The sequence below is a fragment of the Prinia subflava genome, chromosome 20 (genome assembly GCF_021018805.1).
Source record: "Prinia subflava isolate CZ2003 ecotype Zambia chromosome 20, Cam_Psub_1.2, whole genome shotgun sequence".
Taxonomy (NCBI): Eukaryota; Metazoa; Chordata; class Aves; order Passeriformes; family Cisticolidae; genus Prinia; species Prinia subflava.
In genome coordinates this window covers 5,149,151-5,267,115 of record NC_086266.1, presented here as the reverse complement: position 1 = coordinate 5,267,115, position 117,965 = coordinate 5,149,151, and the positions used below count along the sequence as shown (strand labels likewise).

General features: G+C 53.8%; 3 protein-coding genes across 4 annotated transcripts; all 3 read left to right on the top strand.

Annotated features, from left to right (window-relative positions):
• Positions 1-29,232: 29,232 nt before the first annotated feature.
• FRMPD3 (FERM and PDZ domain containing 3) lies at positions 29,233-88,076 on the top strand. Of its 2 annotated transcripts, XM_063416743.1 has the most exons (15): positions 29,233-29,373; positions 57,597-57,759; positions 57,984-58,086; positions 58,448-58,493; positions 59,741-59,845; positions 60,819-60,926; positions 61,583-61,714; positions 62,221-62,340; positions 62,459-62,595; positions 63,329-63,452; positions 64,071-64,160; positions 65,456-65,635; positions 75,695-75,839; positions 80,479-81,300; positions 82,089-88,076. In XM_063416743.1, exons 2-15 carry the CDS (start codon positions 57,609-57,611, stop codon positions 84,950-84,952), a joined length of 5,127 nt encoding a protein of 1,708 aa, XP_063272813.1. In that variant the 5' UTR covers positions 29,233-29,373; positions 57,597-57,608; the 3' UTR covers positions 84,953-88,076. The 2 variants fall into 2 exon arrangements, with proteins under 2 accessions (XP_063272813.1, XP_063272815.1); XM_063416745.1 differs by lacking the exon at positions 57,984-58,086.
• A 6,836-nt stretch (positions 88,077-94,912) lies between these two features.
• Positions 94,913-106,860, top strand: PRPS1 (phosphoribosyl pyrophosphate synthetase 1). The gene is made up of 7 exons (XM_063416517.1): positions 94,913-95,203; positions 97,383-97,566; positions 97,916-98,014; positions 99,672-99,796; positions 101,472-101,645; positions 102,349-102,508; positions 104,790-106,860. Exons 1-7 carry the CDS (start codon positions 95,082-95,084, stop codon positions 104,880-104,882), a joined length of 957 nt encoding a protein of 318 aa, XP_063272587.1. The 5' UTR covers positions 94,913-95,081; the 3' UTR covers positions 104,883-106,860.
• A 4,259-nt stretch (positions 106,861-111,119) lies between these two features.
• On the top strand, positions 111,120-112,625 carry LOC134560483 (thymosin beta-15A homolog). Its single transcript, XM_063416518.1, has 3 exons — positions 111,120-111,279; positions 111,599-111,703; positions 112,126-112,625. Exons 2-3 carry the CDS (start codon positions 111,604-111,606, stop codon positions 112,161-112,163), a joined length of 138 nt encoding a protein of 45 aa, XP_063272588.1. The 5' UTR covers positions 111,120-111,279; positions 111,599-111,603; the 3' UTR covers positions 112,164-112,625.
• Positions 112,626-117,965: the final 5,340 nt, after the last annotated feature.

The window sequence follows — 117,965 nt, the reverse complement described above, 5'->3', positions numbered from 1 at the left end:
CTTAAGGGGGAAGGTGTAATGTGATTTCTTGAATCTTCTGGCCACTCACTCTGTGCATCCACCTCCAGGCTCCTGGAGGTCATCCATGGGGAGAGCTGGCAGGTTGGTGACACTGGATGGGAAAAGGGTGATATCCTGGCAGGGGGAGGCTGAAATCACAGAGTGAGGATAGAGAAACACGGGGAACAAACTCATAAGCAACCAGGCTTTGTGTGTTGCACTCAGGATGAGTTCTACTGCCCTTTTCACCAAAGAAGGGACACTGCTCTGGGGTGGGCACTTTACTGGGCTGGTCAGATCCACTGAAAGCACCATCATCACCTGGAGAGGCTCTCACCTTCTCACTTTCTTCCTGTCAAGGACATAGAGGCTGCCCTGGGCAAATCTTTGAGGTTTTGGAGTTTGGAATTTTTCTGTTTATCCTCCCAAGAGGAAACTGGTCAAAACAACTTACAGGTTGTCAAAATTCCCAGAAATCTGGAGGCTACTACCAGCTACAAGAGCTGGATTTTTTGCACAAGCTTGAGGGCAGCTTTGCTTTGCTGAAGCAGCACTGGCAGGAATCCTCCAGGAGGAGAACCCCCTTTGCCTCTGAACATCCACGCTGTTGCCGAAGTGCCACTCCAACACCTGCAAGCATCTTAATTAATCAAAATTATGAGCCCAGTTAAACAACCCAGCCATTAAGCCCCAGCCATTAAGCATCATCAAGCTTTATTTGGTTCCCGTTAGAAGCAGCTTGATTAAATGTATTGCAGTTAAGTAGAGGGTACTGTAGATGTGGAGCTGAGAGAGAGGCTTGTTTACAGTAGTATCCCGATAAACTGCAGGCTCTCATCTCACCTTGTTCACACATTCTGTCCTCCAGTTGTGGTTGCAGAGCCACCATCCCCATCTTGACTTGTTCCTGCCTTTTCTCAGAACTCTTATTCTTTGAATTTCACTTCTCTTCATATTCTCCTTTGTCTACTTACTGCCCTGGGGCCAACATACTTGCCTCATTCTATAGCTTTAGAAAGAGAAAACCCAGGTGATTTGCTCCATATAAATACTTGAGAGAGTGCAAGAACTTAAATTTAGATTTTTCCCATAAACCTGCAGGCTCTCATTCTCATCTTCCTCCAGGTCTGCTGTTGATATCATCCTATACCCCTTCTATTTATCTTAAAACACTACTTCATTTTTCTGCTGTTCGGTTGAAAGTTTGTATCCAAACTTTGTGTACTCCTTGCACTGTGTGAAACGCTGCTTTATCAGTATATCCTTCCCTCCAGACAAAGTTTATCTGAAATGACTAAGCTGTACCTACGTGTACAGACAGATCTGTCTCCCTCGTGCTGGAGCAGCTCCTTTTCAACCTGCTGGTGTTGGTGCAGACTTTCACCCTCTGCTGTGCAGCACCTTGGCTTCCTCCTTGTTCCCTGGGATCCCCTTCAGGAACTGCTGCCACAGACAGACAGCTGTCTGTGCCTGTGCTCCTGGCTCCAGGGAAGGTGCCTGGAACATGCTGGGGGCTGGCTTATTTTTGTTCCTATGATCTTCACAAACAGGAGATGATTTGTCTCTTGGTGTCTCTCTTTGTCTCTCTCTTCATTCTGTTTTCTCCTTCGGGCAGAATTCACTTTCAGATTGTGATGAATTCATCAGAGGATGGTGAGCAGCATCCCTGTTTCTCCCTTTCCCTCACGATTGTTTGTTCTGTGCTCTTTTCAGGATACTCTAATCTCTCCTTTCCTGAGTGCTTTATCTCCCCTGATTGTTCTCACATTAGGACATTTCTCACCAGAGCCTCCTGGCAGGTTGCAGTTGCCATATCTGACCCTTGCTGGATGTGCCTGGCGTGGCTGAAGTGTGTGATTCATCTCCCCTCACTCCATCAGTGCTGGCTGAAGAGCTTTGTCCTTCCTTGATGCGTGTCCTGTCCCCGTGGGTGGGGAGGGGACACAAGCATGAGCACCACAGGCAGGACCTGGAGCCTGTTAAGGCACTTAGAGTACAGGACCATGGCACAGAAGCAGCAGATGCTGCAGGCTGTGTGAGCAGTGTTGACAGAATTGAGAGGCCTCTTGAGGTCTGGCTTCAAATACATTTGTACCACACATCCATGGTGGAGCCTGGTTATGAAAAAATGAAACAATTCAGAAAAATTCAGAATCATTCAGAATTTCAGCCTTCCCCAAGGCCTGAAAAGTTTCTCTCTGCTTCCTGATGTGTGTCCCTACATCCCAGATGAATACTTAAAGAAGTTTTTGAAATCCACTCCAGGGCAACAGTGACAGAGGCAACACAGGAATGCCTTTGGTTTTGGAGTACTTCTCTCAATCCATAGGAATCTTTGATCATTTGGGGCTTTCTCATCTCAAGGCCTTCCTTTCATCTTTTTTCTCTGCCTTCACACACTCTTCTCTGAAGAGAAGATCATAGGAAGTTGCCAGAACGATAGCAGATACTGTCCACCTCCAGTCCTTAGAGACCATCTCTCTTTAATTGGGTGTCTCTCTGTGGATCCCAGCAGCCTGGAAACTTCTGATGCTGATCAATATTTTTTTTTTTAACCATGCCATTTTAACTTGATGGTATCACAACCCAGCAAACACTGCCAAGAGTGCTGTGTTGTATTTACTGAAACAATACTCTGATTCTATTTGGCAACCTGTCTCCTGCAGCTGCTGAACAAAGAGGAAAAGAGCCACACACCTCTTCTGAAAAATTTGTCATGTTGGAAAGCTGTGTAAAGAGGAACAGGATAGGAATGGAGATGAACACAGCTGGTTTTGTTAACTCAGTGATGTGGGCAAGGCAGACACTTGCCAAAGAGTGGCAGATTAAGAACTGTCCAAATGTAAGCACCAATTCTTGAGTTTAATGTCGTGGTGAGTTCTGGGTGGGTTCCACCCCTCTCAGAGGCTCAGGTAATGAGACTTTGCCACCCCTGGGGCTTTCTGTGACTGGGAACCCTGGTGATGGATCTCCTGACCCACATTCCTGCAGTTATAGCCCCAAAGCTGCTCTGGGGTCACTGTGGCAAGAGAGGAATGAGGGAGTGACGTCACCTGGAATAGTGAGCTGTACCTTTTCTCACCTGAGCTGATCCCAAGGGAGCCAGGGGACTCCACCCAGGATGAGTTAAATGGTGAGGAGCAGCACTGTGAGAAACCAGCTGAGCAGGGGCTGTGTTTAGGGCAAACTGACTGGTGGGTATGGAGGGAGATGCTGAAAGTGAGGCAGTGATGTGAACTGGGCGAAAGCACGAGTGGGAGAAGAAAGACATCATCAAAGTTTCTTTAAAACCACTGAGTTGAAAGGGAAGTTCAGAGCAGACAGGCACCCTGAGCTGAGGGCTGACGAGATACCTTTGTTAGAATGTCACCAGCACTGAAAATCCTGTGCCAAAAGAAGCTGTGGGAAGGGCTCTGTGCCTGGAATAGCTATGAGGTTTCCAAGAGTGCTTGGGTCATGGAGATTTATTGGGCTGGGAACCTTGTCTTACTCTGGGGTCAGCCTAAGGTGGCCCATTGCAATTACTTTTATCAACAGCAGATGGAAGGGGAATTGGTGTTGGGAGTTCATGAACCCTCTCAAATGCTCCCAGCAGCCTGAATCTCTGTGTTGTCCTTGCAGCACCTATTTCTGGGCAAGCAGAGTGAGTGTGTGCAGGGCCTGGGTGACAGATTGCTGTGCCCTGACCTGGAACAGGGGATGTCACATCTAGTTTTAGGCCTACATGCATATGCATGCTTGCCTCCATCCTTTTCCCTATTTAGAGCAGCCCATGTTTATAAAAAAAAAAAACCAAAAACCAACACCCACAAAAATAAACAAAAATAAGTGCCATGAGTTCTTGCTCTAAGATCAGTAGATAAATAGATAAATAAGGGCATCAGAATTGTTCTTATTCTGGAGCTAGGTGCTACCTTCAGACCAGGGCAGGGCATCCCTCGGGTGAAAAGTTTCACAAAGATTCTGCAAGGTTGTCTAGAACCAGAGCTTGGATAAGAGAGCTGAAGGTGATTAACTGCTTGCTGTGATACAGATGCTGAATGAAGAGAATGGCTGAAGTAATAGAAAACCCCATTTCTGTGCTCTTGCATCAAGAGTTCCCAAGTTTATGCTCAGTGAGCTTATTTAAATTGGACCACTGCCTCTGTTTGGAACTAATATTTTTGTTTTCTTGAAAAAAATGTGTTTTCCAATGTTGTTGCCCCTCCCCAAACCACAGCCAAGCAGCATCTCAGCCTGCTTTCTTAAATCAAGAGAATTGTTTATGTCCTTGGGAGCTGGCACAATAACATCTGAAGGAAGCCATGAGACACAACAGGAATTCATTCCTAAGTTAATGAAAGCTGTGCAGTGCAGCATAAGGATGATCAGGGCAGGTCTTGGGCAGCATTTGTCAAGCTAAATTCCTTCCTGTTGAAATTGTTCTCCTTGGAAGAATCATGGACCAGTTTAAACACTTCCTCTATACAAGTTTGTTATATAGTATTTCTTGGTACAAAGACCTGTAAGAACAGGGTACAGGACAGAAAGAGGAGAAAGTTGATATGGATCAAAAAAGAAAGAGAAAATTGCCTAAATGCCCTACCAAAGGGGGGAAAAAAGTACCAGCTGGGTAGCGTGGCACATTTTCCATGGAATTTGTCACCTGACAGCAGAATGTTTTGATACTCACTGGGGGGACTGAACTGGAGATGGGGCTGATGCCAAACACCTGATAAAACCAAAGCACACAGAGCCTGAACCCATCTGAAGAAAACACTGAAAGAGCTGGGAATGAGTTTGTGTGCAAGGTCTTAAGCAGAAGATGAGTTGCTATAGTGAGCAAGGTCAGCTCCTCCACTGGTTTGGGATTGCTCCCGTGGTGGGAAAATGAGGTCCTACAGCAAATATGGACCTGAATGCTAAAGCTCTGCCTCAGTGCTCAGAGCAGGTGGACAGAGCAGGCCAGGGGTGGAATATCAGAGCCTCTCCTGGGCTATGAGTCAGAGCAGACTCGTCACCATCATGCGCTGTCCCGTCACAAGGACGTGCCTGTCCCCTCTCGGATTGCATTGCCCTGTGCCTCCAAGAAAAGGAGCCACAGCTCAGTTCTGTGCCTTGCTCTGCACAGCTCTGCAGCAGGAAGCTGTGCCCAAAAGAACAGAGCTGCTTCTCTTTCCTCTTGCTGCAAATCCAAGGGACGGTGTGGGAATGGAGGTGCCCATGGCCAGGTGCCCTCCTGAGGCACTGGAAGAGAAGCTGGGGGTGTTATCAGCCCTCTCCCACATGGAGAGAGCTTTTCCTGCCTGTGAAAAGTTAAACAGAGTCAGCTTTGCATGTGTGAAAGCCTCTCTGCAATGAGAGCAAGGAGCTGAGTTACCAAAGGCTGTTTTCTCTGGGTCTGTCGTGCAGTGCACACAGGAGGATCTAACGTGGCCCTCAGCGATCAGAGCTCTGCTGCAGAGCAGGATGTGCCTGTCATCCACACGGGCTGAGCTGCCTGGATCAGCACACCCCTCTCCCCAACAGTGGCAGCATCAGGAGGTTTCTTTTCCATCGAGATGCTTGTTGACATGCAGGCTGTAAACCCATCATTCCAGCTAACGCTGACACAGGCAGAGAGGTCTCACAGTAATTAACCACCAAGCTCAGATGTTGCTGGGAGTGGGAGGGGAGCTGCAAACAGCATCAGCTGCCTCTTTCTTAAAAAAAATAAAATCTGCCAAACAAGTTTGAATTGCTTAGAAAGCTCTGGAGTTGGAAATAAAAAATAAAAAAATTTAAAAAATTAAAAAACAACCTGCAATTGCTCTGGGGAAGGGAGAGAGAGGCATATTTGTGGTACTCTCACAGAGCTGCCAAGAGCCCAGCTCAGAGCAGGTAGAGGAGATAGACATCATGCTTGCAGTGACTTCTCACATTGGAAGGGGTTAACCAAGCTGTTAACTTTTCCATTCCCAGCACCTCAGGCTACAAGATAAAGTTGAGCTCCCAGGAAAGACCCCATCTCTAAATATTGGCAAGCTGTGAGCTACAGCTGGTGTTGGGCTAGAGGCAAATCCTTGAAAGCCCAAACGCCAGTGCTCCCAAAGGAGCCTGAGCCCCAAAGGGAAGATCCACACGCAGCACCTCACATTTACCTGTCCTCACAGGTAAATGGAGGCAGAGGCTTTTCCATTTGCTGCAACACTGCCTCTGCTTTTGAGGGAAAGAAGAGTTAGGGGATAGCAGAGCAGGCACTTTGGGCACTCCTCAGAGCTGGGCTGCAGTGCAAGGGTGCTCCTTTCCCTCCTGCCCTATGGAATCTCAGGATGCAGCCACCCCCAGCACAAGCCAGGCAGCCCCAAATCGCTGGGTTATTTTCCTGTCTCTGCTTTATCTTGCTGAGATCTGTCTGCAGACCCTGGCCTGGTGCTCTGCAGGCTGGCTCAGGTTGCCAAGGGAAGCAGACATCCCTCCCCAGGTCTCAGCTCTCCCCTGGCTGCTGTCTGGACTCGATTAAGATAAGGGGCTCTGTGGGCTGCCCTCTTGCTGATGCAATGCCAAGCGGGCTGGGAGCTTTCAATAAAAAGTAATTAATGGTAAAGCAGACTCCTGCAATCCTGCAGTCCCTTCTATTTCTGTTACTTGGGCTTTTAAAGGCAACGGGATCTCAGTGGTTTGACTTCTTTCTCTGGCCAAAAAAAGGAAGCACACTTAATGTGGTGACCTCACATCCATCTTCTGCCCTTTATTAGCACCATCTGTCTCCTTCTGCCTGCTGAAAGGCGACTGTGCCTATCCTCATGGCTGGGACAATACAAATATTGCTCAATTACAGCTGCGCTCCAAATGCAATTACTCAATTGCAGTGTTAATTGAATTATTTGAGTTTAATTATTCCATTAGGACTTTTGTCGGTACAGTGTAAGCTGCTTGCTTTCTCTCTAGCATCACAATGCAGCATCTGGCCACACAGGGAAGGACTGGTTTTACTCACTCAGACCTAGTCAGGCTGAGGAAAGCCTGGCATTGTTCAGAAATGGTGCTCTCAAGTTCAAGGAGAGGTGTCAGGGCTGCAGGGACCTTCTTTTCTTCAGTCAAAGCACAAGAGCTGTAAGCAGAGAATGGGGACTGTTTATGCAGAAATAATTTTGTGTGAAAAGCTAGTGACAAAAATACTTGTGAGGGCTTTGTAAGCAAAGGAATCAGTCCCAAAAGGCAGAAATCAGAAGGAGCAGTTGCAGATGTGAGCCTGTAACGGGGGCAATAGATCCTCAGTGAGACAGTGCTAAGGGCTGCTTACAGTCCTCACAGAGGGGCTGAGATGGGGCTGCACTGGGAGGTTCCCCAGTTCTTGTGCTAAAATCACCTGGGCAAACAGAAAAACTACTTGGAATTTATTCCTGATTCCTATCCCAATATCCTGCCACTATCACCAAATCACAGAATTGTTAGGGTAGGAAGGGACCTCTGGAGATCATCTAATCCAACCCATCACTGGGTTTTCCTCACTCCTACCAGCATCCAGAGCCCTTGACTCATGGTGTACACTATTATCAAAAAGGGTGCTCAAATCTTTCCCTCCCTTGAGCCATGTGAGCTGCCCTGGCTGATGTAAGTCCTGCAGCATCAGTTTAGAGCTGTGGCAGGGGCACTGCAAATAGCCCTGCCTATCTCAGAAGGAGTTTTCACCCACGGGCTCTCCTGTGAGCAGAGTCAGGCTGTGATGCCTCTGTTCTGCAGCAGCCCAGAGCTCTGCCTGCCACGGGCAGCCCTGGGCCTTGTCCTTGATGTGTGTGCTGTGCTCTGGAAATTCTTCACTTGCCTCAAAGCTGCTGCCCTTGAGCTCTGGGAGCAGGAGTGCCTGAGATTTGCAGGTATCACCCTTCTAAGAGAGAGCAGCGAGGATCTCCGAGGTGGGGACACCTCTGCTGTCCTGGGGTTCCTTGGGGCAGTGCTGATGGACCTTCTCTTGATGGGAACCCTTGTGGAACCCCGTGGGGTTTAAGTTGCTGGGACAGTGCTCCTCAGTCCTTGCTGACAGCTGATCCCAGGGAATCCATCCCTTTGTCTCTTTGCCCCAGCACCCCCCTGTGCTGCATGGTTTTTATTGGTTTTATTGCATTGGTTTTATTGACCCAGTGGGGAACAGCAGAGGAAGCAGAGGTCAGAATCAGGGTGAGAAATGGCAATTCTGTGGCAGATTCAGGTAAAAATGCTCTGCCCCAGCGACCAGAAGTATCAAGGGATTGTGGTTAATCACAGATGTAAGGGGATTAGGTGATACACACAGATGGGCTTTAAATATCTTTTGCAAACACGGATTTTATCTGCTATGTGCCTCGTTAACAGTACAGAGATATTGGCACTTTGTTCCTGGCTGATGTGGTGGAGTTTGAAGGTGGCAGGACCTGCTTGGCTGTTATTTCTCAGTCCCACTTTGCAAACATCCCTCCTCTTCTGAAGGAGGGGTGGTTTTCGTTACAGGGTGCCAGATCTCACCCAGATTTGGTGAACACTGCCTCCATCAGCCCCCTCTGGTGAGCTATTTGAGGCTGGGATGCTTGGCATGGGTGTGCCAGGAGTCCTGCCCTCCTCATGGATGTGTGATTCATGACTGGATTCACCCTCAAACAAATGGAGAGGTTATGCCAAAAGAAAAGGATGAGCCTCTCTGGGGCACAGTGGTGCCTAAACATCCCACAGAATAACTGCAGGGAATTGTGAAAATTTAAAAGAAAAATTAAAAAAAAAAAAAAACCAAAAACCTAAAAAACCCCTAACCTCCTAAAAAGCCTCAGAGGCTGAGTGATGCTCAGGGCTGCTCCCAGTGCCCCGGGTGCTGCATCTCCCTGGTGGAGAGCTGTTTGCTGCTCAGGATGCACTCAGCCCATGCTGTGGCACTGGTGGTTTGAATTTCCCAGATTCTTTGTGTAGCCCTGATTTCATGCCTGAGATGTTTTGATTTGTGAAATTTCTTTCCCAGGTGATTTGCTGTAAACAAAACGACATGTTTTGTTAACTATATCTTTATTATTCATTCCTTTTAGAGGAGGGACTTCTTGATGGCCCTCTGGCTTAACCAATGTGGCTGAAGAGGTGTTAACTTTGCCATCCAATCATATTAGTCTCTGTAAATAGTATATAAAGAAGTTGTATTTTGAATAAATCTCTCTCTTTCTTGCCTTCTGAGAAATCACGGAGTCAGGGTGTTTATTTCACGTCCTATAGCGACACCTTTGCTCTGTTAATTCCTAGATTTTCCAGCAATGCACCCGGAGCTCTGTCAGTCCTTTCCTCTCCATGCCCTTGCGTGCCTTTCTGCACCCCAGCCTGCAGCCCCATCTCCCTTTAGAGACAACAACACCCATCAGTGTCACCATCAAAGCCCTGCCTTTTCCAGCTCGACACGGAACTCTCCCCTCTGTTCCTGCCCTGTTTCCCTGCCTGCTCTCTGGGGTGTCTCCATTTCACTTCTGGCAGATCTCAGGTCCTTGAAGCTCAGTTTTGCAAAGTTTCTTCAGTGCCGGCAGAGGCACCAAGGTCCTGACTGGGGCTTTTCAGCAGCACCCCTGGCAGCCTCCTGCTGAGGCTTCCTGGGTGTCCCCGTGGCAAAACGGAGTGGATTGATGGCAAAAGCAGCAGCCTGGCCCTGAGAAGCCTTCATCCATTACCCTGCTCTGCCCCAGGCTCCATGGGGAGCTCTGAATGCTGAGAGCCTCCTGTGTGAAGCAGGAGGGAGCTGGGGGGGCTCTGAGCATCCCCAGGGCCCTGGCACAGGCAGGGACAGAGCAGCAGCAGGGGCTGAGGGGTGTGGGTGTGCAGGAGCCACCCCCTGTCCCCTGCCAGCCCTGGTGGCCCTGCTGGGGTGGGTTTGCCATAAATCCATCCCTCTTTACGTCAGCCCGGGGGGCATTGGAAAGCAGCCTCTGGATTTGTAATTTTGTTCTTTCTACTCTTAACGCCTCATTTAATATTTCACAGCCCTGGCAATGCATTTCTGTGCCAGAGACAAAGGCTGGCTGGAGGTTCAGCCATTGACATCTACATTATTGGGCTGGGGCTCCAGAGCTTGTGCCCAGTGAGGTGAGCAGGGTTCTTCCTGTGCTCCTCGCTGGAAATACAGGGTTGGCAAAAACTTTTTGGCACTTGACTTGTAGTGCTGATCCAGCTGATGGTGGAGAATGATTGGGATAACATTGCTTTTGGAAATTTTGCCCCAAGTTTTCTTTAAATGCAAAATCTGGGCTAGAGTGAAGCCATCAAGAACAGTGTTGGGCCCACACAATCCCGAGTCAGAAGCTGTTTCCAGCTCCTGCTCTAAACAGCTTTCAGACCCTCTAAATACACAGGTTTAAATAATTGCCCTTCAGTCTGGAAATATTGGCTCTTCTCTTGTATCAAATAACACCTAATGTCATTGTTGCTGGAGGCAACTAGGATGAAATTGCCTGCCTTATTTTTCCCAGTGTGTTGGCCTTTGTGGCATTTGGCAGCATTTGGAGTCAAATCAATCTTGCTTTCCTCTCCTGGACAGGTGCTTCGTTTTGCTGATGGTCAGGGTACAGCTTTAGTGCAGGGAAGGGAGAGGAGGCAAACCACGGCTGAGAGCACAGGGAACAGGGGTGCAAAGCCCCACGGGCCCCATGAAGCTTGAGACTCGTGGATTAAATCAAAGAAGGTTTGGGTTGGAAGGGATCTTAAAGATCCACCTCATTCCACCCCCTGCCATGGGCTGGGACACCTTCCACTGTCCCAGGGTGCTCCAAGCCCCATCCAACCTGCCCTTGGACATTTCCAGGGGCAGCCACAGCTTCTCTGGGCAGCCTGTGCCAGGGCCTCACCCTCACTGTAAACATTTTTTCCTTATGTCTAATCTAAACCTGCCCTCTGTCGTTTAAAGCCATCGGCCCTTTCCTATTCCTCAATGCACTTGTTAAAAGTTCCTCTCCAGCTCTCTTGGAGCTCCTTTAGATACTGCAAGGGTTATTCTTCAGGTTGAAGTGGTTCTCCAGGCTGAACAATCCAATTTTCTCAGCCTGCCTCCGCAGGAGAGGTGCTACAGCCTGAGTTTCTCTAGCCCAATGCTGCTGCCTTCTGCAGAAAAGGGCTGGCAGAGGTGTGGAGAGCTCATTTTTGTGAGTGCTGATGTCCCCCATGCTTGGGGATTTGTACCTGCTGCACCCAGCAGGTTCCTTGGCCTGCACCAGGAACCCCCTATGGCCAAAGCTGTCTTTCAAACACAGGGCATTGGATGTTCTGAAGAGGAGTTTCAAGGGACTGCCCTCCTCACTGTACCTCAGCACCTGTGTGGATCCTGACCAGTGGATGCGTGGTAAATCAGCTTTGAAAGGAGCTCAGGTGGATGTGCTCTGCTTGTGTCAGGCCTTGGGGACCCTGGCACATGGAACACATGTACAGCACCCCCTGAGCTGTGAGTGCATAACTGGATCACAGAGCCAGAACTTTCCTTTCCTTTCCTTTCCTTTTCCTTTCCTTTCTCCTTTCCTTTCCTTTCCTTTCCTTTCCTTTTCCTTTCCTTTCCTTCCTTTCCTTTCCTTTCCTTTCCTTTCCTTTTCCTTTCCTTTCCTTTCCTTTCCTTTCCTTTCTTTCCTTTCCTTTCCTTTCCTTTTTCCTTTCCTTTCCTTTCCTTTCCTTTCCCTTTCCTTTCCTTTCCTTTCCTTTCCTTTCCTTTCCTTTCCTTTCCTTTTCCTTTTCCTTTCCTTTCCTTTCCTTTCCTTTTCTCCTTTTTTCCCCTTTTCCCCTTTTCCCCTTTTCCCCTTTTCCCCCTTTTCCCCTTTTCCCCTTTTTCCCCTTTTCCCCTTTTCCCCTTCCCAGTGCTGTCTCTTCTCTCCATTGCTGCAGATCCCTTTTATCTGTCCAAGAGCCCTCCTGCTGCCTCTTAAATCTCTTTGTTCCCCTTGTTTAAACACTGCAGCCCCCTCCAGGACCTGATGGGGCTGAGCATGGTTAAGATTGGGGCTCCCCCTCCCCATGGGGTGCCACTGGGCAGGCTGGTGGCAGCTGGCACTGCCCTGCCACGGGTACCTGGCGTGCCCAGGGGCTGACCCCTCTGGGCACACAGATTTTTAGGAGGCTGCTGTGCTGTTCAGCTGGTGCTGGCGTGAACCTTTTGCTTTATCAAACTGCCTTCCTGTTGACCCGTGAGTGTTGTTTTAATCTTATTTTCTCCTCCCACCCAATCCCATTCCCTCTCCTGCTGAGGAGGGGAGGGATAGGGCAGCTTGGTGGGCACCTGGCATCCAACCAAGGTCAGCTCACCACAGGAGTGCAATCTTCATTCCTTGTTTTATTTGTGCTCTGACTGCTTTGGGCTACAGTTACCTTTAATTACTGGCTCTGCTGAGGCTGGTTGAGTCTTTTCCAGGGAACGGTTTGGAGGTCCTTGCTCCCAAACAATGAAACCACTTACCATCACTTATCTTTTAAATCAGGGTTTATATTTAGCTGGTGCCTTCCATTCAGGGCTGCTTCTCCACACCTGCCCAGAGCAAAGCCCTGCAGTCCTGCTGCTACACAGGAGGATTGGGATGCTCTCTCCAGCCCTGCTGCCACAGCTGAGCTGGGATGTGATATCCAGGAGGACGGCAGGCCCCATACTGCTTGCCTTCATGTTGAGCTCAGTTTTGGCAATTCCTTCACTTTGATCATCGCTATAGAGTGAAAAAAAAGTCTTCTAAGCAAGTACAAAGCCAAAAGCTCACACACAGCTCTCCACAGAGGAGAGAGCAGCTGAGAGTGCCCTGACTGTGTGAGATGAGCTCTGCTTCTGTTTCAGGGGGGGTGGAAGCAGAGCTCAGTGAGGGGACAAAGTGTCTGCTCCGGATCCCAAAGGGCTCGAAACTTCTGAACATGAGTGTCATAAACCAGGAAATGGGGACTGTTTGTCCTGAAATAACTCGGGTTTAACGCAAGCTGGAGGGAACTGGGAGCAGCCTCAGCATTCCCTAGCCTGTTGTTTCCCTTTACAACCAGCCCCAGGAACAGAAACTGCTGCAGAAGTTCCTTCAGTGAGCCCTGGCTCCACCAGCAAGAGCTGTGCTCTCACCAGCACTGCAGAAACTGGGGCAGTGGCAGGGAAATTGTCCTTCCCTCTCATGCCACCCCACTGACCATGGCTTTGGGACAAACTGTGGGGAGACAGTTTGGAGGACACAGTGCTTTAACCAAGATGCAGCACCATCAGATCCTTTGATGCACATCCAGCAGTCAGGACGCTTTCCCCCACTGCCCAGCCCAGCCCTGTGGTCTCTCCTTGGAGCTGGGGGTGACTGGGGAGTGTCGCCCCCCGTTCCCCAGGACAGGAGGAGTGTTTGGGGCTGTGCTCAGAGGATGCTCTGCCCAGCACCACGTGCCGTGCTGCCTGCCTGACCCTGCTCCACACAGGACAAAAGGGCAAAGAGCCCTCATCTAATTATTGTGCTATATTTGTACATGAGAGAAGGGAAGTGAGCAAACGATGCTGCTGCTGGGAACTTGATGGCTTTAGGTGAATTGAGAGACAGGGCACTCCAATTAAGGCTTTTTTTTTTCCTTTGTGCACACAATTCCTCTTTTCCTCTGCCTGCCTGGGAGGCTGGACTACCTGCAGTGCTTCCCGTGGCAGGAGGTGGCTGCGGGGTTTGGAAAGACAGGTATCTGTCAGGGAAAATTTGAGCTCCCCTTGGAATGGAGAATGTAAACCCCTTCCTTCCAAATTATTATCATTTTGAAATTATGGGTTTCAGGCTAAAATATGGGAATAGGAATAACAGTTCTTTACTAGGAATTAAAAGTACAAATACAGTAGTACAAAAAAAACAAGCAAGCAAACAAACAGAACTCTTAGAAAACCCCGACGGAGTCAGGAATATGACCTGACACCCTGTTGTCAGGGTGTTGGGAGCAGCACAAATAAATCCTCCTGCAGTGACAGATGTGGTTCTGTTGGAGCAGAGATGATCCTGCAGACAGGTTCAGTGCTGGTGAGATGGGTCCGCTCTTCCTCTGGGAATCCAGTGGCAAAGAGGAATGTCTGGGGTCCCTGTGTCCCCATTTTTATCTGGGTAGGAATGGTTGGCTCCTCCCCCTGGGTGTTCCATCTCCCAATGGATGATGGAATGTGTCAGTCACTGGTGAGCCTCAATGGCCCATGAACAGAAGATGTCCCCGAGGGTGGGCAGTGGTGACAGAGATCACAAACACTGCCCCACCTGGTTTAACAGCTGGGCTGTGATCAGAAGGCATCCGCCCTCCTCCCCTGGAGTTATGAGAGAGAAAGAAAAAAGAAACCATCCCCAACTGCTTTCTACAGATGAAATAGAATACACTTTTTTTTTTGTTACATAACCCAAGACAGGGTGGGGTCGTGTTGAGCATCCCTGGGAGGAAGAAAGGAGGTGCCGGGACAGTCAGGCAGCATCAGGGGACAGCCTGTCCCACCAAGGGGTTTATGGTAACGCCCTCCTGGCACTGGCCACGCACAGAGTGATATGAAATGCACCATTCTCTTGACGGTGTTTCAAAATGCCATTAAGGGATCAGAGCATGCTCCAGCCCGGGTGCTGGCAGCAGGCAGGGGAGTGAAATAATTGATTGGCTTGTCCCTGTGATCCGAAAGGGTTTGGATGTCAGGCCATTCATTGCGGTGGCTGGAATGCTAACACAGTCCACAGGGCTGCACTAATGGCTAATCCGGGGTGATGGATGGGCTGGGGGAGATGCTGCTGCTGAGCAAGGAGAGTGAGGCAGCCACAGGCTCAGCAGGCACTTTCCCAGCCAGTGTGGGAGCTGCCAGGGGGAGGCAGCCTGGGTGAGTATCCACGTCCTGGCCCCTCTGCTCAGGGTGGTCAACAAGAGGCAACATCTGAATTTAGCCACTTCATTTTTGCCAGGTCTGGACTACGGAGTAACAGAGAGATGGCAAGCCCTCTCTCTGTCCTCCCTGCAGCCCTTCTTAAATCTCAGATGTATTTCTGTGTTTTGAATTAAAAGTGCACTGGGGTTGCCAGCATCTTCAGGTAAATGAAAGACAAAGCTGAATGCAAGAGAGGGCAGTAAGAAATAATAAGATTAGCGATCCCAGGGAGGGGAGTTGTGCTAAATAGCAGCAGCCAGGGGCTGCTGTGTTCCCCAGCACACCAGCCCAGACTTCCTGTGGATCTACTGGCTGGTCCTGCCTCCGCAGGCAGAAGCACATCTCTGTGTTTTGGGAGCATTGCTGCTGAGCAGGAGGAGAGGTGCTGGTCGTGGTCCCCCTGCCCTACTTGCCTTGAAGGGGATGTCCACTGGGGAGGGTTTGACTGCATCCCACCCCCAAAGCAGGGCTTGTGCTGGGGATTCAGTCTGTGGCCAAGCTGGTGGCTCATGGCAGGAGGACTGGGGCTTGCCAGAGCCCTGGTTCAATCTGCACAGAGGAGACATTACTGGGCTCTCCCAGCAGCACCTTTCCTCCCAAAAACACCTTCCATACCTGCATGCAAGGGGACAGATTGACTCTAAATGGTTGCAGCTCAAGGAGCCTCTCTTGGTTATTGATCACCAACTGATTACTCCAGCACTTGGTATTCAGCTTGTAAATAAGATTACAGGGTAAATCTAAAATGGAAGCAGAGGGATGATAAAATTCTGCTCATTTACAATAAACTCAAAGAACTTTCCCCCTTCTGCCCCCCTCCAGCTTTATTATGAAGTCCAATAAAATACCCTGGGGACAAGAAGGAAGAGAGAGGAGCAATTCAAAGGCAACATCAAAAGGCATCTCTGTTTATTTTATCATGTCAACAGGCACAGAGGGATGCTCCCAGCCAATGTGGCAGGTGCTCCAAGTGCAGCAGCCCAGCCTCTTCCCTGCCATCCCCAGCCAGCTCTGCTCAGGCCAGAGCTTCACCTGCTCTGGGCTGGAAATGTAGCCCCAATCCCATCCATTTCCTTCAGATCTCACATACGTTTCTATTTTGATGGCAAGCACTTCAGGTGTCAGGTGGGGAGTTCAGTGCCACAGACTGTTCTCACTGCTTTCAGCCCATCTCTGCAAAAGAGAAAAAACCCAAATGCTCTGTGGCTAAAAATAGGTATTCCTCTTCTTTCTCCGTGCTGCTGCAGGGCTGTCCTTTGGGCTCCTGGCAGTGCCAGGTGCCCTGGACCTACCACAACAAGCTGAAGGAGGCTGTGGTTTAATGGCAGGATATTTAAGAGCTGTGCCCACCTTTGCCAACCTTAGAAACATCAGTGTGGTGATATCCAGTGGCTGCAGAAAGCCCCAGCTGCTGGAGTCCTGGGAATTCATGAGGATTTTAAAATCTGGAAGAAGCCCAGCCTCTTCCTGGACAGCCATGGGAGGTTTCTCCCAGCTCCATTCTCTGAGGGCAGGGAAAGCATCTCCCTGCTCTAAGCAGCATCCAGGACATCCTCACAGGGACCTCTGCAGGCCCTGCCCAAAAAGCAAAGCTTCTCTGCACCTTCTTTATGGCTGCTACTGCTTCAAGCAAGGGAAAAAATCTCCTCAAGTTAATTTGGGACCTGACACCATCCAGCTTCAGGTGCTCCAGCAGCAAGGCTCAGGAGGATGGGTTGTTCTGCCTTTCCCCTGTGGGGTCTTTAGGAGATTTGGGAACATTTGGTCTAAATTGCTTTTCCCCAGGAACTTCTGAAGTGATTCACCCTCAGCAGGAATCATGCCAAGTTCTTATCCTTCATTGCCATGTCCTGGGAAGCTGTAGTCACATCCCCTGGGAAGTTTGGACTCCCTGGTGCTTGGAGCAGGTTGTGTCCTTGCTGCTGGTCGTGGGACACCAGCACTGGTCCCCCCAGGGGTGTCACTGGGTGCCAGCACCAACACTGAGGACAGAGTGCTTTAGTGGCAGTGCTCCCTCCAGAATGAGGCTTTTAAATATAGCAGGATTGACTCGAAATCCCAGATTAATTCACTTTTAAATACCAGCTCTTGGATTCTCATCCTCTGCTTCTAGGTGTGTATCCCCAAGCCTCAGTGGGTGTTTATGAGATCTTGGCATTTAATCCTCGAAGAATACATTAAAACTTCAATTCCTTGTGCAGTCCAGTGACTTTGGAGGCTGAGGCCTGGCAGAAAAAACAAATACTCTGAGACAATCAGAACCAGCAGTGTTTTGTGCTGGTGGGACTGGGTCATCAGCAGTGCTGATCCCCTTGGGGCAGTGACAGCCTGCACAGCCTGAGGCATTTATAACGTAGATTGAATGAGGATTTTCACAGCCTTTGAGCAGCCACTGAGTTCCCCCTTCTCCTGGGTTAAGAGAAGGCAAAATCCTCCACTTTCTGTGGGGCAAAGGCTTCTGCTTGTGACCTCTGAGCCTGAGTGTCCACGGATTATTTCTTGGGGTAAGGTAAAGATAAAGTGTTTGAAGCCTCTAAGTGCAAGGGTAAATTTCCAGAGGGGATTGTGCCTCCTGGAGAAGTTTCAGTGGCATCTACAAAGTCTTTCACATGCACCTTCTGCCTGCCAAGGGATGGGGCAACCCCTAAGCTGTGCAATCATTGGCATGAAGCTTCCAGATATTTGCAAGCCCAGCTGAAGGTGCCCTCACCCTCTGTATGTTCTCAAGCCCACAGCCTCATCCAGCTGCTGGGGAATCTTCAGGTTTTCAGCAGAAAAAGCCCCCCCAGCACCCAAGGAACACCCACCCCCAGCCTTACAGCTGCTGGGCTGGAATGGCTGGGGAGCAAAGCCTGCAGCCTCATTTCCCAGCAAGAAGAGACCTCTCCAGCCTTCAAAGTGCCCACAAGAATTCACAGCCATGCTGAGAAGAAAAAAAAAAATAACCACCTCCTATCCAAAAAGCTGAAAGGACAAAGTTAAAAGCAACTCCAAAAATGACTGCTGAGAATAGAAATATCCGTGTGTAACCATGGCTTCCTTGGTGCATGCATGCCTGAAATGCAGGTGCCTGCTGCTGGCCCTGCTGTGCTGGAGCCACAGCCTGGGAAATGGCCCAGGAAAATGCTCCACTCCTGGCTGGGGGTGATGCTGGGGACAGTGACATCCTCAGCCCAGGGTGGGGTCCCTGTGCTGAAAGCACCTGAGCAAGGGGCAGAAAGGTGAAAACCCCAAAGCATGAATGACCCCTTGTCCCAGAGGTGTGTGAAGGAGCCTCTCTTGCCTGAGCCAGCCTCAGTGGAGGGGCTTTCCTGGGTGGGGTTACACCCTTGGGAGCACAGCTAAAATCCTCCTGGGACAGGCAAAGGCCACTCTGACCCCAGCACCCCCTTCTGGGTGGGGTTACACCCTTGGGAGCACAGCTAAAATCCTCCTGGGACAGGCAAAGGCCACTCTGGCCCCAGCACCACCTTCCTTTCAGCCTGGTGGGTGCCCTTTGGTCCACACTGGCAGGGAGCACCCAAGACTTGAGGCTCCCTCACCCCCAGTCCCTCCACCATGGAGGGATTTATCACACAGGCAGGGAACTGGGGCAGAAACACGTGCCAAGACTGAGAATGCCAATATCTGAATGCCTTGGGTTCCTCCCTCCAAACAGATCCCTGTGTGACTCTAATTATCACACCTGCCCTGGGTACACACCGGCTTAATACGGAAAATGAGTGTGGAGCAGTTATTGCTGATGATCCTTGATCTTTCATTTTTGATATTAAAACATGTTTAATTCATTACAATGTAGATTAAAGCCAAGGAGGCCATGGGCAGGCTCTGGATTTGGTTTCTCCCAGCCCAAGAGCAGGGTGGTGCTGGCTCCTGCTCCCCTCCGTGCTGACTCTGTGTCAAGCCCTGGCTGAATCGTGTCTGCTTTCACCACCACACTTTCTCTGCACGTGGATTTATGGTTGTTTAGACACCAGGACTAGGGAGACTGCTGTAAATGTGTAATTTTCACTGAAGGGACAGGTTGCAGCACAGCTTATAACCCTGCGAGATGCAGCAGAAGTGGTGGTTTCTGAGGTTTTAAGCTTTTCTAAATAGATGGCCATCTCTGTCAGTATGAATCAGCTCTTGCTTTCAGAAAAGATTTTTTTATTTTGCTACAAGAGCCCTTGGCCTTCAGTGACTAGTTTGCATTGAATCTTCAACAACTGTGAAAGCATTTCTCACACAGCCTGGGAGCGTGCTGCAGAGCCCAGACCTTTTTTGCCCTATTTTGCAGCAGGGCTTCTGCAGGGTGATGGCACCTTGGCCACGTACACAGGGCTTTGGTCATGGGGTCCCAAAGGGATTTTCAAGGAGGGGAGGGAGCAGAGAGGGTCCAGGGATGAGAAGACATGGAGCAGACACAGGTCCACTGAGCTTATGGTTCAGCCCAAGTGGGCAGCACAGGCCAGATGGGGAAAAGGTAAAGTCAAGGCAAAGACAGCCTGAGCAGGAGGGCTCCCTGGTGACACTGGTGACATCCAGGCAGCCCAGCCTCTTGCACACACACCTCCCATGGTGACACCAGGCTGGGCACCAGGTGTCAGCAGGTCTGCTCTGGCAGCATCTGCTGCTCTGTCCTTACAGGAGCAATCCACATCAGCTCCATCCATCCATCCATCATCCATCCATCCATCCATCCATCCATCCATCCATCCATCCATCCATCCATCCATCCATCCATCCATCCATCCATCCCTCCATCCCTCCATCCAAGTGCTTTTCCCTTTTCCCCTGATTTCATCCCTGGCTGCAGCTCGGGCCCGTTCGGAGTGCAGCTCCTGCTGAGCCAGGCGAGGGGAGCAGTGACCACTGCTGAATAATTCATCCTGCCAGGAGCAGGGTGTCCCCTCCCAGGGGAGGAGGATGCACCGTGCTACCGCAGCCCGGGGAGAGGAGGAAGATGGCACCTCGGGCTCTGTGCTGTCCCTGGAGGGGGAAGGAGGATCTGCACTCCCTGCCTTGCCAGGGCACCTCCAGCCCTGTGCCATCGGGACAGCCCTCCTGGGGCAGCTGCACATCTCGGGGACCCTCCAGAACACCCATGGAAGGCTGGGGTCCATTCCTCTGATCACACCTGGCCAATATGTGTTTTGGAGAAGAGGGAATCCTGAAGGCAACCATCTGTGTTAGGTGGCTGGAGGGAGAAATCAGTCTCTGGTGCATCAGAGCATTTTATCTTCCAGGGCTCCCTCCACAGCTCTGCAAACCTCAATCTCCTCCTGCCAGCACTGATGCACATCTGATGGGAGAGGAGCTGCTCCAGCCACAGGCCTGGGAAGGGCAAGAAAGGAGAAGAGAAAAGGACAGAAAGGAAATGAAGGGAAATGGAGGGAAACCCCATGGCTCACCCCAGCATCTCCTTCCCTCCCCAGCCCAGCTCCAGCAAGGCCAGCCAGCACTGAGCCCTGGCTTGTGTCTGCTGGTGGGACAGAGGAGGGGGATGCACCCAGAGGTGTCCCAGGAGGCACAACGAGCCCCAGACCTGTCCCAGGGGAGATCTGCTGCCTGGGCACCGGCTTGTCCCACCATGGGGACAGAGGAGGGAGGTGGCAGCGCCTCACATCGCCATGGCAACCCGCGGAGACGGCTCCGCTGCTCGAATCCCAAATCCCTGGGATGAGCCTTGGCAAATCAATAACCCCAGCAGAGACAGGCAGGGCTGGGCTCGGGGTCCTCTCCTGGGTGTCTCTGCCCTCTGAACACCGATCTGCTAATCCTCTCTGGAGCAGATTTGTCCCGTGCCAAAACAGCTGAGCCAGTGGTGCTGCTCCTGACAGGGGCAGCAGTGTTTCTCTGCACAGATATTTCTACCCTGACCCCTCTTGGGAAGTTTCTCTCCTGGTGAAACTCTCGGTGGAGCCTTGGTGAGTGCATGGCAAGCGAGAGACTGCATCAAACAAAACCGACGGGGAACTGGCATCCCCTGGGCTGGTGGAGCTGCTGGTTAGGGAAATGTTCCTGCGTTTCTAACGCTCTAGAGATTCGGTCCAAGAAGATCCTCAGAGGAAATCAGCAGCCTCGAGATGCTTTTGCAAGACCCAGTGTTTCTGCCCCGGTGGGATGTCCCCATCGTGCTGTGGTGACACAGCTGCCTCTTGGCACCTCCACTCCTCCATCTCATCAGGGGACCAGAGCACGGATGGGACAGTGGGGCTTCCCAGCTTTGTCCCTGCTGCAGTTCCAGCCACATCTCCTGGAAAAAGAGGCTTTGATGAGTCCCATTTCAGGAGAAAGTCCTGGGGGATGGGAGCTGTCATGCTTCCCACCCTCCTGGCACCTGCCTGGTGGTGAGGTCGTGCCCAGTCAGCATTCCCAGCCACAGAGAGCCACTGTGTCCTTGAGACACAGACCACAGCCCAAGGCTTCCCACGAGCCTGCCATGGACACAGTGCTGTGCCCAAGCCTTGCCCAAAGCAATGGCCAGTGATGACCTCATGTGTGATGAGTCTGTCAGTGTCCCCTTCTCCCCAGCCCTGCTGGTGTCTGCCAGCTGCCCTTCATTCCCAGCATTTATCACATGGATGCATGTGCCATCAACTTCAGCCCTGTGGCCACCCTGCCCAGCTCCTGTCCCCTGCTCAGGGGCCAGACCCCTCCCCTGTGGGTACCAGCCAGGCCCCTCACCACTTCTGCCTTCCCTTTCCCCAGCTCTGCTCCTGGCCCCACTTCCAGCCTTCCCCCAGAGCCCAGATTTATTTGGGGTTGATTTGTGCAGTGGCAGAAGGGCCATTGATGCTCTCGTTAGTGCAGAGGGGAGGACGCCTGCTGTGTGCCCATGGCCACGTTAGAGGCTGGGTGAGGGCAGTAAATAAGGTTTCACTCTATTACAATGATTGGAAAGCCTTGAACGAGAGCAGCAGGCTGGCAGAGCTGCAGAGGAGGTGTCCTCCAAGGGGCAATTGTCAAACAGCATCCTGCCAGCTGTCCCCGTTTGTCTGTCTGTCTTGCCAGAGATGATATCAAGCTCCTGGTGCTGCTCGGGGTGCTGAGGTGGCCGCAGGTGTCCCTGGGGCTGTCCTGTGGGACAGGACAAAGTGAAGGACTCCCTCAGCAGCAGGAGCTCTGGCATTTTGCTGGGTTATGGGCACCCAATCTGCCTCCAGGGGATTGTGGAGGGGTGAAAACATGGCAAGGGTCTGACCTGCCACAGGTGGCCTGGAGCCAGAGCTGCAGCTGCCCCTGGCTGGGATGCAGAGGGTGGTGCAGATCCCTCCCTTCCTCACTTCAGTATCCCTGCGTGCTGGTTCCATCCCCAGCACAGCAGCAGCTCTGCTTTCCTCTCCTGGCTGGGTGTTGGGACACTTAATTCATTAGCATTAACGAGCTGTGCCTGGCTCTGCTGCAGCAGCACCGTGGCACAGCTCAGCTGGAGGAGCCTCAGCCCCGGAGAGATGCTGGACACAGTGGATGTGCTGTCACAGCCCTCTGTTTCCCCTGCTGCTGAGTCACAGGCAGGCTCAGCTGCAAACCAGGCTGTAAACTCCTTGTTTAGGGTTTGTGGGGCCTCTGGTCCATCACAGCACCCCTGAGCAGCTCCAGGGCCCCTGCAGTGGGCCAGGCTGGCAGCTGAGCTCAGCAGCAGCCTGCCCCAGACACGCAGGCAGCGTCAGGAGAGGGGCAGTGAAGGACTTGCAGTCCTTAACTCATCGCTCTGAAGGGCAACACCAGGTGCCTAAAATTAGACTCCCACCTCCTAATTTAGGTACTTCAAAAAATAGGCTGGTTTGTGTATTCCTTTGTCCCCCCCACCCCCCCGCCCCGCTGGCACACTCAGATCCAGAGACTTCCAGGGAGGTGCTCTGTTCTCAGGCACGTTGGAGCACTCCAGCAGCACCCAGAGAAACCCAAATCCTCCTGTATCCCTGCTTTACCCCCCGCAGGAAAAGAGGAGCTGCTGCAGGAGCCTGATGGAGCTGTTAATCAGCATTACCAAAGAGCAGCCTGCTCCTGGGCCTCAGCTTAGCTGGGCTGGGGTTGCACCTCAGCCTGGCTGTGTTTCTGATGCCCCAAAGCAGTGTCCCTGCAGCACCTCCCTGCTAAATGTGCCCCCCCCCAGCCCCCAGGAGGGACTAGAGGGGTTTTCCTCCCCCTTGATGCTATGACAGGTAGCAGACACAGTGGGAAAATGTTGGGCATGGCCAACAGAGTGGAGACACAGCTGGGGCTCTGACCCTATGTAAAGGAGCCCTGGGGGCAAAGCAATGCCATGCTGGTCCCTGCCAGAGTGAGATGGGTGCCACTGCTCCCTCCCCATGCCTGGGAGGGTGGGTGACAGCCTGGCAGCTCCTCAGGCCAGCCTGCAGCTGCAGGGATCTGCCCGTGCACGTTTCATAGTACACGTGTCCCATTAAGAAAAAGATCAGAGTTCCCAGGAGCTAAAAATAACAGCAGGCAGTGGAGTTTGTCCAGGAGACAGTCAGGGATGCGGGGGTGTGGAGCAGGAGGTGTAATTTCACTGCCAGTGCCGGGGTGCAGGCGAAGGGGGATGAATCAATCGTGCCGTGGTGCAGGGAGCAGGAGGGGCTGTGTAACTCAGCTCCCGAGGCAGTGCAGGGTGCAGGGGTGCCCTGGGGCTGTGCCAGGGTGCAGCAGGCAGGGACAGAGCTGCCAGGATGCTCCCAGCAGGCAGCCATGGGGAGATGCTGGGGCAGCAGCACCCTGGGGTGGCTGTGAGCTGTGGGGCCCTGGGGTGGTGCAGTGACAGGGCTGCTCTCCATATGGCAACCTCTGGTGCTGAAGGAAGGAGTGAGTGCAAACACAGATCCTAATTACCACAGCTCCTCCAGAGCCAGCCCTGCCTGCTCTCCCAAGCTGTCAGATGCTCTCTAGCAAATGCCTCCATCTCCTTTCCATGCCTGAACTGAAGCTGTTTATTCTCTCCTCAAGGTCTAGCAGCTTCTGTTTTACCACTAGTTGAACAGCTGGGAGAGAGAGCAGCAGGAGTGAGGAGGGGAGAAACCCCTGTAGCTGCTTTTAGTAGCACCAGCAAATCCAAGCCCTGTGTGAGAGAGAGAAGAGAGGTCCGTGCCTGTCCTGGGCCAAGGAAGCACCTGGCCTGGGAGAAATGACCTTCATTCCCTGAGTGTGGTCAGTGGCACGGGGAATGGGATGGGCAGAAGAATTTGCTCCTCAACATTGTTTAACTCCCTGCCCTCCAGGTCCTGCATGCCACCATGCCAGGTTGGAGCACCTGGCAGGGCCCAGACAATCCCATGAGGACAGACTGACAGAGATGGGGGTGTCCAGCCTGGAGAAGGGAAGGCTCCAAGGAGACCCTGGAGCCCCTCCAGTGCCTAAAGGGACTCCAAGAGAGCTAGGGAAGGACTTTGGGCAAGGGCCTGAACTGACTGGACAAGGGGTAAAGGCCTTAGGCTGAAAGAAGGCTTAGATGAGACATTAGGAAGAAACTCTCCGCTGTGAGGGTGGTGAAGCCCTGGCACAGGCTGGAACAAGATGATTTTTAAGGTCCCTTCCAACCCAAACCATTTTGTGATTCTAACCCCAGGCTCCCACTACAGCCTGGAACGGAAACCATAAAAAACCCCACCAATGAAACAAACAAACAAACATGGTAACAGGTCCAATTAGCAAAGGCATTTGGCTTCCCAGCACCACTCCCCATGGCTGCTGGCTTTTGGAAGGAGCTGGGTGAGATGACTGGCAGCTCCAGCAGTTCTGTGCAGATGGACACAGCCACTCTCTGTCTGGAGAGCTTTTGTCTCCCCAGCCAGCCCTGGCACTTCTGTGCTGCTGCAGCCAGAGCAGACAACCAGTGCCCATCATATCCCCTGCACCCAGCCTCATCCTGCTGGGGCCTCTGGCTGGCTCAGCACCCACAGCATTGCCAGGGTGGCTGTTCCCTGGGTGCTGCATCCCTGCAGGGCTGGGCTTGGAGCCCCAGGAGTGCAGTTACTCTGCCCCAGGGCTTTGGGGGGTCCTGGCTTTGGGGGCTCATACTCTCAGCATGGCTTCCCTTGGTGCCTGTGCATGCTTGCCCCCCTTGGTCTGCCCTCAGCTTTGGGGTGAAACCCAAATCTGAGATTCCCAAAGATGACATCCAACAGATTTCTTGGATCAACAACTGAGTGGAAGACAGAAACACTTCTTCTTGCCCTCCATAGTGGGGTAAAATATCTGGTCTGAAGTATGAGACAAATCACAGGGGAATTGCCCTCCTTGGCACCTCTCAAGGTGAAATTCCATGATCCCCATGGGTCCCTTCCAGCTCAGGGTATTCCATGATGCCCACTGAAATAATTGCAGGTGCCAGCCTGTCCTGCCAGCTGCTGAGGTACCCTTTGGAAAAGGGAATGGTTTCCCATTGCTCCCAGCCCTGCTCCCTCAGGCTGCTGCTCTCCTCCCAGCTGGTGAGCCTGTTGATTATATAAACTGCTCACTCCCAAGCACTGATAGAGCTGTTTGCCTCCCACCCCACTGGGCTTTGCAAGCTCTTTTTTTTTTTTTTCCTTGACTTAATGGGATGTTTACTCCACAACAGCCCTCCCTCTACACCCAGGAACTCTGAACCACCACGCCAACAACATGCTGACTGTCACACTGAGCTGGGAGTAGATGTGAGCTTCCTCCCTGCTGCAGCTCCTGACACTGCTGGGGTTGAATGTTGGTCCCCAAATCCAACTGAGAGCTCCTGCAGCTCATTTCTGCCCCAGGGAAGAAGCTCCTCAGACGATTTGGAGTCTGAGGACTCTTCAGCCTTAGGGCAGGTGGGGCTGGGTCTGAGGTCTGTCATGACAGAGCAGCTCTAAGCAGGCGACAGGGATCTGGCTTGGCAGCTGCCAGCCTTATTTCATGATAAGTGCCAAGCAGGCAGCAGGTAGTCGTGATTTCTCCTACTCCTCTGACTTGGAGTGAGGGACAGAGTGGGAGGGGTCTGCTCAGCTTTTCTCGAGGAAGAAAGCAAACCCAGGTGTGCACAGATCCCTTCTGATCTGCCCACCTTACACAAGGGGTGACACCCATGCTCCCCACCCACAGTCTCCATTCTTCTGCTCCCCCTGGGTGCTGCTGCTGGGGCAGTGAGGGCTGTACCAGGGCAGGTGTTCTCACAGCAGCACTGGTTTGATCCGTGGCTGTGTGTATTGATTGGCTCCATGACACCTCTGCCACATGCTGGTGTCATCTTCCTTCACCTGAGCCTCCAGCACTGGGGTAGCAATGACTGCTCATTTCTTCAGAGAACAAGAGCCCCATGGAAGTTTGTTTCTTGCTTTCCATGAGCTCTGTGGTGTGCTTTTGTTGTCTTGGTCTCACCTCCTTTCTGCTGCTCTTTCTGACTATCAGAAGCCCCAGCAGACTCTCACCTGAGCTTCTGGCAGTGCTGCAGTGAAGCTCTCACCCTGTCATCGGGACAGCAGGAGTCCCTGGAGGGGATGCAGTGAAGCAGCTGATCCCCAAGGGGCTGATCCAGCCCGGAGCAGCAGCGTGGCAGGGTGGCAGCGCTGCAGTGCAGAGCCAGCAGCCCTCGTCCCGTCCTGCAGCAGGAGCTGGGCCCTCAGCAAAGGGCAGGGCACCCACGAGCAGACCCATCTCACCAGCACTGGACCTGTCTACAGGATCATCTCTGCTCCAGCAGAGCCACAGCTGTCATCATCTCTACTCCAGAACCACATCTGTCACTCCAGAACCACATCTGCCACTCCAGAAGGACTTATTTGGACTGCTACCAACACCCTGCCCAACAGGGTGTCAGGTCGTATTCCTGACTCCATCAGGGTTTTCTAGGACTTTTATTTCTTTGCTTGCTTGTTTTTGGTTTCTGGGTGGTTTGTGTTTTGGGTGGTTTTTTTTGGTTTTTTAATTACTGCATTTGTATTTTTAATATTCCTAGTAAAGAACTGTTACTCCTATTCCCATATTTTTGCCTGAAAGCTCCTAATTGCAAAATTGTAATAATTTGGAGGGAGGGGGTTTTACATTCTCCATTCCAAGGGAAACTCCAGTTTTCCCTGACAGATACCTGTCCTTCCAAACCAAGGGAAAGGTGGCGTGTGCTGATGGCACTGTGAGATTAGGAGATGCCAGAAGATGGTCTCTGAATTAACTGCAGCAGGCAGGGAGCCTTAAAACATTTGAAGAGGGCAACACATAACCATAAAGGAACAGTTCAGGTGCCCAGGGAAGAGAAGTAAATTTGTTTTTCCCTCGCGGGAAGAGCACAGGATGGGGAGCAAGTTGTTCATGTTACAGTTTCCCACTGCTTCCCAACTCTCACCCAACACCAACTGCAGAACAGTCGTCTGGCAAATAAGCTATGAAAAAAATAAGGAAACTTTGCCAAAAACGCAGCTGAAAGAGTAAAACTCTCGCAGATGATACTGCTGCTCAGAGACACTTGCCTCCTGCCTTTTAAGCAGGCTTTATAGCAGCATCCAAACATAAAGAAAGAAAATCTGACAGGTGTATCTGAGCAGTTGGGCACAAACAAACAAATCCTCAAACTCTGCAAAGGACAGGTTATGTCTTGTGGGGGCTGTCTTCATGTACAGGTATGCAGAGAGAGGGGTGTTTTATTTTGTGGAATAAATTCTGATATTGAAATCTAGAAAATCATTTGAGCTTTGCTGTGTCTTCTCAATCTTCATTCTGGAAACATTCTTTTAAAGTTCATAGCTGTATCTGTAAAGGGCCAAAAAATGCAAACAGTTTAAAAATAGATATGTGAGCAAGGCAAATAGATGTCAACAGACAACCTTAAAAGGTGCATGCTGTATGAAATAGAGAAAACAGGAGAGGATATAAATTTGGGGTGAGACAAGTTTTAAGGTGTGACATGCTAAAAGCGTGAGAATGTATAATGAATACTATGACAGGCCATTAGAAGAAAGGCAGCCAGTGCTGTGCTGGATTCCTGTGTTTCTATGTCTGCAAAAAGCTCTGACATTAGGGCCTCACACAAAACCAAAATGAATCCCCTTACACCAGGATCTGCCACGGACAATGTTGGAAAATTCACGTAATCTGCCCTTTCCTATAGCAGATAAATCTAAAGAACTCTCCTAAACTGAAATGTCAGAAAATGCTTTTGGAAAATACTGATGAGATGGAGAGCGAGGGATTGCCAGGACCAGGCAGGATTTCCCTGCAGGCTCTGAAGAAGGGGCAGCATGGAGTTACTGAGCTCCCAATCGGGGTGCCCTGCTCCTGGAATGAGCACTGAGATCATGGAGAGAGGAGGCAGCAACTGTGACTGCAACTTCTGTCAAAGCTTAGGGCCAGAAAACTGTATCCAAGCCCAACTTCTGTGCAGAGCAAATGAGTTGCTTGAAGCTCTGATAAAGAATAGAATGGAAAGATGTGGCAAGTCATATGATGGAAGTCAGGCGTATTTTCAAAGGAGGAATTCGTGGCTTGCAAATTTATTATTCTTCCTTGAGTATGTTAGCCAGCTAATAGTGCGCTTGAATTCCCCAATTCCATGGTAACCTACCTCCCAGCCCTTGCCTCTCAATCTATTTGTAAGAAACGCACACGAGCCTCCTTTCATGCATTGATAATGTAGTTGCCTTAAGAGGTTTTGTTGATTTTTTTTCCCCGCCAAGATTGGGAGGGTGGTTACCATGGAGTTACCTATGGACGGGCAGGCAGACAATCCCCTGCCTTTGGAACAAGGGGACGAAGAGTAAGGTGACAATGTTTGCACATAATGTCTAAAGGTAATTCACAAACAAGCTAACGAAGCACCGCAGAAGGGTTCCATGACTTTTAGCCATCCACTGACAGCATGGCAAGCGGCATCCAAAGAGAAGTGCCACGGGCAGAGAGGGGCTTGCAGGGCAGGCCGGTGGCGACCCGAAACTGGCGGCTGCCCGGGCAGGGTGGGGAAGGCACCGGGCAGGGCGGGGAAGGCACCGGGCAGGGCAGGGAAGGCACCCGGGCAGGGTGGGGAAGGCACCGGGCAGGATGGGGAAGGCACCCGGCTGCCGGGAAGGGGCGCGGAAGGTGCGGGGCTTTGCGGTGCCCGCCCGCCGGGCCGGAGCGGGGACACCCGGCGGGAGACACCGGAGATGCTGCGGCTGCGGCCGGGGCCGGGGCGTGAGGAGGCGGGCGAGGGGCTCCTGCGGCCCCCGCTGCCGGACCCCCGGCCCTCCGCTGCCCACCGAGAGCGCCCGTCCGTGCGCACCCGGCAGGGACACGATGCCCGCCGGTCCCGGGCGGGGGCGGGAGGGCTCCGCATCCCCCGGCCGGGCAGGGGGGGTCCGCCCGCCTCCTCCCGCCCCGCGTCCCGCCCCGCCCCGCCGAGCCGCCGCCCGCCCCGGCCCCGCAGAGCCGCGCTCGCCGCGGGCACGGGAGCGGCGGGCCGGGCCGGCATGGCGGGGGCGGGCGCTGCGGGGCGGCGGCAGCGGCGGCGGCGGGCCCCGTCCGAGCGCTGAGCGCGGCGGGCCATGGGGGCGGCGGCGGCGGGGGGCTGCGGGAGCCCTGCCCTGCCCGCCCGCCGCGCCGCCCGCCTCGCCCGCGGGGCTTCCTGAGGGAGCGGCGGCGGCGGAGCCCAGGTGAGCCCTTGCGGTGCCCGGCGCGATGCCGCGGGCTCGGCGACACCCGTCGGTCCCGCTCGGGGAGCTCGCCGGCTTGCCCGGGGTGCTCCGGAGGGACCGAGGGGACGGCGAGAGCCGGGCAGCTGCCGCCCCCTCCCCGGCAGCTCCCCGCGCCCCGGCCGCTCCGCTCGTCCCGCGGCGGGTCACCAGGGATGCCCGGCTCCCCGGGCGCGGGGTGCCCGGGAGGCATCGCTGGCGTGGAGGAGCTGGAGCAGGGCTCTGTCTCGTCCTCCGCTGGGAGCTCAGCACGCAGGATCAGCTGGAGGTGTGCCTGTGGCCTTCTGCTGGTGCCGGGGTGGTGATGGGTCCCCCATTCCTGCCCCGTGTCGCTGTCGCTGCCTCGGCAGCCCCGGCACGGAGCATCCGCGGAGGGTGCGCGCTGTGATGCGCGGGAGGAGGAATCCGGCTGGAGGGGCTGGCGTGGTCGGGAGCGGATCGGTGCAGCCCAGCACCGCACCTGCCCGAGGTGGTTTCCCCATCGCGGGGCCCTGGGCAGGGAAGGCTGAGCAGAGAAAGTGGGGCTCGGGGCAGGGAGCTCCGCCACTTCCCCCTCAGGTCACCTTGGCGTGCTCCTGGTGGCAATGTTCTTGCTATTATTCTGGTATCATGGCAGTTGCCATCGTGAAGTGTGGCTGATTGGACTGAAAGAGCAGAGACAAATGCACTTGGCTTCTGGTTTGAGGCTTGTTTGGGTTTGGGGTTTTTTCCTCATTTTCCTATTTTAGAGCAATTTGGATGGGATGAGTTTTCCTCCTTGTCGGCATCAAAACTGGTAGAGAGACGTGGCTTGCTTTTGAGGAAGTGCAGTTTGAAAACATTCTCACCTTTCCCTTCTCTGATGACAGCCAGTGGGCTGTGTGCCACCTTCAGCCTTCCAGTGCCTCAGTTTCCCCATGTCCACAAGGCAAAGGCCGAGCAGAGAAAGGCTGGTTTGCACCAGGGCGGGCTGGGATTTGTTCCTGTGTGTGAGAACCTCTGCTGGCACGACACTGCCTCGAGGGCAGAGTGGTTCTGGGTCAAGCCCAGGGGAAGCTGAGCCTGTGGCCCATCTTTGGGTTCAGGGGAGGGCTGGCACTGCCTCTCCTCTGGGCACAGACCCTGGCAGGATGCTCCCGGGTTCAGCAGCACTCCGTGCCCATCCACTGCTGGCATCCATGTTGTCCTGCAGTGAGGAGTTCATGCTGCACCTGAGCAGCAAGCCAAACAGCATCCTGTTTTTTTTCATAACAGGTTGGAGGTTTTTTTGGCTCCGACATCTCCTGTGATCGTTTCCTGCCCAGGCAGTGCCCTGTCCCTGTGCCTTAGAGCACCAGCCTGTGGCTGAGCCTGCAGCCTCCCATTCTGGCTGCTGGCTGAGGAGCCCTGAGATGCTGAACTTTGCTTTGCATTTGCTGCCATGCTGCTGTCTCCTTGCACTGTGGCTGTCACCTCACAGCCACCGGGACAGTGGGGACCAGCCTCTGCTCGTGTGTGTCAACAGCTTGTGGCTGGAGCTGTGCAGTGACAGTGCAGGGCTGTGGGGTGGAGGGGAGTGGGCTCTGGGTGCTGCGGGGCTGCCTGCACTGGTGCTGAGAGCAGCTGAGCTCCTCAGGCTCTGGGATGCAGCTGCAGGAGCCTGTGGGGGGGATCAGCCCCCGGGACACCCTGGCATGGGTTTGCAGCGTGGCTGCTCTCCTGATCCAACAGTCCAACGTGCCAGCTGCCCTCCTGATTGGCATGGCAACAGCCACGGTGCTGCAGCTCTGCTTTGGGAGCCACAACCTCAGCGTTGCTGCAGGACCAGCCCATGAGGGGGGCTCAGGCTGCTGCTGGCTGGATGCTCCACCATGGGCAACACTGAGGCAGCAGCATCCCCACAGCTGGAGCGTGTCTGCCCCTCCCAGGGCATCAGCACTGCTGGTACCCAGCGCTGTCCCTGCAGCAGCCCCAGCTGCTGTGGCTTGTCCTGCTGTGGAGTCCCCAGGGCTGTCCCCAGCAGCTCTCTCAGCTGCACAGGAAGGTGGATTAGCTCAGGGAATTGGGATCAGTTGTTAAGGATGGAGCAGATGTAAACCCACGTCCTCTTTGCACAGTGGCAGGTGTGGGGAGCACAGAGGGGATGGAACCGAAGTGAGCCTGGTCCCTCTCTGTGAACCAAGGGGTGCAGTGCTGCAGGTGAGGCTGGGGAAGGGAAGAGGGGCTGCAAATGTATTAGGGTGGACAGGAACCTGTTTGCCTCAGTCTTCCTAGGGCAGGAGGGCAGCCACATGCTTGCAGTTAACAACAGTGAGGTTGTAGTGAGCCTTGGAGCTCGTTTCTGCCTCAGATCAAGCCAGTCTGAGCTTTGAACTGGAACTGAAAAGCATAAAGCCCTGTCTAGCACAGGAAAAGGCCCTGAGTGGGAAGGAGTCAGGAAAGAAGATGCCGTTTGCACCAGCCACCTTCATGTTCACCACCTGAGCTCCTGGGAGCTGACCTGCAATGCTGGGGCTGAGCAGAGCTCTGGCCTTGCCCGTGGATCTGCAGAGCTGGGATTCTACCTCCAGTCCCAACCCCAGGACAGCAGGAAGATGCTTTTATTGTTTGCTTGGTGGCTCCACCCTGACACTGAAGGACAAAGCCTCAAGTCCTCAGCTTTGCCTTAGCACTGGTCCTTCCTCCCTCCCACTGAAATCAGTAGCAAGCCTCTCTTCTGATTCATGCCCATGAGTTCTGTGTCCTTTGCCAGGGCAGCTCCAGCACTCAGGCTCCGTGGGTTTGTCGTGAAAAAAGTGTTTAGATGAAGGTGAAGTTGGGTGCTGCCTTGAGGAGTCTCTAGCCTGGCTGGAACAAAGCTCAGATCATCTGAGAGTCCTCCACAGAATGGGTCCCCCCACCATCACTGGGCCAGCAAACTGCTCCCATCTCTCCTGCCATGGGGCAGAAAACAGCCCAGATCTCCCAGACTGAGATGTTTTCTGATGCCACCTTCCTCTCCCAGGACATCCCTGGGTGATGCCTCCGAGGCTGCAGTGGGAGGAGGGAGATGAGGTGACACCATGGGGCCTTCTGCTCCCTGCCAGAGCAGGGCTTTTTGGGTGTGCTCCTCCCCACCCACAGCACCCAGTGCTGTTGGGCTGCTCCAGCTTTGAAAGTAGGGGACAGAGACATGGATCCACATCAGCCAGGGAGAAGCACTTGGGAATGTGGAAGGAAAAATGGCACCATCCACTCATACAGCTCATCTAAGTGTTGGCCTTGGGCACTGTGAGCTGGAAGATGCCCCTGGCTTGTTGAAGGACACACCTTTTTCCACTTGATCCACCTAAAACAGAGTCTTTCTTCTTCTGTGACTCCTTCTGGGAGTGTGTTCAGCTCCCTGCTTCTTGGAGGGCTGGAAATCTCTGATCTGGCTGGATATTAATTCTTTTGGCTAGCTTTCCTTCACAGGGAAGAGAGGGATAGCTGCTTCACAGCCTGCTGTGAGGCTGAGTGAGCCCTGCTCATCCTCTGCTCTCACCTGTTATGGTGGGAGTTGTCTTCCCTGAAAATGGAGAGCCAGGAGAGGGCTGGGGGATGCCCTACGTGTACCAGGGCAGAGATATCTACAAACAGGACAGACATACTGGCCAGGAGCTGCCTTTGAGGACCTGGCAGTCAAGAAGCTCTTGAAGTGATGATCAGAACACCATGGCCGGGTGTGGGGTGGTAGAGGAGCCTCAAATCTGCTGCAGCCACAGCTGCACTGAGGGAACACCGTGCCCAGTTTTCATTTCTGCTCGGTACTCCGAGTGCTCACACACGTTCACAGATGGGCCTTTCCTCCCTAAGAGTGCACAGATCCCCCACTGTGGAAAAAATCACTTCTGTCTTGCCATCCCTCCACTCCTGACCCCTCCATCCCTGCCTGCACAGCCTGAGCGTGCACACAGGTGCCTGGTGACGTTGGGAGCACTTCTGAGCTCCCTCGTCATTCTCCCTCTCTTTCAAATGAAGCAGGAGCTGGGCTCAACAGCCAGTCAATAGCAAGGCTTATCTCTTAAATAGCATTATTGATTGCCCAGGAAGCCTGGGTTTGTATCAATAGATCTGTACACACGCAGAGTCCTGTGCCAGCTCCTGGTGGTGAATGGCCCAGAGGAACGTGCAGGGATGGTTTGTGGCAGGTGGGAACACACGTGTGAGTCCATGTGAGGCAGATGCAGCTCACATTGGAGAGCAAGGGGAGGCATCCCAGGGCCTTTGGTTATGGGCCTTTCACACTTGACCAGCATTTCTGTGCTGCTTTGACCACTCTGGAGTGTGTCCCTTCCTTCCTAACCCGTGACATTGTGATGCAGGACCTCTGCCAGCTTGCTCTGCCTCTGCATTTGCAGGGAGCCTTCTGGACTCTGCCTTTGGAGAAGATGTGCAGATATCTGCCCACAAGCTGTGTGGTCTCCTCAAAGGTCACTGACCCTGCAGGGATTCTTCACAGGGGAGACCTGGGATAGATGTGCAACATTCAGTCTGCTGCAGCATCGCCCAGAGGGACTGGCTGGAGAGGAGGATGGCTGAGACAGGCTGGACCTGCCCTGCCAGGAAGGGCATTGCCCTGTGTCCAGCTCTGGGCTGCTGGTGCAGTGTGGTGGCACCTGGCTGAGCTCTGAGCAGGGGGAGCCAAGGGAGTGTGGCAGGGAAGGCAGCTCGCTGCCGTGCCTGCTCGGGAAGGGCAGAGTGTGCTGCTGCTCTCCAGCTGTCTCCCCCAGGAGCAGGAGGGTTCCCATGGGCTGTGGGGCTTCACTGGCTTCGTCCCCTCAGGTCGCAGAGTGTCCCTTGTCCCTCCAAGGTGGCAGAGTGCTGGCAGCAGCCAGGTCGTGGTTTGCTGCTCAAGGCCCTCTTTGCCTGCACTGCACGTGCCTTCGTAGCCTGGTGCCAGCCCCTCGTGTGAGGGGACACAGCAGAGGGCCAGGGGCTGGAGCTGAGCATGGCCAGAGCTGTGTCCTTCCTTCTGTGCAGCCCCTGGAGCAGCTCAGGGCGCTGGGAACCCTGGCTGCTCTGTCCTCCAGGGTCGTGGAGCACAGCCAAGGCACAGCAGTGCTCGTGAGAGGAATTGCAAAGCCTCCAGCCGGGTTTGCTGGAGCAAAGTTGGGGCTCTGGCAGTTTTGCACTGGTGCTGCAGAGCCCTGTTGCCCAGCCTTGCTCAGGGCTGGGAGCTGCCCAGCCTTGCTCACCTCACCACGAGTGCTAACTCACACCCACCCTGGGACAGAGCACGGCCCATATCCGTACCTGGCACCCAGCCCTGCTTTGGACTGAGCTGCCTGATGCTCTGCTCTCTCCTGGGATTAGCTGAGGCTGAGGAAAGTGTCAGCAGCGCTACCACAGGCAGCAGAACCAACACAGAGCATCGGTAGGCTCAGCTCACCCAAGCCTGGGGCTTGTAGGACCTGTGTGTGTGTCACTGTGGGGCTGATCAGCGGGCACGGGAGGCTCTGGGGTGTCATGCCCGTGTTTCCATGAATACAAATGTGTGTGGATACTCAGCTCTGTGAGATGCTGCTCCTGTTTGGACCCTCTCAGGGATTCTCCAGACAATGCCTGCCCGCAGCGAGCGCTGGTTGCTTGATCTCCGCCAGCCAATCTACGCAGGGATCTCGGGAAAGAACAGTTGGGGTTTTATGAAGCTGGCATAATTTACAGCTAAAATAGCACACCAGATATATGTCCAATCCAATCTCCTTTGTAATCTTGTTTTCATTTAAGCCTCCAGGGTGGTGATGGGGGGAGCGAGGGAAGCAAACTGCGAAGGGAGTTTATTACCCGTGCCAGGGAGATTTGCATGATGCTCCGCACCAAACGACCTCAATTTGCAGAGGTTAAAGCCGGCTGTGGCGGTCCCTGCCTTGCAGGGGTGTCTCCTGCCTGTGCTGGGGGCACTGAATGCAAATCCTTTTGCAGATGGCAGTGGGTGTGTTCAGGACCGTGCACGGTGCTCCCGTGACCAGGCAGGAAGAGCGATGCGATGCATCCGTGTCACCCTGGCCAGCTCCACAGGAAAAGGAATGGAATTATCTCGCTGCCTCTGCGGGCTGCATTTCTCTTTGGTTTTCAAACCACATATTGTCCCAGATCTCCTGCCAATAGCAGGGAGCAAACTGATAATGCAGCTGCTATTAATAAAGCAGCGTTGTTACATATTCATATCAATCAGACTTCTAATTCCACAATATTTTTTCCCCAAGAAGAAAAGGCAGTGCTTCACTGGGGAAGCTGTCAGGTGGGATGGTGTTGGAGGTGCTTTTCACCAGCACAGGCAGAACCTGCTCCCCTCACGTTTCTTCCCTTGGGGGTTCCTGCACTGAGCTGGCCCTGGGCTCCTCATCCACCTCCCCTCCAGCTTTCCTTCTCCTGGGAGTGCTGTGCTAAAGGGTGGGATCCCCAAGGCAGTTCTGGGGGATCCCACCTGAAAACACACAGGCACTGTCACTGTGGGGAAACACGAGCGGTGCGAGACGGGGAAGTGCTGAATTCCAGCGGCTGCTTTGGCAGCAGGCAGCTCCCTGCTCCTCTCCATTTTTATACAGAAATTTTCGCATATTATGCAAATTTCCAAGCAAAGTATGGAAAATCTGGGTGTAAATCTGAGATGGATGTATGTTTGTACAGCCATTAGAGAAGAGAGCATACCACAGAATTCTGGCCGCTGGATAAATATACTTACACTGCCATTCCTGCAGTAAAATAATGCTTTTTGTCATTGCTACAGTATAAAAAAGTACTGTCTCCAAAACTGTAGCAGACTTTATGGCACTCTATAAATTGGAAGAGATACCTGATTATTCATAGAGTATTATGGAGGTCTCAGTGACTTCACCATTAAGCCAACACCAATACTTTGTCCATAAAGCAAAACCCTGTTTCTCACTTCTTTATGGTTGAATTCAACGTCCAGATTTGGCCAAATAAATCTTGTGAGGCTGAGCACGTTTTTCCATGAATGTTTTTCTGGAAACTCTCGCTCACCCTCGGGCTGGGAACGTTTTGAATCCTTAGCTTGGAGCCTTGGGATCTCCAAGTCCTAAGCCAAGCCTCGCAGCCCTCGAGCCTTTCCGGGCTCTCTCATCCCCGGCGCGTGTCAAAGCTGCTCCCAGCTCATCCCTGCTTCCTCTGGCTCCTGGAACATGCCAGGGAGTGGAGCGTGGTTGTTCCACCAGGTTCCTTGGTGGCAGCCCAGGGAAGTGGAAGGGCTGGCACTGAGCCCTCCCAGCAGCAGCTGTCGGTCTCTGCAGCAGTTTCCAAGCAACTCGGAGGCTGCCAGTCTGAAAAGACTCCTGGTAGAGGTTTGTGATATTAATTGGAGTCATGGAAAGGAGCAGTGCTGAAGGAGATGTGGGAAGGGCAGTTGGTGTGGTGTCACCAGTGTCCTCCTGCCATCGGCCGTGCCACAAGTGCTGGAGAGGTCTGGCACAGCCACAGCTCTGGTTCCCTGCTGCTGCCACAGGATGCAGGGCATTGCTGTCCTGCCAGCTCTTCAGCTGGCACTGGGGAGGATGGAGAGGCCAAAGGTGTAATCCCTGCCCCAAAGAGTTTGTGTCTGGGGCCTCTATCCAGCTTTGGCACCTCCTCTGAGCAGCTCTGTTGCCCAGCATTGCTCAGCTGTGTCACAGCCTGTGTGAGTGCTCTGCTCCTCTGGGGACAGGTGGGACAAGGGCACGGGGTGGATCAGGTGGCTCTGGCTGCCTGTGCAGATATCCAGCCTAGATCCATGTTCTGCCATGCATTTTCTCTCTGGAGGCTTCACTGCTTCTTTCAGATCACATTTCCTTGCTCTGCCTCTCTTTATTTCCAATATTTCAATGCTCCCTTGAATCTTGTGCCCACTCCACCATGGTCAGCAGCCACCTTGGAGCATCCATCCCCTTCCCTTCATCTTTGTTGTTGTTTGCACTCACTGGGCTGCAATGGGGGCTTGCCCACGTGGACTGGTCAGTACTGGGAGTTACCAGCCAGTGCTGCCTTCAGATGGAGAGATCAGTGGGATGGCAGAGTCCACGGGCACTTGGAGCAATCTGTCCCTACACGTGGAGCAGTTTGGAGGCTTTTCCCTCCATTCCTTGACAAGTACAAGGTGGAAATGCTCCTGCTGCCGCTGCACAGAGCCCTGGGAGGCTGATGTGGGACGTGGAGCAGGAGCTGCCATCAGTGTCACATCTGCCTTGGCTGTCACATCCCTCCTCCCAGCTGCTGGGGTTGGACCTAAGTCTCTCTGGGGAAGGCTTGGAGTGGTGTCTGGGGGGGTTCTGCCATGGCTGGTTGCTCTCCAGCTCTATGCAAGCTTCTTCCATCCCAGGGGCAAACAGAGATACCAGCAATGTCCTCTGCCAGGGTCTGGGAGGGATCTAGTGGCTGCTTGTCATGTAAGTGGTGAGTGTCCCTAAGTGGACTGGCAGCAAAAATCCCTCAGCATCTCCAGAGGACCATGATGGTGCCTGGAAAACAGCAGAGGGGGGATCTTACTGCCTGGGGGGCTGAGCTGTTTGTCCTGAGGGTAGTGAAAATTCAGGCTGGAACCTGCTGGCCTGGGCAGCTGAAGGGTTCAGGTGGAGAAAACTCAATGGTCATAGGAGGAGGCAAGCAGGATCTCTACCTTCATCCCCATCAGCAAAAGCGTGGAAAGGAGTGCCAGGACACTTCCCTGTGGCCAGCTGATGTCGGTGGGAGAGGCCAGCAGTGCTCCTGACAGAGTTTCTGGACTCTCAGAACCTGCAGCCCAAGGGAGGACAGACCACAGCAGGGCTCAGCAGGATTTGAGCTCTGATGCCCAAAGCTGAGCCCTTCCTTTGGCACAGTGAGCGTGTCTGGGGTATGACAGGCAGCTGGGAACGAGTCCCCTGCACCTGCAGTGCCACTGACAGACCTGCACACTCCTCCACGGGCAGCCCCTGGGGTGAAGCCCTGCAGGGGCAGCGTGCAGGAGCTGTGTCCTGCATGCACCAGCCTTGCTGGGAGTGGATCTGACACCCTCCCTGCCCGTGTTAAGGTTCCACCTTAAGGGCTTGGCAGCTCCTCGGGCTGATGCAGGGGTTGTCACAGCAGCAGGGCTGGAATTTGGGGGGAAGGAAGGTGGTGGAGCAGCCTGTGGGGTGCTGGACAGGAGGAAGGAGAGACCTTGGTCCCCAGCACGGTGTAGGAGTGGAGGCCAGGCTTGTTCCATGTGTGTGGGCCCAATGTTTCTGAAAAGCTGAAGGTTGCTGGCTTTCCCAAGGGAAACTTTTCAGCAGTTTCTCCATTCCCAAGCAACTTTGTGTAAATAACTTTTCTTCCCGTAACATTTCTGGGTAAGCAATATTCCTTTCCCATAACAACCCCTCTCCAAGGTGTTGTTTGCGTCACTTAACTAATGGAGAGAGGTGTCCATCCTATGGACTAATAATGTGCCTTTTTAGCCCAGCATGTTATAAAAGGGCTGAATAAATTGTAAATAAAGCCTTCTGATTCTCTTCTGCCTGCTGAACTGGGGTCAAGCATTTTTATTTCGTGTCCAACAGCAAAACATGTGGAGTGGGAAGAAACTGAGGTTAGTCCTGCTGGGTGAACTGGCACCTCCAGCCAGCCCTTGCCCCCAGCAGAGCACAGGATGCTGGATTTTGGGAAGGAGTAAGAGAGTTAGAGCTAATTGAGAGAAGACAGGAGCTGTGCTGGTGGCAGGTGGGGTTACTGGTGTCACAGGGGAGCTGCAAAGTGCCTGTGCTGTTTGCTGTGGCTCTACAAGCAGGAGGCATCTGGCTTTTCTCACCTTGTCTGTGAATTTAACTTTCTGTCTCTTCTGAGGAGGTGTGAGCTCAGGATGGCAAGGGAGATAAGGAGGAATTGGTTTTTGCTGATCAAAAACAAATCCAACACTCAACACTTACCTCGTTGTGAGCAATTACTGGCCTTGCAGGAGTGCAGAGGCCACAAACAGCTTTCTGTGGAAGAGAAGACCTGCCTGGGCAGGCAGGCAGGGGCTTGGGGATATCTGGGGGTGAGATTCATCTCTCCCATCTTCCCTGTGCATGGAAATAAACTGCTGGATAGGACACTCAAATCCAGAGATGGATTTCAAGAGGCAACGGCTGTCACGGTCCAAATGGGCAAAGTCCTGGTCCTCAGGCAGGCACTTCACCCTGGAAATGGAAAATGGGGGACTTGGCAGCTCATCTGTGTTCTGGTTTGGGCTGAGCTGGAGCTGCTGCAGCCTCCAGGGTGGCCACCCACGGCAGGGCAGCAGCCAGGGGAACAACAAAACCCTGCTCCTCTTGAGCCAGTGGTGCCAGGCCTGGGGAACGCCACTGTCCCCATCCCAGGGAGGATGAGCTGTGGCAGGACAGCCCCTGCCTGTTGAATTGAGACTCACAGATTCCCCTTGGCCCTGCTCTAGCCAGCCTTGTGGCTGCTGCTGTCCCAACCCATCCTGAGTGTTCCACAGAGGTATTTTCCCCTCAGTGCCATTCTCTGTTGTTGCCTCTCTCCACACCTCTGCTCCACACAAAGCCAGCTCTGGGAAATCTGAGCTGTGCCACCACAGTGCAGCCAGTGTGGGACTCTGGGAGGCAGTGGGACACCCTGCTCTGTTCCTGCAGCCTCTCAGCCTCTTCTCTGCACTCTGGGCCTCCTTGGCCAAGTGCCTTCTGCCTCTGTACCTCAGTTTCCTCATTCTTGCAAGGGGGAGCGATAGCAATGTCTCTGAAGTGCTTTGGGAGGAGAGGGAAATGCCCTGCACCATCTCTGTCCCTGATGTGATGGTCACCAGGCTGTGGTGGCCTCCTAAAGCCCCTTTGCTCAGGGAGGTCCCTCTCCACCTCTCAGCACTTTAAATAGATGTGATGCAGCTCTTGGCTAAACAAATTTTCTCCACGGCTCTTTTCTTTCCTACTCAGAATTCAGGGAACATCATTTTGGTAACCAAGGTATTTGCATAATCAGTGTTTTGTGGTAATTGCTCCCTTTCAGAAGAGGTGCTTATCATCCCATCGGGTTTTGAGGAGCTTGTGCTATCTTTGAGGCCAGGCAGGGAGGTGTTTTCCAAAGGGGAATGGCTGGGCTGCTGCCCCCAGGGCGAGCAGGAACAGAAGAGCCTTTTACCTCTGGGCTTCTGCACCATCAGGGATCTGCTGCAAGTCCCTTCCTCCCCCCGTGCCTCAGTTTCCCCGAAGTCCCTGAGCTGGGAGGGCGGAGATGCCTCACTGCAGCAGGACACAGGGTCCCCATCCCTGCCGGAGCCTTCCCAGGACCTCTCCTCCTCCCGCTGATGCTGATGCCGGAGCAGCAGCCTTGGGAGCGGCTCCGCGGCGCTTTGGCAGCTCCCGGCGGGGCAGGGTGGGCGGTGTGGGGCAGGGTGGGCGGTGTGGGGCCGGCAGGAGATGCCACCCCACGGGGAGACCTTGGCGCTGTGCCCCGTGTCCTCGTGTCCCCGCGGCTCTGGGGGACGAGTGGCAGGGATGCCAGTGGCAGGGATGCCAGCCCGCCACCCTGGCAGCATGACTCCGTGCCAGGGAACCCGGGAGAGGTGGCAGAGGCTGGAAGGGGCAGCCCGGACCCCATACTGGGCGCTGGGACAGGAGGTGGCACAGGCAGCAGCAAACCTGGTGTTTCCAGCACTGGAAAAGAGAGAAAGGCGGCTGGGATGGGGCAGCGAGCAAGGGAAGTGCCCGGCTCTGAGGGTTTGGTCCTGGAGGAGAGGCAGGCAGCCAGCTCGCTGCGGGTTTGTAAGCTGTCCCTCAGCTTTGCTGCCAATCCGCCTCGTCTGCTCTTCCACCCTTCTGCCTTGCAGAATTTGGGATTTTTATTTTTGCACAGGTGCCCGGGTGCCCGTGGGGCTGGGACAGGCGGCGGGGCAGGAGCCAGTGGTGCCAAGGTTAAACCATCCCGGCGCTCCCCGGCTGCCAGAGGGAAAACGGCGTGTCCTGTTCCTGCGCCCGGGCAGCGCTGCTGCTGCCTGACCTGACTGCTAAGCAGGGCTCAGGCTCCTTGCAGCACTGATCTCAGGGCTCACCGAGCCATCCCTGCTTCCCTCTCTGCCCCAGGATCCTTCCCGGGGCGTCTCTGCCCTCCAAACCCAGCCCCTCTCTTGCCTGCCCCATCCTCCATGCCTTGCTTCTGTGCAGAGGCTGCCCCTGCCCCAGCACCCACTGTTTCCACAGCTGTATTAAGTCTCTATTTATCTGTATAAAATTTCGTGTCATTCATCGTCCTAAAAGGCTGGCAGGTAATTCTGTAATTACCATCCCTCCTATGCTGCTGGCCTCTCCTCTCTCCCTGCTAGTTGGATATCTTCAAGTTTAATCCCCTGGGAATTTACACTGTCTTTGCAATCCCCAAAGGAAAAATGCTGCTAAATCCAGGTCCCAGTGCTGGCCTCTGGGAAGCCCTTAATTACCCTTCCCATTAGCAGAATGCCCAATTAACAGCCCCTTGGGACTCCTCTCCTGGTCATTCTCCCCACAGAAGCGGTCTGGGGCTGGCTGTGTGGGGTGTGTGGGTTTGGAGATGATGGAGTCCGTGCCCTCTTCCCAGACAATCCAGCCTGGGATGTTGGGATGTGCCAGCACCGTTTGCCCCACGCCCTGCAGACCCCCTTCAGTTCCTTCCAGGGGTGAGGAAAGCTTCAGACTGCTTTGCACCCACCACTTTGCCTCAGGGACTCCCCAGACCCCCCAAACTCCATGGAGGTTTCTCATTGCAGCCCCCCAGGCCCTCCCATGAGCAAGGTGGGTGGTGGGAAGGGGGGAGGCTGCCCTGGAGCATCTCCCAGGCTTGGGGTCTCAGTGTCAGAGAGCATTTGCAAGAGTCTTTGCTTCTGGTGAGGCAGGAGATGCTGTGAAGCATTGTGGGTTTGTGCTTTGCTTTTTTTTTCCCCTTTAATGGGAATTGTATTCTGTGCATGGAGCCGCTGGTGATTCTTCTGGCTGCTGCTGCATCACCTTTAAGCAACTCTCACGAGAGTCCTCTTTGCACTGGCTGTACAGAGATCTGGAGCAGAGGAGCCCTGGGTCTGCTCCTGCTGTAACCCCACTGATGAGAGAGGCATTTCTGAGAAGGCAGGAGATGCCTGGTGCTGCCTGGGGGGGACACAGGGAAGGGACCTTGGGAGCTGCACCCCGTTAGCTGTGGGGGTTCACACAGGGGTCTGTATAATCACTGCACAATGACGTGTAACAGCAGTAAATGGCTGATTTGGGGTTTTTATTTTTGCTTTTAAAAGGTGCTGTCCTCAGTCAGAATCCTCAAGTTCCAGAGGGGAGCCAGGCCTGAGCCAGGGGAGGGAAGAGAGCATTCCCCAGGGAGTGGGGGCATTTCCAGAGCTGTGGGTTCCTCCAGGGAGGAAGAAACGCTGTGGGGGAGAAGCTGGATGCTCCAGTCTCATCTCCCACCCCTTGGCTCTGTAAGAGGGAGATGCTGGGGTTTGCTTTGTTCCAGCTCTTCAGAGGAGATCTTTTTCAGGGAACACCTTCCCTTGCTATCTGTTCGGGCAGGATAAGATCTGATTTGGATCCTCTGCTGATGCTGATGCTAACGACTGGTCTGTGTTTACCTGCCCCTGGCAGTGCTGCTGCAAACGCGGTGTCAGCAGGGCTGCTGGTGGCTGTGTGGGTTTTACAGCACCAGTGAGGCAGGGCTGGGGCTGTGGTCGGGAGGATCTGCTGGCCCCCAGCCAGCGTGGGGAGGTCTGAGCTGACAGCTCTCACCACCTGCTCGTTCACCTGGCCCCTGTCCCACAGAGGGACCTGGTGGCAATGGTTTGAACTCCAGGTGTGCCCAGCACGGCTCCTGCAGGTCCCTCTGCTGATGGGGTGGCACTTGGTGAGCCAGGCTCCAGCACAGGCTGCCTTTCCAGGAATCCCCTGCTTGTCGTGAAGAGCAAAGGCCACGTGTGACACGTGTGGGTGCCTCAGTCCCTGTGTGATCTGGCTGCAGAGCCCTGCTCGTGCCTGTCCAGAAGGAGCAGAGAAGTCTCTGATCTCCCCATCCTGCACAGGGTGTAAGTGATGTCCCCAGGCACAGCTCTGAGGGGAGTGGGAAGCACATCTCCATCACCAGCACCTTGTCTACCTCAGAGGACCCAGGAATTATTTGGAAACTGCCCCTGGACCCTGAGCTTCGTGTTGCTTGCAGCCTCCAACATATCCTGAGCACTCTGTCTGCAGCAGCAGGACTTATGGGGCTGTAAAAAGGTGACCAGAGATTTGGGAGCATCTCATCTCTGTCCTGCAGATTTGTGGTACCACCTGTCACTACCAAAACGCTGCTGGATAATCCATCCCCAGTGTGTGCACAGGCTGGAACAGAGCCATGGCTCCAGCAGCTCTGCTCCTCCTTCCTCTGCCACTGGCGTCAGGATCTGCAGGTGCTCCTGGTCAGAGGGCTTTGTCTCTCCTCCCTTTTAATTGCCACAAGGATAATTAGTTTTGTGGCTGAGCAGGGGGAGTCCATGAGCTCCCACTCCTCCACAGCACCCATGCAGCACCCATGAGCACCCATGCAGCTCCCTGCCAGCAAGCTGAGTGCTGAGAGGGTGCCAGAGCATCCCAAGGTGGGAGCTGAAACCCTTCCCACTCCTTGCCCTGCCAGCCCCCAGCTTTCCCAGATGGATGGATGTCCATCCTGGCCCCAGGATGGAGCTTGCAACTCCTGTCTGCCCATGACAACGAGCTGCAGGCAGCCAGGAGGAGTGAAGGACCAACTGGCTCATCTGCTGAGAGCATTTGATTGATGTGGTTATCGTTTTGATTACCTTTTTTATAGGCTAACAGGAGGATTTTAATCTGAACAGTGAAGTAGGAAATGGGGGAAGCTGTGCCTGGAACTTGACGAGGAGGCAGAGAGGGCTGGTGGCTCCTTGTCCACACCCTTGGGAGGTGACTTTGGAGCTGTCAGCCAAACTGAGAGTGTCAGGTAGAGGCCTTCCTGGCCTGATCTGACAGGAACTGCAGCTGCCTCTTGTGTTATTGACAGTGCAGCTGGTGCCCGAGCAGCCTGACCCCGGCCTCAGAGCTGCCCAGAGCCCAGAGCATCAATCCGAGCTGGCGGAGGAAGGGGCAGCGAGCTCTGAGGGCAGGTTCAGCTCTCCCTGCTGCTCCTTGTGACTCAGGACAGAGCCATCTGATGTGCTGCCACCAGAGGCTATGAACTGTCACTCTCCAGAAGTGCCAGGGTGACAGCTGAGGGGACCAGGGGCGCGGTCTCCGTGCAGATGAGGAGCGGTGCCAGCGCTGGCCCTGAATGGGAACAGGCAGGGGGGATGAGAGAGACACTGCTGCTGTGCTAACTGGGCCACCTCTCCTCTGAGGCTTCTCTCAGGCTCTACCAGTGCCCTGCAGACAGTTCAACCTGCCCCAAAATTGATTTGCTTCAGCATCTCTTGGTGGAGGCAGCGTAGTGGTGCTGTGGCCAGATCTGTGCTTCTCTCTCCAGCAGCTCGAGGGCACGGGCCAGGGCTGGTAGCATATGGCAAGGGAGGGGATGGTGATGGGGAGCAGGGCTGTGTCCCACAGGACATGAGGAGATGCCTTGCCCCATGCCAGGCTCTCCATGGCACCACCAGGCAGTTCCTGGAGGGCTGTTGCAGTGTGGGTTTGAGGTGGGCTGAGGCTCTAACAAGGTACCTCCACCTCCATCCTTCCCTCCCGTGCCTGCCCCAGCCCCTGGGGCTTCAGTGGCAGCCAGGGGGTTGTTTCAGCCTGATCCCATGGTCTGCAGAGCCATGAGTGTCCTGCTGCAGGAGAAGCTATGCAAGAGGCCAGGTGACAACAGCATCCCTTGGCCAGGGGACTGCCCCGAGAGGGGAGGCAGCAATTCCCCACGCCTGGCTCTGAGTGCTGCAGCACAGCAGGGCTGCCACAGCCCGTGGCAGTGTGGGCTGCAGGGTGCTGTGCAGGAGTGTGTTGCAGCTAATGCTGTGTGACAGTTTGACACGTCCTCGCGGGACAGGCAGAGCTGACATGTCACCCTCAGAGCTGTCACTCTGGCTGCCACACGGCAGCGTCCGCGGTAAACAGGCGGCAAGGGGAGTGCCTTCCCCTGGTATGTGGGGAGGGAGAAGGGCTCTGGGGTTTTATTTGCATGTCCTCAGATGATCAGGCCCGTGTCACTTGGCACTGGGATGTGTCCCTCAGAGAGATGGAGCCAGCTGGGGTGAGAGCAGGGAGGAGGAGAGGTCTAACATCCCCCTAATCCAAGGAGGTGATGCCGAGCACCTCCCTTAGAAGACTCTGGCATGAGCAGAGCATTTCCTGCCCGCTGCTGTGAGGGGTTTCACACCCACCCAGGCAAGCTGTGGCTGCCACAGTGCCTTGGCTGAGGAGCCAAGGGCATGGCACAGGTTCTTTGGGCCTGGGGTAGCCACTGACCCCTGGGGGATGCTCATGTAGGGCTCAGAGAAGGCTCTTGAGGCAACTCCCAGCCCCACAGTTAAACCTGGAGCTGCATGTGGCATTTCACAGGTAAAATGCAGGAGCAGAGGGACACAATGCTGCCTTTCCCAGCCCTCTGAACTTCACCCAGGATGTGAACAGTGCCCTGTGTGGACCACTGTCCCCTGGCAGGAATTCTGGTGCCCCCACGGACCAGCCCTGGGGCACGCTTGTGATCCTGCAGCTCCCATTGCTCTGCTCTGCCTGCTGCTTCTGCTGTTCTTCAAGAACATTGAGGCTCACAGTGCTGAAACCCTTCCTCTCTCACAGAAACCAACGTGGCACACGCACAGGGGAGCAGAATTACCGGAGTGTCTGGGCAGGCAGGCAGCTGGAACCAGACAGGCTCTGACAGCTGCTTTCAGGAGGTCTGTGAGCAAGCAGCGTGCCAGCCACGCACAGCTTGTCCTGCACAGCATCAGCCCCGTTTTGCCAGGCTGCTTTTGGCATGATCAGCACATCCAGGTACCAGGAGCTGCCTGGCTTTACCTGTCCTGGCTGTGAAATGCATTTGGGGCGAGTGCTGGGGTGGGAGCCATGGGCTGCTTCCCCGTGGGATGAGCAGTGGGGACGTTCCAGTGCTGGCAGTGGGGCTGGGAAGCAGCATGTGTTTCCAGGCTGAGTCATGCTGAGGATTGTGTCTTGTTCCTTGCTACGAGTCCAGTTGCAATATTCACTTGGCAGAATGAGCTCATCCTCCCTCTCTCCCCAATTGTGTGTCTGTCCATCCGTCCCTCCCACCTCCTTCACGCAGCAGCAGAGTAGCACTTGTAGGGAGGAGAAAAATAATCAGAATCTCTACTTGGAAGCTCTGCAGGGCTGTAAGGTCAGGACAGCAAACACTGGTGCTTGCTATGCAAAGCACAGAGCCAGTGTGCTGGGCCAGCAGGTACTCACTGAGCTGCAGCTGCCAGGGCTGGCTTTGCACTGGGGTGGGCACTTGCATCCATGGGAGGGGGGAGATGATGCCACCAGAGCCAGAAAGGGGTGGCAGGCAAAGGGAAATGGAGACACACAGCTGCTGAGTGGGTCTTGCTGTCCTCTCTGCCAGCCAGGCAGTGGGAGCTGCAGAGAGGGACAGGGCACCTGCACTGCTCACAGTCCCCCCTCACTGAGCTGTCTCTGCTCAGCTGCTCTGTGTCTAGGTTATTTTAGCTTTGATTCAGCTCTGAAATTGCCTTGGCTGAAACTCTGTCTCTATTGTTTTCAGTCTGCAGAAGCATCATTGAACGTGTCAAAAAGATAAATTGGAGAAAAAGAGAGGAAGAGAAAAAAAAGAGGAGTGCAGTGCAGTTGGTGAGGAGAGCCATGCTGGTTGTGGTTTCGCAGAGCAGCTGGCTGCTCCAAGCCCACGCTCCCTTTCCAGAGCTCCTTGCATCCTTGTCCCCTTCTCTGCAGGACCAGGACACCCTTCCAGACATGGTCCTTTACCTTCTGCCACAGGGCTTTTCCCCCTTGGCAAAGCTCATTTAGGCTCATTTAGGCTTAGCAGCTGTCCTGCCTGAGCATCAATGAGCATCAATGAGCACAGTCTCTGAGCCCTGCCCTCTGTCTGTGCCCTGCCTGGGACTGACGTCCCCAGCCCAGCCTGGAGGATCAGCCAGAGCACACAGCAGGGCTCTGGAGATGAACAGAAAAGAAGCAGGACGGGCAAAAGGTGTCCTGGGTGTGTGCAGGGCTCAGAGCAGACCTGTGTGAGTCCCCAGGGGTCTCACTCGCTGGTGGCCTCCTGCACACCTTGTGGCCCAGCCCCAAAACACCTGGCCCAGGGTCCAGAATCTGGGGAAGTCTGTGCAGCACAGACCAGTCTGATGGGGAAGTTTGGGTCCAGCCCAGGCTCTCTCAGGAGCTCAGGGGGCCCCTATCCCAAAGGTTTGGAGAGGGCTACGGCTTCTGCATCCCTGGAAGGGTCAAGCCTGAGGGATGAGGTTTGGGGTCTGTTTGAGGTCTGTTTGGGGTCTATTTGGGGTCTATTTGGGGTCTGTTTGGGGTCTGTTTGGGGTATCATTTGGTTCTGGAGAACGTGGTGCTGTCCACAGGCTCCTGGAGCCAGCAGTGGAGCTGTGGCATTGAACAGCATGGGGTGGGTTGCTGTGTAACACCTTTGTAATTGCTAATTACCTCTGGGAGGAGGAGGAGGCACCTGGGAAAGGAGCTGGCAGTGAGTTATGAGAGGTTGCAGAAGTGGTTATTGCTGCTGCTGAGGACACTGGGGCAAATGAATAACCTGTTAAATAAAATGTCAGCCAGGAGCGGATGGGAACTGGCATTGCTTTTTCCGCTTGCACTTTACAAAATGAATCTCCCTGTGCGTGGTTGATTTGCTTATTCAAAATAGGCCGTGGTGGAGGGGCTCTCCTGCTGAACCCGCTGACACCAAGGGCTAAATTGTGTAAATTCCTTTATCCAAACACTCCTCTGAATAGCTGCAGCGATCTAAGGACATAATCCGCTGCCAGAGGAGAGGGGTTTTCAGAGCCTAATTCCCTTTGTTTCTGGAAACAAAGAGAATGTGAGAAAGGAAGCTGAGAAATTGCCATTGAGCTCCAAGCTGCAGTCCAGTGCTGGGAGAGGTGAAACCATTCCCTGCCCCAGTCGCCTTTCGCACCTGAAACGGGGAAGATCGATCCGTGTGAAAACTCCAGGAGGCAAACACCAAGCAGGTTCCATTAGATAAGGCTGGTTTCAAATGGAAACTGATTTGCATGGGCTGATTAAGCTCATTACTCCAGCAGGAACTCAGAAAATCATCAGCTCCCTGTGCAGCAGGAGTGTTGAGGTCTGCTGCGACAATGCTGGGGCCAGCACTGCTGTGCCTCCAGCAGCACCTCCTGGGGGTGCACACAGCACCTGGCCAGGGGTCACTCTGCTGCCAGCACCAGCCTGAGCTGGCAAACTCGTGACACCAATATTTGTAAATGATTTGGCCTTGTTTAGAAACCTTTTGTGGCGTTTCTGGTGCTTATGGGTGCTTCCAAAGCGCCGTGGTGAGTGCGGTGCTGCAGCCCCCAGAGCAGGGATGTGGGGAAAAGCAAAGCTTGGCACCCACACAGCACCTGGGGAGTGAGCACCCTGCTCCTGCTGCTGCTCTGGTCCCATCTGGTACCCCAGGGCCCAGAGGGCTGTGCTGGCAGCCCCTTCTTGTGCCACAGCCAGGGTGAGTGTGACCTCTGGTGCTGCCTGAGAGGCCTGGCGGGGTGGGGGGCTCTGTGCCAGTGGATGTTGGGGTTGTCCCTTGGGCTTTCCCCTGGGGACAGTGTGTGCATGCATCCCACGGGGACCCAGGTGTCCTCTAGGGGACCATGTGTGTGTGCATCCCACGGGGACTTTGGGGCATGCAGGTCACATCGTGCTGTGCCAGGAGCAGCTCTGTGCCCCCCATCCCCTTCAAACTGAGAGAAGATTTAGATTAGATACCAGGAAATAATTCTTCCTTGTGATGGTGTGGAGACCCTGGTATGGGCTGCCCAGAGCAGCTGTGGCTGCCCCATCCAGGGAGGTGTTCAAGGCCAGGCTGGATGGAGCTCTGAGCAGCCTGGTCTGGTGGAAGGTGCTGCTGCCCATGGCAGGGGGTTGGAACTGGGTGAGCTTTGAGGTCCCTTCCAACCCAGGCCATTCTGTGGTTCTGTTGCTGCAGCACTTCCCCAGGTGGTGAGGAGTCACAGGGCTGTGCACAAACAGGTGCCACCTTCCGAGGCTGCTGCTGCTTCTTCCATGCAATATTTGTACACCCACGTGTTGAGAGCAGAGTCCTCGTGGGCAGGTGTGCCTCTAAATATACATACCTGGGAAACACACTGCACTCATGAGCACGCACACACTCTGCAGTTTGCAGAGTCCCCTCCTCACCCTGCACCCCCAGGGGCACCCTGGCACAGGCAGCAGAGCTGGGAGCTGATTATAGGAGATTATAAAGAGGTATAAACTAAACCTCTCTGCTAGAAAGGCCAGGAGCCCCAGGCTGGAAGCGTCACACACAAAGGCTCCTCTGCTCCTGTGCATTTTCTCTTTTTAATGCTTTTGCCTTTATCTTGCATCAGCTCAAGAGCTTTACTAAGCCCCGGAGCACGGAGAGGGATCCTGGAAAATGCAGGGGTTGGGCGGGACTCTGTGAGGCTGAGTTTGTCACCTCCCATAAGCAGGTTCCTGTGTGGGTCTTGTCAAGGCTGGTGACAGCATTGGGGGCTTATTGGGACAGTCCCTGCTGCCCTGCAGGTGAGCTTGGGGGCAGTTCTGTCACAGCTTAGGGGGCAGTTCTGTCACAGGTTGGGTGGCAGTTCTGTCACAGCTTAGGGGGCAGTTCTGTCACAGCTTAGGGGGCAGTTCTGTCACAGCTTGGGGGACCATCTCACCAACGTTGTGCTGCCAGAAATGCCCCAGTGTTTGCCACCTCTATGCCAGGGCAAGCTCTCACCCTGGATGGACTGGCAGGGCAGGGCTATTAGGTGAGCTTCGAATCCAGCTCAGGCTCCCTGAGCACCCAGGGGCTGTCACACACCGGCTGGGCTGGGATGGTGTTATCTCTCCTGCTGTCCTGCCTCCTCTGGCATTCCTGCCCCCAGGTCCCTTCCGTGCCCCGCTCTGCGCCCTGCTGGGTGGAGATAGGAGTCCAAGTCATCCACTGAGGAAATTGCTCGCTGTAAATCCACACTGAAAGTCCTGGGATTCCTGAAGGCCCAGAGGAAAGGGCTTGATTGGATTTTTGAAGCCTCTCTGCCAGCTGTGGGAGAGGAGTGCTGACAGCCTCCCTGAATCTTCCTCACCGATGCCTGGGAGGGGATGCAGGCTGTGCTTGCTCGCTAATGGAATGTAAAGGATGTGTAAATCTCCCACCTTATTTAACTCCCCTCTGAACTTTATATGCAGCAATAAATTTCTCCTCCTGCAAATCTGCTGGAACGAGGTGGGCCTCGGGTGCCAGGTGCCCACGCAGGTGTGGGGGGAGCCATTCCCCTGCTGCTGTGCCATGCAGCAGCCAGACCCTGTCCCTGAGGAACACCAGGCTCTGGGGACACGCTGGGTGCACCTGGGGGCTCTTGCAGGAATGGCTCAGTTTGGGTTCAAGCTGCCCATGCCAGCGTGAGAGGTGCAGGAGTGCCTGGGGCTGGTGTAATCCCCCTCCTCCCCACGGGGCCAAGGGTGTTTAACCCTGAAAACAAAGTTAATAAAACACAGGGGTCTCGTCCTGAGTTAAAACTGCAGCAGTAACAGACAGGCAGAGAGTGGCCAGGCTGTGGTGGGCAACTGGCATCACTCCAAGGCCCCATCATGCAGCTGAGCATCACACAAATAATGGAAAAAAAATGCTGCAAATTTTATTCTATTGCCCCTTATCTCCCATTAATCCTCTTATGTGTTCATCTCATTTTATCCCAGTGTTGACTGTCTGTTTATTGTATTTCTGTAGTCCTCACAAAGACAAAAATCCCTCTGAGTCTTGCCTGGCTGGGCAAGGGGGGGCTCCTGCCTGCTGGCACCAGAGGAGAGGACCAAGGTAACCTGCCAGTGGTCACCACAGCAGATGGTGGCAGAGGAGGGGCTGGAAACCAGCTTCTCCCAGGCCCTAGATTAGTGCCCAGCTGCTTGGGCATCCCCAAATATAAAGAAAGATACCCTAAAAAATATTGTGCCATGTTGTGGCTTTGCAGCCCGTGCTCAGAGCGTGTTCCCAATGCACTAGAGAGGAGACAGGCTTTCCTCTTCACACCCCTCTCTCACTGCAGGCAGGTTTGTTAGAGCCCTGCAAGGGAAGCCCTGCCTGTCTCAAATCCCTCTTCTCCAGCCCAGGCTCTCCAGCTCTGCTCAGTTTTGCCAGCAGCCCCGTGGTCCTCTACCTGCTGCTGGGGGATTTCAAACCAAGGCAGTCAGGAGCACGAGCCTGCTGGGCTTGGCCCTGTTGCTAAAGGATTTTGCTTTGATCCTGTTCTCCAGCTGGGGAGAACAAAAATTCCTTAAACAGCCAAAAATCATAGGGAAGATTGGAGGAGATTTTTTTTTACCTGAGTGGGAGCCCCTGGTTCAAACAATTTGGTGGAGGAGGACGGTGTTTGTAATAGCATAAAACAATTTGGAGGAGAATGGTGTTTGTAATGTGGTGGGAACTTGCACAAATGAGGGAACCCACTGTCTTTGGGGGGGCATTTAGACAGGTTCCACAGCACCCCAGCCTCTCCCAAATTTGTGCAGGCATGGCCAGGCTGTGTGAGTGAATGATCTGGAGGTTGTCATCATCTCTCCCTCAGCATCCTTCACTCCTGCAGGTGCTGAGTGCTTGCCCTGGAACCCAGGAGCCTCCTGGAGGCATCCAGTGCATCTGGGACAGCCCATTCACGTGCACTGTGCCAGCCAGGTGGGCTCAGTCCTCTCTCCTGCTGCACATTGATCAGACAACTCTTGGTGTAAATTCTCCCAGGATCTGGCAAACAGCATGGGAACTGTGGAGGCCTCTGGCTTTGGTAGGTGGGAATTGCTTTTCAAACCCAGTTGAATTTCCAGCCTCCTCAGCATCCTGTGGCAGGAGCTGTGGGGTTAATTGGTTTCTGTGTGGCAAAGTGCTGCCTTTGCCCTGTGTCAAACCTCCTCCCACGGTGCCTTCCAGTTCTCGTGCAGTGCCAGCTCCCTGCCCAGTGCCAGGCTGCTTTCAGGGACCTCCATGGTCCCTCTGCTCCTTTCCAGCCTGGAGATCCCAAGTCTTAGCTGGGGAAGGCAGTGTCTGTGCGTGTTTGCCTGTGGAAAATGCAACACAGGCTGAGCTTCAGGTTCTCAGGGGTGCATCTGGCCCTGTCTCCCAGGGCTTATTTCAGGACAGCCTCTCCCTGTGCAGAAGATGTTTTTTTCTGGTGACCTGAGCGTGGCTGGAGGTTGTGGTGTGTGTTGTGGTCTTTGCTAGCCATGCTTATACTCTATTTTTGTAATTGGCATTGTTAGTTTGAGAATTTTGTGGTCCCTCCTGCCCCCAATGCCTTGTTGAGCTGTCTCCACTCCTTGCCAGGGGGCAATAAGTCCATCTCTGCCATCCCCAGGATATAACAGGTCCTAGGATTTCCAACTAGCCCCCAACCCTCCTGGGGGCCTCCTGGCCCCTCTGCCTGTGTTTATCTCTAGGTGAGATGCCAGGACCATTTTAAAACTGCAGGCTGGGCAGCAGAAGGCTGCAGCTGCTGCCTGGAGCCAGGCTGCGGCTGCTGCTTCGTTATTTACAGCTGCCTTTGGCTGCTCCTGAGCTTCTCCAGCAGCTCTGCTGGACACTGCTCGCTGTCTGCTTGTCCCTGCACTGAGAGCCAGGGATAACTGTGCCCTCAAACTGGTGCCATCTGGCACCCCACCTTTGTACCAGGAGTGTACCCGCCTCGCCTGCCAGCTCAGGACAGAGCCAGCTCCAGCAGCAGAGCTAACCCCTGAGAGGAGCTCTGCTGATTTTAAACTCCTTCCCAATATTGCCAGCAAATCCAATCTGGAGCACAGGGGGTAAAGCTGAGGGCCATATGGCAGAGCTGTATGCAGGCTGCATTCTCCAGGCTGGGCCCGTGAAGGACTTCACCCCTGAAGGCTGGGCTTATTCTGCTGCCCTTGGTGTTGGTCCCAGCCAGGCTGGCACCCCTCAGCCCAGCTCTCCTCGCTTCAGTGAGCTGTTCAACCCTGCCAAAGCAGGGGCAGCGTTCCCAGGCTGCCAGGCTGCGTGTGACCGAGCAGCTCCTCAGGGCTCTGGAAGGACAGCATCTGTTTGCCCACACTGGGGGTGTCTGGCACCTAAGCGTGGGCCAAATGTCCCCTTCCAAGGTGCCCAGATGCCAGCTGGGTGCAGCTGCAGGGCTGATGGAGCAGAGGTGCACGTTGCAGTGGGTCCTGTGCCAGCCCGCTCTGCCTGCCCTGCTTTTGTCCCCGCTGTTGGTCCCCACGTGCCCTGGCAGCCCCAGGGCTCCATCTGAGAGGGGGAGCGGGCTGTGAGGCTGGGGCTGCCATATGTTCTCCATACAAACACCTCCTGGCCCGTTCCTGGCGTTTCCTGCCGCTGCCACACGTGCCCAGGATCCCACACGCCTCACACGCCGCTCTCCAACTGCAGCCTGGCAGATGGAGGAGCCCGGCAGGAGGAGAGGCAGGACTCCACAGGCTCTGGGTGTTCTTGTGTTGTTCACAGCAGCAGAGGAAGAGGGAGGAGAGCTGGCACCCAAAGTGCCCCTCTGCAGAAGGGGCGAGACCTTCCCATAGCCATTCCCCATCCTGTGAGCCCTTCTTCAGCTGCACCGAGTGTTTTTAGCTGGTGCCACTTGTTTACAGGCAGTTGGGAATGGTGTGAGTGTCCTGGGAGGATGGAGACCATCGTTCCTCCCAGGCAGGTGGTACAGGCTCGCTTTGGTGGCAGATGGCCAGTCAGCATTAAGAGCAAAGGCAGAAAATCAGTCCTCAGAGGGAGCAGAGATTTATTGCGGTAGGAAATTAAAAATGTATGCGTCAGCTTTTGGAGTAACTCCTGTTCTGCCTTTATCTGTTTGGGGGGGATGAGGGCTCTGTGTTCAGCCCTGTGCCGTGGCAGGGAGGTCTGAGGGGCTCAGGGAGCTGAAGGACATCCCTTGGCTGTGAGTGTATCGTGAGGGGCAGTGACTGCACCGAGCTGATGTCCCTCTTACCTTGGGTGGCAGAGTGTGACAGGATCAGTGTCAGCTCTGAGCACGGCAGGTGAGTGTCCCAGCCTCAGCAGTGGGATATCTCCATGCCACAGTCAAGACGCTGTGAAGAGCCAGGTGCTCCCACAGGGGTACGTGTGTGGTGGGCTCCTGCTGGGCACAGAGAGGTTTTCCCTGATAAATCCTTTTAAAAACTTTGTGCTGAGCTGTTTCCCAATGACTTTGAGCCTCGGTGGCATTGAACCTCGGTGGCATTGTGTCACTGTGGTCCCCGAGGACACAAGGGGATGCAGGGCAGGCTCTTGGGCTAAGGGTGGGCAGCAGGCAGGTAAGGACACAGGCAGGGTGTAAGGACACAAAAACAGCCCTCTGCTCCCTGCAGTGGGATGGGGCCAGTGCTGGTCTGTGCCCACCAAGGTGTTCCCCAAGCAGTGTGGCCCCAGGGTGAGGCTGGATTTGGGTGCTGCTGATGGCACCAGAGCTGCTGAGCTCCAGGAGTTGTTCCATATCCTCGGCTCCCTGCTGCAAGAGCGAGGCCGTGAGCCTTGCAGCCCAGCGCAGCTCTCCGCCCAGAAATTAAAAGAAGAAACACAAAAATATCAGGCTCCAGAGAAGCGATGGCTCCTGGGGTGCAGCCAATTACCTGTGTGAGGGAGAGAATCACCTCACCCACTGCTGCTGCTGATTTTCCCTGCTCTCTCTCTCTCTGGTCCGGGCTGAGCACACGTTAATCCCAAGCCCGGCATGGCAGTGCTGCCGCAGGAAGGGCGCTCAGAGCCACAGCCTGGAGAGGGATGTTGTACCTGCTGCTGAGCACATTATTGCTTCTCCAGGAGCGGATAAGTCCTGCTTACCAGGACGCTCGTCCACTTTTATTTAATTTCCTGGTAATGCTTCTGCAGCATCCAAGTCTTATCAGGAGAGGAGCAGCTTAAGAGGCCGGTAAAGGAGTTTTTATTGTCAGTATCCACCTCTTTATTCCCCTCTTCCCTTTGATGCTGGATGGCAGGCTGGTTGAGGCTGAAGTGAGGTGTGCTTTCCTTCCCTTTTGTGTGTTAAAGCTGCCAAGATTTCCGGGCTAACCAATTCTGATGGTAATTTCGGGGCTGCTGTCCCTGGTCCCTGGGCGGTCACCGGTCACCGGCTGTGGTTCCCTGGGCAAGGAGAGAGGGTGACACCGATTGCACACACAGGAACAGATCTGGGGCCACAACTGGGCAGCGCTGGGCTGGGAATCACCCCTCACTTTGCTGTGGCTTGGTGAGCAAACCCCTGCCTCTGTTTCCCCGGAGCCGTGGCACTGAGCTCAGCCACATCTCCGAGGCATCCCAGCCCCGCTGCTCATCCCCGCGTCCCTCTGCTGCGGGGGCTTGTGGATGGAGGGGCTGGAACTGCTGTGGGCAGCAGGGCTGGGATGAAAGGAGGGTCCCCCGGGATGCCAGCAGCTCGGTGACTGCTGTCCTGTGGCAGCCAGCTCCTGTCCCTGGCCATGCCAGGCGTGCGGAGACGCAGTGCTGCATTCAGCCCCTTTTCAGCGGCACACAATGGCCTCGGATAACGATTGTTTGAGAAAATTGGTTGAATCGCGTGATTCTCTTTGTTGTGGTTGTTACTGTTGTTCTTTTAAATGCTCATGGGAGTAGCAGAGCAGCTAATGAGGCGGCGCAGAGACAGTCGCTGGGGAGATGGGCTCGCCTGTGCCTCCCCGCAGCTGCACTCTCCTGGCCGTGGAGCTGGCTCTGCTCCTGCTGCCAGCAAGGATGGGTGAGCACTTCCCGAGCTCAGGGGGTGTCCAGACCCTGCTGCTCCTCACCAGCTCCCTTCCCCAGGCTCACTGTTTTCTCCTCCAGCCATGCGGGAGGGGAAAGCCAGGAGCACCCATCCGGCTGGGGGCTGGGAATGGGTCACCCGGCTGTGGTGACACCCCATCAGCACAGAGCACAGCTCAGCCCTGAGAGCACAGCTCACCCCTGACCCTGGGCACAACTCCCCTGGAGCTCTCCTGGCTCCCATGGCAGATGTGGGTGACACCCCATCAGCACAGAGCACAGCTCACCCCTGGCCCTGGGCACACTCCTCTGGAGCTGCGAGCTCTCCTGGCTCCCATGGCAGATGTGGCATCCTCCCTTAGAGGATTTTGGGTGGTTACCTGGGGATCAGGGCTGTCTTTGCTGACAGTGATGTCCTCAAGGCCCGAGCTGTGTGTGCTGGTGTGCCAGGAGCTCCTGTCCCCTCCAGCCCCATGTGCTGTCCCTCTTGGCTCTGCAGCTGGTGCCAAATGCAGCGCTGGGAGCGGGTGGGGGTGTCAGAAATGCAGACAGATAGTATTAGATGGATGATGCATCAAACCCTAAACTGATAGGAGATGGAACAATCACTGTGCTGTCAAAAGGCCAGGAAGGATCTCTTTTAAATAGACTAAATAGTCTGGACAGGAACAAGCAGCGAGCAGCACAGAAACAACAGCACGTTCACCACTTTGTTTTTCTGGCTGGGCTGTGTGTGTTGCCATCTGTGCTGTGCCCCACAGCCATCCCGTGGTGCTGGAATTGCTCCCCAGAGCAGGCTCACAGCCTGGAGCCACGGCTGGCATTGCTCTGGGGTGCCAAGGACAGCTTTGACACAACCTTGCCCTGGGCTGGATCTCCCCATCTTCTGGTTGTCTCCACTCCAAGGAGCCCCTGGGCTGATGATGGAGATTTGGTTGTAGCAGCACAGCTGAGCCTGCCTTAATCCCAGTTTTTAGACTGGCTAAAGTTGTTTTCACTTATCTCTGATATTGTTGAGCCATGTTACACAACATGAATGAGCCAAGCCTTGAGTTTGCTCTTAAAGCTCTGCAGAATGGCAGAGAGAGCTCTCTGGCTGTGCCAGGGCCGCTGTCTCCCCTGTGACCCTCAGGGGTGGCCAGAGCCACACCACAGCAGCTCACCCCACACACATCTCCCATCTAAGGAAGGGCAGTGCTGGGGCAGTGAGTGCTGGAGAGGACAGTGTGATTCACCCTTGGTGGCATCTCCAGGGCTGTCCCCTGCCTGAGCTGCTGTGGCAGTGACGGGCACCGAGCAGTGCTGTTCTGCACGGGAGCACTGTGGCCGTCCCGGGCAGGGCCCAGCAGCACTGCAGGCCAGCTGTGGTGACAGCCGTGTCCCTGTGATTGCAGCGCAGCCATGTGATGCCGGAGGAGCGCGGTGGCGATGATATGGAATGTGGGCAGCTGCCTTCGGACACGCTCCGACAGGTGACGGTCCAGCGCCACCCCCTCTACGGATTCGGCTTCGTGGCTGGCAGCGAGCGGCCGGTGGTGGTGCGGTCAGTGGCAGCAGGTAGGGTGTGGGGGTGGCCCTGGACACAGCTGCAGCGTGCCAGGGGACACAGCTTCCCCTCCCCGGGCTCCTGTGCTCTCCTGTCCCCTCTGGCGGGCCTGCAGGGTGTCCTCCACAGCCACACACGTGGGAAAATGCTTCGGGGATGCTTGGGACCCTCCTGTTTCCCCTCCACCCCGCAGCTCCAGGATGCCTGGGTTGGCCCTGACCCTCTCTCCTGGCAGGCGGCCCCTCTGAGGATAAACTCCTGCCAGGAGATCAGATCTTGGCCATCAACGATGAGGATGTGAGTGAAGCCCCCAGAGAGAGATTCATCGAGCTTGTCAGGTGAGGACAACACTTGTCCCTCCTCACCTCTGGGGAGGGGCTCACGCCAGGCTGCTGTGCCTGTACCAAAGCCTTGGGGTGTCAGCGCACACCCACATCACCAGTGGTCACTGCTGGGGTGGGGAATTCTCAGCCTGAGCAGGGGGAGTCGCTTGGAGCAAGTGCCATAGCCATTCCCAGCTGGCCAAGAAGTGGGAGAGTGTCCTCAGCCACGTTTCAAGCACCACAAGGAGCCCACAGAGGTCCTGGCCACCACGGGGCTGGGACGGGTGGGATGTGCTCTCTCTCGGTAGCCAGTTGCACATGTCGAGGTCCATCGCCTTAAGGTCCCATCCATCTTCATTTCTCCTTTCTGTCACAGGAAGGCCAAGGACTTCATCATCCTCACGGTCCTACACACCCACCAGGTGAGACTGGCAGGGCCTGGCCAGCTCCAGGGGAGCCAGGACAGGGGGGAAAAGCCCTTCTGGAGACCGAGGCGGGGTCCCTGGAGACCCTGCGAGAGGACTCAGGCAGCTCAGCTGATTTGTTGGACCCACATCCCACCGGCCCAAGGCTCTTCCAAGCTGTCGGGTCTGAGAGCTGCCATGGCCCCTCAGGGGGTCACTGGGCACTGCAGCCACCTCCCCGTCCTTGTCACCAGCAGGGAGGGAGGAAAAATATTCCCAAAGCCATACGGTTTGCTGAGGACATCATGTGTGTCTGATGGAGTAACCCAGAGGTGGCAGGGAGGGGTCACTGCTGGCCTGGGAGACCCCGGGGAGCTGAGGGGGCCAGGCTGCAGGAGGGCTGGGAATGCTGCAGGAGGGCTGGGGATGCTGCAGGAGGGCTGGGGATGCTGCAGGAGGGCTGGGGATGCTGCAGGAGGGCTGGGGATGCTGCAGGAGGGCTGGGGATGCTGCAGGAGGGCTGGGGATGCTGCAGCCACCAGGGCTCGGTGCCCGTGGCACTGGGGCACACCAAGCTGTCACACCCAAGGCACTGTTTGTGCATCACCAGGTCTTTGATGCTGGGCAAGGAGAGAGGTGTGAGAGCTCCCCTGTGCTCCCCCCCTCTCCGGGAAGGAGATGCCCCCACCCAACGCTGCTGTGGCAGGAGCAGAGGGTGTGTGCCACCCTCCAAAAAAGGTTTTTTCCTCCTGGCCCGTTATGGCTGCCAGCCAGGACAGGCGGCTCAGCTGCTCTGGCACCATCAGACACACACAGCTCTGTGGCACGACCCTCTCTGTGCTGGATATGTGCAGGCACTGCCTCCAGAACATCCAGCAGGGATGCCCGGGGTCCTGTCATCTCCCTGGGGCTGCAAACCCCCGTGCAAGGGGTTAATCTCTCTCATCCCACTGGTGCCAGTGCCTCCAAGCAAGACCTGGCTGAGACCTGCTGGAGCTCAGCCTGCACAAGGGGTGCCAGGCACTCCCTGGGGTGCAGCCTCCCTGCCACACTGCTGCTGTGACTCCAGGGGCTGCTGCTCATCCTTCTGGCCCTGCCTGCAGTGCTGTGTAACCACAGTCAAGGGGATTTGCTTTCCCCCCTCCCCATTTCATGGTTTGCTGCCCGCTCCCCATCATCACGCTGGCTCCAGAGGGGTTTCCATGCCTGCCTTTCCCCACACCATGGCTCCATGGCTGGTGATTTACCCAGTGCTCTCTTTGCAGTCTCCCAAATCTGCTTTCATCAGCGCAGCCAAGAAGGCGAAGCTAAGGTCCAACCCGGCCAAGGTCCGGTTTTCAGAGCAGGTGACCGTCGGCGAGACAGACCCAGTAAGTCCTGCCCTCCTTCCTCTGGGTTCCAGCCCCTCCAGGTGTCCCCAGGGCCACGGGGTGTGAGCTGGTTTGGGGCCACAGGGCTCCTCTTCCCTGATTTGGGCTCTGAAGGTGGGAGCAGCTGTGTGGCCACAGGACAGATACCCTTGGGCACAGTCAGTGCGTTGGGGACTTTCTGTGGTCCTCCCCCTGTCCTTCTGAAGGAGCCACCAAAACTGGCCTTAGAAACCTGGTCTCAACTGAGTCCCCCAGGGGAGGCATCCAAGCAATGCCAGTGCCTGCCCTAAGGAAGATCTGTGGCTTCCAGCCTGATCCCAAAATCTTTGGAGTGCCTGTATGTGGGGCAGGGTGACCAGGGCACTGCTGAATGGCTGCGGAGGCTGAAGAGTTCCAGCCCAGTGCTTTTATCTCTTAATTGCAGGAAGGTTTTATCAACAACAAAACAAAAGTGAAAAAACCCTTGTAAAGCGCTTCTAGCACTTTCTATTTTTAAGCAAAATCAATTAGGTAATTATCTGATTGAAATGCTTCTCACCAAATAAAATCAGCCTTCTCCCAACTTCCTGCAGGGGGGATGTGCAGGGCTGAGGGGGGATAGGCTTGGGGTAAGGGTCAGGAAAGAGGGGTCAGCTCTGAGCTCCCTCCCCTCTGGGACACCAGCTGGGCAGCGGGACAGGCTGCCAGGCGTGGGCCCTGGGATGTGCTGGACAGAGCAGGATGCTCTGTTCCCCCTGTAGCTGCTGGGAGCTGAGTCTGTCAGGCAGCTCGGAATTGCCTCAGTTCTGTGCTTCTCGATGGCTCAAGGGACTGCTGGGTTTTCAGGGGAAATGTGCCTCTCAGCACAAAAGCCTCGAGCAGCAGGGGATGCAGGAGTGCTCCATCACTGACACTGTCTCTGTCCCCACCCTCCCTCCATCTCTCCGTGCCCCCCACCCTCCTCACCTCCCCCTTTGCCGGCCCCACATGCCAGGACATGTTGAAGAAAGAAGCTCTTCTCCTCATTCCCAACGTGCTGAAGGTTTTCCTGGAGAACGGGCAGATCAAATCCTTCACGTTCGATGGCCGAACCACTGTGAAGGTGAGCCCCTCCTATCCCCCCCACAACAGCACCGTGCCACTCCTCTCCTCCCACCTGCCCAATCCATTTTTCCTCTCCTGCTTCCCATGCAGGAACCCCTCAGCAGTGCTGGGCTGGCTGTGAGCAGCCGTGGTGTGATGGATGGCGTGTCTGCTCCCCAGGCAGCACGCTCTGCAGCTGGCAGGGATGGGCGTTTGCTGCCTCTCTGCCTCTTCTGCCTGCTCTCCTTGCTGTGAGCCACCCTGCAGGGTGGGTGCTGCTGCCAGCCCCCTGCCAGGGGCAGCTCCCTCAGCACCACCACGGTGTTAACCCCAATGCTGGGGCTCTGGCTGCTGGTCACTGTCCTCTGAAAGGCTCTGAAAGGTCTGAAAGGCTTCCTCTGAAGGCTCTGAGAGGGGGTTATACATGAAGCACTGGGGCTCCTTCCTGGCTGTGCCTCTGCTCTGAGTTACCTCCCAACAGCCACCCAGGATGGCAGGGGAGTGGAGACCCCCCTCACCCACAACTCAGTGACCTTTCAAAGTCCTGTGCACCCTCTGAGCCTCATCCTGGCATGGCCCTGATAGCCAGGGAAGGGTGTGCTCTCAGTGAGGTCCCGGCTCCCCCTGAGGAAGCAGCCAGTGCCTGGCACCCAAGGCTGTCCGTGGCATTTGCAGGACGTGATGGTGACATTGCAGGACCGCCTGGCGCTGAGACACATCGAGCACTTTGCCCTGGTCCTGGAGTATTCCAGCCCGGAGCAGAGCCACCGCTTCCTGCTGCTCCAGGACAAGCAGCCCCTGGCCCACGTAAGCTGCTGGGTGTGGGAGGGGGTTGGGATGGCCGAGAGGAGGGGCTGGGCACAGAGAGCCTCTTCCTCCCTCAGTGTGGGGCTTGGCTGGGATCGTGGGGTGACACAGCCTCTCCCTGCCTCTCCTTGCCATGGTCCTGCAGGCTCAGGGGTGAAAAGGGTGGCCAAAGAGGGAGACAGCCAGGGTTGTATCCATCCCACACTGACAGCACCACGGAGCTGCTCAATCCTCCAGCCTGGGCAGCTGCAGAGAGCACTCATGAGCTCCCTTGGCTGGGAGAGCCACTAAGCTGGTGCTGTACAGGACCAGGGATAAAGTGGGGATCATGGAACACACCTTTGCCTGAGTGGCACAAACCCTACAGCACCAGGCAAGGCTGTCACCCCAAGAAAGGCTGGGATGAAAGGGGGTGCATGCAGGGGAGAAATCAAAGAGGAGAGGGCATCTCGTGCCCTGCAGCCAGTGGTTCCTGGGCTCACTGCTCCCCTCTGCCCGTGCCACAGGTTGTGCAGAGAACACACTACCACGGCATGAGATGTCTCTTCCGTGTGAGCTTCTTCCCCAAGGACCCGGCGGAGCTGCTGCGCCGGGACCCCGCAGCTTTCGAGTACCTGTACATCCAGGTAGGGGCTGGCAGCTGCCGGTGCTCGTGGCCCACACGCCTGCCAAGGCTGTGCAGCCCTCGGGTGGCAGTGCCCTGTCCCTGTGGCTGGCTGAGGACAGCTCTTCTCCATCCCACAGAGCCGCAACGACGTGATCAGAGAGCGCTTCGGCACAGACCCCAAGCCCGAGATGCTGCTGGGGCTGGCTGCCCTCCACATCTACATCACTGTCTCAGCCACCCGCCCCAGCCAGAAGGTCTCCCTCAAGAACGTGGAGTGAGTCCTCCTCCCTGTCTCCAGGCACCCACACAGCCCTCATGTGTTGTCCCTTCCCTGTGTACCCATGTCACAGCAACGTTTTGGGGTGTGGGGCATGAGGTGCTCTGAGAGCCCCCCTGGCAGCAGTGACAGCCAGCCCCTGGTCCCACCACGGGGCTGTGTCAGAGCCCCTCACTCTGACACCTGCAAGCAGCAGCCAGGGCTGGGGATGTTTGCTGTGAGCCCAGGACCATTTCCATGGGAACCTGGGCTGATTCTCTGCTTGCATCCGAGACAAGGAGATGTGGCTGTGTAATCTCAGCCTGTCACCAAGCTGTGCAGTGCTGGCTCAGCCCTCCTGTGGCTCCTGGGGGACCTAAACCCAGCCTATCTATGCAGGCTGGCCTTGCCCAGTCGGCAGAGGGAGGAAGGAGGGAGGGGAACCCTCCAGAAGACCCCAAAAGAGGTTTGGGAATTTGCCCTGCATCCCCTAAGCTTACATGAAGGTGAGTGGAAGCTGGGGTCTGCTGCAGAGCGTGGCACTGCTGTTCAGTGTCACCAGCCTGGGGTCCCTCCCCTTGGGGACCCGAGCTGGGGGCTGCTGCTGCTCTGGTTGTGGCACCAAGGCAGTGCTGGTGTGGCTCCAGCTCCCTCTGACGGCAAGAGGATGCTCTGGGACAGTTTTCTGTCCCTCTCTGCCCCCTGGCAGTGTCTCCCACCCGGCAGCTCATGCAGGCTTCCCTCCCCACAGGAAGGAGTGGGGTCTGGAGCCCTTCCTGCCCCCCTCGCTCCTGCAGCTCATCAAAGAGAAGAGCCTCCGGAAATCCCTCTCGCAGCAGCTCAAAGCCCACCAGCACCAGCCTGGCGGTGCCAAGGTGAGCCCAGCCCACTCAGTCCCTGTTTAGGGCTGGGGGGTGGCACCCTGCCCTCCACCCCAGCCTGTTGTCCCCATGTGCTTGGGGACTCTTGTAATTAAATCCCCTGCAATGGGAGACAAAGCCCAGACAGCCAAGTAGATATTCCCTCTTCTGAATCTGCTTTCAAGACCTGATCTGGATTGCAGGGAGTGCAGCGAGGATCAGGGCTGAGATCAGCTGAGGCTTGGCTGAAGTGGCACTCATCAGTTCATTGTTATCGCTGCTTCTGGGCTTGCAGAGCTCTGGAGGCGGCTGCTGAGCCTTTGCCTTGGTGCCTGCAGCCCTCACAGCTCCCCAGGGAGGGAGGGTTGTACATCTCAGGGGGGTTATACATCAAGCACTGGGGCTCCTTCCTGGCCGTGCCTCTGCTCTGAGTTACCTCTCAGCAGCTGCCCAGGGTGGCAGGGGAGGTGAGACCCCCCTCACCCACAGCTCAGACCCTGCCAGCACAGCCCATGCCCAGAGCTGCCTCACAACTTGCTGTGCACCCCTACTCGAGAGCCCCCCAGTCTGCCCAGCCTCCTGCATCTCTCCCCCCTGTGCTGATGGTGATCCTCCTGCGTGGTGTTCCCTCAGGTCTCCACAGCCCAGGCAAAGCTGCAGTACCTGAGGATCCTGAACGAGCTGCCGACCTTTGCTGGGGTTCTCTTCAACACGGTGGGACTGGTACGGTAATTCCGGCTGGGCTGGGCGGTGCCTGCTCCTGACTGTGTGCTGGGGGACAGGGGACGTGTGGCTCCCACAGAAATCACTCCCCTCAGTCTCTTGCTCTGCCCCAATGAGCTCCAAGCCCACCCAGAAAAGCTTTTAGGGTCTCTGCTGTCAGTGGGTTGGATTTTCAGGTCTGCAGGGTCACATCTGCTCTGTTCTTGCCAGCCTGTGGGGCAGCGAGATGACCTGTTCAGTGAGGCTGGAGCAGTTTCAGGCATGTGTTTGTAGCTTGATTGTGCCCTGGCACATCCTGCCATCCATCCTGGAGGAGGGCAGCTCCTGGCAAAGGGCACTGTGTTCCCTGCTTGCCCACACAGCCCTGGCTGCCCCTGTCACAGGTGCCTGATCACTGCCACAGCCATCCTTCACCTCTGCTGCTCACCCAAACCACCTCAGCAGGAGGAAAGCCTCCCACAAGGGCTCCCCACTGCCTGGCTCACCCCTTCACCCCTGTCCCTCCACCTCCCACCCAGAGGTCAGTCCCCATGTGGGTGTCACCTCTCTGCCACCCTTCCCGTGGTCTCAGCACTTCCCTGGCTTCCCGTGCTTTGCCCACTCTGGCAGCCTTTGGTCTGCTCTGCCCCTCACCTCACAGCTCAAAGGGTGCCTGCAGGAAATCAGCTGTGCCATGGCAGAGCAGTCACAGCCTGCTCCTGACACTGCCTCAGTAGACAGCATTTTTTTCCCTCTCTGACACCAAAGCAATGCCTCTGAGCCAGCCTGTGTGTTGAACTGGGTTGAAGTGGTAAAAAGTATTCCTTTATTATCTTCTGCAATGAGCTGCCCATCTTCTCCTCCCTTCCATGCCTGGCTGGAAGCATCCTTTCAGACCAGGGCAAGAAACATCCCAATTTCCAGTCAAGGTTTTACTCTTTCTTCTTTTCTGAAATACATTCACTGCCTCCTTTTCTTCGTTCTCTCGGAGGCAATGTCAGATCAGATAGATTTGTAACACACTTATTCAGTGTAGTAACACCAGTGAGCCTGAATATTTCATGTGGACATTCGGCTCAGAGCTTTACTTTTAAACAGCCCTGGCATCCTGCACACCACTCCCAGCCCCGCAGAGGGGCTCAGGGAGGCAGGCTGATGGCACCAGCCTTACCTGCTGCTCTACGAGAGCCCTCCTGGACCTGCCCAAGCTGCAGGCATTGAGGCTTGGCTCCATGGAGGGATGCAGGGGCAGCCTGTGCCACCCTGGGGTGTGTTTGCTCAGCCCTGTGTGTGTCTCTCCCCCGTTGTGCCAGCAGGACGAGAAGCAGCCAGCCACCACCCTGCTGGTGGGGCCCCGGCACGGCATCAGCCACGTCATCGACCTGAAGACCAACCTCACCACGGTGCTGTCAGAGTTCAGCAAGGTCAGCAAGATCCAGCTGTTCCGGGAGAACCAGGGCGTGGCCCGGGTGGAGACGAGCATCCTGGATGCCAAGGTAGGCACGGGCACCGTGGGGGCAGAGAGGGGAGGAGAGGGGGTTGGGGTTTGGGGCCAGCCTTTGAGGGGATTCAGGACTCAGCTGTGCGCTGGTCAGTCTGCTTGGGGATTCCAAAGAGACCCCAAAACACCTTCCACACCGGGGTTTGCAGCATCTCCCCTGCTGGTCTGACTCCTTGTGCCACACGGGCAGGGATTGCTGCTGAGGGCCACAGGGCAGGCATGGTGACCTTCTGGCCATGACCCAGGGCCACAGGGCAGGCATGGTGACCTTCTGGCCATGACCCAGGGCCACAGGGCAGGCATGGTGACCTTCTGGCCATGACCCAGGGCCACAGGGCAGGCGTGGTGGCTTTCTTGCCATGACCCAAACACCTTCCTAATGGTTCAAGCAGGGTCCTCGGGGCAGATGGGGGTGACACTGGCCAGGCAGGTAGCAGGACCCTTTGAGGCAGGACAGCACCTCACCTCTGCTCAGGGCTGGAGAGGAGCAGTGCACGGCCATACCTGGGCTGGCTGCAGCCACTGGAAAGGACTGGGAGGTTTCATGCATTAGTGGCACTTGTGGAACTTGTCAAGCCAGGCAGGATTGTTGAGTGAAGTGGAAATGGTGGGAAGGGGTGTCAGGCTGAGTGTGAGCACAGATGACTGTGTGTCCTTGGCCCAGTAGTATCTTGCCAGGTTGCCCCCACTACCCTCCCCTTCAGCCCCCAGAGCCCTCCTTGGCACACCCTCCTGAGCCTGTGTGTTATCATCCCCCATCTCCTGCTGGTGTGCAGTGCAGTGCTGGTTCTGATACTCAATCCCTGTGGTCCAGCCCTGCCACCCCTCCTCACCCCTCACGGGTCCCAAACCCTCCAGGAAAAGTGTCAGCAGAACAGTAAAATCTTTATTTACTCCTTTGGTGTCCAGTGCAGCAGCCACAAGATCCTAAGAGATCTTCCCTTGGCCTTTGCTCGGGTTTTTATCAAGCTGGGACACATCCCTGACAGACTTAAAGGCAGATATCTGTGTGTGTCTCCAGGGCATCCTCGGTGTCACTGCCTCCCTGCCCCTTGGGGAAGGACAGCTGAGAGGCAGAGACCTCACAGATAAATGCCAAGCCTCGTCTTCTCCTCTCCTCCCACTTTGAATCAAGAGGACAGAGCTAGGATTGAGTTTGGAGTTGATTAGTCAGGAGCAGTACTTGGCAGGGACTGGCACAGCGGGGCCAGGGCTCTGTGGGGCATGCAGGTGCTGCTGCACAGGTGTATCTGCACAACCCCTCGCAGCATTTGGCTGTGGGGCAGCTTTCCTGCCTCTGCATTCATCCCTTTTCCCCCGAGACTGATGAAGCTGAGCTGCTTTGCCAGCTGTCTCTGTGTTCCACCTCCTGCAGTCCCAAAGCCTCAGCCCTCTCCACAGCCCTTCCTTTGCACTGTGTCAGAGTCTCACAGATGTAATCGTGGTGGATTTGTTCAGGATTCTCCTGCTGCCTCCTGTCCTGGTGGATTTTAGCACTTTCTCCCTCCTGGCTCATTAATTCCTCCAAGTCTGTTTTCCTGCTGTTGCTGTGCCTGGTCCAGCAGCTCTGCTAACCTGCAGTAACACCCCAGCAGCCTGTGCCAGAGCTGTGTTAATCCTCATCCCCTCTGCTTCAGCTCTCCCCTCCACAGCCTCATCGACAAAGCCTCTTTTTTTTTTTTTTGCATTCCTAATTCAGTGGGTATTTGGTCAACTGTAACATTTTTAACATTCCCTCTTCTGCATCCCACCGAGGTCAGTTGTGAAGTTAAAGCCTTGGGGTCCTGCTGTGCCTGTCCTAACCCTTCAAAGCCCTCAGCCTCCCCTGCTGCAGCCCGGGCAGGTGGAAGCCCTCCTTGCCCAGCCCCTCCAGCTGCCTGGGCTGTGCAGGAATTTACTCCTCCCTCAATTTACTCCTTACGGAGCAGGAATAACCAGGGGATATTGCCTACACCACGAGTAACCCTGCTGGTTCCTCCTGCTGCCCACGCCCCTCACATTTGTGTGTATAAAATCACCATATTAATGCATTAATAATAGGCTGGTCATGACCCTGTTTCTGCTCGTGGCTCACTGTGAGTGCTCTGAGCACGGCTGTCCCCACTGTCACCATGGCACTGAGCTCTTGGGGTGCTGCTGTCCCCTCCCTGCTGTGGAAGGGAGCACTGTTCCCCCCAGCACAGGCTGGCCACAGGAGGGACAGATGCTCTGGAGGCTTAGGTGATGCTGGCATCCATCTGCTCGGAATTAGGTGGCAATTCCCACGCAGCTTGTCCGCGTGGATCCCGCAGCACTGCTCTCCCCAGCCATTCCCCGCTGCAGAAATCCACTCTGGACCTCCACCAGCCCTTTCCTTCTCCTGTGACCCTGCTATCCAGCCCCCCAAAGGCTGGAGAAGGGCCAGCTCACTGGAGTAAGCCAGCTCCCACACCCCCTGCGAGCAGCCCACATGCACGATGGTTTATCTCCATGAGAAACTCAAGGCAGCTGCCTCTGGCCACCAGAAGCCCCCCTGCCTGCCTGGAGTGCAGCAAGCACCCCATTTATGGATCTCAGCACCATGCCAGGGCAGAGGCTGCTGTTATCTGTCTTCATTTAGGCATTATCCGAAGGGCTGGGTTTTAAAGGCAGAATGTCTGCTCCAAAATGAGGCATATGCTAATCCTACGCAGGACAGCGATGGATGAGGCAGGCTAAGAAAAGCAGGCAAAAAGATCATTACCTCACAGTGCTAATCTGCTCTCTGCAATTATTCTATTGCACTGAACGTGTCACTGGCTAAAGCCCCGGGTTGCAAATCAATCAGTTTCTGCTGTGAGCTGCAAACCATTAGAGGGCTCAAAGTAATGTCCTGAGTGCTCTGGGGACCTGTCAAATCCGTGTCACCCCTGGAGGCTGTCAGAGCTCCGTGGATTGCAGTGTAGGAGGGGATGTCCCCCTGGGCTGTTTCACCCTGATGCCTGGCACTGCTGCTGTCAGGGATGCTGGTGCTGGGGCAGCTCCCAGCCTGAATCTGGAGTAGGAGGTGCTCACTGAGTTACTGTGGAAACACAGATGGTCAGTGATGGGTTAGGGGTTTGTGCAGAAAGACCATCTCGAATTTCTAAGTGTAGTTAAAATGATGGGTTAATAAAAGGGTCAGGTCATGGGGCAGCCCTCAGCTGGGAGGTCTGAACACCCTGAGCAAACCAGCCAGCACAGTCCAGACATCCTCAGCTGCTGCTGACCTGCAACCACAGCCCAAACTCACCTGCCAGGAAGGAGCTGGGGGAGATTTTCAGGTGACAAACAGGCTTGAGGAGATCATAAACCATTTGCATTTATTTCGGGTGGAAAAGAAATACTGTTTGTCTTATGAATTATTCACTAGGTGGTTAATTGGTTTGTTTTGGAGCTTTTCCATCCTGGGCTCCAATTTCTGTTTAAAACAGCCCATTTGGGATACAAACCCAGGGCTACTACCTCTGCTTTGCCTTCTTTAGCTTTTTGCCACTGTGGCAAGTGGGGTGGCAAATGCTGAACCCCTCAGAGAGGAGCTGCACAACCTCGGGACACAAAAACAAAAACCTCCAGGCTTCTGCTGCTGGCTCCAAGGATTTTTGTTCCCTGCAAGGTCTGTGAGAGCTGCAGGGAGGAGAGGAGCAGGTTTTGTCTCAACAGTCACAGAGGGAATGAGAAGTTTTGCTTGGGAATGCTGAGGAAATTGCCAGCCTGAGGTTGGGGGCAGGACCACACATCCCCAACTGCACTGCAGTGGTGCAGGTGGTCATTTTGCAGGTTCCAGTGGTGCAGGTGGTTCATTTTGCAGGTTCCAGTGGTGCAGGTGGTCATTTTCCAGGTTCCAGTGGTGCAAGTGGTTCATTTTCCAGGTTCCAGTGGTGCAAGTGGTTAATTTTGCTGGTTCCAGTGATGCAAGTCATCATTTTGCAGGTTCCAGCGGTCATTCTCACCTGACAAAGCCTCCTTTCTGCTGGGACTGTTGCTTCTCCATTATTCCTCCTCATGTTTGGGCACTGATTCTGGAGCTCACGTATTTGCTGTGGCAGGGAGGTGGCACAAGGTGTCTCCTGCGATCTTTATGCATTAAGTGCATCTTGCCAGGTTAGGGGGCTCTGCACCTCCCGGGGGCTTTCCCCTCCTGCTGGGAGCAGCATTTGAGAGTGGCCGATGCTTCTGAGGCAGCTCAGAATGGAGCCTCAGGCGTGAACCTGCCTTCCTCCCCGGGGCAGCACTGCAAAGTGCTCCTCTACCTCGCATATCCCGGCAAGGACAATGTCAGCATCTCCTGCCTGGCACCGGGACAAGCCTGGCAGGCAGGATGGGGCACAGGGAGGTGCCTGCTCCCCCAGGCTCCCCTGGCTGTGCGGCTGTGCAGGAGCTGAGGGTTTGTCCTGGCTGAAACGCCTTTTCCAAGGGAGCATTCCTCCCACCTGATTTACACAGCTGCACACCGCTGGCCTTTTTGTTATTAACAGTCTCGACAGCGGGGAAAGGGCTGCTGAAGCGCTCTGAATGCCAATGAAGCAGCGCTCGGGGCCAGCCGGCTCACCCGAGCCTGCGGGAGCGGCTGCAGCTCCGAGAGGAGCCGTGCCGGGCTGTGCCTGTGCCCTGTGCCGGGCTCCGGGCACTGCCCGCGGCGCTCGCCGCTGCCCAGGCGCGGTTCCAGCAAAGCCACCGCGACAATTGACTTTGGTCTCCCAGCACAGCCCGTAGCCAGCCGGCGCTTAAGCCGAGATCAAGATTTGAGAGAGGAAAACAAAGGAAAAATTAACTCAGAAAGGTCCCTGGCTGCTGCTGCTGCTGTGCCTGGAATCTGGGAAATGCTGGTGGTGTCCCAGAGAGTGTTTGGATAAAGAGAACTCTGTGCAGAGCTGGGATTCAGCCCCTCCTCAAACCAGGAGGAGCCGAGGAGCCCCCTCCTCTCAGAGGTGATGGGATGATGGAGGAGCTCTCTCTCCTCTCACAGGTGATGGGATGATGGAGAAGCCCCCTCCCCTCACAGGAGTTAGGATGATGGAGGACCTCTCTCCCCTCAGAGGTGATGGGATGATGGAGAAGCCCCTTCTCCTCAGACGTGATGGGATAATCCAGGAGGCCCCTCCTCCCATAGGTGATGGGATGATGGAGGAGCCCCCTCCTCTCACAGGTGATGGGAGATCGAGGAGCCCCTTCCCCTCACAGGTGATGGGATGATGGAGAAGCCCCCTCCCCTCACAGGAGTTAGGATGATGGAGGAGCTCTCTCCTCTCACAGGGGATGGGATGATGGAGGAGCTCTCTCCTCTCACAGGGGATGGGATGATGGAGGAGCCCCTTCCCCTCAGAGGTGATGGGATGATGACCCCTCGGAGCCTCCCCCCAGCCCGGCTGTGCTCCCCTGAGCTGATGGTGGCAGGGATGTGCTCTGGTGCTGAGGCCAGTGCCCGATGTGTGTTTGCCAAACTCCAGTCTGAGAACAGTGGGGAGCCCCACCAAAGCCACCAGGGCAGGCAGGGCTGACATCCCTCCTGCTCCTGCAAGCTCTGACTGAAGCCCTGAGATTTCTCCTGCAGGAAGAGGCTTTGGAGTGACCATGGGACCGCAGCTCTGGTTCCTTACACCGAGTTAATCTTTATTTGCATTAAACCGTTCTGAAGTGCTGTCATCTCCTGAGGGAGAGGGAAGGACTGAGGTTTCCTTTGGCTGGGTACCTGGGTGGGAGGGGCAGACACAGATCCCTGCTCGCAGTGGGATGTGAAGCAAAGGAATGGGATATGAAGCAAAGGAATGGGATGTAAAGCAAGGGAATGGGATATGAAGCAAAGCACTGGGATGCAAAACGAAGAATTTCCCAGTTCCAGCACCACCCAGAGCACTGCCTGCAGGCATCCAGGACAGGAGCCAGCCCGAAAGACAACATGGGGAGAAAATGAGTTTTCAATCCTTCAAAGCCAAATTTGATTTGTTCATTAAAAAAAAAAAAAAAAAAAAAAAAAAAAAAAAAAAAAAAAAAAAAAAAAAAAGGAGAGAAAAAGAAGCCCCAAACCCAACCAAAAAATGCAGCCCTCTAAGGAAGGAGGGACCTGCAGGTCTAACCAACGCTGTGCCCTTATTGATGAATGAGTGGGAAATAGTGGTTCTAGTCACAAGCAGCCTGGTATTGATAGAGCTGAGTTAATAATGCTTAAGGGGAGAGAAGGAAAGGTCAGCATAGAAGTGAAAAATTGACTGCTGCCTCGTTAGGTCCAGGTGCCTGTATTATTAAATAAAAACTTGGCAGTGCACCTCAAGTAAACCAAGGAACATAAATTATGTAAATTCATCTCCCAACTTTCTGCTGCACTGCATTAAAGGAAGCAGAGTAAGACCCAAAGCACCTGATAAAGAGGAGAGATTAAAAGGAAATGCATCTAATCTTAGAGGTTACAGTATGAATAGATGGGATCATAAATTAATTTCAGTATGAGGACTGTTAAAATCATCTAGCATAACCCTGGCCAGAAAATTTCCTACAGACCTTTGTCTGAGCGAGAAAATACCCTCCAGAAGGACACTGAGATCTTATTTAAAGGAAGAGAATAGTAGAAAAATCACTTTATCATTAATAAGCTAATGCAAAAGTCATTTCTTCTATATGGTATAAATGTATTTTATTTTACTTCACAGAGAGACTTGTCACCATTGCTCCACTGAGTTTAGAAAACTTAGAAAGATTTGTGCTCTTCTTCGTGCTGCCTTTTTGTGGGGTTTGGTTGAGATTGAGCAGCAAGTTGAAAAAACTGCAGGGAGATACACAAGGATGTCACAATGAGCCCTGTGGGCACCAGGGCAGTCCTGACCTCAGGCACGAGCCCTCACTGCCTCTTGCAGGATGTTTCTGAGGGAAAGGAGGTGAATCCCATGGGGTGTCACAAGGAAACCCAAAGCACAGCCTGCAGTTCTTCAGGGCTGTTCTTATTTAGAGCAGCCCCTCACAAAGCTGCCCTGAATTTATCATCTAAACCCCTCAGCACCGTGAGCTGGAAATGTTTCGTTCCACCTGTTCACAAAGTCAATATTTGCTCAGCTCACCCGTGCCCACAGCATCTCCTGGAACAGGGTGGGCAAGGCTGCCAATGCCTAAAAATAACACCTCCATTAGCTGCCACCCCTGATACCTCCTCTTTGTGGAATCATTTCCCAACAGAACAGGGCTGCTGCAGTCGTGTTGTCTCTTTGCCTCTTGACCCCATAAATCACTTTCAGTTCTGCTGGCCTCTTTCAGGGGGATGTGGCAGCAGGGTGGACATCTCAAAGGCAGCTGAGCTGTTGCAATCTCAGCAAAACTACCTAGTGGAGTGGGAGAGAGAGAGGCTCAGTCTTGTAGCCCCACATGGGAAAGGCTCAGATCCTGTGCCAGAACTCTGTTAGTGAGCAGCAGAGGAGCCACCAAGGCCAAGGGAGATGCACAGCCTGACTGCAGCAGCTTTGCCCACAGTCAGTGTCTTTGTGAACAGCTCATCATCCATGAGCAGGACACAGAACCACGGCCCTGTGGGCTCCCAGGCCGTGGGGAGATCACACATCCACAGGTGGATGGTTCCAAGCTGCACCTGAAGCGATTTAATCCCTAATAACAATATTTAAACACTTGGCAATTAAGGAACTCTCACGCAGCTTCCCTGTCAGTATATCAGAGTAATCTTTTGTAAGCTGTAATGTTAATCAGGTTTAAGATTCCTCCTGTTCAGAGCAGAGTGCCACAGTTAACCCCAGGATGCCATTTATTGCTGGCAGCCATTCTGGAGGCTGGACTGGCTTGCAGACCTGGCAGGGAGCTCTCAGCACCCTGGTTTCATTTGTAGTCCAGAAACATCAGTCAGGGTTGTTGCACCTCAGCCCTGTTGCCCTTCAGGAGGACTGATCCAGGTGCCTCCTGCCATCTCTGGAAGGGTGGGAGCATCCTGAGGCAGAGGCAGCTGAGCAAAGATGGAAATGGGTCCTGGAGATGCTGGTCCCCAGCTGGGGCACTGGGGCTGCCCTGGGGGCTGCATGGTGAGCACTGACAGGGAGGCAGTGAAGGTTCACAGCCCTGTGCCACCCTGCCTCAGTGGGATTCACACATGATGGAAATTATCCCCTGGTTTTCCTTTTGCAAGGGGATTCTCAGCCCACCTTGGCCTCTGGGTTGAATCTCCCAGCAATGGGGGTTTACCAGCCATTGCCTCCGTCCCACTGGGATTTGCTCCCTCCCTTGCTGCTGACACTCCAAACCCTGCAGAACAAAGCAGGGAAAATGCACAAATATGTCCTCATTCAACAGATGGCTTGAAAAACCCAGGAGGGCTCAGCCCTGTGTAGAAGCCACTCGTTTTAAGGATGCTTCACATGCAGAGCACATGGTTTCCTTTCATCACTTATGTCAAGACTGGAGCTGGGCTGAGAGGTGTCACCCCCTCACCACTGCATGCCTGTCTCCTTTGAGCTATGTTGAGAATCTCCTCACTCCTCTCCCTCTGGTTTGATTCCATCCTTTGATCTGTGTCATCTCAGGTTTATTTTCCAAGATTCAGGAGGAGCCCTGTGAAGTGGGCAGGGGCAGAGCCTCTCAGCAGAGGACATTCACTTGTCAGGATACTTCTCTTCCACATCAAGTTATTTCTTTTCCTTCACCTTCCTGCACAGCAGCCAGAGGGAGCTTCTTTACCCTGGCCCTGGGAGAAATCTGCCCCTGCCAGGGGCTGGCATGGCTTGGGGATCACACACAGCTCTGCCCAGGGCTGATGGCTTCACACCCAAGTTTGTGGCACTTTATGGTCCAGAGCATGACACTCTGGCCTTCCTTGGCCAGAATTGGCTTGGTGGCTCACAGCAGCAAATATTAAGCAGAGCACAAAACTGGCCAGTGGGTACCAGGAACCTCTTGTGGTTATAAAACAAGAAAACTAAAATAGCTTTAATGCTTTTCACACTGTGTAGGTTTAAGTGTTTTTTAAAACAGCCTTAGCATTCCCTGAATGTGGTAAATGAGTTCTTCTGAGTCCTGGAGGGCTCTCAGTGTGCAAGAGGCTGAGCGTGGCGGGACAGGCAGCCTGAGACAGCAGCAGTTCAGCATCCCCCAGCCAGCTCAGATATTCCCCTGTACCTGGATAAAAAGGTAGAGGTGCTTTGTGCAAGGGGTAGGTGAGGGCAGGAGCTGCCTTTGCCATAACTACTGAAGGCACTTGCCAATTTTTTCCATCTCATGGGTCTGTCTTAAGCAGTGCTGGGGGCTCAGATGGAGCAGGGGCCTCTCAAGTGAGCTGTGCTGACACAGGCTGCTCTGCCCAGCCTGGCCCCAGCAGTGCACAGGACCTCCCCGGGTGGGTAAGAGTGAATCCCACCCCAACAGCTTCCCTGGGCTAGCTGATCCTCTCCTTGGGACAATCTGGGAACTGGGAGTTGCACTGTCTGCTGCTAGATTGTGCTGTGAGGTTATATGTGTCACACAGACCATGCCTGAGTTTTATTTTTCTTTAAAGCAAAGATCTATTTTAGCATGCAAATAAATGCTCTCCTAAAAGGGAAGGCACCATCTGCTCCTAAGCACAAATTTAATTTTCCAAAGGGTTAGGTTTAAATAAGATCCACAGTCTCAGAGTGGTAGCTGGGGGAACCTGTAATGGGGTTTGGCCCCTTTGGCATCGTGCTGGAAGTTTTAGTTTATGGGAGGGAGACACGGTGCCTGCAGTGGAGAGGGGTTCTGGCAGCTGGAGCCTCCACAAACTCCCTGTGCCCTCCCTGGTGGTTGGACAGGAGCTTGCAGGTGGGCACAGAGCACTGACATGGAGACAGAGGGTCAGAAGGACCTTGCTGTGGGTCCCTCATCCTTGGGGGAGGCAGCAAGCAGGAATCCCAGCTGCAGCCAGACTCTGCTGTGCACAGCCATTTCCTGGGGGAGCTGGAGCAAGGCTCTGCACCTGGCTGGTTGTTCACGTGCTGGGAGTGCTGGGAGCACCAGCAGCTCCCCAGTGCCACCAGTGCAGGGCCCTGTGCAGCTCTGGTGCCCATCAGCTGAGCCAGTGGCCCTCACGTGCTTTGCCTCCCTTGCCTTCCAGCCGCTGGTGTTGCTGATGGAGTGGCCTGAAGCCACCAACTTTGCCTGCCTGATCGCAGGCTACTGCCGTCTCCTGGTGGACTCCAAGAAGATGATCCTGTCCAGGGCCCCCAGCCAGCCTCCCCCACCTCAGATTATCAAGGCAGGTACGTTTCAGCCTCTGCTTTCTGTGCCAGCCCCTTCCCCAGCCTCCCTCTGCAGCATTAGGGAGGGGAAGGCTTTCTCTGACATCTCCCCTCTGCTCCCATTCATCTTCAGAACTCCCTCAAGGGAGCTGAGTCCCTCTTTAGCCAAAAAGCAAAGAGCAGGGAGACAGGTCCTTGTTGCAAACACCCTCGTTTTTTTCATAGTACACAAAAGAAAGATGAGAGACTCCAAATATTTCAGAAGGCAAAGAGCATAGAAAAAGCTTTATAGTCTAATTCTTACTACTTTTTATAAGGTGTTCCCATCCAGACTTAACAAGATTGGTGAATAGGAAGGACACCTCTCTAATCCCATTGGTTAAACTAGAGAAACAGCTAAAATGTTGTTTTTTGAGAACTAGAAAGGCAAAACACCACCTGGAGAAAGATTGTTTTGGGAAAGGACAGTTGTTTGCCAAGATTGTTTTGGGAAGAAGCTTTCTTGACAAATTTTCCCTTGGGGAAAAAAGTTAGCAGCTGCCAGCAGGCTAAAAACTCTCAGACCCAGAAACATCAGGCCCACAGGTGCTCATTTTGGATCAGCCAAAATGACTTGTGGCATCAGCTCAGGCCCTAAGCACTCACTGTGAGTCGTGGAGCAGCTGCAGGAGGAGCTGTTTGAGCAGAACTGTGAATCTGCCAGCCACATGCTGGGCCCTGCCAGAGCAGCCTGAGCACTGCTGCAGGGATGCAGCACACATCCCCTGGCTGGCATCCTGCTCCACACACCCACCCGAGGGTGTGAGCCCTGGGGCTGCATTCCTGCTGCCTCCAGCCTGGGGGTCTGAGCCTCGCTGGCAGCCCAGTGAGTGTGGCTGCTCTGCTCATTTCCTAAATCAGGAAGGGAACTTTGCTGTCCCAGCTTTTCAGGGAGCAGAAGCTGGTCTGGACACAGCAGGAGCTTCCATCCCAACAGGCACCAGTGCTTTCCCTTGAGGATGGATTGCAGGTGTGAGTCACCCTCTGAAAAGAGCAATGATTCTCAAGAGTGATTTCAAACAAGAGCCAGCCCTGAACTACATGCTGCTGTTCCATGCACATCCAATATAGGGAAACATAAAATACAGGTTCAGTGACTAAAGATGGGCAAAACACCAACCCAGATGCTTCTGGAAGGTCACTCGCAGACCTTCCAAGTGACACTGCAGCTCCAGAGTGCTGTGACAAGTCCTCAGTTTATCTGCCAGAGTCAAAACTCCCTTCTCAAGATGGGCCTGGCTTGGGGAGGTGGGAGGAGTGCAGAGAGCTCACAGGGCCCTTGGAAAAGCACTTGGTGCCTTTGAAGAAGGCACCTGACCATGGATTTGGCTGATGTGGGAGGACACACTCACAAGAGGGTTCAGGAAAGCATCTGCAGCGACCTCAGTGAATCCAGCAAAGGCCTGGCAGGTGATTTTGGTGTAAGTATAAGCAGTTTCCTCTCCTTTCCTCCCCTGTGCCTCTGACTGACAGCTGTCACTGTGCTCTGCCCTGGCTGCCCTGTGGAAATGCATTTAATCACATTTTGCTGGGAGCAGAGGGTGTTTGCAACTGAACTGGTTTCACTGTCATCAGAGTGGTCCTTCCCTGGCTTATGCCACCCTGACAGGGGCTACAGGGACACGTGGGGCACGTGGCTGTGGGGACTCAAAGAAGTGGAGAGCATCCCACACCCAAGGGCTTGGAAGGAGGCTGGCAGCACCCACAGTTCCTGGCCTCTCATGGGATGTCTCAGCTTGTGCAAGAGGTGTTTTTCCACACTCTAGCTACTGTGACAATAGCCAGAATTTTTTTCCTGAGATTCTGCTTCTGGGCCACGGTCCAAACCTCTACCAGAAAGGGTTGGGGACCTTGCCCTGTTCTTGACAGCCTCAAGAAACCAGTGTAACTCTGCAAGGGTGGGAGTGAGTGTGAGAGCCACAGTGTGGATAGGACAGTGATGGATCTGTGCCAGCCCCTCTCTGGATGGCCTGTCTGTCCTCCTGGGAGCAGTGAAAACCTCAGTGACCAGGGGAGTGCAGCAGTTCCCTTACAGACCCAGTGCACCCAGCCCAGTCGCTCAGGCACCCTTCAGAAGGAGTGGATTTAGAGTGAATTGGGGAAACAGTCTGCTCACAGCTCTGGTCTCCGCAGGGCTGCAGGCTGAGCTGTCAGAGCTGGGCGGATCACAGGGAGCAGCGACTGTTGATCATTAGCACATCCTTGCAGGAGAAAGCCCCACTGGGATGAATTAAGTTAGCCCAGACTTCCCAGGCTGCAGGCAGACTGTGCCAGAATCTTAAATGTAAAATCAAGCCTTGGCCCATGCTTTTACGGAGAAGAGGAGCACATCCATCTTCCCTGAGGCCCATTAGAGCCTCCTGCTGAACAGCAGACACTTTTAGAAGTGCGCACGCTGTCCGAATGCTGTCAGATCCAGCTCTCTGCATTTCCCTGCGGAGCCATATGCCAGAGCCCTGCCCTCCGTTGTGCCATGCTGCAGCCACACAGGTGATTCACCTCCCTGTCCCTTCTTCCTCCTGCTCTCACCATCAGCCAGCATCAGCCAGGCAGCTCTGTGCCCTTAGTTGCTCTCTCAGCTCCTTGTCAGGAATTTTTCTCCTTCCTGAGCATGCAGCAGCCAGATTTGGGGTTTTAGGGGTTTGGCCCCATTCAGCAGCAGGGCTTGGCTTGGCATGGGCAGCCAGCAAGCCTCTGCCTCAGCCTTGTGCTGCCTGCTACAGCCCAAACATCCCCAGCTCTGGCAGCCTTGTGCTCCCTCACACAGCTGTCATTCCTGAGCGCTGCCATGGCCAGGTATGAAAGACATTTTGTTTTTATTGGGATTTTAACATTGCAGGTGATGAACAGTATAATACAAACATGTGTTTGGGGAGACAAATTGTCCAATTTGTTGAGCTAATGAATTTAATTAGGATTTATTTGATTTAATTTATCCTTGGTGAGACAGAACCCGCATCCCTCGGCAGCCGCTCTCGGCACAGCTGCACAATCCAACCTGCAATGCAGACACATGCCCCTCCTGAGGGATGGACACTGGCCACAAATTCAAGCAGTATTTCAGCCACTTCCCCTGCACAAGGGAGCAAGGGGAGGCTGTCACTGGGAGATGCTTAACAGCAAGAGCAACGGGCTCTGTTACAGCCAGCCTGATCCAATAGCTGTCAGCCAGATAGAAATAACACATGGATCACAGACAGTGAGGGGCTGGGGGGTGTCTGTCACTTGAACACAGCCACACTGCAGTGGATGTCTCCTCAAAAGGCAATATTGCTCCACTTCCAGTAGCCTCCTGACCAACACTGCTTGGTGTGGCCAACACTACCCAAAAATGGCACCAATTCCATCTTGCCGTGTGAGCTGCAGCAGGCTGAGGCTGGAGATCCTTGCAGCAGCTAGGCTGCTCCTGCTGCCCTCTGGATGCTGCTGGTGGAGCAGTGATGCAGCACCCACATCGGTGTCTGAGGTCAGCTGTGCTGGCCAGCCCTCCTCTGGCCCTGCCCAGCTCTGCCCCCAGCAGAGGGATCAAGCTCAGGGGCCTGTACTGGGACCAGGACTGTTTCATGTCCTCATCAAGGACACAGGGGATTGAGAGCACCCTCAGCAAGTTTGCAGATGATACCAAGCCCAGTTGTTCAGTTTAAATGCCTGAGGGACAGAGTCACATCCAGAGGGACCTGGACAAGCTCAAGCAGTGACCTGTGGGAATCCCATGAGGTTCAATAAGTAGAAGGTGCTGCCCCTAGGGCAGGACCACCTCCAGTATCAGTCCAGGATGGGGGATGAACAGATGGAGAGCAGCCCTGCTGAGAAGGACTTGGGGATGCTGGGGGAGGAGAGGCTGGACAGGACCCAGCCGTGTGCACTCACAGCCCAGAGAGCCAAGTGTGTCCTGTGGGCAGCAGGGGAGGGAGGGGATCCTGCCCCTCTGCTCCACTCTGGTCAGACCCCAGCTGCAGAGCTGCCTCCAGCTCTGGGGTCCCCATGGACCTGATGGAGCAAGTCCAGAGGAGGCCATGAAGATGATCAGAGGGTTGGGGCACCTCTCCTAGGTGACAGAGTTGGATGTTTTAGTCTTGAGGAGAGAAAGCTCCAGGGAAGATTTTTAATAAGGCTTGTAGCTATAGGACATGGAGCAGTGGTTTTAAATTGAAAGAGAGTAGATTCAGATTAAATACAAGGAGGAAGGGTTTATGATAAGGGTGATGAGCTGTAGGCACAAGTTCCCATCCCTGGAAACATTCAAGGTTTCCTTGAATGTTGGACATGGCTCTGAGCAACCTGATCTAGTTGAAGGTGTCCCTGCATATTGCAGGGGGGTTGGACCAGATGTCCTTTAAATGTCCCTTCCAACTCCTCCTGTGGTGCAGGACATTTCTTCTACCCTCGCTCCCAGCAGACAGGCCCAGCAGGTTTTCCAAAGGGCCAGCCAGGTGGCCTGGATGCACTGCAGGGAAGGTGGGTGTCCCACTGCAGGGAAGGTGGGTGTCCCAGTGCAGTGCTGAGGGCTGGAGGGCACGGAGCACGCAGATGCTTCTCCAGGGTGAGCAGAGGCTTCCCCACGCTGTCTCCCCTTCATCCCGGTGCTGCTGCTAACGTGCCTGTTGTGGTTTTGGTTTAGATTACATCAACGCACACAACTTCCACCGGCCTGCCACGGCAGGGCACATGGGAAAGAAAGAGAATGGGCTGGTGGGTGGCTCTGCCACTGTCACCGGAGCAGCCGGGGCTCCTGCCACCAGGGCTTCGGACTCGGAGCTCGTCCGCTTCTGCTACCTGCACATGCGAGAGCAGAGGAAGGAGAGAGAGAGCGGCACGGACATCAACGAAAACCTGATTTTTTTTGAGGAAACTCGTCCCAGGACCAAATCCGACCCCACCTCCAAAAGCTCTGGCCAAGGCTACAACGGGGCAGCAAAGGAGTACGACCTGGACGGCCTTGAGCGAGACAGGCAGGCGAGCAGGGCCAGGGCCCACACCATAGACACCCACCTGCGCAGCGACGCCCCCCACTCCTACTGCGAGTCCTGCCAAGCCAAGATCAAGAGCCGGCTGGCCTCGGGCACGGGGGGCAAGCCTGGCAGCACCCGTGACAACATGGTGGACCTGATGTCGCTCCCACCTCCCGGGAACGATGAGGAAGAGGACGAGACCACGTCCCTGCTCCCCGCTATCGCCGCCCCTCCTCCTGGCTTCCGAGACAACAGCTCCGATGAGGACGACCCCAAGCGCCGGGCGGCGGCGCAGAGCCAGGAGCAGGGCCGGCAGCTCTGCGGCATCCTGTACGACGAGATCCCGGTCACCCTGATCGACAGCGTGCAGCCACGGACCGTGCGAGACCACGCCCAAGAGCTGGACGATGCCCTGGTGTCCACCCTGCAGGCGCTGGAAGCCCTGGCTGCTTCAGAGGATTGTCCGCATCCCCCGCCACAGCAGACAGCAGGTATTTTAGTGGCCGTGACTCCCTTTTTTCCCTGTAGCCTTTCTTTCCTACTGTACGTCCTTCCCTTTAGTTTCCTCCCATCCTATAAGTGACTGTGAAGCAGCTTCTAGTAAAAGCTAAGTTGTGGCAACAGGCTATAGCAGGAGCAGCCAAGTTGCTGCTCAGAAGATTTCTAAGAAGCTGAGGTGGGGCTCCTCTCCCTGCCCGTGGCTCTTGGTTATCCCATGTCTGCCACATGCCACGATGCTGGGGCGAGGCTCTGCCAAACCAGTACTGTGAGCATGAGTTCCTCCCCACTGTGACCCCACTCAGCTGGGATCTTTGGCCATCGGTCTTTGCAGGTTCCCACACAGGTTTTGCAGTGTGTGAGCCCTTCACAAGGCAAACCTGCTGCCACATGGGTGACTCTGGGACCAGCCTGCTGGCAGCACAGTCCTTTGTTCCTCCTCCCACCTTGGCTGTCCTACTCACTATGGCAGAGTACCTGTTGCCCAGTTTTCCTTCTTGTGCCAGACACATCCCTATAGCTCTGCTACCACCAACAATGGAAGGCTTCACAGGATTTTTTCCTGGGCCAGAAGCTCTTGCTGAATTGAGCTATCAAGCCAGCTCAATGCTGAAAAGTGATCTCCCTTACAAGCCTTAACTCTTAGCTGTGAGAAGCCACAGAAGTTTCTCCAATGTGCCCTCCATTCCTGGGACCCTCCTGCCACCAGGAGTTCCCCTCTCCTCCACACAGCACTGTGGTGTGAGAGTTGTTGTGGGGTTTTCTTTGTGTCCCTCCTCAGGTCTTATTGTCCTGGCTGCCATCACTCCTGAGTCATCCTTGGACTCTGGCCACGAAACGAACTCCTCAGAGCTCACCGATGTCTCGGAGATGGTCTCTGCTATGAAGCAGCATCAGAACGCAGCCTACTTCCTCACCCAACACATCAACAAAGAAAACCTCCTGGCCAGGAAGGACTTGCCTTTCCGAATCCAGAGCTGTGCTGCCCAGGCTGTCCTCACCTCACCCTACCCCCTGAGCCGCCAGGACCCGAGCCCTTCTCTGAAGCCAGCCTTCTCCACCCAAAGTCCCAGCCTTAGCAACTGCAAGAGCAAGCAGGAGCAGCAGCACGGGGAGCGGAGCTGCGCCTCGGCTGCCCAGCCAGGGCTGATCCCCCAGCTCAGCGAGCAGAGCAAGGGGGCTTCAGTGCCAAGCTCTGAGTGCAAAGGTGCAGGTCACTCAAAAGCAGCCTTTGAGGTATCTCTGCATGCCACAGCAGCCCCGACCAGGGAGCAGGCACAGGATCTACAAGAGAAGATGCCCAAAGAGGTGCAGCCGAGCTCCAAGCTCCTCCTGGATCAGAAAAGCAGTGTAACTCCAGCCATCGTTTCAGCTGCTCTGCAGCAGGTGGCAAATGCAAAAGCCTCAGCTCCCCGAGTGGTATCAGCCTTAAAAGAAGACCAGAACATGAATGGTACCAGCAGCTGTGCACCAGCCAGCAGCAAGCCTTTGACACTTAAAGGAGGTCCACAAACTGCAGAGACATTGTGCAACTGTCAGCAGCAGCAGCAACTCTCTCCGCAGCAGCACTGTGAAGTTTCTCCAAGTCCTAAGGAAGCTCCTGGCAGTCAGGCTGAAGCTTTCCACCTCACCCCAGCAGGTGAGGAAATGATGTCCAGTAAGACTTTTGCCTCTAAAAGCTACCAGCAAAAAGTGAGTAGAGATGCTCCAGGAAAAGCTGCTGGTGGAGAGGCAGGTCAGAAGGCAGGTGGGGATGCCACAAGCCTTGTCTTGCAGAAACACACAGCTCCTTCAAACCAAGGACAGAAAACACAACAGGAAAGCTCGGCCAAAATCTTAAAAGCTGAGAGCAGCAATGTGCACTCTCCATCCCCTGGTAGCACTTTCAGGAGCAGCAGTGAGGAAGCCAAAGGGCCAATCCAGCTGATTCCCAGATCCGAGAGCCTGCAGATTAGCACTGTGCCTTCCAAAAAAGCAGAAAAAGTCCTGGAGGTAACCCAACAAGATGCTGATGTCCCAGCTAAACCCAAAGCCCCAAAAGCTCCCTTCAGGCTTAGGAACCTGTTCTCTGCAACATTTCCCACGCGGCTGAAGAAGGAGACGGACGAGCGGCAGGCCCAGCTGCAGAAGGTGAAGCAGTATGAGCTGGAATTCCTTGAAGAGCTGCTCAAGCCAAAGAGCAAAAGTGACCTCCCACCACAGGAGTATCTGCACCCACCTGCCCCTGGGCGCTGCAGCTGCCAGCTGAGGAGCAGTCCTGTGCAAAAAGTCCCAGGGATGTCCAGGGAGCAAAGGCGTAGCTGTGACTGCAAGCGGATTTGCAGGGGAATGAGGCCACCCCCCAACCAGCTGGCGGTACCAGAAGTGGAGAGGCGAGGCAGGGATAAAGCTGCAGAGGACCAGAAGCAGGTAGAAGCCATCAGGCTGACAAGCATGAGCAGCCCTTCCAAAGGCAAACGGATACGATCTACAAGTTTAGAGTCCAGAGACAACAGGTCGGAGCCAGAGAACGGCATGTCCTGTTTGAATACGTGCACCTCCCGAGGGGAGTGCATGGGGGCACCCCACTACAGGAAGCTCTTGCGTCGCTACAGCGTCAGTGAAATAGATAAGACGGATAGGACATCCTTGTCCTCAGACGTCTACCAGAACATCTACACAACCAAGCAGAAAGGCCCCCAGAAAGAGCCTGAGCCCAGCATCCTCTGTCCTGTTCTGAAGAGCAAAATCCAGGAAGCCTCTGGAGTGGCTGACCCCTCCTACGTCCAGATAGCACAGGACAAAAAGAACCAGAAGGGCTCAGCAGTGTTCTCTGTCCAGGAGGAGATGTACCCGAGTCCTGCTGAGCTGCGGGATGAGGACATGGAGGATGAGAAGTGCTGCTCCATCCGGTACTGCTTCTACTACAGAAAATGCGACGTTGCAGACGACGGGAGCGAGAAGGATGAGCTGTCCTATTCCATCCCCATGCAGATACTCCCAGGAATGAAGCTGGACAATCAGATGGTCCCAGTCATGAGCAGGACTCTTCAGGTCCTAGATGCAACAGCCTGCAGCAGCCCCAACGAGAGCCAGACCCAGGAGATAGATTTAAGGACCTCCAGTTTTGAGGGGAGCTTGGCCAAGATCAACACCCTTCGAGGCCATGCCTACAGCTTTCCCAATGGGTTTCTGCAGGTGCAGCTGGACACCAACGAGCTCCTGACCATCCTGAGGCAGTGCGTGCTGAGCCCCGAGGTCCGGGACTGTAAACCTTACATCTCCCAGCTGGCTGAGTACAAGCAGGAGCTGGCCCTCAAGTTCAAGGAGTTCCGGGCGTCCTGCCGCCGCGTGGCCGCCGTGGACAAGAGCCCTACCCACATGCTCTCGGCCATCACGAGCAGCTTCCAGGTGCTAAGCAGCCTCATCGAGACCTTCGTGAGGCTGGTGTACGTCGTGCGGTCCGAGTCCCAGCGCCAGGAGCTGCTGACGAAGGTGGAGGAGGTGGTGAGGAACTACACCTTCCTCCTGAAGGCTGCCGAGGAGTCCACGGCCAGGATGCTGAGCCACCAGCAGACTGTGGAGCAGCTCGCCCGCCAGTCAGCCACGGTCGCCACTGTCATGAGCACTCTCACACGCTCCCTGAAGACGCTGATCAACAAGTAAAGCCAGCTGTGGAGACCAACAAGCCAGTGTGAGCCAGGCCATGCTCTCAACTCTCATGGGTCTGGTGAGGATGTCTGCAGGCCCACGGTTACTGGGGTGTGCGACAGCCAAGACGCTCTGATCTCTGCAGAATGGATGGTTGTGTTGGTGATGGGTTTGAAGGGTGAATTCATGCCCTGTCAGAAGCTGTGCAATCAGCTGGCCGAGGTGCTCAAGCAGCTTCTCTGCTTGTTCTCCCAAGCTGGCTTGTTGGTGACAGTATGTGGGAGGTACAGGCACCCCATCTCCACACCAGTTTGGTTCCGTGGGGTTCTGGGCCTCGCTGGTGCAAAGACCTTTGTCACAGTTTGTGGTGGGCCAGCGAGCTCGCAGGAGCTGAGCTGAGATCTGGCTTCACTTGGGCAGTCTGGAGCCAAACCAGTGTCTTGCCACGTAAACAACTCTCCTGCCTCCAGGATCTGCCTGGCCCACAAACACAGCGTAATTAGCAGCAGAAGGGACCTCTGGGGTGCAAGTCCCTCCGGCTGTGTTAGGGCTTGGGAAGTAGTCCTAGCATGGGCAGGTTGCCATAATCCTGGGACAGAGCCAGGGCACCCTACTGGGCTCTACTCTCACAGTTTAGGCCCTGGTGCTCTAGTCCTGAGCACAGGCACTGCCTGTGCCAAAGGCAAGGGCTTAATGCCTGCAAGTGGGGAGAGTCCAGGGAACTACAGAGGGAACTACAGGCCTGTCAATCCCACCTCGGTGCTGAGAAGGTCATGGAGCAGATCTTGGGTGCCATCACATGGCACATGCAGGACAAGGGAATCAGCCCCAGCCAGCACAGGGGAAAGGCAGGTGCTGCTTGACCAGCCTGGTCTCCTTCTATGACAGGGTGACTCTCTGGGTGAAGGAAAGGAGTGGATGTTGTCTACCTAGATTTTAGTAAAGCCTTTGACACTGTGTTCTTCAGCATTCTCCTGGAGAGACTGGATGGATGGAGGGGCCCCAGAGAGTGGTGGGGAAGGGAGTTAAATGCAGCTGGGGCCATCACCAGTGGTGTTCCCCAGGGCTCAGGGCTGGGGCCTGTCCTGTTCAGTGTATTTCGAGGACGCTCTCAGTCAGTCTGCAGGTGACACCAGTTTGGGTGGGAGTGTTGTGCTGCAGAGGGGTCTGCACAGGCTGGGTCCATGGGTGGGGTGAGGGTCAGCCAGGTCCTGCCCTTGGGTCACAACACCCCCTGCAGCTCCAGGCTGGGGCAGAGGGGCTGGAAAGTGCCTGGTGGGGAAGGCCCTGGGGGTGCTGGTGAACAGCAGCTGAACAGGGGCCAGGTGTGCCCAGGTGGACAGGAGGCCAATGGCACCTGGGCTGTCCCAGCCATGAGGTGGCCAGCAGGACCAGGACAGTGACATCCCCCTAACTGGGCACTGGTGAGGCACTCCCCAAATCCTGTGTCCAGCTCTGGGCCCCTCAGAACAAGAAAGACACTGAGGGGCTGGAGGGTGCCCAGAGATGGGAATGGAGCTGGAGAAAGGTCTGGAACACAAGTCAGATGGGGAGCAGCTGAGGGAGCTGGGAAAGGGGCTCAGCCTGGAGAAAAGGAGGCTCAGCGGGGACCTTCTGGCTCTGCACAACTCCCTGGAGAGAGCAGCCAGGTGGGGATCAGTCTCTTCGCCCAGGTAGCAAGAGACAGCATGAAAGTGCTTCAAGTTGTGCCAGGGAAGGTTTAGATTGGATGTAAGAAAAATTTCTTCACTGATGGTGGTCATGTTTTAGAACAGGCTGCCTAGGGAAGTCAGCATCCCTGGAGGTGTTTAAAACACATTTAGTTGTGGCATTTGGGGACATGGTTCAGTGGTGTGTTTGGCAGTGCTGGAGGAATGGTTTGATTCAATAATCTTAGTGGTCCTTTCCAATCAAAGTAATTCTGTGTTCCTCTTCTGGATGGGTGAATCCATGCTAGAGACCCTGCAAGGAACCCAGATTGATTGATCTTTGACCACTGCAAGCCAGAAGGTGGGCTAGCAGCTGAGGGGAGGCCACTTTCACACCATTCTCCAGAGGTTACGTACATGCCCCCAAAGGTCAGGCAAACCCTCTCCAATTTCCTTTCACTGTGACCATCAGAGAGGAGCCCTGGATCAGCTTTGGCCACGAGCCAGGCAGGGGCTGTTCTCCTTGCCAGGGTGTTGGGGTTCCTTTTCTGTCTTCACCAGGCTGACTGCCATAAGAAGCATCATTTAGTTCTGTGAGGTGGTTGTTTACTTGGAGTCACTTTTTTGATCGTTTTGGGGTTTTTTTGTTTTCACTTCTAAGTGAACGGTAAAACGATTCCCAGTTGTGTTCCTTCCCACCCCAAGGTTCCCCTCCTCCTCCTCCTCCTCCCAGTCTGGTAATAGATATAATCAACGGGACAGCCTTAATTGGTGTTTCCCTGCAGCCACCAACGCTCCAAAGCAGAGCAAGGAGAGGAATGCAAGGTCACACGTGCATTGCTCACCCTGCCAGCAGTGCAGTTCATGGGACCCCGGTGCTGTCCCTGTCACCCCCTCTGGCTGGGCAGGAGGTCACAGCACTGGCCTGTCCAACCCAGCCCCTGGGGATGATCAGGGATCTCTGTGCAAGCAGCCGCTTCCCATCTCTATTATTTTTGATAAATATGCACATTTGAAACGTCCTGTTCTTCCACAGGAGCTATGGAAATGCACAAATGTGCTTTTAACATGCGCATCCTTGGAGTGCAATAAACTCCCCTGGCCCGTGGCTGTCCCGGACTGGGGCAGTGGCTGCCAGCAAGGCACAGAGGATCCTGCTGTGGGGACAGCCTCCTGATTTCAAGAACCATGTAGCAAATATCCAGTGCAAGAGCCAATTGGGACTTCAGTCCATGGTGGGCAAGGCCTGTTACAATGCTGAAGGCTGACAGGGAGACGTGTTTTCCTTTTCCCTAGTATGAAACTCTGAGTTTCTTCAAAGCTCCCTGTTATGCCTATATCATTCCTCCATAAATCTCTCAGTCTAATACAGAGGAAGATTTTTTTATTGTCTGTATATAGTATATATAAATAAAAAATATATAAGTTATATCTATACACAAATTTATGTCTTGTTTTACAAACAAGAAAGATTAAATATATTCATCTTACTATCCAAACTAGCATTTGTGTCTTTTTTTAAGAACTTTGTGGAAATGTGGCCGTTCTTAGATGTGCAAGACACTGTTTGTGAGCAAAACCTATTTTTGTTGCTGTAGAAATGCAGGATTCACAGACAGGTTGGAAATTAACTGTTTGACTTGCCAAGGTCACTTGTTTTGTTAATGGCTGTTTTGGTTTATTTCTCCCCCAGAAGGGGAAGGCAGCAGCAGTCACTCCTTCAGTGCTGGCACTGGGCACTGTGGCTGTGCCGGGACACCCTCCTGCCCTAAAGCTGGGGAGAAAGGGGTGATTTAACAAATCCCTGCCTCATCCCTTTCAGGTGAGCCAAGGTGAGCACCCACAGAGCAGCTCCTGTCTGTGTTTTCACCCAAGCCTTTCCCTGGCTCCCTGGAGGAGGTGACAGTGTGGACCTGCCATCAGTGGCCTGATGGCTCTGCTGCCCTGTGGGACTGCTCTGGTGTGTCTGCAGGGGAAAGCCCAGCAAAGCAGAATGCCAGGCCTGGGGAGAACTCTGAGCCAGGCAAACAATTCCCTAGCTACAGATGATATCCGTACACATTCTGATGTACACGTTTTTGCCTGGCACCGTGAACTGCTCTCTGTTTATCAGGGAGGGAGGCGTTGATGTGTGTTCGCTCTATACACCCCAAAGCCTCCAGGAATTATAAAAGCCAACTCTAATAAGGCTCCAACACAAAAACAAACCCTGTAGGAACTGGGTCATTCTCTGTACGGGGGTTGAATGTGTTGTCTAAAGCAAAGGCAGCAGCACTTGAGACTCACACACGTTCTCTGTGCCTCCAGGCTCGTTATTTTAATCCGCATCACACCATTTCCCATGCTGAACCTAACGATGACACTGAATGGGACAAAACCCACCTATTTATAAAGCTGGATATGGATCAAAAGCATGGTTTTCTAACAACCCCCAGAGCCTGAAAATGTTACTGGCAGCAGGCAGTTTAATCAGTGATTTCAGACTCGGTGCTTAGTACCATCTAGAGGGCAAGAAGCACACCACCAGAATGTTGTTATTTGTACAGGAATATTATCCAGGAGCAGCCAAATGTCCCTGTGTGAGCAGAGCAGCTGGACTGCTACATACCCTGGATGAGGATGCTCCTGTACTCATCTCTTAGGTGAGTCCCTGCACTTGTTGGGGACTTGTAAATACTCTCAAAGGAAATGATCCAGGTAAAACGTTCTTGTTAATGGTTCTGACTCACAGCTATTCCAAAAAATACATCTCAGTAACACAGCACAGAGAATTAAAAGTGGGTTTTCCCCTGAAATTTAGTTCCTGTTTCACTGCCCATTTGGTTTATCTCCCTGCAGAATGCCTGCTTCTCATTTAGCACCAAGAGTTCTTCACCTCAAAGCCCCCGTGCCCCAGGAAGTCAAAGCAAGTTAAAATACTTTGTGATAAACAAATTTTTCTGCACTGGGGGGCACAAGGAGCTGGGGGGACACAGCCAGGACAGCTGACCCCAGCTGAGCACAGCGATATCCCAGACCCTGTTGCATCACCCTCAGCACATGAAGCTGGGGGAGAAGGAGGAAGGGGGGACACATTCTGAATTTGTCTTCCCAAGTCATTGTTACACGCAGTGCAGCCCTGCCTTCCTGGAACACCTGCCTGCCATGGGGGGCAGTGGATGAATTCTCTGTTTAGCCTTGCTTCCTTGTGCAGCTTTTCCTTTATCTGGTCAGTTGTGTGGTGCTGCTTTGCCAGCTGAGGTTAAACCTCACTGTCAGGGGTTAAAGTGTCAAAGGCAGGGGCTGGAAAATCAGCAGGCCCCAAGCAGCAGTCCCAAGATAGGTTTTGTGTCTCCATGGTCTTTGCTGGTCATTGTCAGCTGGAGACAACAACTGGGCACCGTGGCTGAGAGCACTTTGAACTCTAATCCCCCATGGCGGAGCAGTTGCATTCTCCTGTTGGGATTTCCATCCTCTCCAAGGTCTTGGCAACACTACACAGGACTTGCAGGAGCCCCAGATAAAACAGCAGAGCATGCTGAATAGCTGGGACCCACTGCTGCTTTCATCGTGCCCAAGGGGGCTGACAGTCAAATGGAAGTGAGTAATGTCTAAATTTCACCCTCATTTAAAGCACAGCGTCTGGATTCCTGTGTGAAATATCCTAACAAATTCCTCCCGTAGGCAGTCACAGTGGGGCCGGGCAGGACACCTATGGCTTTCTGTGGACATGGGAGAAGTCTGCTGGGGAACACAGTCCTCTCAGTTTATTTACAGCACCTAAACATACCCAATATACACGAAAACAGCCTGTACACTCGATAGGAAACTTTTCCAAAGGTTTTTGTGTCACATTATGTAATTCTATGTCAGGGCACGAGCAGACTCCTCATCCCACTGCTGCTGCTGGTCAACATCCCAGGCCAGCTGAGATGGTGGCCCTTGCTGTCACCTGTCCCCCACACAGGTGGATGGAGGAGGGTTCCTGCAGCTGGACTGTTAAAGTTATTAAAAAGCAAACACACCATGCTCAAAGTGGCAGAAATTCCAGTGCTGCCCCTCTAAGGTTTGTTGCCCATGGCAAGGGCTGGTGAAGAGATGAAAGGGCTGGGAACATGCACTAGGTCAGGACACTTTAAAATGCTTTACTAAATCCCACTTTCCAAAAGCACCTTGGAAATAACTCCTAATCTAATGAATATTCACCTCTTCCTAAGGCAAGACGGCTCATTCCTCATACTTTTACCTGGGCTCCTTAGAAAGGCACAGTAAAAACGTGGAGTGGAAAGATCAGGAAAACAAGTGGAACCAGTCAGGATCCTTTAAAAACGATATCTAAGTCTGTATTGGTTCCAGTGGAGACTTGACAATACCATTTATTTCCCGGAATTTTCCTGACAAATGCTGCACTTTTCCCTGGTGGGTGTGGTCCAGCGATGTCCTGTGTGACTCTGGTAATATTTACAGTGCTAAGGGTGAGCACCGTTCCTAAACTTTCCCCCTCTGCGCCAGCCTCTCCTCCCTCTCAGCCTTCATGTCAAGTCTCTCACCCCTTTTTGGCATCAGCTTTCAGCCTTCCTCCCCTTTTTATCCTCTGCTTTTCAGCCTTCCAACCTTTTTGGCAATAATTTTTTTTTCCTCAGCCCCTGCTTTCCTACCCATCCTCCAACCCTTTCTCTACCTTTATTTTTTTTGACCTCCAAATTTTCCCGGCTCCTACTTTCAGCCACCAAGGCAAAAGGGCAGAGCCCGGTGTTGTTTCCATCAAGTGCCATTCATTAACAGAACCGGCTGTGAGGCAGTGAAGTCACAAGGCAACAGAAAGAAATAACAAGCCTCTGCTACAGGATTTTTGCATGAAAATGTGCTCTTGATTAGTGGCTGGTGGTAATTGAGTGGCAATTGTATGCAGGAAAGTGCCAAGAGGGGGAAGAGGGTTACTTGTCTTGATTGACATCGCCATGAAATTTGATGCTGGTAATGTGCTGCTTAAAACTTCCTGGAAAATTCATTCTCAGCTTGTGACACACAAAGGTATTTCTGATTAATTGCATCTCCTTAGAATCAGGTACGTAAAAAAGATTTTTTTTGGCTGTTTTGGTTTCAGGTTCTCTTTAGTTGGACGGTAATTTAATTCACAATTTACAGAACGTGATGGAACACAGCACCTCAAGCTATAAGCTTGTCCTTTCTGCTTGTCCAGGCCAGCTTGTGTTTGTCTGCACTGTAAACCACAGGAAAATTAAATAAAATCCTTTAGATTGAAAGCAAATAATTCAATTTATTGTATTTTGCTTTCAGAATGAAGCCAGCTGCAATGAGGTGGTTTAATTCTAAATCAGGGCATCCACGCAAGAGCTGAGACGCTCCAATGCACTTCCACGATCTGTGATCATTTCCCTGAGCATCCTTAGAGAGAAAACCTGACTCTCAGGGCAGTGCGAGTTTGGTTTTCAAAGGATGCAGCCTCACGGTCTCTCCTTTCATCCCAAGAACCAGATAAACCTCTCACTCCTCAAAGCTGCTTCTCCTTGTCCCTGCATGGCAAAGCAAATTGCTGGCAGACAAGCTGTGGCTGAGGAACCTCCTGAGCGAGTTTTGGGCTTTGTTTAACTTAGATTTTGGTGCATTAAGAGCTTCTCCTTAAGCAAATCCCTGAGGTTATCCTGTTCCAAGAGCTCTGTGAGTCGTTAGTGGAGGTGGACTTTTGTCCTCAGGAACAAAGCGCTGGCTAATCTACAAAGGCACGGTGGAGGTTCAAATACTGAGGGAAGCAGGTGGGTGTGAAAACACACCTGGCCGCCAGCTCCGAAAGGGGGAAACAAAAATTTCTTTGATTTTACACATAACAGGCTGCCAGTTCCTGGTTTCAGGATTAACGATTTAATTTTTTTTTTCTTTTTTGGTCGGATTTCTCTCCTCCAAATCGCATCTCTGTGATGCCAGGAGGAACCTGATAGGAAGGCAACTTCCAAAGTGCTGTGCAGGGAAGCCCAGGCAGGGCTCATCAAGGAGAAGCATAATTTGCATGTTTAAATACACTCTGCTGTCTTCAGCCTCAGGTTCCCAGCGCCTGGATCACAAATAAACTGACAGGGGCCTGGGATGTTGGGGCACAGAAAATTCTCATTCTGTATTCAAGAACAGGGGAGAAAAAAAGGAATTTAAAACAAGAGTGAAGCAAATACTTCAAAACCAAAGTGTGCCCAGACCAAAGGCCTGGAGTCAGCAGTGAATAGCTGCAGTGATGTGGATTTGGGGCAAGAATGTGTCTGCTGGAAATTTGGGAAGTATCCACAAATCCCATCACTTGAGCCATCGGGTAGCCACTCACCAGTGAAGTGTTCTTCACTGCTAAGATTAATTTTGTTTGTTGAGATGATTGTTCTTTGTTAAAATGAACAATGATTAGCAACAAATTAGAAGCTAAGGGCTGTGTTCTTCCTTTCCTGTTCCCTGGATTTGTTGTCTGGCACAGCATCTCAAAACTGCTACAGCTACACCAGAAAATAATCAAAATTACCAATATTAATATTCCAGTTCCATCAATGCGTGGGAATTGGTACCTATTTTAATGCAGATGAATTCCAGATTTAATCACACTGTACAAAGTGTTATAAAAACTTCCTCAAAGCATGGGTTTGTAGTCATTAATTTATGAATCTTTGGGGATAATGGCAGCAGCATTTGGGGCCAGGAGAGTTTTAAGAAAATAAAGAAAACATGGCCAGCTCCCCCCTTGACTGTGGCTGATTTCTTCTAATTGAATTCTGAAGGACTCAAAGCAAATCAATGTCAAATTCACCGCAGTTTCTCTCAGAAATTCAGGTAACATGAGTAGGAATTACACAATTGCATGAAAATTCTGAAGAAGATGTGGCCTTTTTTTTTTTTTTTTTAATTTACATATATGTGTCAATCTTCCTCCTTCACTTTCTGGGGAAAATAACAAGCACAGACAGGGAGTGAGGAGTCACTGGCTTGGTGTCATCATTACCCCGGACTTGCTGTTGTAGTGTCTGACAGAAACACAGAAATGTGAGCAATTCCTGCATTTTCTGTGATGACCCACAGGATGTTTTATTTTGAACAGGTTTATAATAATGTATACAAGCTCAAATTTGAGTTCATTTCCTTCAAAGTAGTGAAAGGTAAATTGAAATAATTAAGTCTTAGAAAAAGGACAGGACTGTGTTGGCCTGTTAACAACCAGAAACTGGATCAGAAATCTAGAACGAGAATAAACCACTATAAAAATCACAGTGCTGGGATTCTTGGGGGTGTCCTCTGCAGGACCAGGAGTCAGGACCTTTTGGTTCCCTCCCAAGCCAGGATATTCTAGGACTCAACGATATCCAGGTTTAAAGGTTAACAATCGAGGTTTAAAGGTTAAAACCCTTTAAGCACAATGTTTAATTTCGCTAAAGATAAATTAAATGTGCACAATGCAGTCACATACAAACTGGTAATACACAGACCACTGATTTGGCATTGATCTATAGTCAGTTACATATATATGTAAGGTAAATAATACACATGTATTTATATATATATATTTATCAACACATAATTTGGTATGGAATTTGGTACAAAATCCATAATATAAACGTAAAAAGCCCCTCAGGAATTAACCAGCTGTTAAAACAGCCCCCCCCGGGCTGCAGCCCTGATCCTAAACCAAAGCAACCCTTGACGGGCGAGGCCGGCCCCCCGGCGGGGCCTGTCCCGGGGCACGGAGGTGTCGCGGCGGGCCCGCTGCCACCCGGTGTCACCCGGTGTCACCCGGTACCGCCTCACGCGCGGCCCGCGGGGTGACGCCAGCTCAGCGCAGCGCCGCGCACAGCGGCGCGGGACGGACGCACGGGCGCGGGCACGCCGGCATGCTGAGGTAAAGGGCGGCGCGGCGCCGCGGGGCCCCGCAGGCGGTGGGTCCGGCGGTGAGAGGCGGGCGGGGGGCGCGGGCGCGGCGCCGTGAGGCGCCAGCGGGGCCATCGCCCGCCTCCTTCCCCCCGGCGCGGTGGGCGCCATCATGGCCGCCGGGGGGCGGCTGCACCCGCCGCGGACACGTGGGGCAGGGCCGGCCGCGCGCTCCGGCCGCCGCCGCTCTGGCCAATCGCAGCCCAGGCCGCCACGCAGGGACCAATCGCAGGTGGCCTCCTGCCCTAGGCCCCGCCCCAGCGGGGGCCCGCCCTCACCTCCCCTCGCCCTCAAGGAGAAGGGAACGGCCCAAGCCACGCCCACTACGGCCTCACCGGCGAGCGGGGTCCCGCCCCCTGCGGCGGCGCAGCCAATGGGAAGCGAGTAAGGGCGTGGCCTCGGCACGGAGAGTCTATAAAGGGTTGGCGCGGCAGGCGGGAAGGGGTAAGATGGCGGCGTAGAGGCGACTGGTGTGACCTGTACCCATCGTGCCGCGTCCTCGCAGGAGGCGGGCGGGTCCCCGCGCGGCAGCCCCGGGCGCTGCGTGGCGGAGCAACGAGGAGGAGGAAAGAAAGGGCGCCGCTGCCGCAGCCGCCGCCATGCCCAACATCAAGATCTTCAGCGGGAGCTCGCATCAGGACCTGTCCCAGAAGATCGCCGACCGCCTGGGCCTGGAGCTGGGCAAGGTGGTCACCAAGAAGTTCAGCAACCAAGAGACATGGTGAGGCGGGGCGGGGCGCGGCCGCACTACAGCTCCCGGCAGGCCGCCCGGCGCTGCCGCCCTGGGTATCGCGCGGCCTCCGCGCGGGGAGTGATGGGGGCTGTAGTTCGGGGTCCGTGCGGTCGGGCCCGGCAGCGGATCCGTACTTGGAGACATCCGCGGAGCGCTCCCGCCGAGCCCCTGCTCTCCTGGAGCGCTCGGGTGCATCGAGCACGTCCCCCCGGGCAGAGCCGGCTCTCGGTGCGGGACGAGGCCGGGCCGCGGTGCGCCCCGGAGCCATGTGCGGCCCGGGCCGTGCGTGCAGCGGCCCCCGCCTCACGGGCTGCCAGCGCCGCGCTCGGGATTTCCCCGCAACCGGGGCCGCGCGGGGCTCCTGAGCCTGGAGGATCTGTGAGACCTGGCCTCTGTGGCAAGCGTTGAAGCCGTGGAATTCGCCACCCGAACCTTGCCCCCTCCACCCCAAATCCACGAGTTGATGGGACTGCACCTCTCGGAGTTACACCTACACTGATTAGGCGTTTTCGTGCTTAAATCTAAACTCTGATGAGTTGAGGCTTGATAATTTTGTGTTTGGCATGTAGCTGATTCCTTTAAACTTCTCTGAGGAGCTTCAGAGTCTTAGAAAGTATTGATAGAATTCTCAAGGAGAGAGAACAGGCTCACACCTCCGTGCATCCCACGGTGCATTTGCAGTCATGCAGTCTGTTTCCCACAAGCTTTGAAACTTAACATTCGCCTTCTTTTATGTATCTGTGCTTTAAAAATCTTGCTGCCATCCTACGTAAAGCTAAAGGGGAGGTTTAAAGTTGTTCAGAGCTTCTTAAGCTTGCTTTAAAGAATACACTTTAACGAATACACTCTGTATACACCACAGAGTATAATACCAAGAACCTTGATTGCTCCAGCCCACTCCTTCTGGAAACAGTATTTTTTTTCCCACAATAATCCAGGATGTACATGTGACGTACAATATTATGTTTCTCTTGCTGTGGGTATTGATTGTAAGTCCTCAGAGGTCATTCAAAGAGTTGTAGAGGAGTTATAAAAAGTTCTGTTTGATTTACAGCCCTTGTGCTGTTCTCATTGTTCTTTAATAACTGCTCTCACCCATCTAGTTGGCTGGCCAGCAGGTTCCTATGTCAGCAGGTAATGTGACTTGAAGACTTAAAAGACATCTTATTTACCAATAAACTGAAGGCAGGTGCTTCCCCAAAAGAGTATGACTGTTTCAACAGAATAATTCATAGACTTTTTTGTACTATAAATATCTTAAATCACCCTAATGTTGGAGGCGACCCTTGTGTGCTAACTGCTGATAATCAGACCCTTCCCCAGCAGAGAGTTCTTACTGACTCAAACTCTCCACCAGAGATGGATGCATCCTGTAAGTCAGTGGGCAGTAAAGATGACAGCAGCTCACTGATGGATATTGAGCAGTAAGGCTATAAATAGAAAACAGTCATCAAAAACAAGTTTGAAGAAGAGATCATGAGGGTCAGAGAAGGAAATATTAGAATTAGAACTCTGCCCCGAGGGGCTCTGTAAGTGAAGTGGTTTCTTTCCCACTCTTTTTGGTGCAGGTGTCTCCATACGTGCACTGGAGCTGGCGTTTTGCTGCTGGCAAACAGGACCTTTGGCTTGTACTCAGGCCCTTCATCAGCAGGGATTAGTGTGCACTGCATCCAGGAGGAAATTAACCCCAAAAGCCTTTCCAGAGAGAAATGCTGGGGTGCCTCTCTGCTGGAGCCACTGAATGCTGCTGTGACTCTCAGGCTGATCCTTGGCTGCGGTGTTGCTTTGGTAGCAGTTTGACCCCACTCTGGCTGGCTGGCCATGGTCCTTGCTCCTTTGTACACTGCTGCTTTTAGAGATGGCTGTGCTTGTGATTGCAGGGGAACAAGGCCTGCTCTGGGGTGTTTACATGCTCAGCTTGTGTTGAGATCAAGAGTACAAGCTGAGTGCTTTTAGCCTCACTGGCTGGACCATTAAATCTGATCAGTGAGCGCTATAAAATAGCCACTGAGCAAATAAACAGCAGTGTTCCTGCTCAACAGCCTTGGTGACATGGCACTGTCACCCACAGAGCCTTGGGGATGCAGGGCCTTGGTTGCTCTGCAGGCACAGGTAATGGCTGTGCTTTAATTTGTGTTTGGCTACAACTCTTCTCATCTGTTTCCAGCGTGGAAATAGGCGAGAGTGTTCGTGGGGAGGACGTCTACATCGTGCAGAGTGGCTGTGGGGAAATCAATGACAATCTGATGGAGCTCCTCATCATGATAAATGCCTGCAAGATTGCCTCAGCCAGCAGAGTCACAGCTGTCATCCCCTGCTTCCCTTATGCCCGGCAGGACAAAAAGGACAAGGTAAGGGGTGTGGTAAAGGTTTCTACAGGGAAGTTGAATGCACACCTTGAAAGTCCTGACTGCTGGAGATGATTTAAATGAAGTTTTGTCGCCTCCTCTCCAACCTGAATATCCAACTTCTCTTCATTTCATTAAACTTCAGGGCATTAGACTGCAAAATGATCTTTTTATAAAGATCTAGTTCTTTGTGAAAATATACTAAAGTCTAATCACTAGCTGATGCAAAGATGTAATGTTAATGAGTGCTCCTTTTAGTAACTGCTTGTGAATCACTGCCTGGAAGCAGAAGGCTGACATCTTGATGAAGGAGTTGAACTTGTCTTATACTGTCTTTTTTTTCCTGTACCAGAGTCGAGCTCCAATCTCTGCCAAGTTGGTTGCAAACATGCTGTCTGTGGCAGGTGCAGATCATATCATCACCATGGACCTGCATGCATCTCAGATTCAGGTAGGAACAAAAATCAGGAGAGCATTTAACCAGTTCCAGTCTGAGCCTCTTGACTGCTTTGCAAGCTTTCCAGTCATCTGCTTTTTTGAGATACTGCAGTGATCAAGACTCGGGAATTTGGGACTGGGTGGGGAGGTGGGCAACAGGGTAACTTGTAAATAAGAGTATAGTTGTTCTTCATCAGACTGAGTGTATTTGGTGTTGTGTAAATGATCACTACAGCTTTGTTGTCACACAGTGACACTGTGTATTCTTCACTAGACCTCGGAGGAATGTGAGGTGGAGAGTGTCCTTAAATTCTGAGCAGAGCTTTCTGATACTTCGTGTGTTGTCTCAGAGAAGTGAGCAGTCAGTTCTGCCCTCAGGTGTCCTGACACAGCTGCCTTTGTGGGTTAACTTGACCAGGACAGTGATCTGATATGGTGCCTCTGGGAAGATGGGCAATCCCACTTGTATCCATTCAGTGCCACCCTCCCACACAAGCTGGCCTTGGTTCTGTCCCAAGCTGGAAGTGAATTGAAAATCATTCATAGGCTTTGTTGGCTTCTGAACAAAGTATCTCACAGAGCAACTAAAGTCCTGACCTGGGCTGTGCAAGAAAACTGGCAAGAATATTTGCCAGGGAGAGGAGGGGCTGCAAGCTCAATTTGATTTTGTTTCTTTCCACCTTGAGCAAGTACTCAAAACAAAGAAACAAACTTGGTGTGGCAGAGGGAAGGATGTCTGTTGTATGGCTGCAAAGGGTAAGGTAGCTACTGCCTGGTGAAATAAGTGGGCTGGCTGTTTTAATAGTTGTAAGTGCAGTCATTCACACTTCAGTATGATTTGCCCAGAAATACTGTCTCAGATGAAAAAATCTATGTGGGCACAGATTCTGAGCTGAGAAAGCTCTCAGAAAGAGCATGAAATAACTGAGCCCAAGGGGGTCCCCCTCTTCCTTAAGGGCTTGGAATTGGTGGGTGCCATAGGGCTGACCTTGCACCAGCAGCAGTGATGAGATTTAATGGGATAATTTGTGCATATGTGCTTTCAGCATCTGGCTGGTTTCAGCCTGGTTCTTGTAGCTGCTGTGTTGCTGAGCACAGAAGGAACGATGGTGAGAAGGGTCTGTTACCCTGTACCTTGAAGCATTCCTCAGGAGTACCTGCCTCTCACTCTCCTGCCTGTTACTGCAGGGTTAACTTCTGGCATTTAGTGACCTGTGAGCTTTGGAGAAGTCTGCAGGGTCACTGTAAAGTTACAGAACCAGCTGCATTAGTTTAAAGACAGATGTTACTCAAGCCTGTTTTGTAGATGTGAACAATTTGGGTAATGAGCTTTAAAGACTGACTGTAAATAGGCAGCCAGCTGCTCTGGAAATGAGTGCATTTGCTGCAGGCTTTCTGCAGCCCTCAGGACAGAACTAGTTTCATTTTGTGGAGGTGTTAGATATGTAAAGTGTTATTTATGCTGCTGAACTATTTCTGGCTCTGAAGACTTCTTACATTACTATTCTGTGTATCCCAAAGACTACTGCCCTTGCATCAAGGGAAGTAAAAAGGAAAGCTGAAAGCTGTGGAAAGGTGATGACTGCATGCCTGATGATAGAGAAGGCTTCTTACAGTTGTTTCTGGAGTGGGACTTTGAGCTGCATCTGTTCCTGTTGTCTTTCTTGCAGGGCTTTTTTGATATCCCTGTTGATAATTTATATGCCGAGCCTGCTGTACTGAAATGGATCAAAGAGAATATTCCAGAGTGGAAGAACTGCACCATTGTTTCACCAGATGCTGGTGGAGCCAAGAGGTGAGCTGTCAGACAGGTAGCTTGAGATACTGCTTCTGTGTCTACTTCAATGTGACCCTGTTTTTAAAACGTGTTCCTTGTCTCAGACAGTCTGGGACAGCTGCTGGAGAGTTGTCAGATATTCTTCCTAGGGAATGTTTAGAAATAGCTTCTAGAATTCCAGCTGCATAGGTAGGAATTGCACAACAGCTACATCCCTTGGAATAAACCAATTTGGACAAGGATATTTATGCCAATTGAAGGAGGAAATAGTGTAGCTTACACCCCTATGCAAAGACAAGCTTACTGCTGATGATTAATGATACATTTTTCCAGGCTGCTTTCTTTGCAGAATTAAACTTAGTCTGTTGAGGCATTTTCTTACCTTATTACCCTGGATTTGAATATCTAGCTGTGATTTAAGCCTGCTGCCACTCTTCATCTTCCCTGAGAACGAGGAAGATAGATGGTTCCTTTCCAGAAAGCAGCAGCATATGCTATAGCACATTTCTATTTTGATAGCCTGACAATCTCCCATCTCCCTGCAGACAAACATGCCAGTTTGTGGGCAGCTCAGAATGTTCTCAGGTGCTTTTTAGGAGAAACTAGGCTGTTCCTTGAGGCTTCTGTCTGAGGGCTACATATGAACAGTAAAGGGACACAGATGTATTCTTTATTCCAGGGCTGTCACACCAAAATGTTGGTGTGTGCTGATCTGATTCACATGCCTCAGAATGTTTTAATTGATGTGTTACAAACAGCCAAGAAATACTGACACTACTGTAGGTCACTGCATGTCTTCTGTAGCTCTGCTGTGGTCCATGGATTGGGCAAGACCTTCTGTACATTCAGCTATTTCTGTAGCTTGTTGCATAACGCAGTCTATGAAGTGCCAAACCAGCCAGATATAATCTGACTCATGAAAAAAATCTGCTCAAAAGCCTCTTACACTGAAATGTGTCGATCTTGGTTGGTGCAGTGTTTTATGGAGATATGCAAAGTCAAATACTTCAGTTTAGTTTAATGGTCTTGTGTAGGACAGCCAGGATGATAAGTGTGATCTAGCGGGGCTAAGAAACTACTTACATCAAGTGTAGAATTTCTTGGGGCATGTGTGTTTTATGCTTCCACACTTAATGTTTTTAAACTCTTTACTATTCATCAGTATCAATAAAGTTAAGATCTCCCTAGTAAGGTTGTTCTGCAGTCTCTTTAATGGAAATAAATGTGAGATGGTATATTTGAATTTCCTGTATGTGTAGTCCTGCCACAATCTGTGCCAGTGCTTGTGTGCATGATGATTGATTGCTTACAAGAGTGACAGTGGAGCCCTGTCAGAGCACAGCTTAAGCCTTTCCAGTGTAGTGTTACAAAGATGACAACTTCCAAGTGTTTGGATCACTTCAAGTTTGCTGACGTTGCTGGCTAAGGTTTGTTTTCATCTTAAATGCAAATTAGTTTACAGTGGTCATGATGAAAGATGAGATCTATTTGCTGTCACTAAGAGAGATTAGATCAGAGTTTGCAGTTTATCTGCTTGAAGGGAGACTAAAGTGGCAGAGCTCCTTCTATTAATTGCTTGGGAGCAGCAGCAGATGTGGTGACAGCTCCTCTTAGTGCAGCATGCTCGATCCTGAGGGAGCTTTGCTGGAAGGTGCTGTGTGTTGAGCGTTGTTTGGGACTGTTCTCTCCTCAGAGTGACGTCCATTGCAGACCGGTTGAACGTGGACTTTGCCCTCATCCACAAGGAGCGCAAGAAGGCCAACGAGGTGGATCGCATGGTGCTGGTGGGGGACGTCAAGGACAGGGTGGCCATCCTGGTGGATGACATGGCAGACACGTGTGGCACCATCTGCCACGCCGCAGACAAGTGAGTGGGGCTCACTGGGCTCACTGCTGCCCTCCTAACCCGGGAACCTGCTCTCAGTCAGCACTGGGGAATGGCTTAAGAAGATGATTTGCATGACAAGTTTCACATGGCTCATGCAGTTTTTTGATTATTCGTGTTATACAAAATAAGGGGAAAAACCCAATTAAAGTTCTCACAGTGGGAATAGGTGGAAAACCATAGTGTCTTTTTGTTTTCCTGCATTAAAAATAGACCATCACTGACCATGCCAGGTAGAACTAAGTGTAACCTGGTCCATCAAGTGACTTTGTATTAGAAATAACCTTTTCAAATTTTGATCTCATTAATGCCTTTTACACTGGAAACACCAACGTAGGCAAGACAGTTAACTGTTAAATACAGTATTTCATGCTGTATTAAATACAGTATTAAATATCTGCTGCCTTGTGTAAGCAAAATTAACAGAAGGTGATTTGTATGATGTGTTCCAAATATTCCAGAGCTAAGAACAATGGGTTTTTTTCAGTGTGTGCTTTGCCTGTGGTGGATTTCATGGTGCTTGTAAATTTTTTTTTTCCCCAAGTCAATAGTGAGGTATCAAAGGTAGCCTGTTCCCTGAGCACATGGTGCTGTTTCATGTCATGCTTACCATGTGCCCTGCACTAATGTTAGCTTAATACTTGCTGAGAATTACTCATCCTTCTCCTTTACTCCCCCCTTGCAGGCTTGTGTCAGCTGGAGCCACCAAAGTTTATGCCATCTTAACTCACGGGATCTTTTCTGGGCCAGCAATTTCCCGGATCAACAACGCCTGTTTTGAGGCTGTTGTAGTCACAAACACAATACCCCAGGAGGACAAGATGAAGCAGTGCCCTAAAATCCAGGTGAACATCTATTTTCTGTCCCTCCTTGGGGGTGGTAGCCTTGTCTGTTCACCTGTTGGGGGTGAAAACCCCACAATACTGTGTAGTGCTGACAGTGGTTCTGTTGGTACTGCCATCAGTGTTGCCTAGTTCTCTTGGCCCTATTGTTGTGGGGTAACAGACATGTAACACTGATAGAAAGAAGCTTCTGTTCCAGCTCATCTCTCAAACAGTTCATGAAAGGATCTTTTTTTCAGGGCTTATTTTACCAAGATCAGGTGTGATTTAATGGGGCCACGATGTAGGCAAGCAGTTGGATGTGTGCCCTTTGGAGGGGTGATGTGCTGATGATGTACAGTGCTGAAGCAGAGGTAGACAGGAACTTCTGATGTTGGTACTGACAGATTTGTTGCCTGTGTCACTTTATGCCTAGCCTTTGCCATCCATATGAAACTAAAAGGTGATAATGAGCCCCAGAATCTGCTGTTCAGCCAGTTCTCAATCCACTCATCCCAGTGTACACTTCTTGAGTTTGCCTGTGAGGATTTCATGACTGACAGTGTCCAAAGCCTTGCTGAAGTTCACAATATCCACTGCTCCCCCCTCACCCATCCAGGGAGTTGCTTCCTCACAGAAGGTGATGGGGTTGGTCACGCATGATTTGCCTTTGGTGAGTCCATGCTGACCATTCCTGATCATGTTCTTGTCATCCATGTGCAGAGAGGTGGCCTCCAGAATGAAGGGCTCTGTCACCTGTCCAGGGATTGATGTGAGGCTGTCAGGCCAGTAATTCTGGGTTGTATTTGCTTTCTTCCAGTCCTCAGGCACCTTTGCTGATCTCCAGGACCTTTCAAAGCAGATCATGAGTGCCTGGCTGTGATGTCTGCCAGCCCTCTCAGTACTCATGAATATATCCCATCAAGGCCCATGGACTTGTGGATATCAAGTCTGGCCAAGTGTCCTCTAACCCAGTCCTCCCTAAGGAAAAGTTCTCCTTCCAACATTCCCTTACCCTGGTCTCCTGCTTGTCAGTGCAGACTGATGCAAAGAAGGTGCTCACTAACTGCCTTCTCTGCATCCTCTGTCACCAGGGTCCCCCTTCTCTTCAGTAACAAGCCCACATTATTCTTAGGTTTTTCCAAATACATCAATAACAAAAGGAAAACTTTCTTCTTGTCCCTGATGTCCTTTGCCAGATTTAATTCCAGATGGGCCTTGGCTTCACCACCAATATCTAGGAGCAGGAATTTACACTTCTCACACTCAGTCACTACTGTGGTGTGAGTGTAGAAGCTTCCCCACTACTGGGCTGCTGGTGAAAGGGAAGCTGAACTGGTTGAAGCTGCAGTCAATTTTAAGCTGCTTTTGGAAATACGTTATACGCTGATTGAAAGCTGACGCTGGGTTGCAGTTCTTTCAGCATTAACTTCTGGATGATACTCCTGCAACATCTAAAACATTTCTGGTGCTTCACCTTGTTTCCAGGCTCCACATTGCAGCTGGTGTAGGCAAAATGATAAATTGACAACCTCTGTGTAAGTAGCTGTAGCCAAAGGTTGCAGTGGAGCAGTTTTCCAGGCTCTCATTCAATACCTCACATTTACACACTGATGTCTGATGTTGAGGAAAACAGAGCTAAAGGATTTGTCACAAGTCTCAGGCTTGACACTGCAGCTTGTTGATTTTTTTCCCCTTCCGAGGCAAACTATCTAGAAGATAAAAAACATTAAATATGGTTTTCACTTGGTTTCTTTAATGCACCATGAATATGGTGATTCTTACTAGACTACATATATTGAAATGCTTTAATTGTGGGGATTCAGAGCTGGGATTTGGCTGAGACTCTGCTTTTCCTCCTGGTACCTGTCTGACCCCACCAGATGGAGCCAGCACAGCGCCTGGGAGTTGAGCTGCAGCACAGCAGCTTCATCTCAGACTGCTGGCAGCAGTGGTAAAACCTCTTGGCTCAGGGGAAGTGATTTCATCTTGATTTAGACTGCCCTAACTTCTCTGCACAAAGTGAATAAGAGAGTCCTGTGCTAAACAGACTGAGCCTAAGGACCTGAGCAAAGCAAGGCGACAGTAGACTGTAACTCTGACAGACAACTAGAATATTTGTAGGGTATCTTCAGGCTTATATGTAATTAAATCCTAATCCTGTGTAGAAGTAATTTGTCTGCATCTGGCATGCTATAAATGCGGGTGATGAGTTTATTCTTTAGGTTCTCCCTGACTTCCCAGCCGTTCTTTCAGGCTTGATGCCTTTTCTCAGTGGTGCTGATGAATCTTTCTTCCCTTCCAGGTGATTGACATCTCAATGATCCTTGCGGAGGCCATCAGGAGGACTCATAATGGGGAATCTGTTTCCTACCTATTCAGCCATGTCCCTTTATAACAACAGATGTCAGCTGCTGCTTGTATGGCTTTTTTTTTTAAAACCAAAAGTTGTTCAGCTTGTTGTAAAGTTCAGTAGAAGACTCTGCTTGTTCCAGTGCAGTTCTCCACAGCTCCTTCTTAAGTCAGGCTTACTGGCTCTGTTCCCAGCACTGGGAGGCTGGAGGGGGAAAGCTCATCTCTGTTAACAGCAAACTCCACCAGCACCCCTGTGCATGGAGCTGATCAGTAGCACTGACTCAATTCTGCAGCTCTGTGGAGAGCAGGACTGACACATGGCTAATTGCCACAATTATTTTGAGGGGGGGAGGGAGAGGGTTTGTCTGTGGGCAAGGTTAGATGATCTGGCATGTGCACCCTAAATTGTTTGGGAAGTAGAGCTCCCTAGGACATGTTGATCTGGATTTACAGCAAGAGCCCAAGAGACTGCTGCCTGTCTTACCACTCTGTACCTGACAGAGCCCTTGGAGAGCAGTGGGCAAGGCTTGTGTCTCAGCCAAGCCTGACCCTTGGTGAAACCCTGGGTGACACCTAGGATTTGGTTCTGCTACAGCTTCCTCCCAGGAAAGGAGATCAGTGTAGCTTGCAAGCTTGAATTCCTCTTAAGTGTTGATGAAATTAAATGCCCTTTAGTGCTCCACACAGCAAAGTGAGGGTGAGAGCATAGTCTGCAGTGCTGTGTTAGCTTAATGGGGAAGGTGCATCCTGGACAAGTGTTCTTTTCTGAAAACCCTGACAGAGAACTTGTGGTGGTTGTGTGCTTTGATTCCTAGTGCAGGCTAAAACCAGCTTCTCAATTTCACAGCTTCCTGTTAGCCTTGCTAGCTAACTAGAGGACTGCTGTCATGCACTGCAGCTGCACCTTGACCTGCTGTGCAACCCCCTGACCCTTTTTTTACCAGTACAGTAGTAACAGAGCCTCTTTATCCAACAGCAGCAGGGTTGTTGCATTTAGCAAGTGCCTGCTCAGACGCTGGGCTGACCTGAAACACAACAGCTTTGTGTCCAGCTGGCTCAGCCTCTCATTCATTGCCTGTTACAGTCCTGTTATCCTGGAAGTTACTGACACATTGTCCTGCTCATTGTCTGCCTTTCCTTGAAAGCATTACTTGTTGAATTAAGCCAAGGAGCACTGCAGGTTGCAGGACAACAAAACCTGGAGGAACCCTTGAAGTGGGTTTGATGCTTCTCAGGAGTGTTTATGGCAATGGGTTGAAGAGGCTGGTGATACATAATACTGGGAAAATTGCAGATTTAACACCAACATGACAGGCCACAAAGTGCCTGAAACAAAAGTACCAAAACTAGAGCTGGCTGAGGCTCTTGGATGTAATAAGTATCATCTGAAACTTGAATACTTAGAAAATGTACCAGACAATCGTAAGGTAAACTGCTAAGTCTCTCTTGAACTCTTACGGTTTATAGACCAAACTGTTTTATTCTGGTTTTGTTTTGGGTTTTGTTTATTTTTTTTTTAACAAGCACTCCTTTTTTATTTGTTTTTGAGCTGGAGGAAGGGAAAAAGGGAAAAGAAGGAACTTGAAATTACTTTCTAGAGTAACCAGCATGGCTTGAGAGGCTGGGGGCTGGGGTATAAGTGGAACTAACTGAAAGATGTGGTTAAAATCTAGGGAAGTACTTCTTTAGTTGTGCCTTTTACTGAAGACTTCTCTCCCTTCCTGAACTCCTGTCCTGTGGCAACGTTAACACTTCTATTAGTGTAGAACTTTTCTTTTTGTATAAGAATTGGTGTTTGTCTGGAAACTGTGCATCTCTTGCTTCTTTGCTTTGCATCCTGCACTGAGCTCTCCTGAGAGTCCGTGATCCCACCTCCTGTATGGGAGCCCCTGCTGCCACACCCTGCTGCTGCTCTGAGAGCCCAAAGCCAGGACATCAGAGCAGCGCTGGGGGGATTTTCAGCAGCATTTGTGTTTAAAGTTAAGACCTGATGAAGGAATTAAACTTTTATTTAAAAACCACGGCCTCTGCCTGTAAGTGCTTCTAAATATCTTAAGTGACATGAATCTTCTGAGTCGGGTCATTTCAAGGGCAGATCATGGAGTAATTTTATTTGGAAGGGATTTTGGAAGGTCATCTGGTTTAACTCTTGTGCATGTGGCCAGCTGTGAAGTTCAGCTTGGCTCTGCTCACATTGCATGGAAGGAAAAGCCTGGGACCAAGCACTGAGCAATTGCTTTTGTCCATGTTTGATCTCCTGGACTTAATTGTTAGAGGTGGTAGTGCAGCTTCTCTGGTACTGTTCAATTATGTATTTGAGCAGATTTGTTCACATAATGTTCAGGTGGGAAGCTTGAATATTTTAACAAGTACAAATGAAGAATTTGTAAGTGTCTCGCACCAGGCTGATCAGAGACAGTAGGATTATGTCCGGAGCAGCACTTGTTCTAACTGAACCCTGCTCCTTTCTCACTGTGTTGCAGATGGGAATGTATAAAGGAAGTCAGAAGGATGAGATGGCAGGTCTAGAGAAAGGTCCTTGGCATTACAGACAGACTTCTGGGCCTAGACTGAACAGGACCACGGCCTCAGGCAGACATTTGCTGAGGATCACCATTGTCATCCATCTGTTAAAATGCAGTACTGGCCAGTGAATAAGGGAAAAAAATGTTTTGAGGTTTTTTCTGCCAAAATAGCAGGGTGGGTGCTGTGGGTCTTGTCAGGATTACGTAGCAAATTTCACCTTCCTTTGATAAAAAAAAGTACAGAGCTTTACAGCCATTTGTATACAGGAGTCCATTGCTATTAGTGAGTATATAATGTTTTCTTAGTTACTTTAATAAAACCAGGGTTTCAGGCTGGGAGAGGGCACAGACTTATTATGATGTATGACATTGTAGCTCTTAAAAAGGATAGGAGATACCTCCCTGGGACAGTTCTCATACCCTAGTGAAGTTACTCTGCTCTGAAACCTTCAGATCAGAGGGGATGGAGACTTCAGCAAAGTCTGAAGGTGAGCTGTGTGGTGTCTTAGGCTTTCCTCACAGCTGCCTGGGTTACTACTGTACAAAACAAGTTATTTCCCAGGAGAATATCTCAACCAAGTCATTTGCTGTGCTCCTGCAGTTGGAGGTCTGGAGGAGCAGGACAGAGCCCCAGCAGCTCCCTCTGCCACAGGCACAGCCAGAGTGCAGCTGCAGGTGTGAGGATGCTGGTGTTGGTGCTGGTATCCATCTCGTGCCTGTCTGCTGCCTGCTGTTAATTCCCAGGAACAAGGAACACATCAATCACTAGTCCTATATCAGCCCCACTCTCCTGCCTGGGTACCTGAAGCTAATGCACAGGGTGGGAGCTGAGCTTACCAGGTAAGCCTTGCAGGCAGCAGGATGTGTCCACTGTTCAAAGCACAATGAGACACATCTCAAAGTGATTTGTTGGCACCTCCCTCCTGCCTTACTGATGTAAGGAGGTCTCCTGGAGTCGGTGTTTCTGTGATCTAAAGAAAGCAGCACCTTTGTCTTGCTTGGGCAAGGGGGAAATGGTGTTAGCAAGCCCTTGTGTAAACTGCAGCGACATCCACGGGAGGAATGAGCCCTCGTGTAAGACACAGCAGCCCCAGTATGCTGCTGCCTTCCCGGGTTTCTCTGCTCCTGCCCTGATGGATGTAAAGGGTTTGGCAGGAGGCTGGGGTGAAAACGGGAGAAAGTGCTGTCACCCTGTGGAGTGGCTCAGCCTGGCAGCTGTCACGGTGGTGCCCTGCAGGCAGATGGGTCAGGAGGCTGAGAAAAACCTGATCAGAGAAAACTTCCTGCCTCTTTCCTGTACAGGAGAATAAGGCATTCCTGGAAATGGCTATTGGGGAGGCTGTATCGGCTCTGGCAGCCTTGTTCTGTGCGAGATTTAAAACCCATCTAAAATGGCTGGCAGTCAGTCTGTGCTATTTCAGGTCAGGGCTGCTTTTGCTTTCTCCCTATCTGTTGATGTCTCATTTCTTTTGTTATAAATTATTGAAAGCAGAAATGCCAAAAGACGTAAGAAAGAAGCTGGTTGTGCAGTTACGGGAGGCTTTGCTAATTTGTCAGGGGAAAAAGCTCTTGCTGGGATATAAGCTCCTTTTTTGTTCTTTGTGCAAGATGGGTTTTAGCAGCTCCCCAGCAGCAGCCCCACCTCTCCCCTGCTGGCAGCGCACAGGGTTGGCTTTAAAGCTGCTCTGGCCGTGGTTTGTAGGAGTGTGGTGGTGCTTGTGTGGCTTGAGGAAGGGGCAGCTCCCCTTCCCCTGCCTGCGTGGCTTTGTGCCCAGACAAAGACCCGGGGGTTACAAAGCGCTGCAGCATCAGGAGATGCCACACATTGCCCAGGGGCTGTGCCTGGGTGCAGCTGGTCTGCTGAGGCGCTGGGAGGACCGTGGGCAGGTTTTTGGGTGCAGCTGGTGCTGGCGAGGGGCTGTGCACAGGCAGGGTGGGGATCAGGTTCTTTCGCACTCGCTGCCTGCCAGGGACAAAAGCTACGTCAGACTGCAGCATCCACAAAGGAGAAGCATGTGGAGAACAGGCAAGCAAAGGGGGAAGCTGAGGGGAAGGTGAGCAAAGCCAGAGAGTAAACACATGGTAAAACACTTGTCTGACTATTTGCATGAAGGCGAAAAGGATTTCCTGTGTTCATTTTGAAACTGAATGGATGTTTTGGCTCTCGCTGGCTGTGCAGGAAAAATGAGCCTTTTCTCACTGGGGCTGGGCTGTGTGATGCAGGCTCTGCAGGGTGGGTTTGAGGGATGCTCATGAAGGCAGCCCTGCCTGGGCTTGCAGCTCTGTAGCACTCTCCAAACTCTGCTGTGGCCTTGCTGGGGGCGGCACCACCAAATCAGAGCTGCCCTGGGAGCAGCCTGGCCTGGAGCTTTGCCTGCGGCCTCTCCCTCCCTCCCACAGGCACAGGAGGCTGTTTGCCATCCAGACTCCTCTCGGAGGAGCAGCCTGGCCTTAGATCTTGGCCTTTACCTTTTCAGCATTTGCCAGCTCCTGGTGCTTCTTGAATTCAGAGCCCATATTCTGCCTGGAGCGAGAAGGTGCCTCAGGGCTTGTGGCAAAGGGCCACCTCCGGCCGTGACCTGCTGTCGCTGGATAGCACCAGTCCCTCCTGCCAAGACGGCAGTCGTCTTGTAAAGAACACAAAGCAAGTGTTCCCTCCGGATTGCTGGGGATTTTCTCTGCAAAATCTCCAGTAAGCCCTGAGCAAAACCCAGAGGCTGGCAGGCCAGGAGGAGGTGAGAGCTGCTGCAGCACAGCTGCTACCCCTTGGTGCTCTGTAACAGGTTGCTGTTCGCCATGGCACCAAGATTTCTTCAGAAGGGTTTTGGCAAGCCTCATCTGCAGTCAGGATAGTTTTTATTTTGCCTTCTCTCCTTCCCCTCCTTCCCTTCAGCACCTACAGGACCCTCCTGGCCCTGTACCCCTCTCTCTCCTGGTGTTTCCTCTTCTTGTACACCAGCCCATCTGCACAGTCTGGGCTGCTCCCCAGGCTTGCTGCAGCCTATGAGTATGGTCAGCTTCTTGTCCACCCAATGCTGCTTCTTTAGTGACCAGATCTCCCCAGGGAGTGCTGTGGTCAAAGACAGTGTAGACACGAGCTGGGCAGTGGCCAAGCATCTCTCACAGGAGTGAGAAGAGAGTACTGGGTTTAGCCCAAGGCTTGTTTTATTCAAGATCTGCTTCAGCAGTAGAAGCATCCCTGGACACACACACACAGGCCACAGCTGCCTCCATTGCTGTGGAGCATCTGCTCCTGGTGTGGGGAGCTTGAGGCTGGGACAGTGGCCTTGGAGCCATCTGCTCTCAGGGCGACCATCCTGCTGCACCTCACACCCAGCTGCGTGTGCACGGAGTGACAGCGGGAACCGTGCCCGTGTGTGGCTGAGGGCAGCGGGACCTGTGTCCGCGCGTGTTTGGGGGGCTGTGACGCCTGGCCGGGTGTGCTGTGAGAGGGCGTGTGCCCCGCGTCCCCGTCCCCGCTGAGCCCCTCACTCGGTGTCTCCCCGTCTCTCTGTCCGTCTCCCCCTCTCTCTGTCCGTCTCCCCGTCTCTCTGTCCGTCTCCCCCTCTCTCTGTCCGTCTCCCCGTCTCTCTGTCCGTCTCTCCCTGTCTCTCTGTCCGTCTCTCTGTCCATCTCCCCCTCTCTCTGTCCGTCTCCCTCACGCCCCTCACGCTCGGCCCCGCTCGCGCCCCCGTCGCGCGGCACGGCGGGAACGGCCGCCCCCTGGCGGGCCACGCGCTTCCCGGCGGGCAGCCAATGGGCGCGCGGGCTGGGCGGCGGCCGGGGTATAAAAGGCTCCGCCCCGCGCGGGGCGCGCTCCAGACTCACCTGGACGCGCAAGGAGTGGGATCGCTATCGGTACCGGCAGTGACCGCGCATCGCACCCGCCGCACACCGCACCCTACAGCGCCGCAGGTACGGGCTGCGCCGCGGAGGGGGGCCCCGCGCAGCGCTGCTGCGAGGAGGGAGTCGCCGAGGCGCCCCGGGGCGGGGGCTGCGGGCGCGGTGGGTCCCGGGGGGACATGGCAGCCTGCTGCGGGGAGGGCTCCCCCGGCGTGTGCGGGCACCGGGAGCCCGCCCCGCACGGCTGCCCGGGCCCGGGGAGCGGCGCGGTGCCCGGGGCGGCGGCGCGCCCCGCCCTGCGCTATTGTCCGCGGCGGGGGCCGGGGGGGGCCGGGCCCGCCTTTGTCTTCCCGTCCCCATCCCTCGGCTGACTGCGGCGGGGGTCTCGCAGGCAAAATGTGCGACAAACCAGACCTCTCGGAGGTGGAGAAATTCGACAAGAAGAAGCTGAAGAAAACCAACACGGAGGAGAAGAACACGCTGCCCTCCAAGGAGAGTAAGTGCGGGGCCGGGGGCTGGCGGGGCGGGGGGAACAAGCGGCGGGGCAGTGCCCCGGGGGCCGGTCCCACCGCCGAGGCGCCCGGGGCAGAGGGGTGGTTTGGGGCGGCAGGGCTCTGGCGCGGGGAAAGCCACGGGCAGGGGTGTGTGCAGCCCGGGGCAGCGGGCATGGGCACTCGGAGAGGGCTGCTGCGCCAAACTGATCCCTCGGGGCATCACTTTCCTGCGGACAGGTGCCCGACTTGCTGCCACGCACACGTGTGGCTTGTCATCTTCTAGCCTGTTAAACTGCCCCACTTGGGATAAAACCACGAAACTGGCCTCCAGGGCTTGGGTGAATCCTCTAAAACCTTGTCCAGTGTGTGCCTCCACAAAAAAAAAAAAGGCACTGGAGACTAATGGGCCTCTATTCTCTTGCAGCTATTGAGCAGGAGAAGGAATGTGTGAAGTCTTCCTAGAGAGAGATTGCCTGGCAGGAAGAGCAACTACTCAATTATTTTGCTTTGAAATGAATCATGTGGGTTTTTTTAAATTTACATCACGTACATGTATAGAAAACAGCTGTATCACCTAACACACTGTCCCACTTTGCTGGCAGCTTTGGCAGGTGGGGGATAAAGCGTGGTCCTCTCAGTCCATCAGTAGCCTGACTCGATGCCATCTCTGCTGCTCAGCTGCCTCCTGTGACAGCACTGATCTTGCTCTGATGCAGTGGGGAGATGAGCAAGGGCCATGGAGGCTCCTGGGCATGGACCCCTTCTGCCTGGGGGAGTGGGGAACCTTTCTGGCCTCACCTCCGGCCTGGGTCTGTCTTGCATATTCTTCACTGACAGTGTTCTGTAGCCTCACTCACAGTTTTTTGTCTTCCTTGGGGGAAAAAATGAGAAGTTTATTATAAAATAAAAAATTGTAATGATCTACCTATGGCTTGTGGCTTCTTCCTTTACAAAGGTTCTGACTGTATCTTGGCGTGCCCTGGAGGGTGGGGAGGGCTCTGCCTGGTGCTGCAGCAGTGCTGGTTGTTCAGTGTTGCTCAGAGGGGCAGTGTGGGATGGTTCCCCTGCAGGGTGAATCCAGCTTGGGGATCGGTTCCTGGAGGAACTGGGAGCATTGCTGGTGTGATCATGACCATTGTGCTCCACCACCATTGTGGTTTCTTGGTCATCTAAAAGCAGAGGCTAACCTCAGTCTTGCTGCCCATGTGAAGGCTGAGCCTCCTGCCTTGGTGTGTCCCCTGCCTAAAACCTTGTGGAGCTGCGTTGCTGCGTTAGCTTGGCTGGAGATGCTGGCAGTGGAGATGCTGGCCTGGGTCCTGCTGGTGTGGCCAGGCCAGCCCTGCCCACCCAGTTCTTGGAGCACAGTTCTCCCGTCACTGCCTGGCACTGCCCTTCCGTTCCCCTTGGGCCAACCTCCACCCCTGCCCTTGACTGGAGGTGGTTTTTGCAGCCCTCTAAGAATGGGTTTGAATGCAGTAAATCCCTCGGTACTCTCTGGGCTGATCCCAGAGATCCCCAGGTCCTGCAGCTGGCTGCCAGCGCAGTGTGGGTGAGCTCTCTCAGTGCCTCCAGGTCTATGCTGAGGCTTCCTGGCTACTGCCAGGACTTCCTCACCTCCACCTAGCCTGCAGGGTCACTGAATGCACCAGGCCACTTAGGGAGGAGGTGGAGGCAGACCAGCCAAAACTTGCCAGCTGACAGTTTTGGTCAGTGTTCCTACTGAGCCTGGTCAGCTGGAGACAAACACAGCCTGTCTGGACATGGTGCCTATCTGCCTGGTGCCTCCACCCACGCTGCCTGCCAAGGACTGCAAATAACACTGCCTCCACCCCTTAGAAAGCAGAATTGAAAGAGCTGCAGGTAAGAGTTTGGTGTTTGTGCGCTGTTGGGGCAGCGTGTGGGGTTTTCCATGGGGTGAGGGCAGTGGGGAGCAGTGCAGAGGCCCAGCTGGGGCTGCTGCCATGTGAGGCTGAGCACTGGGAAGCCCAGCACATGCCAGGGTGGCTGTGCCCCTTTAGAACCTTAATGTTCCCAGAACAGAACCCTGTCCTGGAGGTGGGAATCTTTTCCCAGTGCCAACAGCCAGGGTGGTTTGTCAGGGTGAAAATGTGTCCCTGCTCAGGGGTGGGTTTTCTCATGGAGCAGAGGCAGGCAGGCAAAGCCAGCCTGAACCCTTTCCTCATCCCTGAGAACCAGAGGCTGAGCTGAACCAAGTGAAGCTTTTGGGACAGAAACATAAAGTGGCAGTGCTGATCTCTCCTCCTCAGTGCTGCTTTTGGGGATAGGGAGGTCCCAGTGGCTGCCCAGAGCACCTTGGCTGCTCCTGACACCGCCCCAGTGCCTCTCCCTCCTACATGCTGCAACGGGCCCCTCTGCAGGCATGGAAAAGCACCAGGGTATTTATCTCTCCCTGAGTCACATGGACATCTGCAAGGCCACAGCAGGAGTGTCCCCTCCCTGGCACTGCTGTGCTCACAATTACTTCCCTCTCACCCTGTGCTGTGCACACAGGCAGCAGAGCTACCAGTGGGGCTGGGCACCCCAATCCTACAGAGCAGCTGGTTTGCCAGCCAGGGCCAGGGCTGTGGGTGGCTCTACGAGGGAGGGTGGCTGGTGCCAGAAGCTGGTGATGCTGCAGCGTTGACCCTGGGTCTGTGGAAGCCACCCATGGGACCCCCATGCGTCCTGCAGAGCCGTAGAGGTGTTGATGCATCTGGCTTTGGGTTGCTTTTTCACTGCAGCCAACCCAGGCATGCACCAATACAGATTTAGACACGGGGTTAAGTGGTGGCACAGCCAGGCCTGTGCCCCAAGGAAGCCACCTCAGGGGCTGGCAGTCCCAGCCGGGACCCAGGGGCATCAGCTGGAGCTGGGAGCAGCTCCCCAGCAAACACATCTCCATGTGCTTTATGGCCAATGTCCCGTGTTCACCTAAACTGAGGGCAGCCCAGGCACTTTTCCCAACCACATCCCTGCCAGAAGGAAGTACCAGAACACACCTAAATAAATGCCCTATCCTTAAGAATGAGTTATCTATTTTGCTAACCAGTGTCCAAAATGTCCCTGTTGCCAGCAGTGTGAGCCAGTAAGGGGAGAACCATTACAGAAAAGCCTTTTATGTCAGCCCTTTCCATCCCTATCCCAGACCTTTAACTTTTCACCCTGGCACACGTGGGCCCACAGCTGCCAGGGGTGTGGGAGGCCAGGACACCTGCCAGACTGATGTCCCCTAGAAATTTGGTGGCTTGAGCAGAGTGGACTGTCCCAGCAGGCACACATGCACAGAGGATGCCATCCCAGGAGCTGGGCCTTCCTCAAAGGGCTCTACGACCCTTCCCTTTCTGGGCACCAGGTGAGTTCCTCATGTCAGCCCCTCTCAGCAGTGCCAGGAGAATATAATCCATGCCTCTGCCATCCAGGGCCCACCCTACTGCTTCTGGGTGGTTTCCTCTCATGCTCAATGAGATGGTGAGCTGTGGCCTCGCTGCAGAGGAGGGAGGAGAAGGCTGAGTCACCATCAGGAGGAATTTGGGCAAATACCTGGTAATCAGCAGCGTGAGGTGAATTCAGATCAGGGCTTGTGGCTGGGATGGGTGTCTGCCCCTGCCACTGCTCCATGCCCTCTGAATCAGACAGGAGAGGATTTGGCCCAACACACACATGTGGAGGATCATAACCCCATCTGGCAGGAGGTGCTTGAGTCAGCCTGTGCACAGCCCTGTACTGGGCTCCCCTGTGCTCCATGGCTCCCTGCCAGTCTGTGGCACTTTCCTCATGTCCTGCAGCACCACAGTGGTTTGTAGCACAACTCACCCAGGGCAAGGGAGGCTTTTGCACTCTGGCAGCCAGGGTTTTCCCTTTTCCACTCACCATCTGGCAATCTCCAGAACCACAGCAGAAAGTGGTGAGAGCCAAGAAGTGTCAGTGATCAAGGCCTAAGGCAGCTCCCAGATGACAGGAAATTGCCAACCTTAACCTGAACTGCAGATGCAGCAAGCAAACCTACTTTAACAGATATGTGTTTGGCACCAGAGCAAACAGGGTAAGGTGAAGCCAGACTGCACAGACAGGTGAATGCTGCAGCTCCCCAATGGGTGGATCCTGCATCCCCGGGGAAAACATCACCACCTCTGTGTCTCTTGGATTGGCCTTTTCCTGCCAGGTCTCTGCACAGACATTGCCAGGCACTGAGCTCAAACCACCCCATGGTGGCTGATGTTGAGAGGGGAAGCAAGAGGCAGCAAGCACAAGCTGACAGAGGAAACCTCTGCTGGGAGTACTTGGGGAGGATCTGAACACAGGGATGGTTAAAGAGCAAAGCATGTGCCTGTAAAAGAGGAAGGCAGAAGAGAAGGAGCAATAGTGGGGAAATGAAAGTGTTGTGTGGGCTAGTGACCACAGCCTTTTGGCAAAGGAGTTGACAGTAGGCCATGGTGTGTAAGAGTTTTATATGATGGGGCCACTTGGTGACGTGGGAAGGATGGACGGACAAGCTGTCCCCATCCTGTGGTGGGGTGGATAACTGTGCTGAAGAACTCCCATGGCCATAGGGAGGGAAGGCCACTGTCCCTTTGCACCCACCAAGCCACCCACACAGCAAGCCAGAAACCCTCGGACACCTGTGCTGGGAAACTGGCCTGTGGGCTGCACATACTCAGCACAACCCAACACTTTCCCCAGCAGTGCAAAACTTATTGCTCCTCTTGAAATAACGCCCTGGAGGCCAGGTTTACCGGCAGGAGCTTACTCATCCCCTGCCAAGGAGGGCTCAGCATGAGTAGTGACGAACCGGCAGCACGCAGAGCTTGCTGCTCGGGGCCAGGCTCCGGCCAGCAGCTGGCTGTAACCACAGCTGGGAGGCACGCTCGGAGCGCCCCTGCAGCGCTGCATTTGCCGGGGCTGCAGCAGGCACGATGCGCAGGTGGGAGCAGCCTGGCTGCGTGCCTCGGCCGGGCCGCGGGCGCGCCTGGCGCCGGGGATGCTGCCCAGCCCTTCGGGGGCTCCCAGCCCGCTGCTGACCGGAGCTCGGCGCTCACTTCTGGCCCCCCCGGCTGCATTCTGCAGATTCCCGCGGGCCTGAGGGCCGTGCCCGGAGCTGCATGTGCTCCTGCGGGAACGCGGCTCCGGTGTCTGCGGCAGCGCCCGCACTTGCAGCCCAGCCGGGGCAGCTGACGGAGCAGAGGAGCCCTTTATTTTAGGAAGCAGCTGGCTCACACAGGAGACATTGTTTATCATCTTTCTTGCTTCTGGTGTTTTATTACAAAGGATTATGGCATGAAAAGCCATTTTGTTCCCCTGTTCCCACTGGATAGACCCCTCTCCGTGATTTATTCCTCTCCACAGGCAACAGCTGGGGTGTGACATCCCAGGAAGTGGAGGGGAAAATAAGGTGGGGGCTCAAACCCATGGCAGTGTTGGCAGCAGGGATGCCCCCAATGCCCAAGTCACGGCACAGCAGTCAGGAGTTTGCCAGGGGTACCTGGGACTGCTCATGAACCTTCATGATGTGAGGGGTGGAAAAGCAAAATCAAAGCCTTTCCATGGTGGGTAAGGAAATGTCACCTCACTCTGTCTGGACAGGGCAGAGATCAGTGTCCTCTCCCAGTATACCTCTGTCCCCAAACCTGTGTGCCCCACTGGCAGTGCTGGTGACATCCTGTGGTATCACAGTCCCAAACCTGCTGGGATGAACCTGTATGGGAATCTCCTGATGTCCACAGGGAACCTGGGGCCCGGCTGGGCACAGCATGGTGCAGGGTACCAGCTCAGCACAGTGGGCAGAGTGCAGGGTACAAACTGGGGGGTCAGCTTGGGAATATGATCCTTACCACTCCCCCCAGAATCACCTTTGGGCAGGGCAGAGGCACCTCCAGAGCCGCAGCAGGAGCAGCTTCTCTCTGTCCCTCTGTACAGGTACTTTCCTTGCCAAGTGACAGCCAGGATACCATGTGCCCCCTGTCCCCCTCCTCTGTCCCTGTGCCTTTCCTGTGGGTCCCAGAGCAGAGCCCATGGCAGCACAGGCTGAACTCCCCTCTGCCTGGCTCCGAGCCAGTGCCTGACAGATTCCTCTGTGGTTTTCCAGGAATCAGCTCTGGGGCCATGGGCAGCAGACAAGCATGTTGCAACAGATGCTTTGTGCCGTCTCTGGGAGGCCCATCATGTTTGTGCACCTACATCAGAGTAGAACTATGTCTGGTGCTGCCTCCCATGGTGCTACCTGCTCTGCCACCTTGTCATTTAACATGTCCCTAAAAAACAGCCAAG

What these genes read in the sequence shown, in the direction of transcription:
- FRMPD3 (XM_063416743.1), top strand. Translation starts at nt 57,609, where the DNA reads ATGCCGGAGGAGCGCGGTGGCGATGATATGGAATGTGGGCAGCTGCCT. An exon ending in GGTGCGGTCAGTGGCAGCAG is followed by an intron (nt 57,760 to 57,983) that starts GTAGGGTGTGGG and finishes CTCTCCTGGCAG; the next exon opens with GCGGCCCCTCTGAGGATAAA. An exon ending in GTCTCCCTCAAGAACGTGGA is followed by an intron (nt 62,596 to 63,328) that starts GTGAGTCCTCCT and finishes CCCTCCCCACAG; the next exon opens with GAAGGAGTGGGGTCTGGAGC.
- PRPS1 (XM_063416517.1), top strand. Translation starts at nt 95,082, where the DNA reads ATGCCCAACATCAAGATCTTCAGCGGGAGCTCGCATCAGGACCTGTCC. An exon ending in TGCATGCATCTCAGATTCAG is followed by an intron (nt 98,015 to 99,671) that starts GTAGGAACAAAA and finishes TCTTTCTTGCAG; the next exon opens with GGCTTTTTTGATATCCCTGT. An exon ending in ATCTGCCACGCCGCAGACAA is followed by an intron (nt 101,646 to 102,348) that starts GTGAGTGGGGCT and finishes CCCCCCTTGCAG; the next exon opens with GCTTGTGTCAGCTGGAGCCA.
- LOC134560483 (XM_063416518.1), top strand. Translation starts at nt 111,604, where the DNA reads ATGTGCGACAAACCAGACCTCTCGGAGGTGGAGAAATTCGACAAGAAG. An exon ending in CACGCTGCCCTCCAAGGAGA is followed by an intron (nt 111,704 to 112,125) that starts GTAAGTGCGGGG and finishes ATTCTCTTGCAG; the next exon opens with CTATTGAGCAGGAGAAGGAA.